The sequence below is a fragment of the Microtus pennsylvanicus genome, chromosome 3 (assembly GCF_037038515.1).
Source record: "Microtus pennsylvanicus isolate mMicPen1 chromosome 3, mMicPen1.hap1, whole genome shotgun sequence".
Classification (NCBI taxonomy): Eukaryota; Metazoa; Chordata; class Mammalia; order Rodentia; family Cricetidae; genus Microtus; species Microtus pennsylvanicus.
The window spans coordinates 125443284-125562006 of record NC_134581.1 but is presented as its reverse complement, the minus strand read 5'-3'; the positions used below and the strand labels follow the sequence as shown (position 1 = coordinate 125562006).

At 42.8% G+C, this 118723-nt stretch overlaps 2 protein-coding genes and 2 pseudogenes across 7 annotated transcripts; 2 read left to right on the top strand and 2 right to left on the bottom strand.

Annotated features, from left to right (window-relative positions):
- Positions 1-24624: 24624 nt before the first annotated feature.
- LOC142846691 (DNA fragmentation factor subunit beta pseudogene) lies at positions 24625-27327 on the top strand (annotated as a pseudogene).
- A 167-nt stretch (positions 27328-27494) lies between these two features.
- LOC142846690 (DNA fragmentation factor subunit beta pseudogene) lies at positions 27495-29454 on the bottom strand (annotated as a pseudogene).
- Positions 29455-37935: 8481 nt separating this feature from the next.
- On the bottom strand, positions 37936-61734 carry Tmem68 (transmembrane protein 68). Of its 5 annotated transcripts, none has more exons than XM_075967042.1 (8): positions 61605-61734; positions 56920-56964; positions 55582-55970; positions 52468-52632; positions 49376-49569; positions 42584-42644; positions 40316-40455; positions 37936-39199 (listed from the first exon to the last, which is right to left on the bottom strand). In XM_075967042.1, the coding sequence occupies exons 3-8, from the start codon at positions 55904-55906 to the stop codon at positions 39095-39097; spliced, it is 990 nt and encodes a 329-aa protein (XP_075823157.1). In that variant the 5' UTR covers positions 55907-55970; positions 56920-56964; positions 61605-61734; the 3' UTR covers positions 37936-39094. The 5 variants fall into 5 exon arrangements, with proteins under 5 accessions (XP_075823157.1, XP_075823158.1, XP_075823159.1 ...); XM_075967043.1 differs by lacking the exon at positions 61605-61734 and adding an exon at positions 58475-58548 and having other exon boundaries at positions 38945-39199; XM_075967044.1 differs by lacking the exon at positions 61605-61734 and adding an exon at positions 58352-58370 and having other exon boundaries at positions 38945-39199.
- A 19-nt stretch (positions 61735-61753) lies between these two features.
- On the top strand, positions 61754-98705 carry Tgs1 (trimethylguanosine synthase 1). 2 transcript variants are annotated; one of them, XM_075967041.1, is made up of 14 exons: positions 61769-62013; positions 64052-64134; positions 71144-71208; positions 72512-72681; positions 73022-73838; positions 74740-74857; positions 76596-76682; positions 79335-79509; positions 80654-80954; positions 83166-83327; positions 85276-85419; positions 87646-87862; positions 88687-88765; positions 96801-98705. In XM_075967041.1, exons 4-14 carry the CDS (start codon positions 72580-72582, stop codon positions 96936-96938), a joined length of 2340 nt encoding a protein of 779 aa, XP_075823156.1. In that variant the 5' UTR covers positions 61769-62013; positions 64052-64134; positions 71144-71208; positions 72512-72579; the 3' UTR covers positions 96939-98705. The 2 variants fall into 2 exon arrangements, with proteins under 2 accessions (XP_075823155.1, XP_075823156.1); XM_075967040.1 differs by lacking the exon at positions 64052-64134 and having other exon boundaries at positions 61754-62013.
- Positions 98706-118723: the final 20018 nt, after the last annotated feature.

Below are 118723 nucleotides of genomic sequence, written 5' to 3'. Positions count from 1 at the left end.
AGAAGGAAGAGAGGAGGAGGAAGAGGAGGAGGGAACTTGGGGTCTGAGAGTTTAATACTTGACATTTGGAATTCATTAGTTAAACTTGAGAGGATTCAAAATGTCAAAAATAAACAAAGAAGTAAAAATAGAAATCTTCAATCTGAAAAAAAAGGAGGGAGGATGCTTTTACAAAGAACCTCAGAGAACTGGGAGCCCTCCCATGTAAATGAAAAATGCAATTTCTCAGTGCTTGTACTCACATAAAATTTCTTACACTGTGACGGCCTAAATCTCAAAGAGGAGAATAACCCTTCAATCACTTGAAAATAAAAACTTTGGGTGGCCTTGCCAGATATAGGGCAAGACACTCACAATTCCCAATAACAACAATAGACAATATACACTTTGAGATGGATCGTCCGGAATACAAAAAAACTTAAATAACTAAAAAGCCTCCTGAAAGACATGGAGATAAAAGCCTTTAATTTAAAAAGAGAAACTGAATTACTAGAAAAAAGAGTCAGGCTTCTGCATCTCCAGCCCATTCCTTATAAAAATGTCTGCAGATGACTGATGAAAGATATTCTAAATAAACTATTTCATCCTAGTATCAGTGGGTATAATCAGTTTTATAATTATTCATTACACTTCTATGTCCTCTTTTTTAAAGGTATGTGAAACAGTAGCTATAATTGTTGGGAGCTGTGACCCCCCAGATCCTGAATTTCTTGTAAACAACTTGTTTTCCCCTGATCTGAGTGCCTACAGCTGCTCTGAGCACGAGACCTTCAGGAGTTCCTGATGGCAGGAGAGTGGTTTCTGGTGGGTTTGGCTGGGGCGTGGCTATCTCTATATAATCTGCCCCTGAACACAATAAAGGGGGCATTCTTGGGGAATTCAAGGATGACCCGTGTCTCTGTGAGTCTTTGTGTGTTTCAATCTCCAGCCCCTTGCCCAGTTCACTAACTGTAGGATAGCGCATAGAACACAGATGGGCATGGTGCGCCGCAATAATAATTTGTGGTTTTATTTAACGGGAGTTGGATTAAGTAAGACTGCAATCAGTACTGGAATATTGGGTGATTTAACTTTTAAAATGTATAAATTTGGATTTATTTATTTCACAAAACACGCAAGTACTTAAAGGGCTTGTGATAGACAGCTTGTTATAGACAGCTGGAGTATATATGAAATGATATAAATAAAACTGACATGAAAAACAATTGAAGTGGGTCATAGTGTTCTTTGCTGTCTGGGGTGATTTTGTCCATGCAGAAGAATGCAGCCAACATTCATACAATAAAGTTTTACAGAAAATGTAAGCAAAACCTTAGAATAAATGGGAAATATATGCATATTTGTATAAGACTACTTATATTCCAACTTAACATGTTTCTAGCTTTGGAGTTCCAAATTTCATTTTCAGAAAATCAGACAAGAAAAATAATATGATATTGTCTCAGCAGCTAGAACTGCACATCAAGGGAAAGGGTCATTTAGTATTCCTGGCTGATATTCTTATTCCACAACAAATATGTTTGATGTTTTACTGTTTTCCTTTTAATGACCACATCTAATCTCATCTGATAATCAAGGAAAAGTTCCACACACAATAATAACCAGTTCCATGAAAATAAATACCATAACAAGAAGAACAGAAAGACAGATCCTTCAAGATAGCCAAAATGATATTTTATCTTACACAAATTTTTTTATTATAAGATTTCAAAGTGATGAGCTAGTCCTACCCCCAGGCAACAGTGATTTTTTTTAAAGGGGGGATTTTTGGTATCTTAACCTTATAAGGCTTAAGATAGCTTGATATATATGTAAATTTACTGCGATCATTTTCTTTTGATGATTAATTTGTCATTTATCAATGTTCCCTGTACCCTTCACTAACAACACTAGTAACTTTTAGATTTTAGTACTGTGTACATAACATGAATGTATACAATTCATTGTTCTAGGTACATTTTTACCATTGCTGAACACATCACCACCACCTATCCCCAGAACCCTTTCATTTTCTCCTTCTGAAACTCTACCCACTAAACAGTAACTCCCCATTCCTTCTGACTTCCGCCCCCTGGTAACCACCTCTTGGCTTTCTACTTGCTATAACTGGATTACTCTAGGTACCATTGATTTATTTCATTTAGCACCATAGCCTCAAAACTGTATAGTATCACGGCATCATGTAACGGGGGTCAAAATCACAGTCACTTTCAGGCCGGCTATTATCTCACTGTGTGTAGGAACCATGTGGTATTTACATGTTTGTCAGCTGATAAACGCTTGGAATTTCACATATATGGACGATGATCCTTTGCCTATGGTTGGAAATATCTCTTGTTGATTGGATTATAAATCCAATCAGAGGGCTATTGCTTACTACCAAGGCATGGATGCCGCTAGTACACCCTTAGGGTTATTGTGCCACACTGGTCTTTGTTGCAGTTCATAGGCGTCATCGCTAGGTAGGACTATTGGTTCCATCCTTTTCTTGGAAGTTTGTATAGCACCTCTGGTACCATGAAAGTTAATCTTGAGGGAGTAGGCTTTCAGGTGATTCCAGCTGAGGGGACTCTGAGCTCTTTGTGTGAAATGCATAGGGTCTTCATGAATAGGAACTCACTCTCATCCTCTGGGGAACAATCAAGAGCAATAGCAATAGGTTGCATGTTTTGGATCACTCATGGACAGCTCTGTCTAAAAACTTAAAGCAGGACTTATGCATGATGTTGGGGTCTTTGTTAGATTGTCCTTGCCTCTTAGAGGGAGCAGTGTGTGTTCTCGTCTGTTGATTCATTCTACTTAAAAGGCTTTCCTTTTGTTTGGGGGGATTTTTGTTTTTATTCCAATATTTCTATCTCCTTACTGGATTTCATTATCGAGGTCTTTATCATTTTTTTACCCTTCTTTGTGTTTCCTTCTGTATCCCAAACATTTTTTCTCCTTATGCTATTTTCTTGATTTCATTGAGCTGTTTGTGTATTCTTTAAACTCCTTGAATTCTTTGACAAAGTTTATGATTGTTCTTTTAGATTCTGGGTCCTGGGGTTCACCTAGGTGGTTCTTATTGGCAAATATTTCTATAAAACTGATAGTTTTTAAAGAGAAGATACTGACTTGCTATTTCATATCATTGATATTTTTAGATCAAAGTTGGGCATAAGATGTCTTTTCTTAGTTCTAAGTCTGATATAGACAGAGCAGGTTAGGGTGGGACAGAAGATATGTGGGAATGTTGAGAATGGCTTGAATGGAATGAAGTTCAGTGGACAGTGGGGAGGGGGCTGGCGTGCTTCCTGGTCCAAGCTCAAGTGTGCGTGTAGACCTGTTGGGGAAATTGGATATGGCAAGAAGCCTCCTGTAAGCTCTACGATGATTAGGAAGTATCCTGACTGAAGCCTAGAGGTTAGCAGTGATGGCAGGTGATGCCAGGCTCGGCTGGGGCATGTAGATGGAACCCAGGCTAGATCTGAGGAGTTAGGAAGAAGGCGTGGATGAAGAGGTCAGAGATCCACAACAGATTTGACCTTGAAGGGAGAAGTTGGAAGTCTGGCTGGTTGGGATGGTTAGAAGCAGCACAGAAGGAACCTGTGGGCAGTTGCAGGGAAGGCAGGTCCTGACTGAAGCCTAGAGGTTGCTGAAGCACAGGCCGGGATTGACAGGTTAGGCTGGTACACTGGATGTGAGACTGGGCTAGACCTGGAGATGGAATGGATGAGTAGGTCAGGGAGACTCACCAGGCTAGAGCCTGTCTTGGAGGAGAATGTGGGAAGTTTGGCTGTGTGCGGTGCTTGGAAGCAGAACAGAAGAGACCTGTGGGTTGTTGCAAGTGGAGCAATGTGGTGGAAATCTAATGATGGCAGCAGTGCAGGCAGAGATGGCCAGACTAGGCTGGGGCAGTAGAAGTGGGCTGGATCTAGCAGGTGGAAGAGAAGGTGTGGACCTGGCGATCAGGGTGATTCAGTGGCTAGATGCGGGAGATGTGGAAGTCTGGCAGTGTGCAGTGGTTGGAAGGGAGGAGAAGGGTCTGAGGGTCATTTGTCTTTTCTCACCATGTTACTATCCTATTCTATTACTTGTTCATCTGCCTCAGAACAGAGAGCAAAGGTGAAAAGGAACTTTCAAGGGCCTATCACTTACTCGGTAAGAGGACAGTAATTACTCTCTTTGGGAACCTAATGTTTTCTCATATAATCCAGCCCCTAAATTAGAATAAACACTTTGCCAAAAGTACCATGATTTATTTTTTTCTCTTTCAGAGAATATCAAGGTGTAAATATCAAGGTGTAAAATAAGTCCTCCGTGGCATACACGCACTCCTTCTGCTAACAATCAACCACAGAGCAATGTGTCAGACTTTCTTCGTGTGTTATGTAATCCCAATGCTCATTTCTGTTACTGCCCCAAGCATTTGTTTCCACAGTATTCCAGCACTGAAAAACTATAACCAAATAATCTGTGTCTCCAGAGCTGCCTAGTTCTTATTCCTCATACTCCAAAGTTCTTATTCCTCATACACACAGAAGAAGTCACTGGGGTAACCCCATGAGCAGTGCTGGGCCTTTTTCCTTGGTTCTTTTTGCTCTGGGGGAAGTCACGTTCAGCTGGAAAATGAGGTGACATGTTCTTGTGCTTAGATTGCTAATCATTGAGTTGGTGGCACTCTTGGTCTTAAATTTCAACTCCGCTACTTCCCAATTTGTGATCTTGGGGAGTTACTTACCTCTTATATACATAAACCTGTCTCTCATCTGTAAAAGGGGAATGTGAACATGTCACGGGGACTTTGATGTAGGGATTTAATATGATCATGCATGTTACTATTGTCATTATGCCTAGAATTCAAACTGTTCAATAAATCATACTGTTGCTGTAATTATTGAAAGTTCATCATTAGCATTACCCAGATGTGGCATTTTCTCAGAAGCATTCCACCGATATATCTGCAGATGTTTCCACCAATAAATTCACTCAGAAAGAGTGATGGTGAGATCAATAATGAGGGTGTTCATCCAAGTAACTAAAGAAGAAAAGAGGGAAAAACATTCTTGTGCCAAAACCCAGAAATCACTATCACCTGGAAGAGCGAAGAGCAAAAATGCATCAGATACAGGAGTGGTTCACATTGCAAGCGGCCATCAGCTTTTTCAATGTTAGATCATGTTATTTCTTTTTAATGGCATGATAGCTTCACAAAACTTGGTTTTCTGTTAATTATTGACAGCAAAATCACACCACAAGAAAACAAATAAAAACAGGAAATGAGGGCAGAATTGTGTAATCGGATTTCGTTTTCTGAAATGCAATGTGTCATAATACACAAGAATCTCGTTTCCTGCAAGAGGCGAGCTCTTTAAATGATCTTATTAGGCAGGTGAGAGCTCTGCAGGGAGGAGGCAGAAGCTACCGCGAAATGACATAAATTAGCACCCAGCTGCACGAAGCTGTGCATGGACATTGGAAAGCAGGAGACTGTGCTTCTGAGGAAACAGAAGAAAGCTAGCACAGAGTGTGGGGGCTAGCTGAGGTCTTTGGAATGATCAAACAATGCCTTGCAGCTACACACACACACACACACACACACACACACACACAGGGACTGGGGCACACTGAGACTGCTGCTGAAGTTAAATCCACTGCTTGTCCCTCTTACACAGGACACTCAACAAAACCAACTCAGGAAAACACAGGTCAAAAAAAGGACACAGACTAGCCAAATGTATTAAAAGAAAATCTTTTGTTTGTTACCTCAAATGAAAAGTACTCTCTTTTTTTTTTAACTTTCTTTTTGTTTTATTGAGAAAAAAACAATTTCCGCCTCCTCCCAGCCTCCCACTCCCCCCCCCCACTCCTCTCCCCGTCCCCCCACTCCTCTCCCTCTCCCCCCACTCCTCTCCCCCTCCCTCTCAAGTCTGAAGAGCAGTCAGGGTTCCTTGCCCTGTGGAAAGTCCAAAGTCCTCCCCCCTCCATCCTGGTCTAGGAAGGTGAACATCCAAACTGGCTAGGCTCCCACACAGCCAGAACATGAAGTAGGATCAAAACCCAGTGCCATTGTCCTTGGCTTCTCAGCAGCCCTCATTGTCCGCCATATTCAGAGAGTCCGGTTTTATCCCCTGCTTTTTCAGTCTCAGTCCAGCTGGCCTTGGTGAGCTCCCAATAGATCAGCCCACGAGAACTTAGGGCAACGGGATGATTGGGATAAAGGAAGGTTGGATAGGGGAGCAGGGAAGCACATATCTTAATTAAGGGAGCCATCTTAGGGTTGGGAAGAGACTTGGACCTAGAGGGGCTTCCAGGTGCCCAAGGCGAGGTCCCCAGTTAGTTCCTGGGGCAGCTGAAGATAGGGAACCTGAAATGATCCTATCCTATAGCCATACTGATGAATATTTTGCATATCACCATAGAATCTTCATCTGGCGATGGATGGAGATAGAGACAGAGACCCACACTGGAGTACTGGACTGAGCTCCCAAAGTCGCAATGAGGAACAGAAGGAGGGAGAAGATGAGCAAGGAAGTCAGGACCAAGAGGGGTGCACCCACCCACGAAAAGTACTCTTTATCGGACTTGATCGCGTGTGAATACAGCCATGCCGTGCCCTGTTCTTTCTAGTGCTTATTCACATGGGTGCTGTGAAATCAGACCAGTCGTGTCCTGGAATGCCTACCATAAACCTCTTTATCACATTGCATGATGGCAGAACTAATCAATAGAATTCGAATCCTAAATTCAATTCACAGAAAACTCGATGCGATGCATTGCAGACAGAGAGCTCTGGATCACTGTGGCCCTAAACATTGATCTTCAGGGAAATTGAGTTCCTCTGATTTATCGCCAAAAATAAAAAAGTAAAAAAGGATTTTTAACTGATTCTAATTTCCTCACTTGTAGGGCTTGTTGTTTGAGATTTATGTACACTGGCACACTTTATGAATCAATTAAGTTGCTTTTTATATAAATTCTGTCAAAAATTTAGCATAATAAAATGTTTTAATTCTCTCTACATCTTGTTTGTTCATTTATGGAGCAACTATCCACAATTTGGTAAATATTTCGAATGAAGCCAAGGGAACAGCAGTCCCTAATTAATATTCGTAAGATCTAGTACTTATCCCGTGTGTGTGTCAGGCATAGTGCTAAGCTTGTGCGTTTGTCATTGCACAAGACCACTCAGCTGGCAGTTAACACCAGCATCTCCTCGGGAACTTGAGACATACGAGGATGATGTAAGTGCTGAAGAAGCAGGAACAGTCAGCCTCAATGAGGTCGGCTCTAGGAAGCAGGCAGACAGCCATTCTCCATAGAGCCTCTGGGACTGCAAGGATTTCCATGAAACAGAAAGAACCTAAGGTCTAACCTCACAAGAAAGCAGAGCTGACTACCATAGACATGACATTGTATCCGTCCTAGACAAGTCTAAAGAGAAAATCGGATACAAAGTATGGGGATGCTGAAAAATCACCTGCTACAATCTGAGTGCATTGCTTACGTGTGGAATATACAGAAACCCATTATTTTATGCAGTTAGCATACACTGGTAAAAGTAGATTCTCGTGGCTGAAACCTAGTGATGGGGCAAAGGAAAAGAGAGCGACAATGCCCAGGGTGGCTTGTGACCTGTGGTTATAACACAGGACCTCACTCTAATTCAAAGTCACATGGCCATCCCAGCTGGGTATGGGGTTTCTTGGGGTGTGGTTCCTCGAAGACTAGGTGGGTAAGGATTTGGCGCTGACAAACAGAAACGAACACAGAGGCAGTTTGAGTCTGCGTGTATTTCGCAGCCCTCAAGCAGGGGTTTTTATACAAGAAAAACAGGTATTACAATTTTAAAAGAAGTGTCCAGTGAAGCAGTCATGAAGAAAAATTATCATAATCACCTGGAACAAGAAAGCACAAAATCAATCAGGTATTATATTTTCTGAACAGTGAATTTAAAGAATCAATTACAAACGAAAAAGATAACGTCATAATCACTAAACAGAACAAAACAGGAAAATCATTTACAGTTAATGGCAAACTTTTAAGAGCGAATTTTAAAATGTCTTTAAGGGCTCTTGGTTATGACTCTTAGGTCCTGATCAAGTTAATAAATTTCCATGAGTAATCCTTACTTAAAATCTAGTTTTTGTCTTATTAAAAATTCTCAACATTCAATTTAAAGCTATACTTAAACAATGCTTTCTACACCACAATGTCAGAGCCAACCTCATCGACACACGCATAGCCATACAAATTCATATACTGTTGAGGATATTCTTTCAAAGTACGATTATGTGATTATGTAAATGATTATGAAGCAAAGCGTTGCATTGAATCTCTCAGATTCATGGCCAGTGACCCCATTTCAAGGGGTGGCTTCTTACCCAATTTTCTCGCTTAGAATCTCGGCTCAGGCTATGAGGAACATCTCGTAAATATAGAAGAGGAATAGAAGAAGAAAAAGCAGACAAACTGCCGTGAGAACTACGGCTCAATATTTCTCTCCGGCTACAGAGTTCCACAGCCGGTTCCAGGAGACCGCCTCCCTTTGGAGTCTAACGCCTCCGTCTGTGGAACTTGTCACACAGAACCTCTTGGGGTTGGTGTGGCCCTAAACGAGGCCTTTGTGCATGTTTGCACTTCCTTGTATATTTTTATAATTTTAATTTAACATTTAAGTCTTTCTAGTGACAAATTGAAAAGTTATCAAAATGGTTTTCTTATAGTTGGGGGTAGGTAGAGCTTGAGAAAGGGCTTGCTGAATGAATACTCAAGCTGCTCTGCAACTTGCTCTAAAGCCCAAATTGCCTCCCGTGGGCCACCTTCTCTTCTCCATCTTCTGAGAACTAGGATTCCTAGCTTGCATCTCCAGACTCAGCTGTGCTACTGATGAGGTTACAACCTATACATCCATCATACGTTTAAAAGAATTTACATTTAACCCCGTCTCACCATTTGCTACACAACACACTTGAATCTCAACAGTTGGTTCATTTTCAAGAAAGGACGCCTGTTGTGGCTCACTGCTGCCACCCAGTGGTCATGAGGGAGTATTGATCTTGGGAAATGATCAAAATTAAACATTTGTAGTATCCATTGTTTTCATTCCATCATAAAGTCAAAATGATCTATGTAGTCAATTAAGTAACAAGGTGGTTTGAGTTACTAGTTGCGGCGAGCCCTGACCAGCAGGGAATAACACCACGACTCGAGGATCCTTCTTCAATCACAGTTTATTGAAGCGCTGCTTGGTTGAGGGAGAGCTGAAGGTGAGGGGCCCCAACCACGGCAGGAGGTGTGCTTATATGCAGGGTGTAGGCGTCTCTAGCTGGCCTACTACACAAGGCTATACAGGATTGGACGGCTGGCGTTGCTAGGCAGATTAGCAGGCAAAAGAATGCAAAACAGCACAGTAGCGCTGATGTGAAAAACAACTTAGGGCATCGCCCTGAGTGGGAGCCAGCGCCATCTTGTAATGGCGGACGGTCGTCACAGTTCCCCCTTTTTGTTTTTATAAAAAGAAGCAAAAAAGGACTTACTCCCGTTCTGGTCTCCGCCTCATGATGCGTGGACCGATCAAAGGAGGCCTTAGCCAGCCAACACTCCTTCTCCAGTGCAATGGGTGCAAACCCCTGAAGGTGCAAAGGCAGTGTAAGACTGACAGAGCAATAGCATGGTCCCTCTGGGTGCAATGGCGTTAACGCCTCCAGGTGCAAGGGCACCACACTATGCATCCTTAAGTACCGCTATCCAAGCTTGAGGGGAACTGCCTGCATCCAGCGCTGCTAGTGCCTTAGCAATTGCCATCTTTTCCACCTGTCGCCTTCGAGAGATCCGGCACAGCAAAAACAACGCCAGAACAACGCCTGCAGCAAGCAGAACACCAAACATGCCAACTCCCACCCACTCTTTGAAGTAGGAAATAGTCTGTAGCAACCAATCAGTGTATCCTTCCAGGGTAATCATCTCGGCTCGAGTTTGATTAAGGTCAAGGATGCTTAGAATAAGATTTCTCTGCAAACTTTCAAGCTGTCTAGACCAATTTTCTGTAAGCAATTGTCCTAATGCTTTTGACTCATTAGCTTTAGCTAAATATGGTGTAACACATACTGCGGGAGTCTTATCCACGCAACTCATACTGATAACATTAAACAAAGTATACAGATTATTTTCTAGCAAATCTACTCGCTTATTCAAAAGCAAAATGCCAGAGGCCAGATGTTTGTTAATGGTTACCTGTACCGTTAAAGCAGAGGACGTTCGCTGAACCACCTCGTTAATAGTTAGAACAGTTTGAACTTGATTGGCCATAGCAATACCAGCTGTAACAGCAGCTGCTGCAGAAGCTACAATTGCAGTCACTATTGCTGCAGTAATACCAAAATCACGCTTCTCTCTTAGCAAGGTTACGATAGGAAACTTATTAGGATCAGCAACTACTGGCACAGGCACAAAAATAGGAATTCTCATTATTAAGGCCTTCTGGGATCCTCCATCCCAACATCAGAATGCTGTATATCATTAGAACATTCATCATTCTCGTCGTGAGTCTTTGGCGCGTCTTTTATCTTTCTTGTGAGTCTTTTTGACACCCAGATGGGATCCGGACGTTCCTGGGGACTTACCGATATCGTCCGCTTCCCGTGTGAAGTTCTGAATCCTCTTTGACCCCTCACCGTGATGCCGCCACAGAGGGTCCCGGGTTTCGGCACCAGCTGCGGCGAGCCCTGACCAGCAGGGAATAACACCACGACTCGAGGATCCTTCTTCAATCACAGTTTATTGAAGCGCTGCTTGGTTGAGGGAGAGCTGAAGGTGAGGGGCCCCAACCACGGCAGGAGGTGTGCTTATATGCAGGGTGTAGGCGTCTCTAGCTGGCCTACTACACAAGGCTATACAGGATTGGACGGCTGGCGTTGCTAGGCAGATTAGCAGGCAAAAGAATGCAAAACAGCACAGTAGCGCTGATGTGAAAAACAACTTAGGGCATCGCCCTGAGTGGGAGCCGGCGCCATCTTGTAATGGCGGACGGTCGTCACAGTTCCCCCTTTTTGTTTTTATAAAAAGAAGCAAAAAAGGACTTACTCCCGTTCTGGTCTCCGCCTCATGATGCGTGGACCGATCAAAGGAGGCCTTAGCCAGCCAACACTCCTTCTCCAGTGCAATGGGTGCAAACCCCTGAAGGTGCAAAGGCAGTGTAAGACTGACAGAGCAATAGCATGGTCCCTCTGGGTGCAATGGCGTTAACGCCTCCAGGTGCAAGGGCACCACACTATGCATCCTTAAGTACCGCTATCCAAGCTTGAGGGGAACTGCCTGCATCCAGCGCTGCTAGTGCCTTAGCAATTGCCATCTTTTCCACCTGTCGCCTTCGAGAGATCCGGCACAGCAAAAACAACGCCAGAACAACGCCTGCAGCAAGCAGAACACCAAACATGCCAACTCCCACCCACTCTTTGAAGTAGGAAATAGTCTGTAGCAACCAATCAGTGTATCCTTCCAGGGTAATCATCTCGGCTCGAGTTTGATTAAGGTCAAGGATGCTTAGAATAAGATTTCTCTGCAAACTTTCAAGCTGTCTAGACCAATTTTCTGTAAGCAATTGTCCTAATGCTTTTGACTCATTAGCTTTAGCTAAATATGGTGTAACACATACTGCGGGAGTCTTATCCACGCAACTCATACTGATAACATTAAACAAAGTATACAGATTATTTTCTAGCAAATCTACTCGCTTATTCAAAAGCAAAATGCCAGAGGCCAGATGTTTGTTAATGGTTACCTGTACCGTTAAAGCAGAGGACGTTCGCTGAACCACCTCGTTAATAGTTAGAACAGTTTGAACTTGATTGGCCATAGCAATACCAGCTGTAACAGCAGCTGCTGCAGAAGCTACAATTGCAGTCACTATTGCTGCAGTAATACCAAAATCACGCTTCTCTCTTAGCAAGGTTACGATAGGAAACTTATTAGGATCAGCAACTACTGGCACAGGCACAAAAATAGGAATTCTCATTATTAAGGCCTTCTGGGATCCTCCATCCCAACATCAGAATGCTGTATATCATTAGAACATTCATCATTCTCGTCGTGAGTCTTTGGCGCGTCTTTTATCTTTCTTGTGAGTCTTTTTGACACCCAGATGGGATCCGGACGTTCCTGGGGACTTACCGATATCGTCCGCTTCCCGTGTGAAGTTCTGAATCCTCTTTGACCCCTCACCGTGATGCCGCCACAGAGGGTCCCGGGTTTCGGCACCAGCTGCGGCGAGCCCTGACCAGCAGGGAATAACACCACGACTCGAGGATCCTTCTTCAATCACAGTTTATTGAAGCGCTGCTTGGTTGAGGGAGAGCTGAAGGTGAGGGGCCCCAACCACGGCAGGAGGTGTGCTTATATGCAGGGTGTAGGCGTCTCTAGCTGGCCTACTACACAAGGCTATACAGGATTGGACGGCTGGCGTTGCTAGGCAGATTAGCAGGCAAAAGAATGCAAAACAGCACAGTAGCGCTGATGTGAAAAACAACTTAGGGCATCGCCCTGAGTGGGAGCCGGCGCCATCTTGTAATGGCGGACGGTCGTCACAGTTCCCCCTTTTTGTTTTTATAAAAAGAAGCAAAAAAGGACTTACTCCCGTTCTGGTCTCCGCCTCATGATGCGTGGACCGATCAAAGGAGGCCTTAGCCAGCCAACACTCCTTCTCCAGTGCAATGGGTGCAAACCCCTGAAGGTGCAAAGGCAGTGTAAGACTGACAGAGCAATAGCATGGTCCCTCTGGGTGCAATGGCGTTAACGCCTCCAGGTGCAAGGGCACCACACTATGCATCCTTAAGTACCGCTATCCAAGCTTGAGGGGAACTGCCTGCATCCAGCGCTGCTAGTGCCTTAGCAATTGCCATCTTTTCCACCTGTCGCCTTCGAGAGATCCGGCACAGCAAAAACAACGCCAGAACAACGCCTGCAGCAAGCAGAACACCAAACATGCCAACTCCCACCCACTCTTTGAAGTAGGAAATAGTCTGTAGCAACCAATCAGTGTATCCTTCCAGGGTAATCATCTCGGCTCGAGTTTGATTAAGGTCAAGGATGCTTAGAATAAGATTTCTCTGCAAACTTTCAAGCTGTCTAGACCAATTTTCTGTAAGCAATTGTCCTAATGCTTTTGACTCATTAGCTTTAGCTAAATATGGTGTAACACATACTGCGGGAGTCTTATCCACGCAACTCATACTGATAACATTAAACAAAGTATACAGATTATTTTCTAGCAAATCTACTCGCTTATTCAAAAGCAAAATGCCAGAGGCCAGATGTTTGTTAATGGTTACCTGTACCGTTAAAGCAGAGGACGTTCGCTGAACCACCTCGTTAATAGTTAGAACAGTTTGAACTTGATTGGCCATAGCAATACCAGCTGTAACAGCAGCTGCTGCAGAAGCTACAATTGCAGTCACTATTGCTGCAGTAATACCAAAATCACGCTTCTCTCTTAGCAAGGTTACGATAGGAAACTTATTAGGATCAGCAACTACTGGCACAGGCACAAAAATAGGAATTCTCATTATTAAGGCCTTCTGGGATCCTCCATCCCAACATCAGAATGCTGTATATCATTAGAACATTCATCATTCTCGTCGTGAGTCTTTGGCGCGTCTTTTATCTTTCTTGTGAGTCTTTTTGACACCCAGATGGGATCCGGACGTTCCTGGGGACTTACCGATATCGTCCGCTTCCCGTGTGAAGTTCTGAATCCTCTTTGACCCCTCACCGTGATGCCGCCACAGAGGGTCCCGGGTTTCGGCACCAGCTGCGGCGAGCCCTGACCAGCAGGGAATAACACCACGACTCGAGGATCCTTCTTCAATCACAGTTTATTGAAGCGCTGCTTGGTTGAGGGAGAGCTGAAGGTGAGGGGCCCCAACCACGGCAGGAGGTGTGCTTATATGCAGGGTGTAGGCGTCTCTAGCTGGCCTACTACACAAGGCTATACAGGATTGGACGGCTGGCGTTGCTAGGCAGATTAGCAGGCAAAAGAATGCAAAACAGCACAGTAGCGCTGATGTGAAAAACAACTTAGGGCATCGCCCTGAGTGGGAGCCAGCGCCATCTTGTAATGGCGGACGGTCGTCACAACTAGTTCTTTATTAAAATTTCCTTTACTAATTCCACTTCTTGATATACCCCTTGGTTGTGAAAATGTTTTCCTGACTTGGTGGTTTGAATAAGAAGACTGAAGCATCCCGGCTCTTTGTTTGACAGACACACGCTGCTGTCAGCTCCACACTGGCCCCACACTATCACCTTTGCTACTAATAACCATACCTCCACTCTCCAGGGTAGTTTACTCAGAGGCGCTTGCTTCTAACAGAGACCTCCTGGCGTCAGCCTTTAAGACATCATGAAGACACAGAATAGCAGTCCAGACACTTTTGCATGAACTAGGAAGAGGAGTTTGCATGCAGAGAACATTCTCAGTATCTTCACCGGCATCTACAGCTTCTTCTGTTACCTCAACTCTGTGCCCGCCTTGAATGGGCAGAAGCAGCCCCTCTGCAGCATTTCCTGTTTTGCTTTCTTACGCTTCGCTTTATGTATTACTAAGTCTTTCTCTTTATTCATCAAACAGTTTGCACTTTAAATATTGGCCTGATGGCGAAGAAAACACATATGAATCATGATAGACTTGTTTTCAGCAGGATTCGTGAGTCAGCATCCATGAGGAAACAGAAGGGAAAAAACCATACTAATCCAGCATTCAGAGAGGGCTAGGGCACAGCTCAAAGACAGAGCATCTGTCTAGCATCATCAGGAACATCCTCAGCATCACAAAGGAACAAAGAAAGAGGAAAGGAAGCAGGGAAAGGAAAGAAGGGAGCCTGCATAATGAATAATCATCTTACAGGATTTGAAGCCTCAGAATGTATCTTTGGGGTTAGGACAGCAGTGGCTTCAAAACATCACAGGCTTATTGCTGTTTCACCTCTGTGAAACCCATGTCTGAGACCCTTCAGCTGTGATCCGTTGCTGACTCCAGAATGAGATTACAGTTCACAACATGGTTTAAGGTTTAGCCATGTAGAGTCGTCTTTAGTAGAAAGACAGGCAGATGGCTATAACCTGTCTTAGAAGATTTTTTTGGAATTTCCCAGCTATTAGCTTACATCCCCATGGCCAGCTGTCATCTGATCACATCTAACCACCAGAGAGGCTTGCAGAGTACATGCAGACAGGAAATGAAGAAGAGAAAAAGGTACTGTGATACAAAGACTGCTGGCCACAACCTCATCTGGGCCCTCAGAGCAATAACCAGACTAAAGGAAGAAGGAACTGGAATTTGGGGAGTCTGGTGAAGAAAAACACTCAGAAACGAGGTATCCTACTTGCTCTTGCTCTGGGCAAGAGTGAGCACATGGTCTTTGCCCTGGGCCATGCCAGAGGAGCAGCGGGTTGCAACTGAAGTTCCCAGTGTCATCTCACAGGAAGAGAATCCACTGATGGGCCAATCTCGTTTAGCCAAGGCCACGGGACTACAGGCTTCTGCTGTGTGTGCCCTTACATGTTTGCGGCGGCTCTCTTTCTCCGATATCTAGCATGGTGTCAGTGGATGTGGGGGAATCTTCACTGCCTGTAATATGGTGTGTGTTTATCTCTAGCAAACATCCCATTCTACTGGGCATTTTTACCTGTGGGTTGTCACGAAGACCCCTCCCTAAGCTGTACTGTCTAATTTAATAATAATAATGATAGCCTATACAGAGTTTTGATGATAAAAAGAAATACAAGGATATGTTTCATAGCCAGGGTCTGTGAGTCTCACCTAAAAAGCTGCATGGATCATAGCTCAAGTTAATGAGTAACAGTTGAGTCCCAGTAGCCCAGCTAGTTTAAATTCTGTTAACCTTAATGTTGGGAGATGTGTTTGCAGGTTTCAGAGTGCATCACAGCTGAAACAAAGCTTTGAAAATAGCAAAGTTAGACCAAGATGTTTTTGTTAAAAACTCTGAGATTAAAAAAAAAAAAAAAAAACAACTCTGAGATTAAAAAACAAAGAAGACAACCTAAAGTTTTAGAAAGGCACAGAGTTGAATGTGGAACTCTTTAAGGTCAGAGAACAAGAACAAAGCAGCCCAATTACTGGCTGATGTGTTCTCCTTGCTAGGTTTGGTTGATGACCAAAGGTGATGATTAATTCCCTACACCCATTTAAGCCCTCAATCTCCTGATATAAAAACTTATCAATGAATGGATATGTACCCTAAAGATTTAAAGTAGAGCTGACTGATTCTTTTTCCGGTTTGTGATTTTTTTTAAAGATTCCTTATAAGATTACCTTTCAAGATAAATAATAAAGTAATTGGCCCTTTCTTTGTAACTGCAAAATGCAGCCAGCTAGTAAGAGACCTAACAAGAACACCTTGCTTGCCACATGGTTAATCTGCAACAAGTTGCTTGGGTATAAATGTGTGTGGGTTCTTGGGATAATTTGTTTTTCACCTGTAACACATAAAATGCTTAATCAAGTGAGGGCGATAAAAACATGTTTTTCCTATAATCATTCACTTGAGAAATGGAATGCAACTGTTTGGACTCCTGTGCTGCCTGCAGAGTCTGTTGGGGCATAAAAGCTGTGTGACAACATGAGCTAGAGGGGAGAGAACAGGGAAGGAATAAAGAGAACTAAGAATAAAGAAGGAACCCATCAAGAGAGCTTATGAGTGCCTTTTTCCCTAACCCCTTCAGATAGAAAAATTTAGCCTCTCCGACTCCGCGGATTCCTGCCAAAGCCTGTGCTGCTGGAGGCAGCTACCCAGACAGCGGTCTATCTTACTCAAGCATGTGATGGCTTTGAACTCTGACTTGGGTAAAACTGTAAAGGATCAGTGTCTGGTCCAGGTCTTAATCTGGGATCCAGAGATTTACGGAAGGCCAAGGTCAATTATGAAGAGGCTATGTGGGAATTGGACACAAATGCGCAAGAATTGCCATCAGCATAGCCACAGAAAATGTGCATGCCCTGGAAAAGAGATGATGTCGTTCTGGGGAAGGAACCCTCAGGAGGCCTGACCTTGATGGACCCTATGCAAAAAACAAGATAAAGGCAGACAAGGGGTGGACACATAAAGTCCCAGCTGCTTTGAAACTTAAGGCAGGAGGATCACTTACACTCGCAAGTTTGAGAACAACCTGGGCAACATAGCAAGAACCCCATCTCCAAAAGAGAAAAAAAATTGCACACACACAGCCTGGTGTGGCTCAGAACCCCTTTCCCTTGGATGTTCTTTGATTTTTATATAGATGTAAGATAAAATAAGAGTTGTTAGAGCGAGGACATTCTGGTTTGGGTTAAAATAATTTTCTGATTGAAACCCTAACAGACTTCTAAAATACAAAAGCAAAAACATGCTTTGTAATGGAATGGTTCAATGGTACCCAAGAGAAAAGCGCACTCTTCCTTCGCAACACCCTCTGTGAGCCTGGGAAACTGAGGCACACCCTCCTGACTTCCCTGTGTGCAAAAGCACCTTTGCCTCTCTCCTCACACACGCACAAACAGATTCAAGCACACATGCTTGCACGTAAGACAGCTGTCTTCTGAAGGCTGCATTTTCCAAACTAGGACCTGGCCCCTAGTAGCATTTTGAAACACAGAAATTTTTAGTACATGACCTGGTTTATTGTTAACTGAAGTTTAATCTTTGATAAAATATATACTCTTACATCTTTTAGCTTATTAAATAAGTTACTTAGTAACTCATTGGACAGTCATCTATGCTAGGAGAAGCTTGCAGATAAAAGCTAAGTACAGGTGAGTGTGTTGAACTTGAAAGACAAGAATATCTTCACTTCCGCACACGTGAGTGTGGCAGTCGTAACAGATACTTCCACTGACAGTCACAGAGGGTGAAAATGTCACAGAGTCAGCAAATAATTCAGGAGCTATTAATTATATGAATGTGAAGACAAATATTAAAATACTGAATTTAAGTTCTAAAGTGCTGTCCGCCAGCTGGAGAATGAATGTTCAGAATGACCTATCTGCCCCTCTGCCCACCTTGGGGCTCACCAGAAGGCCACTGCCACAGTTGGTTTTCTTCGTGGGTCGGGAGATTCTGGGCACAGCTGGACCGAAGCCTTGAAGGTGCCAAAAGTTCCAATATGTCTGCCCACGTGTGCCCATTATGGCTGCTGCATTAAATATGAATATGCCTATGCCTTCTTGGTGTGATATTCACCAAGATTTTCACCAGATAACCAGGATGATGAATCAGGAATTAGACAGGCAGCAGGAAATATAAAATCCTTGAGAGAAGGGAAGAATGGCATGACTCCTAACAGTTATTTGGGGCGGATTGTCTCCGGGAGACATCATTTCTTTCTTTAAGCACGCCTCTCACCACACAACAGAAAGGCGGCTATCACTGCACTCAGTACAGACTTCCCCTTCAGGACTTCGCCGTCCTAGCAACATCACTGAGAGCAAACATTTCAGTTCTCCTGTTCCATGGAGATTGTGACCCTTTTCCCCTGCTGTCTGTTTCTCTTACTATTGAGAAACTAAAAGCATTGGCAAAACAGCCATGACAAAAGCATGAAGCACAACTCATGTCAGCAGGAAATGATGGATGTCAAGCAGTTCATTGATAAACTCCTACCTCCAGTTGATTGAAGTCACTAAGAGGCCTTGTGTAGACGCTCACCAGCAGCACCGTAGTAGAGTATGAATCCTTCCCTTGCCTGATCGTAAAGCTTCTAATGTTTGCAGTATTAAAATATTTTTCAAATATATACCAATGATACAGACTAAATGATGTCTCCCTCATGGGAAATGATCCTTTTAAGTTTCTATACATACATCTGTTTTATACAATCCAGAATATACTGGGATTAAAGTAGATGAAGAGATGCAGCGAGCTTCTTTTTTTCAAATTAATTCAGCAAAATAAAATACCACGACCAGAGTTTTATTACGTCATTTGAAAATGACTAGTGTGCTCCTGAAAATCTGTTGAGGTCTAACAAGCTGCTGAGATATCTGTGTGTGACTTGTTATGCTGTGAGTGACTATGGCTCCACTCCACACTGTTTAGTCACCGTGCAGGGTCTGTATTTTATAGGTGTATTCACGTATATGTGACTGTAACACTCAAGAATTAGATGGTATTACATTCTCCCTGATACCAGGGACAATGCTAGCAAGTGTCAGAAAAGAAAAAAAAACACATTTTCTTCAGTTCCTCTTTTATAGGGGACCAAGTTTTTGTTTTCCTTGTATTTTTTTTTCTCCTCTCACAAAACAACAAAAAAGGTTCTTTCTTGATCTTCCAGGGAAGACCAATATTGCCTCTGCCATAAAAACCTGTCTATATATACTATATTTTGACACTCTGAATCACAGACATATGGTATTTCAAACCTAGGTAATCTGAAAAGAAACCAAATGTGACTTAGGCTTACATACTTCAAAGAACAGCACCTTAGTCCATCTTTAGACTGTAGAATTATCACAATCTTCAGTTCTGATAATAATTCTGTGGCTTTTTCTGTAAAAAACTTAAAGGGTAAATAATGACTTGGCATATTCAGAAATGCTTGAAACTGGTTTTAAAATGTAATTTCTAAACATCTTATAGCATACATTTTCTGTACATGTTATGCTTGAAATCAAATGCCATACAAAATGAGTAATCAGAAACCTTTGTATTTTTTCAAATTGGGTAACAAAACAATTTGAAATACTCATTATAGTTAATATTTGAAAATTAATCTGTGCAAACATTAAAATAGAAATTGTTTGACATTAAATTGTCAAAATATACAGAATACTGGTGAAAAATTTTAAAATTAATTTATGTGTAGCATGGACTGTTTAGAATCCATATATATATATATATATATATATATATATATATATATATATATATTGTGGTTACTGCACGGTTGAATATGCCTCAAAAATTCTAGTTATTTCTGAGTTGTTACTTTCTTGCTTTTTTCCAGCTGATCACAGCGAGGTTAAGAAATGCATCTTCGTAAACTGGTGCTAGCTGATATAGAGATCATAACTAAACAGAATGTTAATAGTGAAGCCATACGCTTCTGTCTGGATTTAAAACAATTTCAAACAATCATTTATTTTGCTTTACTTCAAAGAACATAAACTTCGGTTACACACACCAGTAGAATCTGATTTAGGGGTAAGAAATATTCCATTGAATTCAGAAGCAATAATGTGGGAAAATGTAAAGTTTTATACAGTTTCAATCAATGTCAAATAAAATTTCATTTTGGCTTTCCTGGGGAAAAAAACTATTGAACTCCGCAGTTCCGCAACAATGGCTAAGAAGAGACCCCGTTGCCGAGGGAAAACCTCAGTCTTCCCCTGGAACTATTAAGTTAATAAAAACACAAGGTCATGCTTTTGTCAACACAGAAATGCTTATGTTGTTAAGCAAAAGAAGAAAAGTCATCTGAAAGCAATAGCTCCAGGATGGAGGTGAAATAAAAGCCACACCTAAAACCACTAGTCCGATAATCAATACATCTCTAACGAGACATCGTTGCACATGACTCTCTATCGCTGATGGCCTGTAGCTGTCTGTGTTCAGTCTGCTGCAGAGTCGGGTTCCGCTAATGAGACCCATTTATAACTGTCTCCCCTCCATTCAATGACTACCTTAGTGGCCAGCAGTCAGACCTACCTTGTCGATTTATACTCTTTATCAAGACCTAGGGAACTTATCTAGAAGCCTGACGATGCTGTAAGTTTCAATGATCAACACTGTGGATGAGCACTGGTCCATGCAGTGTCAACAGCCCACATCTGTTGACACATACCACGTGTCACATACCCACATGTCAGAGACGGTTTTCAAGCACTTTACATATTTCGATTTTGAACTCCTTAAAACCATTGTAGGTTGTTTTCTGCCTGAGACAGCATACTTCATAGTTTTCCTGGGATTGTGGTTGCAGAAACTGAGAAGTCCAAGCGTCTGGCATCAGAATCTACAGTGGGTCTGTGTACTACATCACCCCTAACAGAATGTCCAAGGGCAAGAGTGCACACAAAGGAGAGGAAGGAGGCTGGGTGGATCTGGCTATCAGGAGTCTGCTCCTGTTAAAAAGCATTCACAGCCCAGCCACCAGAATTTTCACCTCATAGTATGTGGCAAGTACATTCCGATCTGAATTTCAAGTCATAACAATGCTACAAAGTTGCTAAGAACCTCTTACCTGTGAAAGCAGTAGAGTATACTGAAGAATAAACTATAACCCCAAAGAAGTAATATTCTATCAGACACCAATATCACCATTAAAAAGTATTCATTTTTATAAAACCAAGACAACTCCTGACTGCAGAGAAAATAAACAATCATGTTTTCAGAAAAAGAAGTCAACAATAAATCTCAGGTGGAGACATTAGCATATTCTTGATGATAGAATCCCTAGGCAATTTTTTGCCCGGCAATCTTGTCTACTTCCCATATCCAGGAGGATAACATGTTTTTCTTTGGGTTCACCTTCTTATTTAGCTTCTCTAGGATCACAAATTATAGACTCAACGACCTTTATTTATGGCTAGAAACCAATTATGAATGAGTACATCCCATGTTCATCTTTTTGGGTCTGGGTTACCTCGCTCAGGATAGTGTTCTCTATATCCATCCATTTGCATGCAAAATTCGAGAAGTCATTGTTTTTTACTGCTGAGTAGTACTCTAATGTGTATATATTCCACACTTTCTTCATCCATTCTTCCATTGAAGAACATCTAGGTTGTTTCCAGGTTCTGGCTATTACAAATAATGCTATGAACTTAGTTGAACAAATGCTTTTGTAATGTGATAGGGCATCTCTTGGGTATATTCCCAAAAGTGGTATTGCTGGGTCCTGGGGTAGGTTGATCCCGAATTTCCTGAGAAACCGCCACACTGATTTCCAAAGTAGTTGCACAAGTTTGCATTCCCACGAGCAATGGATGTGGGTACCCCTTCCTCCACAGCCTCTCCAGCAAAGGCTATCCTTGGTGTTTTTGACTTTAGCCATTCTGACAGGTGTAAGATGATATCTCAAAGTTGTTTTGATTTGCATTTCCCTGATCACTAAGGAGGTTGAGCATGACCTTAAGTGTCTTTTGGCCATTTAAACTTCTTCTGCTGAGAATTCTGTTCAGTTCAGTGCCCCATTTTTTAATTGGGTTAATTAGCATTTTAAAGTCTAGGGGGGGGGGGGTTGGGGGGTTTTTTTGGTTTTTTTTTTTTTGGTTTTTTTGGTTTTTTGAGACAGGATTTCTCTGTGGTTTTGGAGCCTGTCCTGGAACTAGCTCTTGTAGACCAGCGGGGTTAGTGAAGATCTTCTCCCAGTCAGTAGGTTGCCTTTTTGTCTTAGTGACAGTGTCCGAGAAAAAAATTGGAATCTTGGGGGTGGGGTGGGATGGGGGTAAGGGGAGATGGGGAGAGAAAAGTGAGAAGGGGAGGATGGGGGCAACTTGGGGAAACGGGATGATTGGGATAAAGGAAGGGTAGATAGGGGAGCAGGGAAGCACATATATTAAGGGAGCCATCTTAGGGTTGGCAAGAGACTTGAACCTAGAGGGCTCCTAGAGGGGCTCCCAGGTGCCCAGGGCGATGTCCCCAGTTCCTTGGGCAGCTGAGGATAGAGAACCTGAAATGACCCTATCCTATAGCCATACTGATGAATATCTTGCATATCACCATAGAACCGTCATCTGGCGATAGATGGAGATAGAGACAGAGACCCACAGTGGAGCGCCGGAATGAGCTCCCACGGTCCCAATGAGAAGGAGGAAGAACATGAGCAAGGAAGTCAGGACCGTGAGGGGTGCGCCCACCCACTGAGACAGTGGGGCTGATCTATTGGGAGCCCACCAAGGCTAGCTGGACTGTGACTGAAAAAAGCACGGGATAAAACCGGACTCTCTGAACATGGCGGACAATGAGGGCTGCTGAGAAGCCAAAGACAATGGCACTGGGTTTTGATCCTACTTCATGTTCTGGCTTTGTGGGAGCCTAGCCAGTTTGGATGCTCACCTTTTTAGACCTGTATGGAGGGGGGAGGACCTTGGACTTTCCACAGGGCAGGGATCCTGACTGCTCTTCAGACTGGAGGGGGAGGGAGAAGTGAGGGGAGGGGGAGAGGAGTAGGAGGAGAGGGAGGGAAATGGGAGGCTGGGAGGAAGTGGAAATGTTTTTTCAATAAAAAATAAAAAGAATCCCTAGGCAACTGGCAGATATTAAAAATCCATTAGAAAACTTAAACCAGACCTCTCAGAATACCCCATATACAAAGTTCCAAAATGTATAAGCTCAAACTAAAAAGCATAGATCTCCAAAAAACTGATGTATGAGTCTGAGCTTGGCAGGACTGGGCCAGGCAATTCATTCTGTGACATTCTACACACCACAAGATCTGTGTAAGCATCCTTGGCCTGTACAAGAAGATAAACTTCTTCCTTCCCTTCCCCAGCATGACAGGCCAAAATATTTCCAGGCTGAGTTAAACGTCCTCTCAAGGGTAAAATTGGACCAATTCATAACTGTTGGGGTAGAGCAGTAAGTGCACAGCAGGACCAGACTTAGAAAAACTTCAGAGTTCAGTGTGATAGCACTTGGGAGAGGCCGATAAGGAAGAAAGAAGAGGAGGAAAGAGAAGGAGGAAGAAGAAAAGGAGGAAGAGGAGAAAGATCAAGGGAGGACGATGTAGGGCTGAGAGAGAAGTGGAGGAGGAGGAGGAAGGAAAAGGAAGATGGAGGAACCGAGGGTAGCTGTTTTTCAGGTGAGGGGGTTCCCAGCACGGTGATTCCAATAAACCAACGCTGACGTGGAATCTAAACTCAGCTACTATATCAAACAGCAGAATAAACTAAAACAGCAATCAATAAAACTATATCACATATCTAAGACCTATTCAAAAGTGAGAGAAATAAAGGCAGAAAATATCAAAGGGAAATAAGCCAACTGGAGAGCTGAGTCACAAGGTCTCCAACTTAGATCTGGTCATTTGGAGATGAAAGTCAATGACAAGGGAGAAAGGGGTGGGGAAATCAGACTAATGAAAAAGGTTTGTTAATCTAAGAAATGACTAGAGAAAGGAGATTAAGGACTATAAAACAGGGTAGAAACTTTTTAATTAAATTGATTCATGGGTATAAGGCCCAGTAAGTATACCAGTAATTTGTTTCATTAGAAGAATGAAATAAAGCTGGAGAGATGCAAAGACAACACCACCAAGTCTGACAATCTGAGCCCAATCCCTAGACCCAATGATGGAAGGAAAACCAAGTCCTGTAAATTGTCCTCTGACCTCCACACGTTACATACATACATGTGCACACACACACATATACAAAAATAAATGAGAATGGATTGAAATATACCAGTTTTCTAAAGATTGTCAGGCAATTATTTTCTAATTTTTATTTTATAAAGTTGCTTATAACACATATAAAGTGCAAAGATATAGAATAATTAAATGTCAAAAGTATGAAAAGTAAACATTAGCCAAAAGAAATTAGGTATACTAGAAACAAACTCCATTTTAAGGGAAGAATTGTCACTTTAGATAGTGATATTCCACAAGGATAAAAAATCAATTCATCAGGAAGGTATGAAATCCTCAGTGCATATGGATTTCGAGTACAATTTCTGGGACTTGAGAGATGACTCTGTGGTTAAGCGTATGTACTGCCCCCTAGTGGAGAGCCTCTTGCAGAGACTCAGTTCCTAGCCCCAACTTAGCGGCTTCCAACCATCTGTAACTCTAAGATCAGATGCCCTCTTCTGGCCATTGTGAACTCCTGTATGCATGGTGTGCATATATAAACTTACACAGTCAAACAAGTATACATATAAAATTAATAAATGAATAAATATAAAAAACTCCCAAATATGTTAGGCAAAAAAAAATGGAGGAAAATGAGAAGCAAAAAGTCCACTAACATACAAGAGACATGAACAGCAACTACCAAATACCAAAGTTGAGCTAAATAGTACATATATCAAACACTTTCTTTGGAAGTGCTCATGGAACTTGTGCCAGATTACTATGCAAATTTAATATGATTTAAGTCATTCAATTACATTCACTGATCACAGAGTAATTGGGCTAGAAACCAACTGCAAACAAAATAATCAAATTAATTTAAATGCTTGGAAACTAAGCAATGCACTTCTGTTACCTTGGCAGCACTAAAAGAAATAAAAATACAATTTTCAGTTGAATGCTTTAAAGGATGACTTGGGGGCTGGGGAGCTCCCCGGTAGAACTCATGCTTAGGTCTCAAGAGGTTCTCAGGAACAATGATTTTAAATGTGTATATAAGAATAGAGAAGTTCATATCTGTGGCCCATGTTGTCACCAAAGGCCACATGGATGCCCGGGGTCTAGGCTGAAACCTGTGGCCATGCTGGTGTCCAGGGGCCATGCCACCACGGGGGCATGATGACCTGAGTGGCCTGTGCTGCCACCAGGGGCCATGGTGTCATCCAGGCCTGGCCTGCTGCCGAGGGCAGTGTCTGGGCCCATGGGCATACAGCAACTAGGGTCGGAGTTGATGTCAGTGCCTCCTGCTACCACCAAAGGCCGTGGGGATGCCTGACATCTGGTCAGCTACTCAAGACCATGTTGGTGTCTGAGAGCCATGTTGCCAGCAGGGCCATACAGATCTGGGTGGCCTATGCTACACCAGTCATGGTGCTGTCCAGATCAAGCTGTTGCTGAGGGCTATACCTGGGTCCATGGTACTTCTGCAGCTGGGGTTTGTGTTGACGTCCATGGCCCATGTCACCACCACCTGGCCATAATACACATTTTAAAACTACCAAGTGATTAAAAACTTGAATGAAAAATGCATGACCCAAAAGTCTATAGAATTTGAAACTCGCTATATCTGTTAGGAGTGGTTTGCAGCCTACAAAAATCTACAATTTGATACTATGAAGGAATACATTGATTCTAAATAAAGATAGAGAACCCTCTTCTGTGTATCAAGACGGAAGCAGAGAAAAAAAGGACAGGCAGGTAGACATTGAAAGGTACAGTGGAAATACATAGACTATCAATCCCAGCTACGAGAGGGGATGTTTCACTACAAAGTCTACAGAACAGGAACCATTTTCATGCAATAAACTTTAAATTTTAGAAAAGCAAATTTCTTGATATATATATATAATCAAAACTTATCAAGAATAAAATTCAGAATCTTACCAAGACAAACAATTGCACCTATTACAGAAAAAATAAAATCCACAAAGAACTCCTAGAGCAGACGACCCAACTAGTGATTTTTCCTACTTGTTTTAAGGGAGAAATACCAATAATATAAAAATCCCTCCAAAGTAAAGGCTCACTTATCAGTTCTATGAAGCTAAAATAGAAGTGATTAAAATCTGATAACAAGCTAAGAAAATTTAAGCCAGATGAACACATGTGACCATCACATTCGACTATGCTCTACACTTAAAATATTAGGGACTTGGACTGGCGCTGGGCTCCTGTAGACAGCTGGCACCCTGAGAGGACTGCCTGTGGGCAGGACAAGCTACTCTTCCTGTTCTCCAGCTCCCCGTGTCCGGCTCCCGGCTGATGACTATTTCCCGGGGCTCCCCAACCACGACGCTGACCTCCTGCTGCTCACTGCTGGCCAGACCTGGCAGGGCTTTGTGAGTGACATCACCCGCTTCCTCGGCGTGTTTAATGAGCCACAGGCTGGGGTCATCCTGGCTGCGCGGCAACTGCTGTCAGATGAGCAGGCCCCACGAGGCAGAAGCTGCTGGCTGACCTCCTGCATCATGTCAACCAGAACATCACTGCTGAGACCCGGGAGCAGGACCCGTCCTGGTTTGAAGGTTTGGAGTCTCGATTCAGGAATAAGTCTGACTAACTGAGATATAGCTGTGAGAGCAGGATCCGGGGCTACCTGAGAGAGGTGAGTGCTCACACCTCTGCGGTGGATGCAGAGGCCCGAGAAGAATTCAAGCGGGTCCTCAGCTCCATGTGCCAGAAGCTCAAATCCCAGAAGTACAATGGCAGCTACTTTGACCGAGGTGCAGAGGCCAGCGACCGGCTCTGTACTCCGGAAGGCTGGTTCCTCCTGCCAGAATAGAGAAGAAGCGCACCGTGGTGCCCACGCTGGCGGAAGCAGTCCAGGATGGGAGGGAAGTGAACTGGGAGTACTTCTACAGCCTGCTCTTCATGGCCGAGAACCCGAAGCTGGTGCATATTGCCTGCCACAAGAAGACCACGCACAAGCTTCAGTGTGACCCTAGTAGGATCTACTGGCCCCAGGCAGGATCCAAGAAGAGGAGGCCTGCTTGCAAGCGCAGGTGACGCACGCCAGGCCCTGAGGTGATGCAATGGTGATGGGGCTTTCAGAGTCTTTCCGACAGACCTGATCTGAGTATCTTCCCAAGGACTTTCCAGAACCTTCTAGAGTGACAAAATGTAAGGGTAATAGCCCCATCACCACTGCATCACTTCAGAGGGCCTGGCGTGCGTCACCTGCGCTTGCAAGCAGGCCTCCTCTTCTTGGATCCTGCCTGGGGCCAGTAGATCCTACTAGGGTCACACTGAAGCTTGTGCGTGGTCTTCTTGTGGCAGGCAATATGCACCAGCTTCGGGTTCTCGGCCATGAAGAGCAGGCTGTAGAAGTACTCCCAGTTCACTTCCCTCCCATCCTGGACTGCTTCCGCCAGCGTGGGCACCACGGTGCGCTTCTTCTCTATTCTGGCAGGAGGAACCAGCCTTCCGGAGTACAGAGCCGGTCGCTGGCCTCTGCACCTCGGTCAAAGTAGCTGCCATTGTACTTCTGGGATTTGAGCTTCTGGCACATGGAGCTGAGGACCCGCTTGAATTCTTCTCGGGCCTCTGCATCCACCGCAGAGGTGTGAGCACTCACCTCTCTCAGGTAGCCCCGGATCCTGCTCTCACAGCTATATCTCAGTTAGCCAGACTTATTCCTGAATCGAGACTCCAAACCTTCAAACCAGGACGGGTCCTGCTCCCGGGTCTCAGCAGTGATGTTCTGGTTGACATGATGCAGGAGGTCAGCCAGCAGCTTCTGCCTCGTGGGGCCTGCTCATCTGACAGCAGTTGCCACACAGCAGTCCGGATGACCCCAGCCTGTGGCTCATTAACACACACTGAGGAAGCGGGTGATGTCACTCACAAAGCCCCGCCTGAGAACTAAACAGGATGCAAACGCTGAAAAAATGCAACACAGATACTGAACTTCCGATATCTCTGTGTGGACCTCCAATTGCCGCGCACCGTGCCCCCGTGTCTGCATTAGGTGCACTAGACCCCAGTTCGCGAGCTTTGGGCAAGGGGCTGGAAGTTGAGAATACAGACAGAGACAGACCGACACACACAGACCTTTTTAACACTGATACAAAAGCCCCAAGAATGCCCCCTTTATTGTGTCCAGGGGCAGCTTATATAGGGATAGCCACACCCCAGCCAAACCCACCAGAAACCACTCTCCTGCCATCAGGAACTCCTGAAGGTCTCGTGCTCACAGCAGCTGTAGGCACTCTGATCAAGGGAAAACAAGTCGCTTACAAGAAATTCAGGATCTGGAGTCTCACTACTCCCAACATATTCCCCCCCCCTAAATTTTTTATAAAGCAGAAGACCCTCCTGACCACACAGCCTTTTGGTCTCTACTGCACCTAGATTCACTAGGCCAGCACTCTATTGAACCTGTACTCAGGAGAATAGTGGCTTTTAGGGAACACAAGAGAGCAACTTAAGCCTGTAAGACTGATGGTTCCTCATACTATCTCCCACACACCCTCTTCCCCTCAAGTGAACAGAGGTGTGTGACCATATCAGACTCGGGACTTTTAGGAGTGGCTTTGCCATGACCCCAGGAGCAGTCAGAAACCACTGCTCCTTCAGCAGTCCCCTAAATAACATACCCCAGCTGCCATACCCCCTAAATTTTTTATAAAACAGAAGACCCTCCTGTCTTAGGTCATCTCAGAAGAGTAAACCCTTACCCGTCTTTGGGAGGCCCTCTTCTGTAGAAGTGCCTGTCTGCAAAGGAGTCTTCATAGTTTGTGCAGTATATGAATGCCCATGGCAACAGGCGTTAAGATTGCCAGCAATAGGGTCCCCAATCACCACTGGACCCAGCCTCCCATTTGAGCTATGGTATTCAACCATCCCTTTGGCTAAACAGTTATAATCTGGAGTGCTAATTGTAACATTCCAAGGGCTATTCAAGTAACCATTGAGTTGTTTCACCACGTGAGAGGCATTAGCAATATTAACAGATGTCATACAAATGGAATAATCCATAAATCCACGCTTTGCCACTGACTCTTTGGCATGCAGAGCCTGGAACTGCCACTGCCTTCTCCTTGCCCCTCTGCTGCATTCTCTGGCAGCCCAGTGGGGTCTGTGCTCCAGCACGTGTTGTTGCGTTTGCTGATACTCTTGGCACTGCTGTGGCATCCGCCAGACTAGGCACTGACTGGGCTGAGGCAATGTGCCTTCCACCACAGCCACCTAGCAAAGTTCTTCCAGCTGCCTTCTGCCCCAGCTGCATTCGTTCTGGGTCCAAACTGGTGCCTGAGTGGAGCGGAACTCGGGAAAGCAGGCTTGCTGCTCTGGAACCACTGAAGGGGCCCCTACTTAATCTTTTAGGGAATTTGGGCGTCGTCAATCTGGCTACTTCCTGCTGAGCGGGGACGCTGCATTCTTAGGGGTATTTACTGCAATTTACTCGGACATTCCACTCAGACGCAAAGGGGGAGAGGCAGCTGGAAGGTGGAGGTTCCGCAGGGCGGAGCTGCGGGCCAAACCCCTTCGGTGAGGGGCGGATCCGGTCCCGGCCAGATGCCCCGGGCTGGGACAGAGGTCCAGGCCAACTGGAGGCCAACAGGCCTTGTTGCCACCGAGCTGCGCTTCTGCGCCCTGGGGCCCGCGCTGGAAGCGGGCCTAGCGTTCTTGCCTCATCGGTCCTCGAGACAGGTCCCAGGGTTTGCACACCTCGCAGCCCCTCAGCGCCTGCCGCCTGGAGCCACTCGGCCTTGGAGCCGCTCACACTCCACTGCAACATTTCAAGAGGTCTCGGGGATTCAAACCACATGAATATCCAATAAATCCTTAGGCTCTCATCATCTGTGGAGACAAAAACAGACCTCCTTTCAAAAACATCAAATTCTTAAGCCCATATTTTAAAGTCAAGATACCTTTTTCTTAGCAGTTCCTAGAATCAAATGTCTTTCTCCAGTCCAGAACACAAAAGACAACACGATCAACATATCACACATCTGTACACACTTATCTCTTTGAGCTATATACATTCTATCTTTTCCAACACATACGTCCCCTCCGGCCAGGGACAACCCTGTTCGTTTACCCCTCTTTCTCAGTTGACTTCCACTTGCTGCCAAACCGAGCGAAGGACGTTAGGATGAACACATACCCCAATCCACCCTCACCTTCTGGGGGCGACCTCTCAGCGTTCCCTAGTTCCCGATATCTCGGCTGGGACCTCCAGTTGCCGATATCTCGGTGTGGACCTCCAATTGCCAATATCTCGGTGTGGACCTCCAATTGCCGCGCACCCCGCCCAGTGCACTAGACCCCACTTCGCGAGCTTTGGGCAAGGGACTGGAGGTTGAGAACACAGACGTGGAGACGGACCGACAGAGAAAAAGAGAGAGAGAGAAACAGAGACACGAGTCATCCTCGAATTCCCCAAGAATGCCCCCTTTATTACATTCAGGGGCAGCTTATATAGAGATAGCCACCCCCCAGCCAAACCCACCAGAATCCACTCTCCTGCCATCAGGAACTCCTGAAGGTCTCGTGCTCACAGCAGCTGTAGGCACTCCGATCAGGGGAAAACAAGTTGCTTACAAGAAATTCAGGATCTGGGGTCTCACTGCTCCCAACACTGAACTAGCATCTAAACAGGATGCAAATGCTGAAGAAATGCATCACAGATACTGAACTAGCATCTAAAATAAAACCATAAAGCCACCCGGAATGTCAAAATAGCCCCAGCACGACAAGGCAGCATGATATCTGGAAGTCGTCAATTTGTGCAATATGAAAGATATATGAGTTCATATCTATTCTGTCGTTCTAAATAATAATCAGCGAGATTCCCAGAAGCACGATATTGGTTTGAGAATTGACTAGACTTGCAATACGAACACACTCCTCAATAGAGTCTATGCATATTCAAGGAAGTTGAGGCAAAAGAAAAACTTTAAAGGCAAAAATGAGAAGAGCTGCACATGATATTTTTAAATAATAATCCTTGGCTGCAAGAATTAGTAATAAGAGTAGAATCAGTCTAAAGTTGAATGATAGTTTCTAGGCATGGTGTGTGTGTGTGTGTGTGTGTGTGTGTGTGTGTGTGTGTGTGTACAGTTGCAGTGGTTTTTATGAAAGACTGTAGTTCTGGTAGAGTCCTTTGTGATAGCAGCTACTGTAGCAGACTTCTTTTGGGCCACCAACCAGTTATCAAATCATACACAGACTTATCATTAGTTACACATGCTCTGCCTTAGCTCAGGCTTGTTTCTTGCTAGCTCTTATAACTTAATTTAACCTGTTTCTCTTTGTCTATGTTTTGCCTTGGGGGTTTTTTACCTTTATTTCATTCTGTAGGTCCTACTCCATGTCTGGCTAGCTGGCAGCTGCCTGTCTGGCTGGCTGGCCCTAAGCATCTCCCTCTCTTTCTCCCTTGTTTCTCCTCTCCTCCTCCTCCTCCTACTTAATCTCTCTGCCTACCAACCCTGCCTATTCCTCTACTGCCTAGCTGTTGGCCATGCAGCTTTGATTAAACCAATCACGTGCCTTAGGAAGGGAAAGCGACACCAATAAACAAATGCAGCATAAACAAACGTAACAGGTCTTTGCCTAGCTAATGTAATATTTCACAATAAACTATCAGTTAATTATGCATAAGAACCTTCCTTTTAAACTTTCTTCTTTTATTAATTTATGGGGGAAGGGCGTTATGCTATCTATCCCTGTCTGACATGAAAATCAAATCATTATGTAGACTAGTTTAACCTTAAATTTCTGGTGATTTAATTTTATGTTAGGGTTAGCATAAACCACTTTTTAAATTTTGACTTTTACACTTTTTTCAAATATACTGTTACTAGCTGGCATCATTTCTGAAAATTAAAAAATAATTAAATAAAATCAACAATATGTGCTTTTACAATAGTCATTCAAGATAAGCGAAAAAATGAAAATTTTCATGACACTAAATTTTACAATAATTGTTTGGCTATGACAACAAAAGCACGAAACAAACTAGAAATAAATATTAAATTAGATCTGACTGAATTAAGGAAACCTTTTAAGCTTCAAAGCACACTACCAAGTAGGTAAAAGAAGGCCCAGAAGGCGGGGAGGACATTTACAAATCATGTCCAATAAGAGATTAATTTTAAGAATAAATAAAGAATTCTGGGCTTCTGAGATTGCTCAGTGAGTAAAGTGTTTGTTATAATTTAAAAAAAAAAAACAGCAGGAGAAAGAGATGCCAGCAGGCGACAGGCTCTCACATGGAGGGTTTATTTGAGGAAGAGAATGAGAAGAGGGGAGAGAGGCACAAAGACCTTCCTGCCTCTTCAGAGGAGTGATGGTAATGAGGGGGAAACCGGGAGAGCTCGCTTTTTAAAGGGGGCTTAGTGCATGCGCACAGACTATGTAGTGATGTAGTCGCCAATAGGACCCTGCGCTGGTCAGGTATCTGCCTGAATGCTGGCAGGACCTGCATACAGGAAATGCTGTTAGTGGCTACAGCTGAGGACCCTGAGGCAGGCTAGCGTGATGCCTGAAATGCTAGCAACTATATGAGTGTAGGGAGTGGTTTCGGCTAGGCTACCAAGGGCTGGCCAGCATAATGCCTGAATACTGACAGTTCTCCTTTTGTTTATTATAAAAAGGTGATGAGTTTGGGGTAGCAGGTGAGGCGGAATGAGAGCACTGAGCTCTTGAAACTGCTTCCTGCTGACCTGTGGGACCTGAGAAAACTGGGATGCTGGACACTTCCTGGGGTAGCTTGTTGCTGCACTGCTGTCAGGGCTCTGTTAAACAGTCCGATGCCTCTTGGGCCTGGCAAAATGCTGGCAGAGCAGAGGATAAAGTTAAGTTTAGGGGAAACATTTTTAGGTCCTGGTAATTGAGGGAGGGGAGTCCCAAGACCAGGGAATCTGACTTGTTAGGGTGGATCCAAGTTGATTCCCTGGACCTTTAAGAATTTTTAGGTTTACAAAAAGAGATACGTTTTAGACACATTAAAAAGCAACCAAAGGGAATTTGAGATCCTGAGCTTGTGGCTGTGATAATACAGTGGTATGGTATAGCGGGTAGTACTCTCAGAGCTAAATTAACAGCCTAGCAGAATTCTATCGGTCAGTGTTTAAGTTATAGACAGCGAGAAAGAGGAATCTGAAGTACGTTTCATTCTTTTATATACATCTCAAATCACTTTCTCCTTATCACCAAGTAAGTTTTCCTATCCTCACATAAACCACCTTAAAGTGCCCTCTAATTCACCAGGAGATACGGGAGGCTGACCACTGAGAGCATTCACTGCAAAGCAAGGGATGGGTAAGAAGTTGCAATGAAATTTGTTGTGTGAGTTTATCTCTTTTCTGAGTCTGGTAATGAAGTAAACTGTGTTTCAACTTAGTATTAGCTCTAGAAGAGTGAAGCCTGTGACCTGAATCTTACAGAAAACTGAGAAGGAAGCTAAAGCCTTGCTTGCTGCTGTAAAACTGACAAAGCTACCTCTAGCCTAGTCCTCAAACAGCTTCAGAGTTCTAAGATAAATTTCACCTGAGTTAGCGATTAAAATGACAGAGACTTACTTGCTGGCTACCTAGACAGCTACCCCAGGGTTCTCCATAGTCTTTGAGGACAGAGGTCTTGGGTCCACATCAATCTTCAGCTGAAAGGTCTCTGCCTACCGGGGCCCAGAAGGTTCAACAGACTTCTTGCGGACTGGGAACGTGTGGGAGACCAGCCTACCTTTGTCTAGGCAACTCCAAGCAATCCGTTCCTTAGCATTCTGGTGTCCACAGGCTAAAGGGGGTCTCTGCAGCAGTTAAGGTTAAAGTCAGTTTTTGCTCAGTGGCTGGCGCTGCCACATTCAAAGCAAGTTCCAGGTGGAGGTTTTTCTTTGAGCATCCATCTTCTTTGGGGGAACCGTGAGCCCCAATTTAAGCGCTATGCCTTTATCATGGTGTTTCATTAAAACGGTGGAAAAAGGGTAAAAAAAGAAAACTGAGGCAAGGAGACAGATCAGTTGATAAACTGCTTGTCACAAAAGCACAAGGACCAGAATGTGATTCCTAAGAGCCAACAATGAAAGTTAGGCACGGTGATGTGTGCACGACTGTCATGTTGGGGAGCACGGCGGTAGACAGGTATGACATACCAACAGAGAAGGAGAGGCGAGTTCACATCTCCATCTCCGAGCAGGAGGTAGAGAGAGCTAACTGGGACTGGTGTGGGCTTGTGAAACCTCAGAGTCCCCCCAGTAACATACCTCCTCCACCAAGTTTACACACCTTCCAATCCTTCCCAAACAGTTCCACCAAATGGGAACCAAGCGTTCCAATATGTGAAGCTATGGGAGCCTCTCTCATTCAAGCTAGCACAGCACCCTCCCACTACTGTAGACTGTGCCTTGTACATGCTAGACAAGTCATCTACCACTGAGTCGTATCCTCCATCCTCTGCTAAGTACTTGCATTCCCATGACATCGTGTCACTATTGTTCTAGGAACAACAGTATTAGCCCAAATGAATTAAAGGTAGAGAATCAAGCCTGTATAGCAACATTCACACATAGTATTCAGTCACTGAAAGGCTAAAACAGTCCAAATGTATACCAACAGATGAATAAGATATAGGATACACAGACAATGGATATTTAAGCCATAAGACAGGAAAAATTTAACATGCCATAACATGGATGAGACATGAAAACATTTTTTTTAATATTTATTTGTTTATTATGTATACAATATTCTGTCTGTATGCCTGAAGGCCAGAAGAGGGCGCCAGACCTCTTTACAGATGGTTGTGAGCCACCATTTGGTTGCTGGGAATTGAATTCATGACCTTTGGAAGAGCAGGCAATGCTCTTAACCACTGAGCCATCTCTCAGCCCCCATGAAAACATTTTGATGTTACAGGAAATACACTTACATATCTATATATTTACACATACACACATATAAATATATAAACATATGTATATAATCTTTGTTAGTTTGATATGTGTGTGTATTTTCAATTTGGCGGACAGAGCCTAATGTAAACTAGGCTGGCCTCATTTCTTTTTCATTTTGCCTCAACCTCTTAGGTCCTGGGATTACAGGTATGCACCCCAACACCTAACTCAGAACTTTCAAAGCACTAAGAATTTCCTAAACAGAAATACCTCTTGCCTGTAATGAGCCAACTCATAGCAGAGGATCCATACCGAGCTCCAGGAAGATTGAAAAGGACAATCATGAGAGTAAGTACTTTTCATCCATCCCGACCTCAGCAGATGGACAGGGTTGTGAGGAGATTTCAATCATGTATAGCCTGTAGCTCAGTAACTCCATCATGAAGTCTGGAGGGTCCAGACTGGTGTGGACAGGGGTGTACTGGACAGCTAGAACACCGAGAGGACTTGTAGGCTCTGCAACCCAATTCTCAGTGTACTCTTCCATCTTGATGATTTCCAGCATGGCTTCCTTTATAATGAAATCAGTATAGCCACTTCCTGAGTTCTGTGAGCTGCTCTAGGAAAGTTGTGAAAACCTTTAAGTGAGTTATTGCACAGACAAAAGGGTACCACAATTGTGTCTGGCATCTGAAGTAGGGGTAGTATAAAGTGAAGGAGCCATCACATGGTGAGATCTGTATTCACATCTTGATGTTGGTGTCAATTAAATTTGTAGACCAGCAAGCTGTTTTTAAGGTATATTAATTAGGGTTTTTAATGCTATGATAAAACACCATGACCAAAAGCAGCTTGGGCAAGAAAGTGTTTACTTCATCTTACACCTTGTGTTCTATCACTGAGGGAGATCAGGGCAGGTACTCAAGCTGGCTAGGAACCTGGAGTCAGGAACTGAAGCAGAAGCCTGCTTACTGGCTTGCTCCTGCTCTCTGACACCATTAGGGACCACCCACCCAGAGGGGGCACCACTTCCTGTGGGATGGGCCACCCACATCAATCACTGTGAAAATAACACAATTTGGTGGGGGCATTTTCTCAGCTGAGGCACTTCTTCCCCAATGTCTCCAGCCCATGTCAAATGCACATAAAAACTAGACATGACAGTATGGGGGGGGGGGGGGACACCAAGTACCAATGCAAAGTAAAATAAGACACGAGGACAACAGGTTGATTGCATTTATTTGAGCTAAGCAGAGTGGACAAATATATTCAAACAAAAAGTGGAAAAAGTGCTTGGGACTGAGCATGTGTTCAGGGGTTGGGGGATAGAGCTGATTTTCAGTTGTTGCAGGATCTCTGAGATGACGAGAGTTCTGGAACATTATTAGAAGCAACGGTCCCACAGTTGGGTGAATGCACACCAGTGTAGGTGGAGACTGCTTGTTCGTTTTCCGGTCACCCAGATCCAAAATAATCACACAGAAACTATTATTAATTAAAACACTGCTTGGCCTGTTAGCTCGGGTTTCTTATTAACTTACATTTACGTCTTAAATTAACCCATTTCTATTCATCTGTGTATTGCCATGTGGCTGTGACCAACCAGTAAGGTTCCAGGGCATCTGTCTCCTTTGGCACCTACATGGCATCTCCTTGACTCCATCTACTTTCTCCTCTATCTCTGGTGGAATTCCCACCTTGCTCTATTCTTCCCTGTCATAGGCCAAGACAGCTTTATTCATTAACCAATGGTAACAAAACACATTCATAGCATACAAAAGGAAATCCCACATCACGCCAGTAATATTTGAAAAGGTCAAACAATAAAACTTGAAGCTATGTATATTTTACAAAAAGAAAACAAAACATATTTTTGAGCAATAATCATTGTGGGATCTGTGAGTGGTTTAGCAGGTAAAGACACTTGCTGCCAAGGCTGACTGACTGGAGTTTAATCTCCACAACAATATGGTAGATCAGAGATACGGATGTTTTCAGAGTGTTCATATACTTACTAATTAAAAGGACAATGACTTTCAGGAAAGAATGGTGCGCACTGTCTTAAGTGACCAGTTAGCTACCATTACAAATGACACAAATCAACATGCACCTCCTTGTGATGTGTACATAAAACCCACATCATTGACGTCACAGGTCTGGCTCACACACCCTAAATCAAAACATGATAAAGAATCAGAAAAATAAAATAAATTAAAGGCTTAACTAGGAAAGTTATTCTTTCCATTACAAATTCTCAGTATTATTAAAGACAAACTAGGGCTGAGAAATTACTCCAGATTACAAACAGACTAAAGAGGCAGGAAAACTAAACACAGCGTGTGAGTCTCCTGTGGAGGACGGAGCACAAAGAGAATCTGGTATGACCATTACTGTGAAGAACTAATGAAACTTGAGTTTTGGGTTTTGTTTTGTTTTGTTTCGGTTTTTCGAGACAGGGTTTCTCTATAGCTTTGGGGCCTGTCCTGGAACCAGCTCTTGTAGACCAGGCTGGCCTTGAACTCAGAGATCTGCCTGCCTCTGCCTCCCAAGTGCTGGGTTAAAAGGCGTGCGCCACCGCCACCACCCAGCAAAACTTGAATTTTTAAAATTAATTGATTTACTGTGTATATGTGTGGGCAAACACAAATGACAGTAAACATGAACGGTGGTCAGAGAACAACGTGCAGGTTTGGGATTTTTCCTTCTGCCATGTGGGTCCCCAGGATTGAATGTAAACTTGGTGGCAATGATGTCTCACAGACAATTTCACAAGAGAATGATTTACAATTCACCTTTATTTTTTACATCATTTCTATATACATTTTATATATTTATATATACATCATAAATATACACTTGTGATTAAAAAGTTCATATAAAACCCAAGTACTACAAAGATGGAAAAAGACATACTGCAGAGGATTTATGATACTTTGCTGTTTAAATACTTTTAAAATCAGTTTTTAGGGAGACAACAAATCAAATGCCATTACATTTTCAGAGAGCTCCGTGTTTACAGAAATTCATTATTCAAGTACATTTTACTGAAATAGTAAGCCACATGACTGGCTGCAGAGCACAGCAAAACAAACCAGGATATTAAGCAAAATCAATGCTTTCTTGTTCCTTATTCCTCAGCCTAGAATCAGCTTCTAACGCGAACTGCGGAATGTGACCGTGATTCTATCCTTACCCCATAAAACACCATGCTGACAACTTAGTCTATATGTTTACTTAGATACTTGTTTAAAATAAATACTAAAGAAATAACAATGTCTTGATTTATAAAACAGTACAGCTCTTTCAATGTGCTTGGCAACTGGACATCACACCTGAAGGAATTGTTACACTCAATGGACAAAAACAAATGTACCTAACTCCTTCAGGGTTCAGGAATCAGTTCAGTTCTATCTCTCACACTACAGATAGCACAGTAGACATAAGCAGCTCAAAGTCATGTTCATCACCACAATATTATCATGCTTACATCGCTGAGGTACAAAAGCATTCCACAACTTACCCGCAGCTGTGAATGGAATGAAGACAGACAGACACAGGCACCTCTCACCTAAATTCAGTGCTACACCTAATGCATGCGCCCCTAATGTTCAGATCGGCACGGCAGACATAATTTAGAAAAGTCTGCTTAACCTGCTGATATCAAGAAAGACTTAACACTAAGACTCTATGCTTATCATATACTACTAAAGATTGCAAATGCAACATGATCACTTTCTGAGTCAGGCAAGTAATGAGTTACGTATAAATTTGACACAACTGATTGAAAGGACAAGGTTAACAATATAAATTAAATAAACAAGTTCTAAGAAAGATACTTATCAACATGAAGCTTTACAAACACTATTATACAACCTACAAAATTTAAGACAGCACTGCAGCTGTGAGCTCGTCACTAGAGACTCATTACACTGTCTCTCAATCGGCCTTCTGCTCGCTATGGAAGCGGTCCAGCAGAGCACTCCTGATGTTGCCCGGTATCCTTTGGTGCTTATCAATCAAAGCCTGAAGGGCGGTCTTGGTCTAGTTAAAAAACAAAGAAAAGCCGCTGGTGGTTCAGCCTCAGTACACACCAATCATCCTGTAGAATCTCCATGCCACACTACTTGCAAAGGAACTTCTCTCCCACACGTATCTTGCAGACCCCTGCCTATGCTTTCTTCTAGCAATTTTAGTGTTTCAGGTTTCGGGGCCTTGTCAGTGACTTAGCAGAGGGAAAAATGGGAAGATGGTGCTCGGGGGGAACAGACCCAGCTTTTCATGGTAAAAATCCTCAAGATCACTTCTATTCAACAATATGGATGTATTTAACAGAACTAAACTATAAGTATATCTATTTTAGTTTTGTTTAATTTCATCTTGTTTTGACCAGGTTGGTTACAAACTCACAGAGTTTCACTAGCCTCTCTCCCTTCCCCCCAGAGCTGTAGTTAATATCATATTAATGGTGTAGCACCATACCCAGCAAATCTATATAGTTTCCATCATAGTTCAAAATGCTTTAAATGAACCTCACCTCACTACTATAGTATTTATTGGTTGGTACAAAATTTATAATCAAAACGCACACATAGCAAGGGATGTAGTCCAGTGGTAGAGTGTTTGCCTAGCAGGAGCCAGGCCAGCTTATGGCTCCTTTTTCATAATTTTAAGACTCTTTCAATGTTAAATTCCAAGCTGAGTAGTCTTTTCTCATCCTCATGACTCTTCATCTGCTTGCTAGACTACTGATCACTCCAACATTTGAAGAATCCTCACTAACTTATGCTACTCAAATCATGTTTGCTTACCTCTCTGCTTGTTCCTCAAGGCTTCCAGTCACACATAGCACCTGACAGAATTCTACGTCTTTAGCATCACTTCTGGCCTTTTCTCATTCTTACTATTAAAGATTGAGATACAGAAACATGTCATCCTGCAGGTGCCTATAAATATATCCCTGGCTTCTGAACACTAAATGTCTATAGTCGCCCCCACCCCCACTTTTTCATGTGAGTAAAATGTCACTGGGCCTTGCCAGATGTCTCCAATGGGGCAAAATCACTGTTTGAGAACTTCTGGCATATAATACATAAACAATGACATTCAAATAATTAAAACAAAATCTGCCCTAAGACTAAAAAAGAACACAAAAATTACCTTTTCAGCTAATTCTTCAGCAGTTATCTTTGGGTCATATGGAATGGGATCACCTAAGAAGGTCCGCAACTTTACAGGAAAACCTCCATACATTGGAGCAAATGGAAAGCGGAATTTTTCATAAAGCCACTTAAATAATCCTGTTTCAAAGTAAGCAAAATCGTTTTTATTGGACAAATGTGCTATGCATATAACTGTAAACTTTCTAATTAATTACACAAGACTTGATACAATTCATAGCAGTGTGTGTGTGTGTGTGTGTGTGTGTGTGTGTGTATTTCTGAAGCTGGGGGCTGAATCCAGTCCTTACATATCCACATATTAGTATATAAGCTACATAACCAGCACAGCCTCTCCTAAAGGGAAGCTTTTCATCACGTACTGGTACTGGTGCAATGTGCTCATGAGGACTGAGTCTAGAGACCGCTGAAGCAACATACAAGAATTTCTGTACTTTGTACTCAGTTTTTTTCTATAAATTTAAAAATAAAAGGGAAAATTAAACGGTTCATTAAAAAAACAAGAAACGTTTTAAAGATTTAAGAATCTCAAAAGACAAACAGGTTACTATCACTGCAGAACAAAGGCTGACAGGCGCCAGCAGACCTGGAAACGTTCAGGGACAAAGAATGAGACACTGACAAGTACCAAAGACAAAGGCCAGGGAGTGAAGGCCCAGCCATGCAGACACAGCACACTGGCCTTCTAGAGATAGCTATATCTAACTCAGCAGGACTGAATTTAAAGGTATTAAAGATGAGTAAGAGAGGTTAAAAAACAGCACCAATGGAATCCAAAAAGGTAAGTTTCACAAAATACAGTTATGTACTGAAAACACTATTACATACAGAAACAGAAAAATTACTGTCACACCCAAAGTAAAACTTAAAAAAAATTAAAATTAGCTAGGTATGATGATGTATGCTTATAATTCCAGCACCAGTGGGGAGGAGGACAGAAGCAGGTGGATCTCTGTAAGGTCAAGGTTAGCCTAGCCTATTAATAAGTTCAGGCCAGCCACAGTGAAACTGTGCCTCAAAAATAAATAAATAGCTAAGAAAGAATGGAAAGAGGGAAGGAGGGAGAGAAGAAAGGAAGGAAGGAAGGAAGGAAGGAAGGAAGGAAGGAAGGAAGGAAGAAGGAAGGAAGGAAAAATAAAAGATAATAGACATTTAATTTAGAGATACTGAACTTTAAGTGAAGCTGAAAAGCAGTCAATAAAATTTTGAAAACAACTCATAATTGAAGAAACAGAATTTCTGTAATAAATTCTGATTTGCTATTTGAAAAGATTAACAAAAAATTAGAAATAATATCTAAAGTTAAATATAAGAAATGCATTAAAACAACAGCAATTGAAGGCTTGCTAAGGGGTTTTTATGTGGCTAGGAACAGCAACAGTTACAAAACTGTATTCAACTGAACATAATATATGAATCACAAGCCAAAAACAAGCTGAACATTCCAAAATAAGAGACAGTTTAAAGAAAAAAAAACCTAATTTTTATTCTTACAACTATATTAAAAGTGAATTTTTAATTAGTAAACTACAGACAGATAAAAGAAAGTGTCAATACAAACATATAGTTTATCATTTTTTTAAGTAATAAGATAAACCAAAGCAAATGACATCCCCATTTCCTCTGAGGGCAATCTTAGTTTAATATGTAGTTCACTCCATTTTAAAACTAGTTTCTTCGGTTGATAGTATATAAATGTTTTCTAAATCTTGTCAACATAATTTAACACAATATATTAGATGAATCGCTTTGAAGTTTTTAAAAGCCCATTCAAATAACTTTAATATGTTTATAATACACCTATCAAAAGCATACTGTCTACCAGAAACTCAGGAGGCTGAAGCATGAAAATCACAAATTTGAGGCCAGCCTGGCTACATGGTAAGATCCAGTCTCAGTCCCCAGTCCATGCAGAATAATAACTGCCACTACTCGGAACCAACTATCACTCAGAGTTTATGGAGAACAGTTATCTAAATACTCATTTTCTAAAATTAATAAATCAAAAGTCACCAGGCATAGTAGCAATGCCTTTAATTCCTGTACTTGGGAGGTCCAGAGACAGATGGAACTCTCTGAGTTTGGAGCCAGCCTGGTCTAGGGAGTTGTAGGACAGCCAGAACTACACAGTGAGAACCTGTCCCCCCAAAAAAATCAAAAGTTTTCCTAATAGTGTTCAAAACGCCTAATGTTTTAAAGATTATACTATAATTACTATAATTAAAAAACCATAGGAATGAGAACTTACTTGTTCCTCCAAGTGATCTAAATCCTTCTCGAATATTTTGTGTAAACATAGGAATAATGGGCTAAAGAAAAGAATTTGAATTGAAAAGTAAATAAATAAATACACTTAAGGTCTCCATTGAATCACTAAGGCAACTTTTTTGAAGGCACATTTGAAATACTAAAAATAGATTTTAAAACCAGAGGCATATCTAAGGTGGTATGATTTATCAGACTAAATTTGACTTCATAATTTATAAGAATATAAATTGGAAAGACTATTCTTCTGTTCCAACATGCAATATTTTATCTACTGATTTTGCTTATATATAAACCCTTGAAACTCACAAGGACTATCATACTCACTAGTTCCGTTAAGTAAAGTGAATGTGGTAGATTAGTTTAACTCATTCCTAACTAATATGCTCATTAGGGAAGCTACAAGATGAAGACACTTTGAAGAGTGTGGTGTTAGTTAAACATGGCCCCACAGGCTCGGATATTTGAATCCTTGGTCTCCAGTGAATGGAACTGCACTGGAGGGATTAGGAGGTGTGATCTTGTTGGAGGAGGTGTGTCACTGAGGGTGGACTTTGAGGTTTCAGTGAGCTTTCTGTTTCCAGCTTATAGATCAGATGTGAACTCTCAGCTCCTTCTCCAGCATCATGCCTCCCTGCCTGCTGCCATGCTCCCTGCCCTGATGGTCATGGACTGTAACCCTCAGGAAGCATGAGTCCCAAATCAAATGTTCTCTTTTATAAGTTACCTTCATCATGGCATTTGGTCACAGAAACAAAAAAGTAACTAAGACAAAGGGAAAGTTTGTATCAATTTAAAGGATAGGTTTCAGCAAGATGTTCTCATGAAATTAGTAATACATTTTTTTCTGAGCCCGCCAAATCTAAACTGTTCAGTATTAACAAAAAGTATGTGTAAAAATTTTTAAAAAGTGTATAAATTGAAGAATTTTAGATAACAAATTTATAGGATAGTCCATGAACATCAGTGGTTAAACGTGATATTTGATAATGGAAATACTAGATCAATGTCATAAAATAATGCAATATCATAAAGCATCATATAGGAAGGTCATGCTATTGTAAACAGCAAAATATATCAAAATTGGATAAAATACTTTCATATATAAACAAATGCACTGAACTGAATGTTTAGAATAGATAAGACTACATATACATTGTATGTGCACATGTTCATGAAGTTCCACATTATCTGTAGAACTCCACACCGTTACAAGCAGGGTCTTAGATAAAGATAACAATATTCTAAGTCTTTGTCACTCACTTCACTGGGCAGAAGAAAACACAAGGATAAACGTCACACAACTTGTCCTCACAATGAACTAGCTCATCACCTGCTGTCCCTCTCAGCAGAGGGACGACATCTAACATAGTTCAGGGACACCTAATGCAAGCTTTGTTCACTGCTGTGTCCCTCGCACTTAGAAAAGCACCTGGAACAGATGAGATAAAAGGAAGTTATGGAAGAACTAAGGAAGGAATGAGCACATACAGAAAGACGATGCTCCTGACATCACACAGACGTCAGAGACAGGCAGCAGCGATGCCAACAAGCAGACACAGCTGTCAAACTGTAAAATGAGGTTAATTCATGAAACCACTGCACAGAGATGATAATGAACACTGAATTCTTTTGTAAAAAAAAAACCCGCTACTATCTAAGATGACAAGTTTTGTAGAATGAAATGGCTGAAATCCTAGTGTTTTAAAAGTTACATTCCCAGAATTGAGAATTTAGGATGCACGGAAGGAACAGAAACCCTTCCAGCTCACAGATACTGTTTTCTCCCATGACTGAAACTGCTGGCGGTATCTACAGACAGGCATGGTCCTCAAAGCCTGTATTAAAAAGTGTGCACTTCATGAAGATGATTAAGTTCAACACCATTTCCGAAATAGCTAAACTTCTGCAGAAAAACATTCTAGAAGCCACTTCATAGAAGAACGCTTGCCTTACAACTGGCTCAGTCTTCCATGTTAATTTGGACCTATGGTTTTTAAGTGCATCAAGCTTCAATCCTTAAAGATACAGCACTAACTTATATCAACTTGATTGTGTACAGTCATTTAACCCTTTCCTTGTGCATATCTGTACACAGGACAGCTGCATACGTAATAGAGAATTTATAATTTCTGTGCCCACATCACTCCCTATGTATGTACACAAGTGTACAGATTTGTAAAACTATTTTTGGGACATCAATTTAGCATGATTACAGAGTCCTACTTCGGCTACTAAGAATAGAGCAAACACTAAACAAGTTGATTATCAAATCCAAGCCTTACTTTCTTCATGTGAAGAGTGGGGAGAATTATAATTATCTTTATCTCAAAAATTTTTATGAATAAAGTGAAATAACACAAATAATTTTTAAATACAATATTCCTTTCCTTTCTTTTATATTTGTTATTTATTTCCAACTAATTAAAGTAATTTTTCCCAACCTAGATGTGGAACTCCCTAAATACTTTCAGGAATCCACAAAATAAGAGTTATATGGTACAAATAAAAGTCTGTCCCAGAAGCCAGGCAGTGATGGTTCCTAGCACTCGGGAAGCGGATCTTTGGGAGGTCGAGGCCAGCCTGGTCTACAATAGCTAGTCCCAGGACAATTATGGCTGTTACACAGAGAAACCCTGTCTTGAAAAACCAAAAAGAAAAAAAAAAAAGAATCTGTCCCAGACTGCCCTTTTCTGAGAAAAGGGAGACAGAGAAGCGAATCTTGGGGAGAAGGGAGGTGGTAGGCTGCTAGGAAGAAGGGGAAACTGCGGTTGGGATGTAATATATGAGAGAAGAATGAAAAAATAAAAAGTCTGTCCCATTCAAATGACCTTTAGATATCTTCTGCTGATATTTTGTGAACTGCAATTGGATTCCCCTTTTATTTCTTAACGCATGTCCAGCTTACTTTTTAAATTACTTTGGGTGAAGGGGCATTGTTGGGGAATCTTCCAAGCCTGGCACACAATAAACAAGTGTTTTTCCAGTGGTTCCTTTTTAAACACAGCTACTTCCATAGTTTTAAGTGTTTTCTTGCATTTTTGGAAATTTGGTTTGGTCTATTAAGCGATAATTATCATTTTCAACTGTTTAAGTTTTTTTGAAGTTTTCCTCACGTCTCTAGAAGGCCCCTTCAATCTCAGATGTCCACACTCACTGTGACATGCAGTCGGGATGGCAAGAACACTGCTGCCTGAACTGTGTTCTGCTCTGGCTCTGCTCTGCCACTGCCTTGCTGGGACCACATCCTCCCATCCTCCCCCTGTGCCTGACTGTCACCTGTAACATGAAACCAGTGGTCCTCAACCTCCCTAACACTGAGATCCTTTAACAGAGTGGTCCTCAGCCTCCCTAACACTGAGACCTCTAACACAGTGGTCCTCAGCCTCCCTAACACTGAGACCTCTAACACAGTGGTCCTCAGCCTCCCTAACACTGAGACCTCTAACACAGTGGGTCTCAGCCTCCCTAACACTGAGACCCTCTAACACAGTGGTCCTCAGCCTCCCTAACACTGAGACCCTTTAACACAGTGGTCCTCAACCTCCCTAACACTGAGACCCTTTAACACAGTGGTCCTCAGCCTCCCTAACACTGAGACCCTCTAACACAGTGGTCCTCAGCCTCCCTAACACTGAGACCCTTTAACACAGTGGTCCTCAACCTCCCTAACACTGAGACCTCTAACACAGTGGTCCTCAACCTCCCTAACACTGAGACCTCTAACACAGTGGGTCTCAGCCTCCCTAACACTGAGACCTCTAACACAGTGGTCCTCAGCCTCCCTAACACTGAGACCTCTAACACAGTGGGTCTCAGCCTCCCTAACACTGAGACCTCTAACACAGTGGTCCTCAACCTCCCTAACACTGAGACCTCTAACACAGTGGGTCTCAGCCTCCCTAACACTGAGACTCTTTACCACAGTGGGTCTCAGCCTCCCTAACACTGAGACCTCTAACACAGTGGTTCTCAGCCTCCCTAACACTGAGACCTCTAACACAGTGGTTCTCAGCCTCCCTAACACTGAGACCTCTAACACAGTGGTTCTCAGCCTCCCTAACACTGAGACCTTTAACACAGTGGTCCTCAACCTCCCTAACACTGAGACCTCTAACACAGTGGGTCTCAGCCTCCCTAACACTGAGACTCTTTACCACAGTGGGTCTCAGCCTCCCTAACACTGAGACCTCTAACACAGTGGTTCTCAGCCTCCCTAACACTGAGACCTCTAACACAGTGGTTCTCAGCCTCCCTAACACTGAGACCTCTAACACAGTGGTTCTCAGCCTCCCTAACACTGAGACCTCTAACACAGTGGTTCTCAGCCTCCCTAACACTGAGACCCTTTAACACAGTGGTCCTCAGCCTCCCTAACACTGAGACCTTTAACACAGTGGTCCTCAACCTCCCTAACACTGAGACCTTTAACACAGTGGTCCTCAGCCTCCCTAACACTGAGACCTTTAACACAGTGGTTCTCAGCCTCCCTAACACTGAGACCTCTAACACAGTGGTTCTCAGCCTCCCTAACACTGAGACCCTTTAACACAGTGGTCCTCAGCCTCCCTAACACTGAGGCCCTTTAATACAGTGGTCCTCAGCCTCCCTAACACTGAGGCCCTCTAACACAATGGTCCTCAGCCTCCCTAACACTGAGGCCCTTTAATACAGTAGTCCTTAGCCTCCCTAATGCTAAGACCCTTTTCCACAGTGTTCTCAATCTTTCTAATGCTGTGACACTTTAATACAGTTCCTCATGTTGTGGTGACCCCAAGCCATAAAATTAGTTTCGTTGATAACTTCATAAGTGTAATTTTGTTACTGTTACAAATCATAACGCAAATATCTGTGGTTCCCGATGGTCTTAAGCAACCAGAGAAAGGGTTGTTCAACCCCCAAAGAGGTTGCAACCCACACGTTGAGAACTACAGCATTAGAATATTACAAGTTACATCCTGACTCTATAGAGCCCTCAAAAGTGCTGCAAACTATTTATAGGACTTATGTTATTGGTAAATTAACAGCATTAAAATGTTGCATTTATTTAAATTTATATAAAGGCTCTTTCTCAATATTTGGAATTTTACAAAAAAGTCTTAATTAAATTATCTAGCTTATCATAAAAAGTCACCAGGAGACTTAAGAATCTAAGCAGCTCTTTTGTCATTCCTCCTTTCCAGGTCTCCTAAGCAATAGCCTGCTTCAAAGTGTAAACACAAGGATAAAGAATTAGAATTCAAGATAAACTTGCAAGACTCAAACTATTTTGTTATCTTTATCTGAAATCTATTTTTTAAAAAAAAAGCTTCTAAAATATAAATGTAAAAAAGTCAATGTCTTGCTTTAAATTAGACTTTTATTCTTGCTATACTACATTTCACTGATTATCTTAGTTTCGCACAGCTGCAGGCAGCCTTCTGTGTTCCGTATAACTCACAGTCTACTACTCTGGCTTCCACATCTGTGCCTACAAACTTTAGGAAATGGGTACAATCAGTCCATTTTCTTTATTACTAGCGACATATGCATGAGTAAATTAAAAAGCTTTTTGCTGAGTTGAGTAATCTGTGTTTAAAGAAATTAAGCAGTTAAGTCCACAAATACTTAAAGCCTACTCAAAGTAGGCCACTGCACTACTGATTTAAATAGAAAGTTATGTTATTTAAAGAACTTATCTACTGAACGACTGTGTTATTTAAAAAGTTAGGAAGTAGATTTATTTGAACTAGGAGACCACAGTAGAGCACTATAGCAATGACTTCCAGGAGCCACCCATAAGCAGGTGCGTAGATACAGGAGAGAAGAGAGTGCTTTGGAGTATTTTGTTTTGCTGTAAACTTTGTAATTCAAATATAAACTATCCATTCTCCTTTGATACTTTTCTTTAGTTAGAATGAATCAGCCACAATCTTTCTTTTTTGACCAACAGTCTACACTGACATGATTCAGAGTCAGACCAAAGATGCAGGCTGGCCTTCCTAACGACAGCAACCTGAAAAGCTAAGTTACTGAAGCTGGCTCAACCTCCTGGCTTGGAGAAAAGAACAAGAGTCCAGTGAGGGGCAGCAATACCCCCGTATGACAGAAAGCACTCCTCAGGATACAGCTCCTCAGGCCACGGAGAGCAAAAGACTAAGGAATCCTTTCCAAAGGCTAAAGAAAACACCAATAACACATCCACACCACTGTCTGGGAAGTACAGTAATTACAGGGGTCTCCCAAGTCCATTTAATTTTATTGCTGAATTCATTTGAAAAGTGCTTTTAAAATGTCTAAATTACACCACTATCCATTTCCTATCATTATACTATAAATAGCTGGTCGTTTTTAATGAAAAATGACATTAATCGGCCAGCACTTGTTATAAAAAGTGATTATACAAAAAATAACTATCAAACCAAATTCATCAAAGAAACACACTAAGTCATCGTGCCAAAGTTACCACAGGTTTAAAACACACAGGATGAGCCGACTATGTCATTTAAAAAATAATAACTGAAAGAATGGTGGGACTGTGTACAAAATTACAAATCTAATAAAGAAAGTGGAATTTACAACTGAAAAAAATAAAACCTTGTTGGATACTTGCTAAATTTCCAGATCACTTTTTTGGTTTTAAAGACGGCTTCTTATGCATAAGGAATAGTGTTCTTTTGATATATCCCTATAAATTGCTATATACAGCGACTTTATTACGAGGAAAGATGCTGGCTTCGTACACGTCGGCCCACCTTTAAGCATCTGCTTGGACAAGGACGTTGGTGTGACTCACCACTTGCGCATCAATGGCGACCTGCGCAAAGCCTTTCCGGCTACCCCAGATGATGCTGTAGGTTTCATCACTGAGCAAGGCTTCTCGGACTCCTCCTGGTGAAATAGCCAGCAAGTGGCCACTCCTCAGGATTTCAACACATTTTTCTCTTGGCCCATGAAGAGCACAAAATACGTCTAGTAATAAACTGAACCCTGTAAAAAAAAAAACATAAGCACAAAGATATATCTTTATCTCGTTTGATTCATTTAAGAGCAAAACTCATCACGATCTATGCTATTTACTAGCTAGACTTTTATAAACTTTTTTAAGCCACTAGCTCTTAAGGTACAAGACCAGTTTCACTTATGAAGTAATACATATCTTACTGATCACCTACTATTGATTATTTTCTGCCTGATTACCTCCTTACAATGGCTACCTTACATTTTCAAATTCTTAATTAAAACCTTATCATGAAAAACAGAGATCGTTCTCCCCATTTTACAGATGACAAAAGCCAGGCTTAAAGGCTAAGTAGTGTATTCCAAGTCACACAATAGACTTTCCCACTGTGCTATGTCCAGTCCTAAGTACCTGCCACTGACTTTCAGGCCACATACAGTCTCACGTACTGTTAAAACAATCAGAGATGATGTCTCATCAGCAACTCAAATCTTTTTTTTTTTTTTTTTTTTGGATTTTTCAAGACAGGGTTTCTCCGTAGCTTTTTGGTTCCTGTCCTGGAACTAGCTCTTGTAGACCAGGCTGGCCTCGAACTCACAGAGATCTGCCTGCCTCTGCCACCCGAGTGCTGGGATTAAAGGCGTGCGCCACTGCCGCCTGGCAGCAACTCAAATCTTAATCTCCCACTAACCATGCAACAAAGAACCACCTGAGAAAATGTAAATCTGACTACATTCAGACATACTAAAATTAGCTAAGACTATAATCAAATCTATTGAAATAAAGTTAGATGATGCTAATCCTACAATTAAATTTTTATAACAACAGCAAATAAGTATCGTTGAGAACTTGAATCAACTGAGGAAGGGTATTTGACCCAGGAAGAGCTAGTAATTCCAAACCTTAGCATCATATAACCTTTCACACTATGACTATCCCTGCATGAAAGACATCCTGTCAATGAAAAGTACTTTAATAAAAACCCTACAGTGGACCTTCATGTGATCTCCGTATTTTCCTGCTTGAGACTGAGGACATGGATGGGTCCTAGAACTGGGCAGGCTAACATTGCTTCCCAGTGCCCTACTGAGCAGAACCAACATTATAGATGTCATAGGGAACTAAGGGAAGGTAGAACACAAAATTTCTCTCTTGCACTAAGAATTAAAATAAATGACTAAAGGTAAATCAGTGTCAAATATAGTATGGGCATAGAGGAAAAAATGTTTTGAAAAACCTAAAAATGTTCAGTTTTCTTATTTAGGAAAATGGAAAGCTAAACGCAAACCCATGCTCCGTAACAGAACAATAGTGAAGCCAACACTTGAACCAGATATTAAAACTGTTCTTGGCTGGTGTGTGGTTCAGAGATATGACTGCTTGGCTAGCATGTGGAAGGGCCCTAGCTTTAACATCCAGAACCGGACAAGTATAGAAGGCACTGTAAGACAGTAATGCTTACCATTAAATCTTTTGGGAGCATAAAACCCACAAAATTGTAAGTATGTGAAAATGTCACTTAAAGAAATCAAAATAACTAGTTATGGTGCGATTCTAATACCCTCTGGTCCCAATCTGCAGAACGTCATCGCATTCTTTCTGGAGGAAAGCCTCATCTGATTTAGCGTATACACAAAGTAGAAATGGGGGTTCCGGCACAGACTAACACACTAACCATATATATGGAAGGCACTGGAGTAGGCTGGTCCTTAACTTGCTGCTGGGCTTGAGTCTGCTTGCTGAGCCAGCTCTGCCTTTAGCATTCCAGAGAGCATACTATCAACTCTCCTGGCTTGTTTCTAATGATTTAGTGATGAAAGAAAATAAGATTTCTCTTCAGTAAGATCATTCAATGAGTTGTTATTTAAAAAAAAAAAAGAACTAGTTTATCTTAAACAATCTGAGTAACTTTTAAAAACTATAAAGCTATTATGAGTAGACTTAAAATGCAGTGCTCATCCTGAAGAGCATGAGTCCCTGAGGCAGCTCAGACTAGATGAGACATGATATATGGGCATACTCTTTAGGACAGTGAGGACAAACACAGCCTGTATACTTTTTCTCTAATTTTGATTTGCTACTAAACTTTAACAGAATTAAACAAGAAAAAATTATCTTACAAAAAATATGAAATTTTAACTACCTTGTATACAAAATTATATATCTTTTCTTAAAAATTCTACTTGAAAATTCAAGATTTGGGTTAGGGATATAGCTGAATACAGAGCAGGTGCCTCATGTCCCATCTGCACCATCATAATAAAGAAACAAAATTCAAGACTTAAGCCTGTCCTTGGGGCACAAATGTTTGCAGTCCTCCTGCCTGGTGGACTGAGGCAGAAGGCTTACTCGAGAAACCAGGCTGAAAGCCAGGCTGGGTAACCAGCAGGAAATAGGACCAGAGAGCTGCACTTTAGTGGGAGAAGGTTTGCCTCCTAGTTCATCCCCAGGGGTCAATCCCCAGGAGAGCCAAAAGCAAAGCAAAAAGAGAGGAGGAAGAAGGAAGAGAATAATCGGAGTCAGTGTGGAAGAAAGGGAGGAAGAAGCAGGGATAATTAGAGCCAGCAGTGGTGGCCACACCTAGAAATCCAGGACTCTAGAGCAGCTAAGGAAGGGTTACCACTCAAGTCAGGTCAGGCTAATTAAACTGGATAATTAGATGTTTTCAAATCTGTTATCCTTAGGAGGCAAACACGCCTTTTTTTTGGTTTTGGTTTTTTGAGACAGGGTTTCTTTGTGTTATTTTGGAGCCTGTCCCGTGACTCGCTCTGTGGACCAGGCTGGCCTCAAACTCAGATCCACCTGCCTCGGCTTCCCGAGTGCTGGGATTAAAGGCGTGTGCCACCACTGCCTGGCTTGGCAAACACTCTAAACAACACTAAGGTCACACTACCACACAATCTGATCATTACACACAGTTGTTTTACCTGGGATTTTAAAGACAAAATGGTCAGCTACTACTCGACATGTTCTGCCCTTGTGGATGAAAATCTTAGCCATGAAGTAGTAAAAGTCTATGGGAATCGCTCCATGATAAAAAATGATAAGCGCTGGTCCTTCCGGTATCTTTTCCATCCCATGAACTTCGTAACCTGTTGGGAAGACAAGTTGCTGATACATAAAATGCAATAACTTAAAATAGGTCTCTGCTGCCCTGTTCGCTTCTTTTGGATAGTTCTTCCCCTTTCCCAGAATTTTGAACACAGAATAATTTGGTTCTATGGTCTTACAGTGTGACAGAATAAACATGGCACTCCAGTGGCAGAGCGTGAGCTGAGAGTCACCAGCAAGGGTGGCTAGGAGAGGGAGCCCTCAGCAGGAAAGTGTAGCCCCCGTGATGGGTGCTGGGGAAAAGGAAGGGAGTGGAGGACAGACAGCACAAATACAGCACGGGCGGGCGGGAGTGAAACAAGGGCAGAATCCACCCCAGCATGGGCTGGTAGCAGAGGTTAGAGCCAAGTGTGGAGGAGCTTATGCTAGGCTAGGGCTGCCTGCAGTCGACAGCCATTAGGGATCCCTCGCAAACTGCCTTAGCTTCCCCGTGACTCGCCGCCTAGTGTGGATGGCACCTACATTTTCTTCTGATGTCTATTTAACATAAGTAGGATTCTACTATGAATATATTTAGGGATCTTTTCTGTCCAACAGTGTACATGCTTCGGGAATGTATGAAGCATGAAAGAACCTTAGGCTATCGCACAGAGGTTTAGGGAAGTTATTTCCGAGGTACACTAGGAAGCAGAGTGAGGGTACAGTCTTGGACAAAGGGGTATAGACCCCTGCTTGAAACTGTTTCCTGTGGAGCAAAACAGAGGTAGAATATAAACTTCATCTATCAGAATACAAGGTTTAAAGAAGTAAAAGTGGATAAAAGTATTTACCAGTGTTTAGAGCACTCAAAAGAAAAAGGATTTACAGATATTTTAATATGAATATATTATTATCACAACACGTTAGCCAAAGAGGCGATCGGTGGTGGGTACCAGGATGCAAACCTGGGTCCTCTGCAGTAGTAACAGGTACTCCAAATGCTGAGCCATTCATCAAATCAGAATTTACCAAAGTCCAGTATAGAACAACGGTCACTAGAGACTGGACAAGGAGGGGTGAAATAGAGGGGTAAATGGACAACATGAACGCACAATGTAAGCACGCGTGGGAATCTTTCAGAGAATCCCCACTGTAGCGCTAATATGTGTTAGAAACTATTTTTTAAGACAGCAGGCTTTTATAAAGCAAAGTTACCCTTTATGTTTTTTCTTTAGGCGCCTGCTTGCCCTTCCACTTTTACGCTATGCATGAAGCCACCTGAGACTTTCACCAGGAACCAAAGGTATCCGCCTATGCTCTTAAAACATTTAGAATTGAGCCATTTACAAATTACCCAATTTCAGGTATTCTGTTATGGAAACGACAGGGACTGAGGCACATATAGATCGAACCTTTGGCACTTTTATAAAGTCCAAATGCATCCCACCTAAAGTTGGCCAAGGAAGGCACAAGCCCTTGGAAGCAGACAACCGGAGGCAGTTTTCACGGCGGACAAAAGCTGAGCCACTGGTCACTAAGTGCACGGTGTCACAGCTTCTCCGGTCAGCAAGAAAGAAGTGGACTGCCACCTCACTTATCTGGGGAGACACGCCAACTTCTTAGATGATCAAATGACAAACAAGTAAACACCACTATACAACTTATATTTATGTTTACTACTATGATATAATAGTTCATTCTTTAAAAACGTCACACTGGTAGAATCAAATTTACTCTCAACAGAATAACAGTAGCACACGCCTTTAATCCCAGCACTTGGGAAGCAGAGGCATGAGGATCTCTGTGAGTTCAAAGCCAGTTTGTTCTACACAGAGTTCCAGGATAGTCAGGGCTACATAGAAACCCTGTCTCTAAGAAGTAAAACTTAAAAAAAAAAAAAAGGAAAAGAAAAAGAAAAAAAAAATCTAGCCAAGTAAGGTGGCACTGGCTATAACCCCAATAATATTCAGGAAGCGAAAGGAGGACTAAAAATTCCAGGCTGGCTAGACTACATAGCAAGACCGTCCCTCCTGCGCTCCCCCACCTGCACCCCGCCTACCTTCTTCACATCTCAAAAAATAAAACCGGGTGTGGCTGCAAAGACAGCTCGGCAGACTTGCTGCTGTCGCAGAGGACTAGAGTTCAGTCTCCAATAGCCATTGAGGGGACTCACAAAAGCCCACAGCTCCAGCTCCAAGGGATCTGACATCCTCCTCCCGCCTCTACCAGCACAGTCGCCCACATGTACACATACACACACAATCAGAATAAATAAATATTTTAAAACAACAAGAAAAAGCAGTTTCTATGAAGCAGAAAGAGGTCAGTGAGGAGAGGAAGAGGCCTGAGGGGAAAAGGAACAAGGGAACAAAAGACAGTTATGGGATATATGTGAAATAAAAGCAGAAGGACTGCTTAAAGCAGGAGGGATAAAAAGGAGGTGGGGATGGGGAGAGGAAAAGGAACTGGCCATGAAGAAGAACAAAGTATAACAACAGATACATATGAAAATGTCACAAGAAAAGCTATTACTCTATGTGGTAAGAAAAGAAGAAATTTTGACAGTTTTAAGTAGTTTTTATAGATGCTTTAAGCATCAATTTTCATATTTCAGTTCATTGTAATTGACAGCGCTGTCGGGTGGTGGTGGTGATGCACATCTTTAATCCCAGCACTCAGCAGGCAGAGGCAGGCAGATCCCTGTGAGTTTGAGGCCAGCTTAGTCTACAAGAGCTAGTTCCAGGACAGGTACCAGAGCTACACAGAGAAACCCTGTCTCGAAAAACAAACAAAAGAGAGAGAGAGAGCACTATGTAATTCTTCAACAGAAACAAATGTGCTTAGGAAACATCATTTAAAGACATACATATACACAATACATGTAAACAGATTAACAAGGAATTGTAAATATCCTTTCCATCCTATTTTTTAGTAACCTCCCAATCAATAAACAGAAACATGGTGTCAGTGCTCCACACCATGGCAACAGATACCACGGTATCCCTGCTTACCATGCCAAACCGCTGCGTGTCCATCCCACAGAGTGGCCACTGTTTTCCTTGCGCCATCCCATAAATTATGAGAGTAGGCTTCCTTTAACACATTCTTCCTCTTATAGATGTGCAGGAAAACCACAGTAAGGTAGAGAAGAAAGATGGTAAAGTAAGGGAGTATTAAAAGTATCAGTGGGGTAAAAACCCACAAGAGATGGCTTGCAAAATTCAAATAGTCCTCCAACTGCTCCACACCCAGCCACTGCTCAAGCACGTGAATCAAACAAGTCATGTAGGGTACGGAGGCCTGGCCTGCAGCACAGGTTTGGTTGTTGTCTGTCATATTCTTCAGATGAAAACCCCAGATTCTGTCTCTTTCTTCATTGCCATATGTTTTAATCTCAACACTAGAAGGGAAAATAATTCAGTTATACTCTTCACACACACAAAGTTAAATATTTTAGTCTACATAAAAGATGATAGATTTTTAATGTGACAATGATAACATTTTGTCTACAAAATTATGAAAAGTGTTGGGTTTAGCTTTTTGGTTTGGTTTTGTTTTGTTTCCGAGACAGACTTTCTCTGTGAAGCCCTGGCTGTCCAGCAACTTAGTGTGTATACCAGGCTAGCCTTGAACTCACAGAGATCCACTTGCCTCTGCTCCCCCCCCCCCCAGTGTTGGGATGAAAGGCATGCGCCACCACACCTGGCAGGGAATAGCTTCTAAAGTAACCCCTAAGCTGTGACTGAGACAGGAAAACTGATGCAGTGAGCACAGCTCGGATGTTACTCTAGCTCATCTTCCATGGATAACTAATGCAGAGTGAGCACAGCTCAGATGTTACTCTAGCTCAACTTCCGTGGATCATGCACATCATTTTCCACTTTACACTGAGACCAGCTGTGTCCCTCACAAAAGAAAACATCAGTACTTTCAGTAAAGCAACCCAAAGCTTTAGGAAATGATAACATACATGTATGGATATTTTCTTTTTTTTTTCTTTTTTTTCTTTTTTTTAGATTTTCGAGAGGGTTTCTCGGTAGCTTTTGGTTCCTATCCTGGAACTAGCTCTTATAGACCAGGCTGGTCTAGAACTCACAGAGATCCACCTGCCTCTGACTCCCGAGTGCTAAGATTAAAAACGTGCGCCACCACTGCCCGGCTTGGATATTTTCTTCATGGAGAAACAGGTTTCATAGGAGCCTGTCTGCTCTTCTGATACACAGAATTTTAAAAATTATACATATATCATTTATTTTACAGTCACTAAAATTTCTATTAAAAAAAAATGACTAAAAACATAGCAACAAATTTTGTATGAAGTCATTGTCTAAAACAAGCACTTGACTTACCAGAAATTATACAAATATCTTGTCTCTAGCTTCAATATAAGTGCTCTGAAAACACAGTAAACAAATGAAATATATCATTAAATAAAAATCATTACAGCTAAGTTTACATTTCCATGGACTAAGTGGCAGGAGGCAGGCACAAATCTGACAAATAATGATAGCCCTAGGTGTGTCACAGGTTAGTCACACTCAGGACACCTCTGTGTAGATGAAGACTGCTGATTATACATTACACCATTCTACCAAAGCTCACATGAACCTGTATTTGCATCTATAAGGAGGACACAGAAATGTAGGGTGTCTCAATGGCTGTCACTTCTTACTAACAGGCTGTCACTCAAATTGCTAAATATATTGGACAATACAATGATATTAATCTTATATAATTATCTACACAAGGTTTCCTTCTTTCTTTCATATTTTCACTGGTTCAAAGTCTGATCTAAACAGTTTAACTATCATTTCATATTGCATAATCTTAAGAAAGTCCTCTCAGATTCTTTGTGAGAGTCAGGAAAGGAATAAAAGAGAGGTACTAAACCAGACCCTCGCACAAGAGCAATTACATATTGTCTTGTTATCAAGATTACCTTGCTAGCTTTATGACAGTACACACTTGAACTAACAGGGTATTAGGTCTGATTTCCTTGTAACCAATAGCACTTATCTGTGAGAAAACCAGGTCTATTCTGTTCACAGAGGATGAACACAGCATAACTTATTTTCAACAAAAGCAGCAATATTAGACTTTATAGTTTAAAGTTACTAGAAAAAAAAGACACAGGGAAAACTGTGCCCCCCAAAGCACAAACATCAAAAGTAAAAAAGTGACAACGGGAAAAACAGCTACACACTAAAGTTCCCCCCACAGCAGGCTATTTCTAGATTGTACTCAGCCCTCAAAAGGTTCAACAACAACAACAAAAAGTACAAATAATCCCATTAAAAACAGAAGGCCAATGATTTGAATAGTCACTTCTCAGGAGATAATACAAGTGACCAACGAGCAGAAGAAAAATACTCAGCATCGCTCTGTAGCTACTCCTGGCTGTCGGCCGCCTAAGAAGCAAATCTCTGTGAAGGTCTGTGAGGATTTTTCTTTAGGGCTATGTTAACTGAGGTGGGAAGTCTCATGCTAAATTCGATGGTACCATCTCATGCTCTAATACACGAAATCAGTCTCAAAGATAAAGAATTGTGTGCTGGGTGGTGGTACCCGCCTTTAATCTCAGCATTCAACCACGCAAAGACACAGAGGCAGGTGGATCACTGTGAGTTTGAGGAGAGCTGTTCTACAAAGTGAGTTCCAGGACAACTAGGGCTACACAGAGAAACCCTGTTTGGAAAACAAAACAAACAAACAAAAAGAATAGTGGTTACTATAGCCCAGGACAAGAGCAGGGGAGGAAGGATAGAGACAGGTGCTGCACACCTTCAATCCCAGCAGATGGATCTCTGTGTGTTCAAGGCCAGCCTAGTGTACAAGAGCTAGTTCCAGAACAGGCTCCAAGGTTACAGAGAAACCCTGTCTAAAAAAAAAAAAAAAAATTATTACCTGACCCTATAGGGAGGGTGCGTGACTGAGCATGTTCCATGTTGGTGTGGAAGTGGAGGACAACTTTCACGAGTCGGTTCATGCTTTGCAGCACGCACCTTTAACCAGTAAGCCTTCTCCCCCGTGCCCAGGTGGCATTTAACAAGAAAAGGGAAAAACAAATTGCGAGTTCAAGCTTCTCTCTTCAGGTTCTGACATACATTACATTTCAAGGATTTTGTTTTTTAAATATAAAAAATACTCTTCTAGCCGAGCAGTGGTAGCACACGCCTTTAATCCCAGCACTCCAGAGGCAGGCGGCAGAATCTCTGTGAGTTCAAGGCCAGTGTGGTCCACAGTTCCAACACAGGCTCCAAAGCTAGAGAAACACTGTCTCAGGGGGAAAAAAAAAAGTTCTACTTTTGGCCAAAATCTTCCACTCTTTTGATAACTGCTGTTCTATGCTACACTATATTCTAAGCATAATCACTCATGCCAATAATGCTGTAATACATTCATTTATCTATCTACTTATCTGTCATCTATCTATCTTTCTATTTACTTTGAGCCAGAGTCTGTGTGGCCCTGACTTGTTTCCCGACCAAGCAGGCCTTGAACTCATAGAAATCTGTCTCCATCTGCTTCCTAAATCTGAGATTCAAGGTATGTGCAACCATGCCCTGCTAAAATACACGTCTAGACTGGTGTGCCTGCATGTGCAGTACTTCTTCCTTCCTAACCCCTAAATCTATTTCTGACCTAAAATAAACCAGTGTTAGTAAAGTGGTAATAAACATTTCCTTTCAAAATTAAAGCATCTCCATAGATTCACAAATGCGGCTCGAATACAAATGAGCATTCTAAATATCTAGATTTCTGGCTATTACAAACAATGCTGCCATGAACATAGTTGAGCATATACTTTTGTTGTATGATAGGGCCTCTCTTGGGTATATTCCCAAGAGTGGTATTGCTGGATCCAGGGGTAGGTTGATCCCGAATTTCCTGAGAAACCGAAATACTGCTTTCCAGAGTGGTTGCACAAGTTTGCATTCCCACCAGCAATGGGTGAGTGTACCCCTTTCTCCACAACCTCTCCAGCAAAGGCTATCCTTGGTGTTTTTTATTTTAGCCATTCTGACAGGTGTAAGATGGTATCTTAAAGTTGTCTTGATTTGCATTTCCCTGATCGCTAAGGAAGTTGAGCATGACCTTAAGTGTCTTTTGGCCATTTGAAGTTCTTCTGTTGAGAATTCTCTGTTCAGCTCAGTGCCCCATTTTATAATTGGGTTGATTAGCCTTTTGCGGTCTAGTTTCTTGAGTTCTTTATATATTTTGGAGATCAGACCTTTGTCAGTTGCGGGGTTGGTGAAACAACCTAGATGCCCTTCAACGGAAGAATGGATGAAGAAAGTATGGAATATATACATATTAGAGTATTACTCAGCAGTAAAAAACAAGGACTTCCTGAATTTTGCATACAAATGGATGGAAATAGAAAACACTATCCTGAGTGAGGTAAGCCAGACCCAAAAAGAGGAACATGGGATGTCCTCACTCATATTTGGTTTCTAGCCATAAATAAAGGACATTGAGCTTATAATTCATGTTCCTAGAGAAGCTAAATAAGAAGGTGAATCCAAAGACAAACACATAGGCATCCTCATGAATATTAACCTTCATCAGGCGATGAAAGGAGACAGAGACAGAGACCCACATGGGAGCACCGGACTAAAATCTCAAGGTCCAAATCAGGAGCAGAATGAGACAGAGCACGAGCAAGGAACTCAGGACCACGAGGGGTGCACCCACACACTGAGACAATGGGGATGTTCTATCGGGAACTCACCAAGGCCAGCTGGCCTAGGTCTGAAAAAGCATGGGATAAACCCGGACTAGCTGAACATAGTGGACAATGAGGAATACTGAGATCTCAAGAACAATCGCAGTGGGTTTTTTGATCCTACTGCACGTACTGGCTTTGTGGGAGCCTAGGCAGTTTGGATGCTCACCTTACGAGACCTGGATAGAGGTGGGCAGTCCTTGGGCTTCCCACAGGTCAGGGAACCCTGATTGCTCTTCGAGCAGATGAGGGAGGGGGACTTGATCGGGGGAGGGGGAGGGAAATGGGAAGCGGTTGCGGGGAGGAGGCAGAAATCCTTAATAAATAAATAAATTAAAAAAAATAAAAATAAATAAATATCTAGATTTCATTTCAGTTCTTTTATAGCCCAGAAATAGTTAGTAACATAAACTAAGTCCTCAATGATCCAACAACCTTAGAGCATAAGCTTGTTTTGTTTTTGAAGGAGCTGTTGGTCAGTCTCAAGCAGCACCTAGCACTAAATGTCTTGTTTTCTCTCCAAATACAGCACAACTCTAAGTTTTCTATATCCAATGTATATACTGTTATTTCTTTTTTTTGTTTGTTTTGGGTTTTTTTGTTTGTTTGTTTGTTTTTCGAGACAGGGTTTCTCTGTGGCTTTGGAGCCTGTCCTGGAACTAGCTCTGTAGACCAGGCTGGTCTCGAACTCACAGAGATCCGCCTGCCTCTGCCTCCCGAGTGCTGGGATTAAAGGCGTGCACCACCATCACCCGGCCTATTCTTACGAAATGTTTACTGGATTGGAAAACCCAGCGACCAAAGCAACGCAGCATCTACAAGGTCTGGACCGACTCGAATTTGCAAATATAAAAGTTTATAAGGGTTGCTTCCTTTGATCCTGTCCGCAACCTCACGGGGTAATTATTGCTATTCGGCCCCTTTTTATAGATGATCAGATGCTGTTCAGAAAGGGCCAAGTCACTCGCCAGGTTTGTACTAAAGAGCACAAACTAGGATCCCAAGCCTGCACGGTTGGCACCCCATCCATCCTCGTCCCTAGAGCCTCACGCTTCCCTCCAGCTCCATCACCAGACGCTAGAGAAGCCCAGCCTCACAAGAGAAGCTGCGGGAAGGTCCGGGAGCAGAGAGGATGCGCACGGATCTCTGAAAGCCCGCGGGTGACGGGTGTGACAGTAACTCCGCTCCCCGCCGGAGAAGCACAGCCCAGGGAACCAGCCCGCCTTTCCGTTCCCCGTCCCGCGACCCCGACACCACGCCTGCCACAAGCTGGAGCAGCGTGGGGAGGTTCGGGGTGGGGTCACGCACCTGCAGCGGGAGGCACGGAAAGCCAGACAGTCCTCAGCGACGTCGGCAGCTACTCAGCGCGGCGAGCTCCCCTTAAGCACCTGTGAGGAAGAAGCCCGGGCCACCTTGGCAGTGACACCGCCCTCTCCCCGCCCCTTCCGGTAGTCGCCGTTGCTGCTTCCGTTGTGCCTGGCGGGCTCCGGGCTCGAGCGTTCCCGGGTGCGTTCCGGCTCCTCTGCCCCGGCCGCTGAGTCTGATCTCTGTCTCCAGCAACCGAGCAGAGGCCCAGCCCCGCCGGGGACAGGAGAGCCACCCCGGAGAACGAAATGTGCTGCGAGAAGTGGAGCCACGTGGCCGAAATGCTGCTCTTCATTGAAGACCGCGACGAGGAGGACACAATCCATTGCCTCTGCTCCCGGGCGTTTGTGGAGTAAGTCGTGACTGGCCTCTTCCTTTTTCTCCTTGCTCGGGACTCGGGATGTCGCTGAGGTCCAGTGAGGCTTTCCTGAAAGCCAGATGACCTGCTTCTAGGCCTGAGTGGTGGCTGCGGAAACTCGAAGCCCCTCAGTCGTGACGGGGTGGTCTCCTACTGCCATTGCTAAAGGAAAGATTAGTTCCGATTTTGATTTTTAAAGTGTGGTGGCTTTCATATGTTATTTCACACTTATAAACTAAGGCCAGTCTCAAAGTTGAGTGGGTTGGACGAGGTGGACCGGGCCTGTAATCACAGCACCTCAGTAGCAGAGGCAGGATCAGGAGGGGGGCTCGAGACCAGCTTCAGCTACACGGGTAAGATAGAGGTGTGAAGTGTAAACCAAAAGCTGTAACATAATGAGGCGAAAGTTCGAGGCAGAGCCCCCTTTTCAAACTGTAAAATCTTTTCCAACAGAAATTCACAAATTATTTGAGATGAAAGCCTTAAGTCTGTTGATAGCAGTGGTGGGGGACATGTTTGTTAAAAATTGCCTGAGTGGGACGAACCGACTGGTAGTAGAAGCACCGAAAAGAAAATTCGGACCTAGACATTCTTTTCACTATGTTAATAATATGAATTAAGCCACCTAAGTCGGTTTTTTGTTTGTTTGTTTATCCCTAGAAAATGTGTTTTTACCCCAGTGTCACGTGCTTCTCAATAAATTCAGATCTTTATGGAAGTGAATTTATAGCTTAAGATTTTAAGTTGATGGGTGCTCTTTCATTATGTACTCGGGGAAGAACTCTGAAAGTTTCTCAAAATAAAACACCATGTTAAATCTATTATCTAAAGATAGTGTCCTTATTGTAGTTGGGTGTGCATTTAATTCAGTGAAGGTTTTTGTTTTGGTTTTTTGTGTGTACTCCTTTTAGATATGCTGATGGGCAATTATGAGACTGAACCGGGCTACACGGATTTACTTCCTATGCAAAGGAGATCAATATTGTATTAAGATAGTTATCTACACAGTTATGCAATTAGTTATGGCTATGAAACAGGCCCGTGGTGCTCTGCTATGAATCTGTGGCAGGATCGAGAGTGGAAATTATGCAGCCTTGGGAAGGAAAAGAACTCCTCCATCTAGGGTCTTCTTGAAGACTATGTCAAGTCAAAGTCAAGAATGCCAGCATTTTTAACAAAACTTGCTGGGCAGTGAGATGGCTCAATGAGTAAAGGCCTTTACCCCCTATAATACTGAGGACCCGAGTTCAATCCCCAGGACCTACATGGTGGGAGGAGAGAATCAACCCCAAAAGTTTAAGACATGGTCTTACCAAATGACTCTGGCTAGCCTGAAACTCACTTTGTAGGTCAGGCTGGCTTCAAACTCCCAGAGCTCTGCCTGCCTCTGCCTCCCAATACTAGGATTAAAGGTGTGTACCACCACGCCGTGCTGTATATATTTTTCCTAAGAGAATGCTAAAATAATAGCCACGTTTAAGCAAAAGCATTTATGGTCTTCCTAGTTCCCAAATACTTTCTAGGAATGGCACCCAAGACTGAAATTTTACTTACAGTAAAAAATCTTAATTCCCCTAGACCAGTCATTCTCAACCTTCCTAATGCTGTGACCCATTAATACAGTTCCTCATGGTGACCTCCCAGCCATAAAGTTATTTTCATTTATAACTTTATACTACCTTGTACTACTTTATAACTGCCGTTTTGGTGCTGTTATGAATCATAATGTAAATATCTGTGTTTTTATTTTACACCAACCTGAACCGCTGCCCTGGCTATAATCCTATATCATCTGAAGCCGCTCTGTAATCTTATCTAAATTTCTTAACGACCCTTTGAGATAGAGCACCAGAAGCCACCAGAAACATGGCTGATGTGTTCAACTGAGGAATGAACCCCCAAAGATGAGGTCTTTGAACCATTGGTTCTCATCTAGTGGCACTATTTGGGAAGATGGTACATCACTTGGGCAGGCTTTGAGAGTTCATAACTGTCACTTCTGGTTTGCATTCTCTCTGCTTCATGTTTTCAGTTGAAGACGTGATCTCTCCACTTCCTGTTCCCGTTGCCTGCTGTCTTGTCTCCCCTGCCATTATGGACTCTCCCACTGGAATCGTAAGCCAAAATAAACTCTTCCCTACGTTGCTTTTGGTCGTGCTGTTTTACCACGGCAGCAGAAAGTAATTGGGACAGAAGTTGGTGTCAGAGAGTGGGCTGTCGCTGTGAAGAACCTGGCCATGTTGGGTTTGGCTTTTTTTGGGGGGGATGTGGAAGACTTTGGGACTTTGACTAGATAAGAGGTTGAGTGCTATAAGAAGAGTTTAGCTCTAGTGTTGAGAGTAAGGCAGACTGTGGAGGCTCAGCTCGAGGGAAACAGGGACTGTAATACTAACTCAGCCAATCCTATGATGCTTTGTTAAATTCTAGCTATTTCCTGCCTGTGTCCTGAGTTGGATTCATTTCTTTTGCAGAGAAACCTTCAGGAGTACATGACATTGAGTCTGATGTGATTGATACTGATTGCCCTTGCCCAGGTCGATAATAAAAAAGAGAGCAGTGGGGAAAAAGGAAATAGAAAAATGTAGTTTGGAGAGAAAGGGATCGCTGGACAGCTTATGTTACAGCCCAGGCTGTGCTGGGAGAGAGATGATAACTGTTAATGAGGTTAGCACAGTTAGGGGAGCCTCCTGCTCTGCACCAGGACAAAGTAGAGTGCCATGGGCTTCACCTAGCCAGCTCCTAGCTTGTGAGAGAGAAGGGTTTCAGGTTTCTGCTCCTGGAAAGCAGCTGCTCACAAAAGCTGCTGCAGTTGTGATCCCAGGAGCCCAGGATCCATCCCAGCCAAGCAGCAAAGCGCAGCAGTTCTCTATGTGGTGGTAGCTTTGGAGTCATGAAAGGTGTGAGAGAGTGAGGTCCTGGATTCTTCCTGAATGGTTTCAGAGAGCCTCTGAGAGAAGCCAGGCAACTTGTTACATGGCTGGAATCACTGTATAAAGTGAAGGCCCTAAAAAGCTATTGCCTGTAGTGAAAATGAATCCTTAGTGGAGACCCCAGTTAATGAAGATGCTAGAGCCATGAAACATCTGCCAAGACTTAATGCAGGGTCTGGAAATAGCACAAGAGGTGGATGTTGCAGTCAGCAAGGAGGTGGAGGACTGAGACATCTAAGCCCCCTTTGAAATTAAAAATTCGAGGCACAGGACATGGACCTACAATCTTGCTTTGGTCCACTGTTTCCTCACTGTGCCCCATTTTTCTTTCTGTGCCACTCTGTATTGCAAGTATATAGCTTGGTTATTGATTTTGCAAGGTGGGTACAGTTAAGAGATTTGTCTTGAGTCACAAAAATCTAAAATATGAACTATAGTTTAAATTCAAAATCTCAACTTTGGTTTCTACTGAATGTGGGTATTCATTTCATGTCATAAAATTGAGCCACGGGCAGGAGAGATGGCTCAGTGGTTAAGAGCATTGACTGTTCTTCCAGAGGACCTGAGTTCAATTCCCAACAACCACATGGTGGCACACAACCATCTGTAATGAGATCTGGCGCCCTCTTCTGGCCTGCAGACATACATGGAGGAAGAATGTTGTATACATAATAAATAAAATCTTTAAAAAAATAAAATAAAATTGAACCACAATTATAGATTAGAGACAGTCTAGGCTTCTACACCATCCTATATATTTGGACCCCCTGCCTACTTCCCTCTCTGTCTCCTCTTTTTCGACTGGTTTCCTTCAGCTTCGTAGGCTGCCTTTTATTCCCTGTAGGCTTTACTCAGAGTTCAGGTTGGTAGGACAGCTTCTTCCTTTTCACACTTACCCCATTTGTTTCTTGTAGACCTCTCGCCAAGGCCATTTCTCCAAAGAAATCTGTCTGTAGAGAAAGTTTATGTCAGTTTCAGTGAGTCAGAAGGTGCAAAAACAACTCTGTGTTACCAGCAACACCCAGAGGGCTTCTTAGAGACAGCTACTTAGATGAAGACAGAGTGTTTAACTTAAAAGCAAAAAAGAATCTTAGGAAGCTGGGTTGGAGGTTAAAAGATTTTAACACAGAGGTTAAGCATGAATATTCCTAGAAAGAAGACTGCTTATGAAAAGGAAACACACCAAGAACTTGGGATTGTGCTTCTCACAAGTGTCTGCTATGCCTTCTGCAATAGTTATATTAGTTACTTTGTTGCTGCTGCGATAGAACACCATGACCAAAAGCAACTTGCGCAAGCGTTTATTTTGGAGTACTTTTCCAGAGGAACAGTGCACATAATGGGAGGCCCGGCAGCAGGAAACCAAAGGAACGCAGTCTAGAGGTGGGCATGGCTAAATCCTGCCCCAAGTGATACATTTTGTCCAGCAAGTATGCACCACCTTCCTAAACAGTGCCCCTACCTGGGGACCAGTTTTCAAATACCTGAACCTATTGAGGACATTGATCATTGAACCACAGCTTTGTGGCACCCACAGGCTCATGACCTCTGTTTGGGTTTGTGTTGTATATGTGTATACAGAGCTTATATATGAATGGGTGCACACACTGTCTGCTTGAGGGGGCCAGAGGAGAATGCCTACTGCTCTCTTCTGTCCCTCTCTGCCGTATTCCTTTCAGATGGAGTCTGTCACTGAAACCCACAGCTTGCTGTTTTGGCCAGACTGACTGACTGGCCATTGACCGTTCTTGCCAAACCCTGGAGGGACAGGCATGCATAGCAGGGGTTCTTAGCTGGAGCTGATTTCTTTGTTCCTCTACCTACCCAATTTGGCCACAGTATTGTGGTTTGAATGAGGATGGCCCCATAGACTTATATGTTTGAATCCAGTCACTGGAACTATTTGGGAAGCATTAGGTGTGTCACTGGGGGTGAACTTTGAGGTTTCAGACTCCCACACCAGGCCTGGTCAGAATCAGTCTACTTATCTGTGTTGTGTGTCATGATGTGTTGGGTCCCCATCCCCCTACCTGCTGCCTGAGAATCAGAATGTAGAGCTCTCCAGCCACATTCCCATCTGCTTCCTGCCATAATGGTCATAGGCTAAGCAAACCCACAACTAATGCTTCATTTTATAAGAGTTGCCTTGGTCATGGTGTCCCTTGACAGCAGCAGAACTAAGAAGTATCTCAAAGAAAGCGTAGAACTTTACGATTCTACTAAAAAGTCGAGAAATTAACACAAAATAACCTAATCAATAAATGGACACATAAGACATTTCTCAAAAGATTAGATACAAATTATCAATAAATGCATGGGAAAATGTTCATCCTTAGACTTCAGGGAAATTTAAAACCCAAACTACTTAGAGATTCCATCCTACTCTGGAATAATTGTTCTTAAGAAAACAAATTACAGTCCTAGCAGTTCTCTAGAATTGAGTGAGAAAAGCTATGGAACTATTGGATGGAATCATCCATTATGAAAATCATCAAAAAAACAAAGCTACCTGGTAATCCAGATAGACCACTTCTGGTAATAGAGCCAAAGGAATCTAAGTTCACGTACTATAAAGTAACTGCTTATTGTGTATATTGTGGTAGTACTAGTCACAATAACCAAGTTAGGAGTCAGTCTAGGTATCCTTTAACAGATGAACAGGTAAATCAGCTGTGGTCTATAAAGAAAATGAAGTTGTCCCTTGAAAGCAAATGAACTGTGGATAATCATTTTCTCTCAGATGTGGAGTCTAGATTTTCTGTATGTGTGCACATATAGGATCTACACAACATGAGAAATAAAATGTGGAGTATTTGGTGCATGGTACAATATGTGTGCCAATACTGTACCACTGTAGCATCCAGGTTGGGGACAGCTAGAGAAAAGGAAAGTGGCTGGCAGGGAGGGGAGCAAAAGATAATGGGGGACATTACTGGTGAAAGTATATGGTAGATTTGAAATCCGTCAGTGTGCAATGATTATGCTAATAAAACTTTTTAAAAGAAAGAATTAAAATGCAGAAAATTTACTAGTGAATCTCTGTAGCACTAATAAAACAAAAATAATAAAGCCCCAGAGAAGAAAACTTTAAGCAGGAGAATGAAATGGTTGTATCAGTTTGCCCCAGCCATTACATTAACATTTTTAAAAGATTCAGCTGGTTTATAGAAGGACCACTCAAACTTAGAGTGGGGAAGAGAATATAGTAGTTTCTAGCCTGTTGGGAGGAGGGCCTGCTTGTTGATTCCGACTGCCCAGAACCAAAATAGTTACACAGAAACTGTATCATTTAAATCACTGCTTGGCCCCTTAGCTCTAGCTTCTTATTGGCTAACTCTTACATATTAATTTAACCCATTTCTATTAATCTGTGTATCACCACAAGGCTATGGCTTACCAATTAAAGTTTCAGTGTCTGTCTGCTGCGGACCTACATGGCTTCCTCTGACTCCCTCCTTCTTTTTCCCAGTATCAGCTTAGTTTTCCCTGCCTAGCTCTGTTCCCCTATAGCTCTGCTATAGGCCCAAAGCAGTTCCTTTTTTAACTAATGATATTCACAGCATACGGAGGGGAATCCCACATCACTAGCCCAGTATAGGCTTTATAGTAAGACCATATCACAACACAATTTTTAAAATTAGAAACGGCAATAGAAAAGGGATGGGGGGAGAGGATGAGTAGCTCTGGGGATTGGATTGAGAAGAGTAAAGTAAGGTAAGAGCATATAAAGGACAAGAGCCATTCATCAGAATACAAAATATCTATACTATGATGTAAGATTGTGTGCTTAGAATAAGGCCTGCAAGCCTTAGCCTTCATTAACACCTTACCCCTCCAACAGCTATTTCTAAAGGTTGTGGTTTATCGGCACGTTGTAAAGAGTGCTTTTCCTTCTATTTCTGTATATTCATATTTCTTAATGTTGGTGTAGATTTTTTTTTCTAAGACAGATTCTCACTATGTATCCCAAGTTAGCCTCACCTCAAACCTGTGTATTCTTCCTGCCTCAGCCTCCAGGGTACTGGGATTATAGATGTGTGACACTTTACCTAGCCTGACATTTAGTTCATTGAAAGTTATAGTCCATTGCCGTTGTTGATACTTCTTTTCATACAATCTTTAATGTTCCCAGTGAGAGACCTTTTGGAGTGGCTGTTATTGCCCACATGACATGACATGCCCTTGACACAGATAGCCCAGACTTCTCTGTCCAGGCGAGTTGGTTCTTTTAGTAGGTAGTAGTACTTGCCTTGAGTTTCTTTCCATTATTGTGATGAAAATGGACTGGAATATTTGCAACTTAGAGAAGAAAGGGTTCATTCCAGCTGTCAGCTCCAGGGTTCAGTCTGATGGCAGAAGATACAAAATAATCCCACATTAGTTCAGAATTATGTATAATAAAAGGCTATTTATTTAGGGGAGACTTATGGATCACTGTCCTAGATCACAGTCCTCTGCACGAAGGGGGAGCAGGAACAGATTCTAACAGCCAGAAGTGAGAGCTGGAAGCAAGAGAGCGAACACAGGCTTGACAGCTGCATTTATATATAAGAGACAATGCCCAAGTGGGCTAGTATCGCAGGTCTCATTCAGGCCACAGTTGGAAGGGAAAGGCAGTATGAATGCATGCATGCTATTCTGTCCATTTTCAAACTTCAGAATGCCCAAGATCAGACGTGCTGGGGAATGATGCCACCCCCTTGTGGGTAGGCCTCCTACATCAGTTAATGCAATTAAGATAACCCTCACAAGCATGGACCCTTCCAGGGGTTCTGAATCGTGTCAGATTGCCAGTTAAAGAACCGTCCCAGAACTTTAAAACTAATACCTGTGTGTTCGTTGTGTTTGTTGTTCCTGTGTCTTCTCAGTACAGTTACACAGTATCCATATGAACTGTAGTATATATAGGAATGTGTGTGTTTGCATATATGTACACATTCAACATTTTAAACTGCTTCTATACTTGCTGTGTATGTAATGCCATGAGTTTATAATACTGAACCAATATCTTGGGTTCTTCACAGCCTTTCAGGTTTCCAAATAATGTCTTGTATTCAATATATTCTTAGCTGACCTCGTTTAACAAGGCAATTCTTAGCTGTCTTCCTCAATATGTTCCCCTATTTGTTCATTTTAGCCATAATGGTAATCATGCTGACACTCCATATCTGTGGGTGCCAGTAGACAAAACAAACACTAATGCCTGTGTGAGGCTCCCACTCCTCCTTACCCACAGTGCTTGTGTTCCTGGTGGATAGCGGGACTAGCATTTGCACTTTATCTCCTTCCTAGTCACTGTTCTGGGAGTAGCTATCTAGCTTATATTTCATAGCAAGCACACAAGAGTTTTATTTTATGAAGTTTATTGTAAGTTCACCAGAAATTAGTATCAATGCCAGGCATGGTCATTCATACCTATAATCCTAGCAGTTGTAATACTCAAAGGGGGTGGTCCTATGGTGAGACCCTATCAAAGGAAGGAGACAGGAGGAGGTAGTTTTCAGCTACAATGTGTAGTACATGTTTATATAGTGTTCTGTAGGTTTATTTTAGTAATGAAATTCCAGTTATAGTAATTAAAAAACTTAGAAATAGGTGTGCTGAGGAAAAGCTGAGTAAGAATTGTGTAATAGATATTCCTCCTATTATAAGTACATTGCAGTATGCATACAGCTTTATATGGGTAAGCTCAACCTTTCCACTATTGGAATATATTTAGATGTTACCAAAAAACATATTTTCCCCCAATATCCAGGAGAAATTCCAGGTGATTTTAAAGGTTAGTAATTCTAAGTGCTATCATATGTTTTATATAGTCAATTTTTACAACTCCGTGAGAGACATTATTGCCTCTATGTGGGTAATAAAAATGCATTAGCAGGGGTTGGAGAGATGGCTCAGTGGTTAAGAGCATTGCCCGCTCTTCCAAAGGTCCTGAGTTCAATTCCCAGAAACCACATGGTGGCTCACAACCATCTGTAATGAGGTCTGGTGCCCTCTTCTGGCCTGCAGGCATACACACAGATAGAATATTGTATACATAACAAATAAATATTTTTTAAAAAAATGCTTTAGCAGGTTACTATTCAATTTTTTTTTAACCATTTTATTAGCTAATCTTTGACTGTTAACCCATTCTTCTTTCCGGGTTTATAGTTAACTTATTCCAATGGACTATTTATTTTGCTTCACAGGGATCGAAAACTATACAACTTGGGATTAAAAGGCTACTATGTCAGAAGCAGTGACAATAATGCAGGTAATGTAAAGAAGACTGCACGGCCCTTTTATTTATATATATTTATGTATATAACTTGTGCCGATATGTTGTGCTTGCTGGCATAAAGTGGTGAATAGCATGAGTAGTAAGCAAATCTGTAATTGTAGACCCTGCCTTCACACTTGCGTGCGTACACATTTTAGATCCCCGTCAAAGCTGTCTTTTCTTTTCCTGTAGCTTGTATTGGCTTGGCTTAGACTTTCCTTTGTCCGCCATTCCTTCCTGATTTGTAACTATTAGCCTGGAATGTGAAACGTTTTTAAGCCTTTTTTTTTTAAAAAACTTTATGATACTGGTATTTTGCCTGCGTGTATGTAAGTGTGCTGCAAGCATGGAGCACCCTTAGAAATGAGAAGGCACCAGTCCCCCGAACTGTAATCCTGGGTGGTGTGGGCTACCATTTGGGGTTGGGAACCCAGCCCTGACCCCCAGGAGAGCAGCCAGTCCACTGAGCCATGTCTCCAGCCTGAATTTGAAGTTTAGAAAAGCAGAAAACATGAAATCCTCTGTCTGATTTTTACAGTAAAGGTAGATTAGGATGAATCCCTAGCAACCATCTCCACCCAGCCTTTTGCCTGAAGTACTGTGACTTCACGTTATACCTTCTCAGACTTCCCTAGTCCGTTTCTCCTTCCACATAAACTTAGGTTTCTCAGAATGAGCAGAACTGCAGCACAAGTTAAAAGCCAGACAGCCCCAGTATAGTCTGTCATAGTTGCCTTCGAATACTTTCTCAAAGATAAAGCAAGGTTTCTTACTGTGCTGTAGATATAAGGATTCTGTGAGCACTAGACTGCTACTGAACCTGAGAAGATGTGTTCTCATGAGAGGACCACAGAATTAGTAGATCTGTGCTGGCCTGGACTTCCGCGATTTTGTTAGATGGAGTAGTTAATGGAATACCCTTCACTGCTTAGATAGGTGTCTTTTTTTTCTCACTGAAGAAGCTCTTTGGTAGAATTTCATACATGAGATTTCTTTATTGATGTCTATTTCTGTTGTCTGAATTCTGAAGTTGGAGTATTTTTCTTTTTTATTGAGTCGAAAATGTGTGTGTATGTGGGTTTTTTTGTGTGTTTTGTGTTGTTTTTTGAGGCAGAGTCACTATATATAGATCAGCTGGCCTGAAACTTAGTTTATTTTTGAGTTTTTGGTTTTTTAAATATGTAAAACAAGTGTGGGCAAATCATGTAAGTGTTCTGGATCTCAGATCCTGAAATGGGGATAAGAAAGGCTGCTTTTCCATTTTCCCTACAATGAAGCTAACAGATGCTGTCTGTAGGAGACCAAGCTACAGAAGAAGAGGAAGATGATCATTCCCCTGGCACCACAGAATCACACAGCAAAGACATGAGCCCAGATGAAAGTGAACTTGATTCAGAGGCCAAACTCATGAGGAGTATGGGATTGCCAATTCAGTTTGGAAGAGTGTCTGCCCATAAGAGTTTTGAGGTATTAATCTATTTTTACTATTTCTATGTCTTGCTTTTCAAAAAAAAAAACAGTGTAACATATTCTGTTTTTATTTACAATCAAATTCATTCATTGTTAGAACATTTTACTCATATATATTATAACTAAATGGCAAGTTGGGATAGATCCCATGTATAACTTGAATTCTTCATAAGAATCGCTTGTGTATTAAAGACCCACCGTGGGAGTTTGAGTGTGGTTTTGGTTATATTACTCTTCAAATAGACTCAGGCTTGTTATCTTTGCTCTGATGTAAGTGTCTGTGAATACTAGAAATAGTTATAGTAGACTCAGGCATGCTATCCTTGCTCTGATGTAGGTGTCTATGAATACTAAAAATAAATTTAAAGTGAAGCAGAAAAGGAGAAAGCACCAGAAGAAGTACTTGGATGAAATGATCCAAGAGTCGTGGAGAGATGACTGTGAAGACGACGATGCTGTAGTGTCAGATGACCCACCGTCAGTTGAGCACTGTGACAGCAGCAGAACATGTGAACTCCAGAACAAAACAGATACCGAGACAGAAAACCTTGCCGTTGAAACTACACCGTCACCAAAGCTAGAGGTCACAGAGAACTGGGAAAGGTATTGGAATGTATATGGAGAAGGGCTGTTGTGGCAAAGCTGGCAGGAAAAGCATCCAGATCAGACACAATCTTCTGAACCTTGGAACCTCCCTGATACAAAGGAAGAATGGGAGCAACATTATAGTCAGCTTTATTGGTATTATCTGGAACAGTTTCGGTATTGGGAAGCTCAGGGTTGGACTTTTGCAGCCTCACAAGACAGTGGTCTAGATGCTGATGCTCAAACAGAAGCTGACAGAAGAGACGAGAGCGGCATGAAAGTGGATTTACTGTCTCATTCGTCTTCACCAAACACCGCTGATGATGAAAGCTCTGACTCAAACGATAAAGATCATGATGACATACTTGCTGGAATTAACAATATAATTCTGAGTTCGGAGGAAGTAGAACAGAGCCAGTTAGAGTCCTCCGTACGCTGTGACAAGCAGCAGCTGAGTGAGAGTAGCAGCGGCAAAGAGTGTCCTGCCTCTGGAGGACATGACCCCAGTAATGGAACACCCAAGGAAAGTAATGCATCTGGGGACAGAAGCACAGACCAACCAGCTCAAGGTAGGCTGGCTGTCCAGACTTACTCTGTCAGGTAATGGTTATCAAGCAGTCTACTAAGTCTCATGCAATAGCCAGCTTTATTTAGAGTATTAGACAGTTTATACTCTGAGGAATAAAAGAGAGTCACTTGAGCAAAGTGTATCACAAGGACAAGGTTCAGGTAGCAAAAAACGTGGTTTTCCATAGGCGCATAAAAAGATAATAATAGCCAGTTGTAATGAATAATCTGAAATAAACTCCTATCTGCTACATCTGGGAGGAGCATGGAAATACGTTCCAAGACTCTTGGAAGATGTTCCAATATCTCCCTACTGTTGAACTTAAGAAATGTGCCTGCCAGGTCAGTGGGAGGGCCCAGCAGGTAAAGGCACTTGCCTAGCAACCTGAGTTTGAGCTCCAGAATCCACATAGTTGGAGGACCTACTCCTACAGGTTGTCCTGTGACCTCAACACTCAGGTCATGCATACTTCCTCCCCATCTCATCCATTCAGATTAATTGATTTTTTAGGAAAATGAATATACCTGCCAGCAGTTACCAGAAAGGTAAGGTTGTAGCCTGTAGAGTGCTTTGTATAGATCTGGACAAAGTAGTTTTAGTTTGCTTTTTAAAGCACAGCTGTGCTTCATTTAGGTAGGGAGATGAAGTTCTGGGCGCTTTCTTACCAGGTGATGATCTCATGCTCTGTATACAGCAGAGGATGCTAAAATGAGTTGTGATAAGATCACATGAAACCACCATTGACTGTTCAAATACACAGTGCCTTATAGACTGAAAATACCTGACTATGTAGTTAGATCATGAAGCCTTAATCTTACCAGGCATAGCTATAATTACTCCTTTGGAGATAATAGAAAAATTGCCAGGCCTCAAGGAAGATACACTATAATCTCTCTCCTTAGAGTTGAAGGAGTCTTCAGGACCAGACACAGGCAAAGATCCAGCATACCCTAACAGGGCTGATGGTAATGAGAGTGATGATGATCCACCTGAGCAGAAGCCCAGCAGAGTGAAGAGAGGGTAAGTTACCCATGACCTAGCCTGCAACTCTGTACTGTAAACAAAAGGGGGATCTATGGGTCAGGCTTTTAGACACTGTCGTATCCTAATTCTGCCCATCATAACTCTAAATTTATTAGTTCCTCATCTATAAAATGAGACTGTTAGGTTGCCTGGAGCTGTCCACAGTGTGTGACAGTAATTATTGAAGTTCATACTGTAAAGTCCAGTGTGTACAAGTGCAGGCACTGTAGATAGAAGGAATGGATAGATCACTACAGAACTGGAGCATTAGTTGGAGATATTGCATTTCTTTGTCGTGTTCCACATAAGACTTTCCTTCCAGATAGCATCTAGAACAGTGATGTGCAAACTCTGAAGTCTGAGTAACTTCGTTCAGAAAGCATGCCACTGCTACTGCTGCCTTACCTCACCTAGTAAACTTCGCTTATTAATTGTCCGCTATTTGGTACCAGTTCCTAGGGGAACTTTGTGCTTATATTTAGTAGGTACTCAATAAAGTAATGAGTTTGGCTTACTTGGAAAACAAACAGTCATTTCTTGCTGTGTTCTGCTTGATGCTATCTATGAGTCATGTAATCAGGGTTTCTAAAGGCACCTGTTTAAGGCACTTGTTGATTCTGTGATGAAAAAAGCTTGGAAAAAAGGCTTGTTTGGACTATGGGTTTGAGTACAGCCCCATCATAGCAGGGGAGGCATATCGATGGAAGCAACTCGGTGGGGTTTTGACTGTAGACTCCTGAGCTGTTTGCATTGCATTGATAAGCAGAGAGAGATAAGGACTAGTTTTTTTTTTTCCTCCTGTCTGAGACCCCATTTGGAGTGGTTCTTCCCTCCCTGTCAGAACTCTAGGAAACCCCTCAAGACATAGACAGAGGTATGTTTTCTAAATGTTCCAAGTTAATGAAGTCGAAAGTAAAGATTTACCACCACAGGCCCAAGAGGTAGAGTCTCCTAGGTGCAGCCACTTAGCGCCTGCACCACAGCCTTACTTAAAAATTGCTTTCTAGTTCCACTTATGTGTATATTCAGAAGGTGGTGCGTGAGGTGCCCAAGGAGGCCAGAAGAGGGCATCAAATTCCTTGGCGTTAGAGTCCCAGGTGGTTGTGATTTTCTCAGTGTGGGTGCTGGAAACAACATTGGTCTTCTGAGAGCTGTAAGTGCTCTTAACCTCTGAGCCCCCATCGTATTCCTACTAACATTTCTTCTATTTAAAAAAAAAGTGGCCCAATTGATACTTCACAACTTTTTTTTTTAATTTTCGCTACAGAAAATTAATGTCAGGCTTCAGCTTTTGCTGGGGTTTTTCCAAAGGCAACCCAAGAAATACATATTTATACCATCTTCAGGATTAGAGGTAGAATACTTAAAGACTTTAGGACCGGGGACTGGAGAGGTGTTCTGTAGTTAAGAGCACTTGCTGCTTTTTTGAAGGACCTGAGTTAGGTCCCAAGCACCCTAAGTATCAGACAGCTCACAACAGCTTCAGAGCACCTGAGCCTACTCTCTGCCTCCATAGGCACCTGTATTCACATGCACACACACCTACATAGGTAGATACACATGCATACGATTGTAAATAAAATCTCTAAGTTGAAAGGGTATAATGCTTGTTAGTATGCTTCAAACACTGCCGAGTACATTGAGTACCTTCTCCAGACCTCCAGGTTTGTGTGATACTGTTCACTCTGAAAGGGGTGGCTTATCACTATTTTTGTTTTTATTTTTGCTTTTTTAGCCATGAATTGGACATTGATGAAAACCCAGATACAGAAGTTGATGACAATGGTTTCCTTCTAGGATTCAAGCATGGCTCAGGACAAAAGTAAGAGCTGTCTCTAGAAATCCTAATAACTTCTCTTTGATATTCATGTCGAGTGTGTGTGTGTGTGTGCGTGTGTGCATGTGTGCGTGTGTGTGTGTGAACTGTATTGATAACATTGCAAATAATACAATACAACACCAACTTCTGTTAGAAGATTAACAATAAAAATTGTATTATATATTTGATGTATTCACTGTATTAACTGAGTTGCACTGAATGGCAACCAAATGTTACTCCTCTGTTTCACAGATAAGCAGCTGGAGGTCACAGACATTTTGACCAATCTAGATCACATTTCACAAAGGGCTTAAGCTCAGATGTTAGAATTCTAGTTAAGGTTCCCACCTGGCATCTTGTTGCACTCACCCTCTGTGCTTCTAAAGACTGGGAAGCATACCATGTAGCCAATAGATGAAAATTCCGATGTTTCATAACTAGGTACATAGGTTACTTAAAGTAGGATGCGTAATGCATAGTTCACAGCTTGCTTTGCACAGCTGATGCTGTTTTCCCTTTCTTTCTGACACACACAGCATTTATACCTCATCCTTTTAGTGAATGTATCATATTCAATTCTCCATCCACAGTAGTACCATCCAGATTATTCCCTAAGATCAAAGCATGATGTCTATTACCCATGCATCCCATTGTTCTCTCCTTGATGGCAAGGTCAGTACATTGTGTGGCGATACCAAAATTCGTTCAGTCATTTGCCTTTTAAAGGGCATTTGGGTTGTTGCTTATCTTATGCTATTACACATAAACAAAATGTGTAATAGCTGTGAAAATTTGTGTCTAGAAACCTAAGTTTTCTCTAGGTTTCAGTGCCCAGATGTTAAAGCGAAATAACTGATTTTATCTCATGACAGCAAGACTTAGCTGAGTGGGTAAGACAGCCTCAGTATGTACTGTGGAAGTCAGCTTTCCCTGTTCTTTGATTACATGTTTCTAAGGGTTCAGACTTAGAGTCACATATGTGTTAGGAAATAACCTGTGTATCATGAATTCTGCAGGGAAAGAAAATGAGAATGGCTTCATGATTAGTGTATAAATTGACTCCAGATTAGTTCAAAAATACATGCTTAAAACTAAAATCAGTAAATCACTTCTAAAGTTACCTCTTAGGTACAAAAGACGGTAGTAGCTCGTATAGTCACATTAGGCTAAAGAGGGTGCAGTTTGACAATGCATATAAAATTAGACTTCTGTTTAGCTCTTGGTAGTATACACTTACAGAGGTAAATTTTATTGCCTGGGATTTAACTTTTGTCTCTTCTATTTAGAAATAGAATTCTATTTAAAAGAGAAAGATTATTTTATGATGACTTGAGGAAATTTTGTGGGACTTGATACATAAATGAAAACTGCGGCCGACAGATAAAATCTCAGCAATGGAATCAGATCTTCTCTAGACTAAGCTGTTCTTTGTTGTATGGAGGCCCCTTGTACCTGGCTGCTCAGCCCCAAAATAACCACACAGAAATTATATTAATTAAATCACTGCTTGACCCATTAGCTCTAGCTTCTTATTGGCTAACTCATACATCTTAATTTAACCTATTTCTATTAATCTGTGTATCACCACGTGACTGTGGCTTACATGGTAAAGTTTCAGCATCTGCCTCCAGTGGGGCTACATGACTTCTCTCTTGACTCCACCCTTCTTTCTCCCAGCATTTAATTTAGTTTTCCCCGCCTAGTTCTGTTCTGCCCTGCTATAGGTACAAAGCAGTTTTTTTTATTAACCAGTGCTATTCACAGCATAGAGAGGGGAATCTCTACATTAATTGGAACATCTCCAAATATGTTTTGAAGCCTGTAGCACAATTAATAAAAACGCAGAGACAGATATTGGGGTTCATCCTAAAGGTCAGAAAAGCAAAACAGCCAGCCATTTGCTCTTACCTCTATTTCAGTCCGAAATGGCACTCCTGCCTCCAGGAACTTCAGAATGAGACTGTGTCTGAGAGCTGTTTCCCCCACATCCCTTTATATTCCTCTGTAGGACTGGGATTAAGGTGTGCACCACTACTGCCCAGTTTCAGTGGCAAACTAGTGTGGCTACTGGGATTAAAGGTGTGTGTCACCACTGTCTGGTCTGCAAGACTGACCGGTGGGGCTGTTTTACTCTCTGATCTTCAGGCAAGCTTTATTAAAATACAAATGAAATGCCACTGCATAAGCCTTTGTCATCACTATAAGGAAAGTTTCCCTAACAAGGAAATGCATTTTTGTTTTGTTTTTGCAGTCGGCTAGAGTTTCTACTTTATAATCTACAGTAGAAATGTATTTTAGTTATGGTGGTGTACACTTATAATCCCAGCTTTCAAGAATTTCAGGCAAGAGAATCAAGAATTTAAGACAAACCTGGGCATATAACCCTATATATAACCTATCTCAAACATATAACCCTATCTCAAACAGAAAAAAAATCGGCTTGCTAGTCTAATCATTAGTGTAAGAAACTGTAAGTAATATGTGATCTCATTTTCAAAATTTATGAAGATTAAAATGGTGCTTAAAACAAGCAAATACTAATGAAAATCATTAATTTTGGTTAATTTGATTTTGGGGGTTTTGTTGTTTGCTTTTCTATATGGGAAAGTTTTTCTAGAATTTAACATGTGAGTCACTTCTTTTGGTCTGATCCAGATATGGTGGAATCCAAAATTTCAGTCATCGGCAGGTCAGATATCTAGAGAAGAACTTGAAATACAAGTCAAAGTACCTGGATATGCGCAAGCAGATGACTGTGAAGAACAAACACATCCGGTTCACAGAAGAGTTGGGGAAACCCCTTCTCAAGAAGAGTAAAGTGCGAAATAAGGTGTGCACACGCTTGCCCTGGCTGACACAATCACAGCTTGTAACTTGGCTCCTCCTTCAAAATCGAGGGGTACCTCTATTGTTGTTCTCTGGCTTTATGAAGGTATATATTACATAGACTGGATTGGGAGCGGGGAGGAAATCGAGGTAATATGAAGAAAGGTGTTTGAAACTGCGACATTAGAGCACCTAGGAAGGTAAGCCAGCTGGATTGTTTTGCCCGTGTAGTACAGGCAAGGACAAGGGGAAGTTTTTTGACCTGTATCACACAAAGTGGAATCTGAACTCATCCAAGATTGGTCACACTTGGAAGTCAGGCTTGACCCAAGAGTGTTGCATACAAGCCCACATATTTGATTCTCACTGTAACCGCAAGTCAAGATCCCTCCTGGTCTTTGCTATCAAGAAATAGAAAACAAGTTAGAGAATCATGTGACTGATGAGTTCTTCCCTGGGGAGGGGCCATTGATGATGAGCAGAGACTTCATGTCTTAGATGTTGTCACCCTTTAAGGGCAGGGAGCACAATCTCAGGCTTCTGAAGGTCTTTGTAGTAGTCTCAGGGTGTATTATACTTTCTGACTTCAGCATTCTGACAAAGCATTCTACAAGTTGATAAATAGTTCCATCATCATCATTATTATTATTATATTTCAGATTGATCAGTGCTGGTGATACTTAGTGAATATTTTAATGGCCCTTTCTTACATCTGCAAGAGCAGCATGTGCTCTTAGCTACTGAGCATCTCATCCTCACCCATCTCTCCTGCCTCTGATTTTAAGACAAGTTGGCACTATTCTGTTGATATTATGTAACATGGGACATGGTTTGCAGCTTGGCCATTGCAGAAAGCTCTTAAAAATGTAAAAACCAGTGAATAACTGAGTAGGTATATTTGTGATGATAATTTCTTAGCATGGCTCTATTTTTAAGAGTTCTTAATTTTTTAAAGGAATTCTTTGTAAAGTCACTAGGTGTTCTCCTGAATTCCAAATAGCCAGAAGTACTTGTAACTTGTTTGATACATTGTACTTCTCTGAGCTAATAGTTAGGACTACTTGTTAATCAGATCACACGTGGATAAAAGGGAAAGATTCTCTTCCTTACACCTAGTTGGTATTTGTTATGGGATCTTCACATTGCAGGTGGAGAAATTCCTAAAATGGGTTCATGAACCAGTGGATGAGGAGCCATCCCAGGAGTCGCTTTCTCATAACAAGACACAAGACACTTGCACAAGCAGTGACTCTGAGGAGCAAGACATGCCCTTGGAGAAAGCCGACGACCTGATGGAGGCCAGAGATCCAGAACCTGACACATGTCAGGCCATCTCTTCAGCCAGCGAACCTGAAGCAGAAAAGAGTGAAGGAGCTTCCACAACTGCTCCAGAGAAGCAGAACTGTGTACCTGAAGAAATGGCTGACTCTCCCCAAGCGGAAACAGGAGGTAAGAATCAGTACCCTTTCCTTGCAGCTCTGGCCGATTAAGGCCCTTTTTTTTTTTTTTTATTTTTTTTTTTTATTTTCAAGACAGGGTTTCTCGGTAGCTTTTGGTTCCTGTCCTGGAACTAGCTCAGGCTGGTCTCGAACTCACAGAGATCCGCCTGCCTCTGCCTCCCGAGTGCTGGGATTAAAGGCGTGCGCCACCACCACCCGGCTAGTTAAGGCCTTTTTTATGTTTCATTTGTTCTCTTTTATAGCATCTATACCTCCGGATTTGTTTTAAACACTTTTAAGTGGAGAGGAGGCCTGTTAGTGTAAATGAGCTAATTGGCTATGATTTGGCACTGGGAGTGTTTTTCACTTTGAGCTTCGCTGCCACTCTGCCCCTGGTTGGCAGTGGCATTTTCCTCCTGAAATTAGGGAGGCACACAATTTCTTCTTAACAGTTATTTTTTTTGTAATGATTTGGGACCTTTTGATGGAACATTAATGAAACATTTATACTAGTTGGCGCTAATATGAAAACTAACATTTTCATGAAGACCTTTTATAAAGAAAGTATTTGATGAAACATGGCAGGTAAACATTTTTACTCAGTCTAGTGTTCACATCTGTCCTTCTGAAACAACTATCTTTATTGTGATTCTTCTTTACTGTTTATTAGAGTACTTAGTGTCTTAGTGATGGTTACTGTTCCCTTGTTGGAACAACAAAGCGGAAACAAGTAGGGGAGGGAAGGGTTGATTTGGGCTACTTGTCCTGAGTCACAGTGCTTTGAGAGAAGCCAAGGCAGGAAGGAGCTCAAACAGGGCAGGAATTGATAGATTGCTGCTTACTGCCTTACTCAGCCTGCTTTCTTATAGCATTCAGAACCATCAACCCAGGGCTGGCAGCACCCACCATGGGCTGGGTCCTAACACATCAATCAGTAATTAAGAAAATTACCTACAGCTTGCCCACAGCCCCATCTTCTGCAGGCAGTTTCTCAGTTGAGGTCCCCTCTGAGATGACTCCAGCTTGTGTCAAGCTGACATAAAACTACCAGCGTGCCTAGTTGATTCCTTGCTTTTGTGTGGGTAAACAGGGCCCTAAATCTCATGTCACCTGTCTCCTACCTTCTTAATTGTAGGCTTCAGGCATTATGGCTTTTCCTTACCAGTGCGGTGACAGCTGACGTGCATGTGCTACTTGGAGAGGCTTTGTTCTTGACCTCTCAAGTAGCCTGCCGAGGGGGGTGTCCTAACACTTCAGCTGTTTGCATGGATGGTTCCTTAAGATCCTTGACACTCTAGGCAGTAGCTTTAGTCTTTGTCTGCTACGATCTTGTTTGTATTCTGTGGCGGTGCTTTCTGTCTGCAGGCGTTGCTGCTTCTGATCTTCTGAAGACTGGAACCTAATCATCAACTACTCATTGTTTTAAATAATTATCAGCTGGAACCTGACCATACTTCTGAGACATCTTGTATTCTCGAGAATTTATATAGCTAGAACTCAGTGGGCCTTGAAAAAATTTTTGTCTTAAAGTAAAAAGAGCTAAACACACATCTACAACCTCTGCTTCTCAGGAGTCTAAAGCAGGAGGACCAAAAGTTCAGCATTAGCCTGGTCAAATTAAATTACCCAGACCTGGACTTAAAATAGAAATTAAAAAGAAAGATTTTTAAGCATGTAGCTCTGTCAGTGTGTTTGCCTACCACAAGGTTCTGAGTTCAATTCCCTAGGACAGCAGCAACAAAAGAAGTAAAAAAAAAAAAAGAGGGGGCTACATTTTCTGTAAGTCACCAGCTAAATCATTGTTGTGCTACAGATAATATTTAGACCTGTGCTAGTGCTTTCGTATGTGGATTGCGTGTCCTGTATATGACATGGCGAGGACCAGATGTATTTCCAGGTTCTGGTTTTGGGGGATTTCGGATGTTCAGCCTGTATCTCCCATCTTTGCTATAAGAGAAGTTAGCACGATACTATGCATTCATCCATCCATTCCTATTGGAGGAGTAAGATATTAGAGCATAGAAGCCAAGTTCTCAAGCCAGTCGATGACAGCCGGCGAGGACCTGAAGTCTTGCTCTATGCTTCTCTGAGAGTGTCACTGTATATATGTCTGTGACAGGCCAAAATTGTGATAGTTTGATGTGACTGCTTCTTGTGAACTCTGTGAACTGCTTTGTTCTGTTCTCGTGGTCTGATATGTATTGTCTGCATCTTATTTTAGTTGAAATGAAGAAGAAGAAGAAAAAAAATAAGAAGAAAAACAAGAGCAAAAAATTAAATGGTCTGCCACCCGAAATAGCCTCTGTTCCAGAGCTGGCAAAATACTGGGCCCAGAGGTACAGGCTCTTTTCTCGTTTTGATGATGGAATCAAGTTGGACAAAGGTAAATAAAATATGTGTGTGTTGTTTAGCTTTATTTAGAAGCCACTTAAAAATTACAGAAAAGTTGCAAAACGAAATTGCAACGTCCTTTTTACCTGGATTCAGCTATTTCCAACATTTACAATGTTCATCTGAGTCTGCTGTCGTTTTCTGATCAGTTGCGTGTATCATGGTACCTCCCATTACTAACTTGGTGTGCATTTGCTAAGAACAAGATGTTCTTCTCTAATAATCAAAGTCTTGGGATCAGTCAACAGTACCACAAGAAAACAAAACAAAGATGGTTATCTCTATAACCCATATACTGTCGTGTCTCCTTAGCTTCCTTTGATTTGTAATGGTTCCTCAGCCTCCCATGCCCAGGGCTTCACCTCTGCCAGGCAAGTACTCCACCTCTGCGGCACTCATTCCTCCAGCACATTTTGACGTCTTTCAAAGAATGACGGTCGGTTGTTCTGTGCAGTATCACTCGATTACATCCATACAGCTATTTTTGTTTTAACTTCAGGTTTAACCTATATTTGTAGCATCTTATGCAAAGTAGCAAAAGTATATAGGTGATTAAAAAACATCTGATGAAGATACACCTAATGCAGAAAGTTATAATTGAATGAATTAGCACTGAAAACTTGAATTCTTCATTGAATTTTCTTTCTGATCTTAACAGTCTCACAGACTGACACTCATTTTCATATTGAGACTGTCTCTGTTAAGTATCCAAATCAAGAGGTCTGCTGTGGAGTGTAGATGATTCTGTGCCCCTTATACTGTTTGTAAATAGTGTGTGGTACAGAAAAGTATGCAGGAATTTTATTAGGCAAAAAAACGCTTGGAAAAAGATGGATAAAATGTTAAAAGGAATTTAGAATTCTTAAAGTACTGAAGAGCCATTTAAAGTTTTATGTAGTGGGAACAAGAAACTTTCAATCTCTATCTCAAAAAGAAGGGTCTTTTGGTAGAAAGGGAGGCAGGTATTTTCTTTCCTCCAGGTGAGTGTAGATTCATTCTGAAGATTTCTACTATTTCCTGCTGTGCTAAAGCAGCCTCCTGGTCATTGGCTGCCATTCTTTGTTTTTTTCTGACACTAAAGAGCATGTAAAGGCTGGAGAGATGGCTCAGAGGTTAAGAACACTGCTCTTCCAGAGGTCCTGAGTTCAATTCCCAGCAACCACATGGTGGCTCACAGCCATCTGTAATGAGATCTGGTACCCTCTTCTGGCCTGTAGGCAGACATGGAAACTAACACTGTATACATAATAAATAAATAAATAAATAAATAAATAAATAAATAAATAAATAAATAAATGAATGAATGAATGAATGAATGAATGAATGAATGAATGCTTTTTTTAAAAAAGAGCATATAAATTTGTCGCGCATGCTATACACAGACATACATGAAGGCAAAGCATTCATAGAATCATTTTAAAAATTTGAAAACATGTAAATGTTCTCAAAATGTCAATATAAATCTCCATTGTGAATAAAATAACTGAGAAACTTACCAGTTAGAACTTGCTGTTCTCCATAGCTGACGAGTAGTAGGTGTGCCTCAGACAGACTGCTAGAGGAATGTGGATATCTTACCAATGAGTCGGGAATTAGCAATTTTTTAGAACCTTTCTCTTATGCTATGTAATTAGTAGTTTTTGCAAGGAGAAACTAAGTTTTGTTTTGTTTTTTTATGAGTACTTGTGGGTGCGCACCTTCACTTGTGTGCAGACAGAAGAGAGTTCAGATTTGGTAGAGCTGAGGCTAAAAGTGATTGTGACCGACCCAACGTGGATGTAAAACCAACAGGTCCCTTTACAAGTGCTGTACAAGATTTAACCAAGCTCATAAGCAATTTCTCCAGATCCAAAAAGGTGCTTTAACATGAGCAATGTTTTCTTTTCCATGCTTGAAGTCTTGGAAATGAGTGTTTTTCTAAACGTGTTCTCCCTTTGCAGAGGGCTGGTTTTCAGTTACCCCTGAGAAGATTGCTGAGCACATTGCTGGCCGTGTCAGTCAGTCCTTCAAATGTGACATTGTAGTGGATGCTTTCTGTGGGGTTGGAGGAAATACCATTCAGTTCGCCTTAACGGGGAAGAGAGGTAATCTGGTCATTCGTGGCAGAGAATTGTTTTTATTTCCAACTTATACTTAGAATATGTTTACTTTTTTCATTTCTTTGCTGAGATTTAACATATAATTGATAATTTCATGCTGAATATTTAAAGCAATAGTTAGTCGTTTATTGTTCATCTTGCATAATATGTTTAATAAGCACTTAATTTGTGAATATTTAGTCAGCAGTCATAAATTATGTCTTATAGTCTCTCATTTCACAGATAGATTAAAATGTAAAAAGATAAATAATTGCACAGGATTTTGCAAACACCTGCTAATCTCTGGAGCCAAGATTCTAGCACTCTGTAAAAACAAAAATATGTTGTGGTTCTTTAGAATCAAAGAACAATGTAGGGGGACCAAGCTTCAGCTCTGACTTGAGAGCTTTATGACTTGACATCGTTTGGCTTTGAAGGTCATGTTAAATTCACATAGTCTTGTGATGCTTTGCAACTTTAAAATCCCAAAGCTCCAAAAATTCTTTAAATAGTATGCCATCCTCATGGTTATTTGACCATGGAACCAGGAGAAAAAAATCTCCACCATATTATCTGCCAGTTACTATCAGATGTGTGATGTGCTTTTTCTCAGGAAACAAAGGCTTTGTTTAAAAATGGACTGTTTGGTAGTGAGGTTCCTTGGTGGGCAAGGACTTTTGCCTCCGTGCACATAAATAAATTAACACTTATAAAAATTAATGTAATGTTCGCACGCAACATGGTGATGCATATTAGCACTTGGGACACAGAAAGGTGGGTTGCAAGTTTGAGACTGGAATGAGCTACAGGAGACCATGCTTCTCTCCTCTTCTCCCCACTACCCTCCCCCTTCATTTTTTTGGGTTTTTTTTTTGTTTTGTTTTTTTTAAGATGACTGAAGACGTAGCCCTTGCCTGCAGTGCACTGGGTTTGTGGCTCCTATTATAGTGTAGCGCTTTGGAGATAAAAGAGCCAAATCATACTCTAAGATACTTTTCACACATCATATTATACCCACTAGTACTTGTGGCTTTCATTTTAGTGGATTTCGGCAGAACCTCATTAATTGGTTTGAACTTTTTAATGTTAATTAGGAAAGCAAAATAGTAATCTGGGAGCAGAATATAGAAGTCAGAAAATGACAAGGTGTATTTGCCCATTGGTTTTAAGACGAGAGTGATGTGCTGTGACCTGATTCTGTTACTCTAGTTCTCTCGGCATGCATGACATCTGCCAGCTTCACATGGTTGGTCTCCCAGTAACCCAGATAAAAGCAGTTCTCACATTTACCAGATAATAATAACTCTGTCTTCCACTAAGTCGGTATTTCAAAATTCTCAGATTATTTTTAGATAAACCACATGTATGTTTCATGGAAGATATTTTTCCTCCAGAGTTATCAAACTCATTCTTTTATAGCATTTTGTCATAAGATGGTTAATATATCTGCACCATAATAAATAAAGTCTGGAAATTTTCTTTAAATATCATGGGAGGCATGCATATCATACATTAGTTTCTTAATGGAGGTTTGTGGCCAAGTTGTGTACCTTACCGCGCTTTTGATAGAGGACGATGTCAGTGTGGGTCCTAAAGGAAGGTTAGTGCTGCGCTCTCATTGTCTACGCCCTTTGTGGCAGCAGTTCTCAGGGATACCACATCAGATATTCACTTTATAATTTATAACAGTAGCAAAATTCCAGTTATGAAATAGCAATGAAATAACTTTATGTGGGGGTCACCACAGCATGAGGAAGTGTGTGAAAGGGTTGCAGCGTTAGGAAGTTGAGAACCACTGCTCTACAACCTCTTGGTGTCATTTTATCGCTCACCCTCACAAGTGACCAGCCCCTGAGAAGAAAGGAAAACAAATGGTCACTACTGGGTCTTCCTGATGCTCTGATGACCTAGACTCTGCCCTGTGGAGCTGGAAATGTGGAACCATCTTAAGGACATTGGTCTTTTCTGAATGTCAGCATTAGGCTTTGCATGCAAGTAGTAACATTTGTAAGAATTTACTGTTCCAAATGTGTATAGCTCTCACCCCCTAAGACCTCCATGTTTTGTGGCAGCTGCTGCCACTTGCTTTGGATGATGGCTAGGCAAGACAGCATGAAAACCTGTTCTGTAGATCATGGTTAATTCTTGTTTGGGGTATTTTATTCAGAAAACCAGATTTCTGGAATGATGAACTCTCAGTGTCAACTGACTTTTTTTTTTCTCGATTTTTAGTGATTGCCATTGATATCGACCCAGTTAAGATTGATCTTGCTCGTAATAATGCTGAAGTTTATGGAATAGCGGATAACATAGAGTTTATCTGTGGAGATTTCCTACTCTTGGCTCCCTGTTTAAAGGCTGATGTTGTGTTTCTAAGCCCGCCTTGGGGGGGACCAGATTATGCTACTGCAGAGACCTTCGACATTAGGACGATGATGTTTCCTGATGGATATCCTTTGGAAGTCCTAACAGTCTATATAAATGCTTATAGAGAGGAAAAGTGTGTGCGCGTGTGTGTGTGTGTGTGTGCATGTAGAGGAAATGTATTAGCTAATCCACATTTGATAATTCCATTGTATTTTACACAGAAAACAGTTTGTGTGGAGCCAACTAAATGGCTCAACTGGTAAAAGCGCTTGCTACACAAACCTGGCAACCTGAGTTTGAGACCCAGAACCCAGGTAAAGGCAAGAGAAAGAAGAGAATTGTCCTCTGGTACACCGAGGAAGTTCTGTCTGTACACACACTTTAATAATAATAACTAAAACTTTTAAGACATGCAATGTAAAAACTATGTGTTGGTTGATCTATAGATACGGTTCCCCTGTTAGTATTTAATTCCACCATTATGAAACAGGAGCCCAGCTGTAGCTCCTGAGAAATGGACACAACAGTGGTGTTTGCTAGGGTTTTGTGAAGAAGGATTGAGGATGTGACTGACTGATACAGAAGCTGCATAGCTGAACTGCCCAAGGTCTGGGTCTGCCTCTACGGAACCTGCCTTGAGGCTAAAGAGATGTGTTTACTGTGTGGAATTGGAATTAGTACAGATTGAAGATTTCTTCAAACCTCAGGTCTGTGGGTTGTGATCTTCAGCTCACACTGCCTTATGCTAAAGCAGCCAGATATTCTAACCCATCTGTGCTATCTTGTCTCTAATTCTCTGGGTTTAATCTGTGCCTTGTTGGCACTTACCAAGATGCACTGATCTGTGACATATGATGAACATCTCTCTGCTCAGAAATTGCCTTTTTATCCTTAACTCTTTTTCACCTTTGAAATTTTTAGGCTTTCCCAGAAGATCACCAATAATATTGTGTATTTTCTTCCAAGAAATGCTGACGTTGACCAGGTAAGCCATTGCTGAGGAAATTCTTTGCACCTCTACTTACTTACTGTTAGAAACAATGGGCAGAAAAGGATAAGAGTTGTTTCCTTACCAGAGAACCTGCTTGTGAGAAGTCCCTGGCTTGTCTTCCACCTCCGCGGTTTCTGAGCATGCCCGAGATGCAGCCGATGTTTCCTGGGGTTCTGTGCAGATGAGTGATAGGATGACATGTGATACCATGTTACAGGTGCTTTGTGGCAACTCTCTGAGGCCCACCGTACTGAACCCAGCTGAAGAGCAAGACAGGAAGGTAGCTGGGAGCTGGAAGACAGAGAAGGAAACAACTGCCTTTAATTTGGCCAGGAACAGTTCTAACTAGCCTTGCCATCTTGTTTGTTTGTTTGTTTGGGTTTTTGTTTTGTTTTTCAAGATAGGATTTTTCTCTGTAGCTCTGGCTGTCTTAGAACTAGCTCTGTAGGCCATGCTGGCTTTGAACACACGGAGATCCACCTCCTCACCATCTCTTGTCCTTTTGCTGGAGCAGCAGTTACTCTTGTTGGCCCCTGGTGTAGTTTAGTGATTTAGACTTTCCTTTTTCCATCTCAAGATCATTTCCGTCTTCCCCTTCAACTCCTATATGGGTTTCTTTGTCTTATCAGTAGTCTGGACTGAATAGATTTCTCCAACCACTGAAAAACCCTGATCCACTAAAAAAGATCCTCTGTTTTATTTTCTGGGATGAGCCCAAGTATAAATTGCTCCTCAAGTAATTATAATGTGCTCCACAGTTGAGGTTCTCTGGGCTATAAAAAAGGATAAATTAGCCGGGTGGTGGTGACTCACGCACTCAGGAAGCAGAGGCAGGCAGATCTCTGAGTTCAAGGCCAGCCTGGTCTACAGAGTGAGCTCCAAAGACACAGAGAAACCTTGTCTCGAAAAACCAAAAGGGGGGGGGGGGGTAAAACTTTGAGTCTTCTGTCATTTATTTACGGTCTGCTTGACCAAACATTAAGCCTTCCATGATAGTATGTGTGATGTCACTCAAATTTTTTAGGGTTGTGAGAGTCTTAGGTCAGCCTTCGTGTTGAACCTATTACCTGTTACTTGTGTAACTGCTTTCTAGACTTGGGCTGCCATGATACTCCAAAACTATCTGCTAAACGGCTACATGATCTTCACAGGCTCAGCCATGGTCCTTGATAGTGCATATAGACAAACTCATTTGGGTATCTCAGTAGCAATAGGAAAGCCACTTTTTTTTCCCTCGGTTTTTTTGAGACAGGGTTTTTCTGTGTAACAGCCTTAACTATCCTTGGAACTCGCTCTATAGACCAGGCTGGCCTCGAACTCATAGATTCTCTTGCCTCTGCCTCCCAAGTGCTGGGATAAAAGGCGGAAAGCCACTTTTTATCATGAAAGTTTCAGGATTAACTTTTTTTTAACACACACAAAAAAAATTAGCTTGCTTTTTACTTTTGTTTTTATCCTCGGAACCTGTGAGAGTTAAATCTGTAAGGAGTAGGAAGACGGTTCATTTGGTAAAGAAAATAGATGAGGAGCAGCCTAGGAAAGGAAGGCACCTGGCACCGTCCTCTGCATGCCACGGTTCACCTGCACTCAATCTCACCTGTGGGCAAGTGCTCTGTAGACACTATTTACAAACACAGTGGTAGCCTTGATAGTTCCTTCATGTTTTCTGCCTCTAGAGGGAGCACTGGCACTAGAAAATGGTAAAGGAAACCGCTTGGGCTGAAATAAGCTGCAGGGGAAGCATGTGGGAGGGGGGGGGTTGGTTTTTGGTTTTTTAAATAAAAATGTATCCATATGTGATACTTTTAAAATGAAATAGTAATGCAGGTTGAAAGAGTATAAGGCATTAACTATGAGTCTGTTTGGAATTCTGGCTGCATTTTTCCTATAAATTTGTCTGTAGCAAACTTTTAATTTCCAGTTCAGAGAGGTTATGTTACAGTCTATTCATTCTGCTAAATTGGTTGTACAGCCAGTTCTAGAAGCTGCTCCATGTAGGAAATGATGCCCATCGGTTTTTGTAGCCGGTGAAATATTCTTTTGGGTCCCTTGTCCTTGACCTCCCATTCATTCCCTTTTTCTTTTGGAGTTATTCTAGAACACATATCCCTGCTATCCAAACTCTCACTGTAAAACCAGAACTCATTCATTAAAGACATCTTTTTGTGAGAGGCTCTTTGGAAATAAGGTATCTCTCTGAGATTACTTTGGAAACTCATCAAGACTTGGGTTTGATTCGGAGAAATCACGGTTGGAAATGTATCTTGCTGCTTAGTTCCTATCCTTATTGTTAGCCTTCATTTCTTTTCTTAACATTCTAGAAGTCCTGGCAGCACTAGCTTTGGATTCACTATGCTTTGCAAACATGGAAACTTCTTTTGAAGAGTAAGCCTATGTAGTAGAGATAGAAGCCTCTGAACACCTTAGTCATCTAATGGTAGCTGCATGCAGCAGTTTCAGGTACCACTTTTATATGAAATCCTTGTGCATGGACTCTCTTAACATGAAGAGTCTTGGTTCTTACCAGGCATGAGAACAATGAGAGCAAGCCTCCCAGCCCATTTTTGCTTTCAGAACTACACAAAACATGTAACCTGAGAATCTGTGGAGCATATACACTTTTCAGTTCAAATTAAGCACCTGGGTCACGTTCATGCAAGTTCATATAACAAGGTGACCCTGGGCAGCATCCCTAGACTTGTGTTAAAGTAAACTTGGGGACTAGAAAGATAGCTCAGCAAGTAAGGCTGTTCCTTAGGTGGCTGGGGTTTGATTCCCAGCACTCACCTGCTCACAACTGGCTGTAACTCCAGTCCCAGAGCATCTGACACCCTGTTCTGGCCTCTGCAGGCCACATATGTGGTATACAGACATTCAGGCAAAACACCCATTTACTTAAAAATAAGATAAGCCCATAGCTTTCTACCAGGCAATTCCTGACCCTTCTCTAACATAACTCAATCTTCCTTGACTTTTTTAGATTTATAAATTTATACTTTGAATATAACTAAATTGAGTAGATTAGCATTTTTTAGTGGTTTAGGTTAAATTAAATAAACTTTTACCAGTTTTTATCAAAGTATTAGTACTGAGTAATTATAGTATTTGGTTTTTTTAAGTGGAATATAACTAGTTTCTGAATGTTAGAATAAACGAAAGATCCTATCAATTATTCGTAATTAAATTAACAGAGAAATATATCTTAAATGCTATCCATGTGGTAAATACCGTAAAGTCATTCCAGCAGGTGGAAGACCCTTAACACCAGGCCCAGAAACCAGAAGCGTAAAAGAGGGCAAAAGATAGGATTAGCTGTTCCGGTATATGGAGGAATTGTAGACTTGAGACTGCTAAACTTGAAAACAACCAGTTTACAACGTGGCAGCTTGGCGGGTGGCACCCTGTGTATTGTAAGTCTCTTCCTGCACATTTTTTTGGATAATCCCTATGCTCTAGAGTATGCGTGTGAGGTTACCCCCTGATCTCTGGGGAAGCCTAGCTATTCTGCCACACAGTGGCCATCAGCAGCTTAGCACCTTGCTGCCTCCCATGAGCCAAACATTTACTGCTGAGAAAAACACTCATCCATGACCTGAGTAGTTGGGAGTGATAATTAGAAAGTGAAGTGGCAAGGCACACAAAGGAGATTATAAAAGGGTTTTCAGAATAGCTCAGCAGGTAAAGGCAGTTGCAGTTGAGTTTGCCCTGAACCCACATGGTGGAAGAAGAAAAGAGACTTCCACAAGTGGTCCTCTGACCATGGCCCCTGCAGCCACACACAAGTAATAATTGATGTAGTTTCAATTTTTAAAAAAAATCTGCCAAGTCAGTTCTGGTCCGTTCCTGTTTGAAAAAAGACAATAGAGGGCTAAGAAATAGAACCAAGTAGAGGGCAGTTGCTGGGCCTTCCCCGTCAGTTTGCCCTTGTGCTTCCTCTTGCGGACACCCGGGTGTCTAGATTAACTGTTGCTGTGCAGATAACCATGGCTACTTTGGTCATCTTTATTGACCCTCTTGTCTTTGGTGAATTTTCTGCTAGGCAATCGGAGCAGTGTAGTATGTCTCTGCGCTGTGATCTTTATGCAGGAAGACTAGAACTGAAGGGCCTCAAAATTCTTCACAGATTCGGGATTCCTGATGGTTTGGTCTGTTGTGCCTTGTGTAACTTGTTGAACTGAAGAGTAACCTTTGTGGATGTGTCCAGGATGAAATTGTGATCAATGCTAAGGGGCCAAGCTGTAGACCTGGTTATCAGTCACCTAGAAGCCAGCATAGATGAGGTCAGTTGATGATGGGGGCTCTTTAAAATTGCATTTATTTTAATCAGAGCTTGATAATATTACAAAGCTATCTGTAATGCAAAGATTCAAGTATAGAAATCTCATTCCTGCTTACTGTGTGCAGAAAAATGGAGCTGATTTTAAGTTTGGATTTTGCCTAAAGATAAAGTGTTTCCTTCTTCAACACTCCGCACTCCTGCTTCTGGTTAGATGTAGTTATTAGTTGTCTGTAACAAAGAGACAGTCGGGACTAGTGAGGAAGGCCTTGGTTTGGCCCAGCTGCCTGTGGATTCTGACCTAAAATGAAGGTTGCCTATCCTGGTCATCTCTATCTCTTTGGTAATGGTAGGCATCAAATACAGCCTTAAGCATAAGTTTTTTTTTTTTGTTTTGTTTTGTTTTTGTAGTAATTCATTTGCAATTTATTTTAAACCCATCTAAACATCGTTTGTCTTCAGTTATCTTCATTTTGACTTTTTTCTCTTCCTACTATTGCCTCAAATAATATGTTAGTAATAATCACCCAGTTCTTAGTTATAATTGTAGTCCAAATTAACTGGAATTGTCTTTGTGTGTTAGAGAGGTAGACAGACACATGTGCAAGTGCAGGTGCCATGGAAGTCAGATCCTTTGGAACTGGAGTTATAGGTAGTTGTAAACCGCTCAGCTTGTGTGAACTAATGTCCTCTGAGCCATCTCTCCTGCCCCTGGTGTTGAAAGGCATTCACCAGAGAACACTGTTTGGACATGGGTTTAAGCCAATAGACAGTCTTTATTAACCAACTAGCGACTACACTGGGTGCTTGTGGTCCCATTGTAGCCCCAAGCCTTCCTCAGGGTGAGCTTTTAAGCACAAAAGCCATGCATGTCCTGTGTTGACATACTTCAATTAACAAGAACAGTTACCTAGAAGCGGAACAACAGAAGCTAAAAAAACAAGGTTAGTACGTTTTGAAACTTTCGGAGAACTATGGACTTTGACGGATTAGGTATTTGTGTTAGTTTTAGCAGGCAGTGCTGTCTTTGCTGAGTTTATGGCCTGAATGGCATTTCCATTGTGGAGTCAGCTGTGCTAAGGCCTGGGGCCCATTTACACCTGGTATTGCCCTTGATAAGGCTAGCATTTAGGTAATGTGCTAGAAGCATAGAATGTGGTCTTGAATTCATTTGCCACCTTCCATTCTCCTGGCTTTCCTGTCTTGCCTGTCTTTGCTGTACATTCATGTCTCAATCCATTAAAATTTAAGAAATTTTTGTCAGTTAAACCTGCTAATGAAAAATAAGGACAGCTCAAAATTGACAGCATTAGTTTGTTTGAAGCAAAGTATCTATTCACTTGAGTATAAATTTTGTCTGACTCATTTAGCCTTTAATATATGTGTGGTGGAAAACCAAGAAAGTCTAAGGTTAGAAATCGGTTTTAGTGAGAATACTTGAAAGTGCATGTTGACTTAGATCTTCCTTGTCTATGCTGTGTAGATCAGTTTTCCCACTCTGGGCCTGCATGTTGATTCAGTGTTGGGAACATACCAGAGTCGCTGGATTGTGAGCATCCCTGCAGGCAAGCTGCTGTTTAGCTCTCTTCTGCACAGAAACTGCCCCGCTCTTGATTAGTCGTTGTTGAGTGACGTGTGAAGTCTGCTACTGATCTCAGGAAACTCCCATATCTGCTCTTTCTTGTACCAGTTCTCCCGTGTACGAACCCTAAAAGGCTCAGGGAAGGGAAAGCACTACTTCATCTTAAGATTGCTGTTTATGGCTTATATGAGAAACAGGAATTATTTTAGTGCCTTTAATTTGGGGAGGAGGGTTGAGGATGTTAATTGAACAACTTTTTATTTAATTTTGTAGCAGTGTGTTTGTTTAGGGTGGGGGATATGGTCACCTGTGCAGAAATCAGAGCACAACCTTTGGGTGTCTGGCCCTGGACTACTAGAGACAGTCTACTCTCTGTCTCCTGTTCCCATAGACTGGAGATGCTCGTCAGGCCAGCTCTGGTGAAGTTCAGATCACCACACTGGACAGCAAATGCTTCCCCTGAAGAGCCATCTCAGCCAAGGTTGACTGGAGCTCACAGCATCCCACCTCCCTCAGCCTGCTGAGGGTTGGGATTATAGTTATAGACCTGGCTTTTAAGAGCATTGCATATGGATTTGGAGCTACAGTAGAGAGTTTGCTTAGCATGTGTAGAGTCCTGAATTCTGTCTGTAGGATCAGAGGTGGGTGTGGAAGCTGAAGCATATCATAGAATGATGTGTTTCTATATCTGTTTTTATATCAGAGTTGTTTCCTAACAGGGAGGTAAAATAATCACTTTAAATTATGCTCACCAGTAATGCAATCATTCTCCCTGTCCACCAGATATCTGTGGTGTGAGATCAGGTTCTGTCAGCTTTTGAATCCAGATTAAATTTAGAACCTTTATTTACAAAATACACAACTTAAGTTTTGCCGATGGCAGCTACCAATGCATAGTTTGCCTGCCCCTAGAACTTGGGGCTTCTGTGTCTTTACTGTGTGACTCCTGTTCTGGTTGGTGGGCCTGTCCACTACATTCTTCATGCCCCCGATTTTACCAGTCTTACAATCTAATTGATGAATAAGATAGTGTTAGAAGACAGAGATTTCCCAGTTAATAAATCTCTTAAAATGTTGGGGGTGCTAGTTGGATACTTTATCAGCATAAGAACTGATTGATGCCTTTAATCCCAGCACTTAGGAGACAGAGGCAGGTGAATCTCTGAGTTATAGGCAAGCATGGTCTACAGAGTAAGGTCTAAGACAGCCAGGGTAGAAAAAAGGAAGCGGAGGAAGGAAGGGAAAGAAATTTGCTGGTTTAAAATGCTGCAAAGACCAATGTGAGTGTTGTCAGAGCAAAAGACTCTTTGCAGCTAATCCTTGATATTAACTCTGGAAGAAGGAATGCTTTTATCTCCTTGAGTCAGTAGCTATGTTCTAGTAGACCTAAAAATCAGTAATACAGACGCGTATAAATAGTAAATTTAAAATAACACAAAAGAACAGTAGATAAAGGGAGTAATTAGACATAGAGATCTAAGAAAATCGAGATAAATAGAAAAGTGCAGGCTCTACTCAAAGGCCAGTGAAGCTTGTTGAGCGATCGAGAGAGTAACATGAGCACAGTGGGGTGAGTAAAAAGGTTTCTTAGGAGTAGGTGGCAGTGCTCAGCATGTAACAGTGCCCACCACCACACCTGATGACCCACATGGTGGAAGGAGAGAGCTCACCCGTACAAGTTGACTTCTGGCTGCCACATAAAAAGAAAAAAATTAAAATTGAGTTTTTTAGGAAAGTGAGTTCCTAATGTCTGTTCATTTTCTCTTCGCCTGAATCCTTAGTTTGTGGCAGTGGAAAGACAGCATCTTAGAACAGCATAGCACAGTGATCTGACTCAGGTCAAAACTGTCAGGTTTCTACACCAGATACTGCATGAATACATAACCTGGCAAGCAGTAGTGAGTGTGTTGCTATGAAGAACTTAACAGAAAAAGGCAGCCTTTCTCTTACTGATAGTTTAGGTTGGGGGAATAAAATCTGTTTTGAAAATTATGTTTGCTGGGCATGACAGTGAACACCTTTAATCTCAGGAGGCAGAGGCATGATGTCTGCGTTTGAGGACAGCCTGGTCTACAGAGTGAGTAAACTGGCCAGAACTACTTAATCAGACCATGTCTCAAGGGAAAAAAAAGTCCTGCAAGCATGCTTTATTATTGTGTTCTTCCTGGCAGGTGGCATCCTTGGCTGGGCCTGGAGGGCAAGTGGAAATAGAGCAGAACTTTCTTAACAACAAATTAAAGACAATCACTGCATATTTTGGTGACTTGATCAGAAGACCGGCCTCTGAAGCAGAAGTGGAAGATAACTGAAGACTGAGATTGCGCTTTGGTTTCCCAGCCACCCAGACCCAAATAATCTCACAGTAACTACATTAATTACAGCACTGTTTGGCCAGCGGCTCAGGTGTCTTCCTGACTAGCTCTTACATCTTAAATTAACCCATTCTGTTAATCTGTGTATCGCCACGAGGCTGTGGATTAATGGTAATGTTCTGGTATCTTTCCCCTTCGGCAGCCACATGGCATCTCCTTGACTCCACCTACTCTCTCTTTAAGAGCTGTTCTGCCTTGTACTGATGGCAAGATCATGCGGAATGAGAGTGGCATTTGAATGAGACACTTGGGAAGGTCTTCTCAGCTCCTTAATATTATGAACGTGTGATGTGGAAACCTTTATGAGTTTTAATGAATGCTAGTGAAGCGGTTTGTGATTTTCAGGGAATGCTAACTGAGCTGTGTTCAGTACTCTAAAGCGGTAAGCATCAGGGCCAGGTGGTCGTAGATACCTATTATGGTCCCAGCACTGCAGAGGTTCAAGGTCATCCTGGACTGCATAAATTCAAGGCCAGCCTGAGTTACATGAGGACTGGCCTCAAAAATGACCCCGTGCTTAAATTAAGTGCATCTGTGTATATTTGTATGTTTTTGTTCTTTAACTATGTTTTGTTTGTGTGTGTGTGTGTGTGTGTGTAAATGCTTTTTTAAAATGCAAAGAAAAATGAAAAGCAGTTCTGCCTGCACGTTTAACCTCTGGTGAAATAATGTTACCAATTTAATGCTATAACAAGAAAGGTAGAACTCTCCCACTACCTTACCTATTTTTTATATTCAACTGTCTAAATATAATCACAGTTAGCAGTGTTTTGTGTTTTACTTTTTTATTGAATTTATTTCCTGTGTGTGCATAGAGGTCAGAACAACTTGCAGAAATCCGTTCTCCATTTCTGCCCTGTGAGTTCTTGGGAATCAAGTTCAGGTCATCAGGCTAAAGTTATGGCAAGAGCCTTTACCTGCGAACCATCCCACTGATCCCCATGTTAATTCTTCTAAAGAAAAGACTGAATTACAGTATCCTTTCATACGCCGTTCATCCAGTGCCTTCCCTTTTGAGATACTTAATGTATATTTTATTAAATAAAATAGATACCGTTTTTAGAGTGAGTGTGTGTGTGCACGCCTGCCCTTACCTCTATGACTATGTGTGTGCCTGTTCCCACAGAATCCAGGGAAGGGGTTGGATCCCTTGGAGCTGGGGTTACTGGTTGTGAGCTACTCAATATGGGTACTAGGAAATGCACTTGGGTCTTCTGGTCGTCCATCCCAAGATGCTTTGATTAATTCAATCAATGTTTTTACTTTCCTGTTTTGGTATGCTTTGTTTTTACAGAAATCTCATATTATCCAGACCAGCCTCAGATTTTTGTGTAGTTGAAGATGATTTTGAGTTCCTGATCCTCTTGCCTCCGCCTACCACATCTGGCTTATCGGTTTATCTTGGAGGCCATTCCATTTCAGTCCATCCATGTCGTACATGTCAGTCTACCTCATGTTTTAAATGGCTGTTCTGTATCCCATCACCTGTGTGTGTAAAGTAGTTCCCTGCAGAGGCACCCAAGCAGTTCGCATGGTTATACCATTACTGACGTATGTGCTGTGTTTCCTTACAGTGTATGCTGTTGAACAAGTATTTCAGTTTCTAGCAGTGAGACCACAGGTCTATATGTACAGTTAAGTCTTGACAAATACAGCCAGGTTGCTTCAATAAAGTTGAACTTGCATTAAGGCTTATTTATCTCAGTTTGTTTTCATATCTTTGCTTTAACTAGAATCTCTTCTTAAAGGCTTTTGTGTGTGTGTGCATACATGACCTCAAATTTGTGACTTTCTAAATGGATGCCACTTGTCCAGGTGCCCTCAGGAGCCAAAAGGTGTCAGATCTCCTGGAATAGGAGTTACAAGTGATTGTGAACCCCTAAAATGGGTGGCTCAATCTACAGTGTGCCTCCATGAGACCCAGCGAAGCGGAAATATTAGGGTAAGGAACATATTCCAAAGACAGAACTGGAGGAAGCTCTTGAGAAATGCACAGCAGGAGTGAGAGGGCTGCAGGTGCTGGGGCAGCATGAGAACAAAGGGTCAAGATGAAGAAGCCCAGCCAGATACAGCTGCAGCTAGAGAATCAGTTAGCATTGAGGAAGAAAGGGTGGCTCAGTGGTTAGGAGTCAGGACTGTTCTTACAGAGACCTAAGTTCACTTTCTAGCACCCAGGTCCCTGAACGATGTCTCAGTTCTGAACATCGATGCCCCAAATGTAACAGCACCCACATTTGTAAAAGAAACATTACTAAAGCTTAAATCACACATTGACCTCCACACACTAGTAGTTGGAAACTTCAACACCCCACTCTCACTGATGAACAGGTCTGGCAGACAGAAAGTCAATAAAGAAATAATAGAACTAACAGACATCATGACTCAAATGAACCTAATACATATCTACAGAACATTTCACCCAAATGCAAAAGAATAAGCCTTCCTGTCAACCCCTCATGCAGCTTTCTCCAAAATTGACTATATACTCTGCCACAAAGCAAGTCTCATCAGATACAAGGAAATTTTTACTTTTCTTTGAAAATAACCCCCGTCTCCTATTTGACCACCATGGATTAAAGCTGGATTTCAACAACAGAAAGCCTATAACCTCTTGGAAACTGAATAACTCTGAGTAACGTGGGTCAAGGAAGAAATAAAGAAATTAAAGACTTCCTAGAATTCAATGAAAATGAATTCATAACATACCCAAACTGTGGGACACAATGAAAATGGTGCTAAGAGGAAGTCCACAGCACTAAGTGCCTTCGTGAACAATTTAGAGAGACCTCTAGTAATTTAACAGCACCCCTGAAAGATATAGGAGAAAGTGAAACAAACACACCCAAGAGGATCAGATGGCAGAAAATAATCAAATTGAGAGCTGAAATCAATAAAATAGAAATAGAGACTAATACAAAGAAATAATGAAATAAAAGTTGATTCTTTGAGAAAAATCAACAAAATAGACAAACCCTTATGCATACTAACTAAAAGGCAGAGAGAATATCCGAATTCACAAAATCAGAAACAAAAAGGGGACATAATAGACAATGAGGAAATCCAGATAATCATGTCATACTTCAAAAACTTGTACTCCACAAAATTTGAAAATTAAAAAAAAAATGGACAATTTTCTTGATAGGTACCACATACTAAAATCAAGATAAAATAAACAAGTGAAATAGACATAACCCCTAAGGAAATAGAAACAGTAAATAAGCGTTTCCCAACCAAAAACGCCCAGGACCAGACTATCTTAATGCGGAATTGTACCAGACGTTAAAAGAAGAACTAACAGTGATACACCTCAAATTATCCCACAAAATAGAAACAGAGGAACATAAACAGTTTCTTTTTATGAGGGCATAGTCACCCTTATACCCAAATCACACAAAGAGTCAATAAAATTACAGACCAATTTTACTCATTAGCATTGATGCAAAAATAATAAAATACTGGCAAACTGAATTCAAGAACACATCAAAAAGATCGTTCACTACGACCAAGTAGGCTTAACCCCAGAGATGTAGGGATGGTTCAGCATACTAAAATCTATCGATGTAGTCTACCATATAAACACCTGGAGCCTGGGCGCTCTCATTCCAGAAGCCAAGCCAGATGCAATGGGTCAGTGGAATAATCTCTCGCTACACCCTGGTGTCTTACCTATGGAGTTAATGGTCAGCAACTGGCAAAGCATCTTTCTCCCCTCCATTCACAGAGATGTAGGCCATCTCATCTCTAGCTTCAGTTTCGACCAGGCCTCCTAACTACGGGCTATTCCCTGTCTGTCTCCCAGCCCTTCATCCAGCACAACTGGAGGGGGGTGGTTCAGCTGGGTGGGTGTGTACTACTGAGCTCAGCAGGAATGAGCCCTGTCTTCAAACCACAGCAGAAATAAACAAGAAAAACTCTCTTGACAGCTAAGGAGATGGCTCCGTGACTAAGAGTGCTTAGCACTCTTCCAGAGGACCCGAGTTTGGTTCCTAGCACCCTTCTCAGCTTCCCACCATCTCTAACTCCAGCTCCAGAGAACCCAGTGCCTCTGGACTCCATGGGCAACACCATGCACATGCAAATACCAACTCACAGACACACACACCTACATACACACAGACGCAGATGCACACACAGAGACACATGCCTACACACATACCTACAGACACATACACAGACACACACCTACACACATGCACATATACATATATACATACACCTACACACACAGTCACACACATACACCTATACACACACATTCACCTACACACACGCCTACACACACACATACACACCCACATGCACATAACTCACAAACACACACAGACACACACACATACAGACACACACACACACACCTACACATAATTAAAAATAAAAAACAATCTTAAAATAATAGCTCCTCCATCTATCTTTGAGGAAAAATCTACAGTATCATTCCGGAGCCCTCCCTCAAAAGTGCCTTGTTGGTTTAGTGTAAATTCCTTCTCTGGGCCTCCCCTGCCTTGCCCTCTTCCCCCGAAACTGCTGCTGTCAGTTCCTCTCGGCCTCGGCATAAGCCGTCTCTTGACTGGAAGGTTCTATGTGCTGCACCACACTAAAACCAGCTTAGCCTTTAAGTCTCAGCTCAAGCCCTGGTCCTTCCAGACAGGCCCCTGTGGAGATCCCTGGGAAGTCACCCCTCCCTTCTCTCCTGGGACACCCTGCACTAGCCACCATCAGAACCTCACGTGTCTGTCTCGAGGCAGTTTATGGGGTTTTATCCTTTGTGTTGAAGCTTTGGGCAGAAAATGTCTGCTAAAAAGTGAAAACCCTTCATTAGTGACCACGGTTCACAGATTCAGCTACAAACAGTGCCAGTGCCCTGTGTCTTTCCTAACACAGAGTGGGTTACTCCATTAAACACATGGCAAGTGAGGGACTGTGGTACCGTGCACGTGCTCGGTTCAGCGAAACTGACATTACCCAACAATCACATGACCAGTGAGTTTCAAAATCAAGAAGCCACACATAATTCTTTTTGGGGGTACTTAGGGGGAGGTGGTAAAAACAAGGTTTCTCTATATAGCCTTGACTGTTCTGGAACTCACTCTGCAGATGTGACTGGCCTGATCCTCCCGCCTTTACCTGCTGGGATTAAAGGCATGCACCACTTCTGGCTAACACACACGATTCTTTAATCTGCCTTCTCCCCGGAGCTCTTAGGACCACTTCCTTTCCCCACATAAGCTCACACATCCATCGATTTCTCCTTTCTGCATATGAGGAAGGCAACACACAGCTGGCATCACCAAACCCCGGGTATGTTCGTTCTAGATACCTCTGCTCAGGAGACTAGGTGAACATTTAACCAGACCTAAAATTCAAACCCATAAGAACTCTTAAAGGAACTTTTCTTGTTCCATCTATGATAAAGGTCAGTGTTTCCTGTCACCTGTGGCTAGTGTTCAAGCAATAACTTTTATTTAATTAACTTATGAGATTTTATATCTAAGTACTTATTTACATCATTTTCTCTCTCCCTCCCCTCCTGCCAACTCCTCCTGCGGCCTCCTCCCTCCTCAACACTCATGGCCTCTTAGTCTTTATTATTGTTCTCATACACACACACATACACACACACACACAATTGTAAAACCATTTAGTGCTACTCATATATGTATTATTTACAGCTGACTGCTTGGGATGGATAACGCAACAGGGACCCTCCCTGGGAAGACTCAGCCGTCATCAATTGCCTATATCTCTTCGTCTAGGATGGGACCTTGTGAAACGTCCCCCATTCATATTGGCATTTCAGTTGGGGTCATCGTTTTTCAGGTCTTCTGTAGGCAGCCATATTATTGAGATTTCATAAGCGTCATAGTGCCCCCCCCCCATCATTTGAGAAAGTCCCTGTCTCACCATAGACTTCCTGGTCCCCAGGCTCGCACACTTCACTTCATCTTCCATGTGGTCCCTGAGCCTGAGGTGTGAAAGCCGTGTTGTAGATTTATCAGATGGGGCTGGACACTCCATGGTCAGCTGATCTCTGTTTTTTGACTAGCCGTGGTGGTGATCTGTAATGATCTCTGTCTGCTACAAAAAAAAAAAAAAATAGCCCCTTTGATGAGGCGTGAAAGCTGCACTTCCCTGTGGGTATAAGGATGAGTGTTTAGATCATAGTGAGAAATTACATTGGTTGACAAATGGCAGTAGTCGGTTCTTTCCTCAGGCCCATGGTCTCACCAGGCACAGGTAGTGGGGCTACATTTGTGGTATCAGGCACAAACTGCCTTTTATTGAGGGGACCTTTAGTCCAATTATGTGGCTGCTGGTTACCCCAGGACATAGCTTGCTGTATCTGGAGCTAGGCCTGCCAGTGGGAGATGATGACATGGCAGTGGAGATGATGACGACATGGCAGTGGAGATGACGACATGGCAGTGGAGATGACGACATGGCAGTGGAGATGATGACGACATGGCAGTGGAGATGATGACGACATGGCAGTGGAGATGACGACCTGGCAGTGGAGATGATGACCTGGCAGTGGAGATGACGACATGGCAGTGGAGATGACGACATGGCAGTGGAGATGACGACGACATGGCAGTGGAGATGAGATGGCAGTGGAGATGATGACGACATGGCAGTGGAGATGATGACGACATGGCAGTGGAGATGACGACATGGCAGTGGAGATGATGACGACATGGCAGTGGAGATGAGATGGCAGTGGAGATGATGACGACATGGCAGTGGAGATGATGACGACATGGCAGTGGAGATGACGACATGGCAGTGGAGATGACGACATGGCAGTGGAGATGATGACGACATGGCAGTGGAGATGACGACATGGCAGTGGAGATGATGACGACATGGCAGTGGAGATGACGACATGGCAGTGGAGATGACGACATGGCAGTGGAGATGACGACATGGCAGTGGAGATGATGACGACATGGCAGTGGAGATGACGACATGGCAGTGGAGATGACGACATGGCAGTGGAGATGACGACATGGCAGTGGAGATGACGACCTGGCAGTGGAGATGACGACATGGCAGTGGAGATGACGACATGGCAGTGGAGATGACGACATGGCAGTGGAGATGACGACATGGCAGTGGAGATGATGACGACATGGCAGTGGAGATGACGACATGGCAGTGGAGATGACGACATGGCAGTGGAGATGACGACATGGCAGTGGAGATGACGACATGGCAGTGGAGATGACGACATGGCAGTGGAGATGACGACATGGCAGTGGAGATGACGACATGGCAGTGGAGATGACGACATGGCAGTGGGAGGAGATGACGACATGGCAGTGGAGATGACGACATGGCAGTGGAGATGACGACATGGCAGTGGGAGGAGATGACGACATGGCAGTGGAGATGATGACGACATGGCAGTGGAGATGATGACATGGCAGTGGAGATGATGACATGGCAGTGGAGATGATGACGACATGGCAGTGGAGATGATGACGACATGGCAGTGGAGATGACGACATGGCAGTGGAGATGACGACATGGCAGTGGAGATGATGACGACATGGCAGTGGAGATGACGACATGGCAGTGGAGATGATGACATGGCAGTGGAGATGATGACGACATGGCAGTGGAGATGACGACATGGCAGTGGAGATGACGACATGGCAGTGGAGATGATGACGACATGGCAGTGGAGATGACGACATGGCAGTGGAGATGACGACATGGCAGTGGAGATGACGACATGGCAGTGGAGATGACGACATGGCAGTGGAGATGACGACATGGCAGTGGGAGGAGATGACGACATGGCAGTGGAGATGACGACATGGCAGTGGAGATGACGACATGGCAGTGGGAGGAGATGACGACATGGCAGTGGAGATGATGACGACATGGCAGTGGAGATGATGACGACATGGCAGTGGAGATGACGACATGGCAGTGGAGATGACGACATGGCAGTGGGAGGAGATGACGACATGGCAGTGGAGATGACGACATGGCAGTGGAGATGACGACCTGGCAGTGGAGATGACGACATGGCAGTGGAGATGACGACATGGCAGTGGAGATGACGACATGGCAGTGGAGATGACGACATGGCAGTGGAGATGACGACATGGCAGTGGAGATGATGACGACATGGCAGTGGAGATGAGATGGCAGTGGAGATAACGACATGGCAGTGGAGATGATGACATGGCAGTGGAGATGACGACATGGCAGTGGAGATGACGACATGGCAGTGGAGATGACGACATGGCAGTGGGAGGAGATGACGACATGGCAGTGGAGATGACGACATGGCAGTGGAGATGACGACATGGCAGTGGAGGTGATGACATGGCAGTGGAGATGATGACATGGCAGTGGAGATGATGACATGGCAGTGGAGATGACGAGATGGCAGTGGAGATGACGACATGGCAGTGGAGATGACGACATGGCAGTGGAGATGACGACATGGCAGTGGAGATGAGATGGCAGTGGAGATGACGACATGGCAGTGGAGATGATGACATGGCAGTGGAGATGACGACATGGCAGTGGAGATGACGACCTGGCAGTGGAGATGATGACATGGCAGTGGAGATGACGACATGGCAGTGGAGATGACGACCTGGCAGTGGAGATGACGACATGGCAGTGGAGATGACGACATGGCAGTGGAGATGACGACATGGCAGTGGAGATGACGACATGGCAGTGGAGATGACGACATGGCAGTGGAGATGACGACATGGCAGTGGAGATGACGACATGGCAGTGGAGATGACGACCTGGCAGTGGAGATGACGACATGGCAGTGGAGATGACGACATGGCAGTGGAGATGATGACGACATGGCAGTGGAGATGATGACGACATGGCAGTGGAGATGACGACATGGCAGTGGAGATGACGACATGGCAGTGGAGATGACGACATGGCAGTGGAGATGATGACCTGGCAGTGGAGATGACGACATGGCAGTGGAGATGATGACGACATGGCAGTGGAGATGACGACATGGCAGTGGAGATGACGACATGGCAGTGGAGATGATGACGACATGGCAGTGGAGATGATGACGACATGGCAGTGGAGATGACGACATGGCAGTGGAGATGACGACATGGCAGTGGAGATGACGACATGGCAGTGGAGATGACGACATGGCAGTGGAGATGACGACCTGGCAGTGGAGATGACGACATGGCAGTGGAGATGACGACATGGCAGTGGAGATGACGACATGGCAGTGGAGATGACGACCTGGCAGTGGAGATGACGACATGGCAGTGGAGATGACGACATGGCAGTGGAGATGACGACATGGCAGTGGAGATGACGACATGGCAGTGGAGATGACGACCTGGCAGTGGAGATGACGACATGGCAGTGGAGATGACGACATGGCAGTGGAGATGACGACATGGCAGTGGAGATGATGACGACATGGCAGTGGAGATGACGACATGGCAGTGGAGATGACGACATGGCAGTGGAGATGATGACGACATGGCAGTGGAGATGATGACGACATGGCAGTGGAGATGATGACCTGGCAGTGGAGATGACGACATGGCAGTGGAGATGATGACGACATGGCAGTGGAGATGACGACATGGCAGTGGAGATGACGACATGGCAGTGGAGATGACGACATGGCAGTGGAGATGACGACATGGCAGTGGAGATGACGACATGGCAGTGGAGATGATGACATGGCAGTGGAGATGACGACATGGCAGTGGAGATGACGACATGGCAGTGGAGATGATGACATGGCAGTGGAGATGATGACCTGGCAGTGGAGATGACGACATGGCAGTGGAGATGACGACATGGCAGTGGAGATGAGATGGCAGTGGAGATGACGACATGGCAGTGGAGATGACGACATGGCAGTGGAGATGATGACGACATGGCAGTGGAGATGACGACATGGCAGTGGAGATGACGACATGGCAGTGGAGATGAGATGGCAGTGGAGATGACGACATGGCAGTGGAGATGACGACATGGCAGTGGAGATGATGACATGGCAGTGGAGATGATGACCTGGCAGTGGAGATGACGGCCTGGCAGTGGCTCAAGCAACAACTCTGAGCTCGCTCTCCAGCCTCAGTCAGGCTTTTCACTGCTCATGAAAAAAAATAACCCAAGAGATCAAGTTTTATTGTTTACTGCTTTCATATGTTTCTAAAAATGTATTAAATCTGTTTTTTATAATTTTAGGTAATTTCTTTTTCAGGTGGTTTTTTGTTTGTTTTGTTTAGTTGGTCATTATGTCATCCTGGCCACCCAGGAACTGTCTGTTAGAGCAGACTGGTCTTGAACTCACAGAGGTCTCCCCGCCCTTAGATTAAAGGCATGTCCAGTATCTGGCCTTCTTTTTCAGTTTTTGTCTGTTTAGATGGCCACCACGAAGGAACTTTTACAATTGTCCCCCCTTGTTTTCTTTAGAAGAAAGTGACCTGCTCCCGCTGAAAAGATGAAGCCACCTCCCAGGAAACGAAATTGAAACTGTTACGTTTGGACTGTGCTCTGCTCCAAGTTGTTCCGTTTTGTATAAAACTGCATGCTCAGACTCTATTTTACAAGTAGATTTTGATATCGGTTGGAGGAGAGGGCTGGCCGCGTGCCCTGGGGCTGCGTACCCTGGTAGACACCTAAACCTCAGTCTCAGGGACCACTCATCCAGCACAGCTGATGAATGACTTCTGGCCGGAAGGAGGAAGGGCATTGGAGGAGAGGGCTGGCCGCGTGCCCTGGGGCTGCGTACCCTGGTAGACACCTAAACCTCAGTCTCAGGGACCACTCATCCAGCACAGCTGATGAATGACTTCTGGCCGGAAGGAGGAAGGGAGCCAATCTATACATTTATTGGGTGCATTGAGTCTGTAGGGGCACACAGATATATTAAAACCTACTTATCTGACACACCAGACCAAGGGAAAGGTATAAAACTCCTCCATCTGGACCCATGAAGTGATGGGTCCTAAGACTATTCTACAATGGCATGGCCCCCTACTGTTGTCATCTGACACCACTGTGTGCCCTGAGGACTCACCCACTGTCCTTGGTGCTCTGGCTCAGCCTGCTTCCCTGCTCTCACTGACTGCCTGTCTCCAGTTCTCCCATCTGGACCTGAACCTGAATGGACTATTTCCTGCTCTCAGTCTTCCACTCGGAGCTGGCACCACTTCATGCTAAAACCCTGACTCTGGCATTTCCAGCCAGCAGCAGCCCCCGCCATCACTGGTCTAGTTCATCTCATCTACAGACGCTTTCTCCAACCACTTCTGCAGCCTCTTGAACCCGGCTGCATTCGTTCCGTTATCCATATATATGCATTGATAATATATGTGCATTGATAAGCCAGCCTGCCTCCATCTTAGACTTGAAAGTCATCTTATAATTAAAACAAACTAGATTCATTCCTGTTTGTAAATAAATCTGTTTCTCAAGGATTGGGCTATGCCCGCCATCTGTAACCAGGAAACAGCAACCACCTTTGTTTCAAGGTGGTGGCACAGGCCTTTAATCCCAGCACTTGGGAGGCAGAGGCAGGTAGTTCTCTGTGAGTTTGAGACTAAGTCTGGTCTACAAGAGCTAGTTCCAGGACAGGCTCCAAAGCTACAGAGAAACCCTGTCTCAGGGAGAAAAAAAAAAAAGTTGTTACGACCACCTTGTTATGCTTCTGTTCTGCTTCTGTAACCTTGCCTACTTGTCTGCCAAATCCCCTATTTGGAAACCCCCTACTCCTGAACTATAAAATGTCCAATGCTGATCTCTTGAACACCAACCCTTAGGGAAAGACAACCCATGTACTTGAATTTAAAAAAAAAAAGCTTGCTTTAATTAATTTGGCCATGATTGGGGTCAGTGGTATTCCTCCTCACATTTGTGGAACTAGCAGCGTATAACTGTGTTTACTGTGTGCTATGTGACATGTGGCATGAGTGACACCAATCATTAACCCTGGAATGAAGGAACCTGTGTTCACCCGAGTCAGGCTACCAAGGTAAGCAGCCAACAACTTATGTGGTAGAGAGATCTAAACCTTGTCGATTTGTCCTTATTCAGTGAATTCTGACATTGTGGGAACACAGATTTGCTTGTCTATGTTTCAGGCATAGCGTGCTCATGAGCTATTTGGATACTTGGAAAAAACAAAACCCATGAAACAGTGCAGCACACAATGCCTGTCTGTGCTCTATGCGCTCCCATACAGTTCGCGAGCTTCGGGCAAGGGGCTGGAGGTTGAAACACACAAAGACACACAGAGACACAGAAACAGAGAGACAGAGACACGGACCTCTAGTCACTGGTAAAAAGCCCCTTATTCAATAGCACCACGGAGGCTAACACAGTCAGGTGGGCCAACAGGTGAAAACCTTATCCTCTGATCCTCAAGGCCAAGACAACGCGTGCTCGTGCAGCAGAGCTGGTCAACAACTTTGACACAGCTTTAGTAACTCAAATCAGAAGGAAAGTAACGATCTCCAGCAGGGAAGAGCAGCTGGAGGTCAAGACTCCAAATTTTCCCGACAAAACAGTCCTCCTCCCCATCCCGAGAGTATTTTTTTAAAGATTTATTTATTATGTACACAGTGTTCAGCCTCCAGGTATGCCTGCAGGCCAGAAGAGGGCACCAGATCTCATTACAGATGGTTGTGAGCCACCATGTGGTTGCTGGGAATTGAACTCAGGACCTCTGGAAGAGCAGTCAGTGCTCTTAACCTCTGAGCCACCTCTCCAGCCCCCATCCCGAGAGTATTTACAGCAACACCTGTGTGTTGTTGCAGTGAATGGTTATGTGAGTTATCATGGTTCTATGTATTTTGCACAACTGTCTCACAAGAATCTATAATGGATATGAACACCCATATCCTGAACAGAGACGGACAGAGAAAGAATCGGGTCGTCCCTACGAAAGCACAAATGGGGACCACATAGAGTGAGTCTTTGAATGTCCTTGTGTTGGTGCTACGTGGTGCTCTCTCTAGCAATGAGCCCTAGGGTCAGCTTGAAGCACAAGTTCTCACAGAAACAGGAGCCAGGCTGGGGGCGGTGTTGGTATAGCCCTAGTGTGTGCAAGTGCCATGAGTTCTGTGCTTCATACTACAGAATAAAACCAAGATGCGTCTGGAGCCACAACTTGAATGTTCAGCCCTGGTTTTCATGGCTGAAGGACAAGGCTTTGTGCATACCAGGCAAGCGCTGTGTCTCAGCCAAGTTCATGAGTTTCTTTTTTTTTTTTTTTTGGTTTTTTGAAACAGGGTTTCTCTGTGGTTTTGGAGCCTGTCCTGGAACTAGCTCTTGTAGACCAGGCTGGTCTCGAACTCACAGAGATCCGCCTGCCTCTGCCTCCCGAGTGCTGGAATTAAAGGCGTGCGCCACCACCGCCCGGCTAGTTCACGAGTTTCTGTGATGGAGTTTGTGACCTCTGAGAAGAGACTCAGTCTAATTATAATCAAAAGATTGATTGATTAGCTGTTAGCAGGACAAACTTGGAGCCAAATTAGAGCTCACTGTGAAGGAGGGGTGTGGGGAAGGACTTTTGAAGAGGAAAACTACACGAAGACCTTAATATCTATGCAAGCTAGCTAAAACTGTCCTCTTAAACTAAGGCAAGTGGTTAAGGGAGGTCAGAACAATCTCTGGGTATCTGTGTAAGCAAGTTACTGAGCAAAAGAAAAGAAACGGGTTAGTCATGTCATAACAAGTAGATAGCTACAGCTGTACATTTCTGGGTAGGAGTCACTGAGTCAGAATTACTGGGAATTTATCTTCCAGGACTGGAGTCATAAACAAACGGCTGTTGGGCACCAAGATGGAGGCCTGGCATAAAATGAAGCTTCTTTAGCCATGACATTTCTGTCTCTAGATTATATGAACCAAATCATCGATTCAAATTTATGTAGGAGTAAAGGTTAATGTTTTAATTAAGTTATTTGAAGAGATCCCCAGCCCTCATCATTAACCCTGCTGTTAACTCTCTGGTTTTAACAGGTATTTGTAGCACTGACAGGGCCTCGGGGGCAGCATGACTTTGGCCTGCTAAAGGCACCGTAGACAGTCATTTCTCTTCTGACAATGATACAGAAATGATTCCTTTGGTGGAAAAGAACTGTTTTTCCTCTAACCTAACATTCCAACCTTTTGTTAATGAGAAGAGGTGATGTGGTCTCCTCTGTACCTGCTTCTCAGCTGAAATAGCACGTTCTTTTTTAAGCGTAATTTTTTTTATTGAATCTTTGGGAATGTCGTATCAGGCCCACTCATTTCACAGGTATTGGAAGCTGTGGTGTGCCATGCAGTAGACCCTTTGTCCAAACAGCTTTACTTGCAAGTGTTCATTGCAATGAACACTTGGTCTGGTTCACGGTCTCTGACTTCCGCTATGTTATCAGTACCGGACCCTCACCGAAACTCCTTTTGGATATCCCGCTGTTACTCTGAGTTATGGGGGTCCTGCAGCTTTGTTTCTGCTGGAGCAGCCCCTTCGCGTGCTCCAGCAGTTCTTAGATGGGGTAGATGTTGGGGCGGGACAACTTAAAGCCTTTAATCTGGGTCTGGGTGGTGGTTGAGTTGGTCGACACACCAGTTGCCCCACGTCCACGCCATCGGGGCCAGCTCTCTCACATCTGGGCAAGGGGCATGGCCGGCTTTCCCGTGCCCATTCCATGAGGGCCAAATCTCCCCTGCTACCCAGGTGAGGGGTGGAACCAGCTGTCCTTCACCCACATCTCTGCTGGAACCATTGTGAGGTGGCTAGTAAGGGGCAGAGCCAATTCAGCACAGGCCTCAGTCGTCAACATGGCTTCAGGCTGCAGTAGAGACCACTAACAACCACGTGGCCTTCAGCAGTAACACGGGCCATGGACCTCAACACAGACCCTGCCACGGTAGGACCATGGACCCAGACATAGCCCTCGGTGGCAGCATGCCTGGACATCACCATGAATTCAGGTGGGTCTCACCAGTGTCGCACCTTCAGCCTCTCTTCACAGCGCACCGGCCCACTCTGCTTCTCTCTCTCTCCCATCTCTCCCCCATATACTTGCTCATCATAGTGGCACTATGGCTGTCTTCCGCCCACATTGAGCAGCCGTAGGCTGGCCTCTGGCTGTGGCCTCTGGTTGTCTTCCCAAGTCAGATATTGTTACTCTGAGTAGACCTTAGGAATTTATAAACTTTATTTATTAAATATATTTTATTTATTAAGCATACATTGTTCTTTATTTTTAAAATTTTAGAATTAAAAGTCATCATACAAAAATGTCTTAATTTGAAATATATTAGGAACCTGTTGTCTTCTTAGTCTAAAAAGGAGATGATAACCAGAGATGATTTCAAGTTACATGTAAGCATACAGTAGCAAATTAAGATCACCTATTATAGGCTTTTAATTGTTAGCATTTTATTAGAAGTTTTTTCAAGATTTATTTATTATGTATACAATGTTCTGCCTGCATGTATGCCTACAGGCCAGAAGAGGGCACTAAACTGCATTACAGATAGTTGTGAGCCACCATGTACTTGCTGGGAATTGAACTCAGGACCTCTCGAAGAGCAGCCAGTGCTCTCATCCACTAAAACCATCTCTCCAGCCCCCTATATTAGAAGTTTTAAATTAATTTTTTTTGCTTGGAATTTTATAGGTTTCCCATGTTCATTCCCAATCTTACAGATCCTAAGAGAAAGTTTACATTTTACCAAAAGTTTTGAAGATACATGACCTTGAATAAAGGAACAATTTCTGTGAACAAGAGCTAAGGGGGGGGAGACAAAGAGCTAAACATTTTTAATTACATTTCCCCACCTTAATGTTTATATAAGTCCTTGAAATAGCATGAGACATAATAGTAACAGACAAATTTACCATCTATTGCAGGAAGTTTTTCCTAAGAGGGTGTTGAACAAAATCTGGGGTCTTTACCTGGGGTGTCTGACAGTATCTGGGGCCTTTACCTGGGGGTGTCTGACAATATCTGGGGCCTTTACCTGGGAGTGTCTGACAGTATCTGAGGCCTTTTTCCTAAGGGTGTGTGACAGTATCTAGAGCCTTTATCCTGGGGTGTGTGGCAGTATCTGGGGCCTTATCCAGGGTTGTTGGACAACATCTGGGTCCCTCATCCAGTGTATTTAAACAGCTCTCCAATTGTTGCCAAGTGGACTCCATTCTTATTCTTAGTTTTTAACCTGGATGTATGTATTTTATTCTTAGTTTTTAGGGTTTTTTTGTGTCTTATTCTTTGAATATACTTTAGTCTTAGTTTTTAGCCTGGTTTTAGCTTAGTTTTTAGCCAGAAATCCTTAAGGTGTCATGCAATAAGGGCCTAATTGCATCCAACCAGCTGGAAAGAGTAACTGGATTCTTACTTAGGTCCAGTGGCCTTGCTTGTCTCCTTCTTTGGAAAGAATATTACCTTTTGACAAGTCCAGCTCTGATTATTCTAAGCAAGCATATCTAGAGTAATTGAGGGGTTTTAGACAGATTTTCTTTTTTTATGGTTTTTCAAGACAGAGGTTCTCTGTGTTGCCCTGCTGTTCTGGAACTTGCTCTATTGACCAGGCTGGCCTCAAACTCCCAGAGATTTTTCCCCACCTCTGCCTCCCCAGTGTTGGGATTAAAGGCGTTTGCTACCATACCCGGCTAGATTTTATTTTCTAACCAGATTCTGTTTCTCTGCAGATGGAGGCCGACAACCTGAAAAGCTTAGTACATATTCTTTATCTTATAAAGTCATGAAGTTATAGAGTAATGTAAGAATCTGTACCTAGAGGCCATCAAACAGGAAATTGTAAGATCCAGACATCTATAGGAACACAGAAAATGCTGGCATCAGCTTGTTTTTGTTTTCTTTATGGATTTTTGTTTTACAGGGTTTCACATCCATTTCCAGTAAGTGTACGAATCCTGAGACACAGAGGGTTAATATTTTAGCTGTTTTAAAGCACAGAGTCTTTCTTGGGCTGTTTTTGGTTTTCTCTTTGTCCTAGACTCAGATGGCCTTCTGACATAGGAAAGAGATTGTGGAGGCAAGTTTTAAACAGCCAGGCTTGGGTCAGAAGATGGAGGTCATATCCCAAATCCAGAGCCAGCTTTTAATAAAGTAGAACAGCATAAAACAATATCTTAATATTGACCATGCTCAAAAGACAATCTCTGAAAAACCGAATCCAGGGACCAGAGCAACCAGAGAAGAAAGGAGGCTTAGAGAGAAATTCTGAGTGTAGGCCACCTGCAGTGCATAACGAGCAGCAGGCAGTGGCGCAGAGACCTAGGTGCCCACCAAAGCTGCACAACAGAAGCACCCACCTCACCCCAGCCCAGCGGCAGGGGAGTGGCTGCAGTCAGAGCTCCATGGTCAGAGACAGATGTCATCTGGGAGATAGAGCAGGTAGGAAAAACAGACATTCTTCAGAAGCAGAGCTAGGGGAAAGACCACTGTTGGGAGCAGTGAGACCCCAGATCCTGGATTTCTTGTAAACAACTTGTTTTCCCCTGATCGGAGTGCCTACAGCTGCTCTGAGCACGAGACCTTCAGGAGTTCCTGACGGCAGGAGAGTGGATTCTGGTGGGTTTGGCTGGGGCGTGGCTATCTCTATATAATCTGCCCCTGAACACAATAAAGGGGGCATTCTTGGGGCTTTCTGAATCAGTGTTTAAAAGGTCTGCGTTTCGGTCTGTCTCTGCGTCTGTGTTCTCAACCTCCAGCCCCTTTCCCAAAGCTCGCGAACTGGGGTCTAGCGCATAGAGCACAGACCACAAACGGGAAGGTGTAGAGAAATGCCTGGTGTTCCTGGGACTTAGACAGCAGGCTGCAGTGAGCCCATGAGACGGACGGAGACGGAGCAAGCGAGGGAGGAGCAAGCTCAGTAGGGAAAGGTAGGATAGAGGCAGCCAGGAGCAGTCTACCTCTCAAAAATCCCAAAAATGGTAGCGTGTAGCTCAGGGCAATTTGGCTGTGTTGAGTTCAATTCCCATCTCTGCAACAAATCTTGAAGACACAATTCCAATAGACAACGGGGAACAATGGGAAAAGACCATACAGACTCAGCCACATGGTGGCCACCTTCAGTCATACACCAAGACCAGAAGGACAGTAGGGGGTCCCCTCTGCCCCTGAAACTGGGCCTACAATCTCCTTAGATCTCACTTTTTGTCTCTCTATATGTCCCAATTTCAAAACAAAATAGAACAGCTCACCGATAAGTCCAAGCTTCAGAAGCACATTGGCTGGCAGTTTTGACTTCAGATTTGCAAATTTGGGTCTGGGATCCCTATGACATATCAAGCCCACTTTGGACCTGCTTCCTCTAGGGCCTATCCCAGAACCTTGGCCCTAAGTCTGGGGTCTCCCAGGGATCTTGCTGGGGCCCCCAAATGTTATCGAGTTGTGATACCTGGGAAAAGACCATAAACTCAATCCAATTATAATTAAAGATTGATTGATCAGCTGTCAGCAGGACAAATAATCTCTGAGCCAAATTTGAGATTGCTGGGTAGGAGGGGCGTGGGAAGGACTTTTAAAGGGGAAAACCACGTGATGACCTTAATATCTATGCAAGCTAACCAAAACTGTCCTGTTAAGCCAAGTTAAGTGGGTAAGGCAACTCAAAACAATTTTGGGGTATCTGTGTAAGCAAGTTAGAGAAAAAAAATCAGTTAATCATATAACAAGATAGTCATGCTATACATTTTTGGGTGGGGGTCCCCGAGTCAGGGTTACTGGGAACTTATCTTCCAGGGACTGGAGTCAGAGACAAATGGCTGGTGGGTACCAAGATGAATGCCTGGTATAGAATGGAGCTTCTTTAGCCTTCACCATCTCTTTCCTTTTCTTTTACCCCTTGGATTTTTTTTTTTTTTTTTTGGCTTTTCGAGATAGGGTTTCTCTGTAACTTTGGTGCCCGTCCCGGAACTAGCTCTTGTAGACCAGGCTGGCCTCGAACTCCCAGAGATCCGCCTGCCTCTGCCTCCCTAGTGCTGGGATTAAAGGCGTGCGCCACCACCGCCCGGCCCCCCTTGGATTTTTCTAGACAGTGTCATGATCTGAGTGTAAAATGTCCTCACTGGCTCATGCGGTTGAGTACTTGGTGTCCCCAATTGGCAATGCTGTTTTGGGAGGTTGGAGAACCTTGGGGAAGTAGAGTTTAGGAGGAGGAAGTAGGTTGCTGGGGGGGTGGCAGGCCTTGAGGGAAGAGCCTTGCAGTCCTTACTAATCCAAGGACAGATAGGCAAATCACCAAAAGCATCCCTCACCACAGAAACCATAGACAAGCTTACCTTCCTCACCTTGATGGATCATGTCCTCTAAAATCATGAAAGGAACCTTCTCACCCCCAATTCAAAGAAAAAATTAATACAGACCAGGTATTGCTGTAACAGCCAGGTTGACCTTACTTCAACAACTCAAGTGCAGGGAGCACAGGCGTTAACTCACTTCCAACGCTGTTCCTGTCTGAGTGGTAGTGTAGACAGAGTGAAGACTTTTAAATACCTTAGATCTCAGTGGAGGTCAAGAGCAGGTTTGTCTCAGGGTGTTTTCATCTATGCTGTGGCTCTGCATTCCTAACTTACAACATACAATATACATAGCTTTGTGTGAGGGTTCTGCCTTAGTCAAGGAATTCATCTTTTGGGTGTATCCGTGATATACTAGCATTAAAAGGGAATAGTAGTGAGGCAGGGCATTATTGGGACACACCCTGGAACACATTTCTTATCCCCAACCCCTTCCTAATTCTCTCTGCTATCTAGCTGCCATGAGGTTGAACAGTGCCTACGCCAGAGTCCCATTGCCAGTGTTCTGCCTTGTTGCACGCCCAAAGCAATGGAGCTGTTTAGCTATGGATTGTGAAACTGAGATTAAACGACTTCTTTCAACTATTGTGGGATAGCTAGGCAGGAGGTATAGGCGGGATCTCTAGGGAAAGAAAGGAAGAAGAGGAGGAATCTAAGTGCGCAGGAGACATGAAAAGATGCAGAAAAAGCAGTATGGACAATATGTGACAGCCTGTAGATTGATAAAAATGGGTTAATTTAAGTTATAAACACACTGGGAAATGGGGTAGCCAGGATTAGAAGCTAAGCTGTCTCCAGAGCACTGTGTTCTTCTGCTCAAACAGAAACAAACACGTTGGGGACCCTACACTACTGGTGTGTACCTTTGTTGGCCTATTTGAAAAGTGAAGACCACACTGTTATCTTCCAGGATGGTCATGAGAAGCACCGTTAGGTTTAAGAACAAATGAGGGTTGGTGATGGCTGCCGGAGTGCTAATAACAAACCCTGCACTTCTTTATAGAAGATACATTTTATTTATCCTTGCTTTGGCAGATGAACCAATAATAGGCCAGAAAATAAGCAATTTTTTTTCTTCACATAATTTTATCTTCATGATCACATTGTTTTAACCGGGAAAAAGAAAAGTGGAGGCTGGGGCTGAGCACAGAAGAGTGTTGGTTATTACTAATTTTCTTCATTTTTATGTTACAATGTTAGGAACCGACCCTGGAGCCTCCTGCCAGGTGCACACTGTAGCACTCAGCTGCATCCCAGCCCCAAATGGTGACTCGGCCTGGGCACAACCTAATGCTAGGCAAGTCACTTGATGTCTCTGTCACGTTTTCTTTTAGGGTATTTTAGAAAGAGACAGCTGAGACTGCAGCCTCAGGTAGCCTAGAACTCACTATGTAGCTCAGACTTCCTCTGAACTAGCGAACCTCCTGTAACTGATTCCCACGTGCCGGGGTTATACACACGTGTGCCTACACTCCTGACTGACATTTTCCTTATTAAAACGTAAACAACCATTCCTGTGTTTTAAAATTACCAGGAAGGCGAGTGAAAAGTCCCTGTAGCGTAATGGTTTACAAACCTCCTAGAGTCATTCACACCAGTGTTTGAAGCTGGCATCTCCTTGACCTTAGTGAAAAGAAAATGGATGTCGTTTGCCGCCTTCGCCGGGCCCAGAACCCTTTGCAGACCCTCAAAACTGAAGAACTATTTGGAGGATTCTGACAACAGCAGTGCTGTGGTGTCCTTCCAGTGTTAAGAAGAAAATGCAAGTTCTCATTTCTGCTCCTTCCCAAGTAAGTCTTTCAAGAAGTGAGACTCAGTTGAGTCCACGCTGTCCCATGCCTGTGACGCCACCACATAGTTCACATCTTAGGGTTACAATTGCTGGGAAGAAATGCCATGGCCCAAGCAAGCTTGTGAGGAAAGGGTTTATTTGGCTTGCAATTCCACATCTTAATCCATCATGAAAGAAGTTAGGACAGGAACTTGGAAGCAGGAGCTGAAGCAGAGGCCACGGAGGAGTCCTGCTTACTGGCTTGCTCAGCCTGTTTTCTTATAACATTCAGGACCACCAGCCCAGGGGTGGCACCATCCACCATGGGCTAGGCCCTCCCCCATCAATCACTAATTTAAAAAAAAAATGTCCTATAGCCAAAGTGTATGAAGACATTTTCTCAACTGAGATTCCCTCTTTCCAGATGACCCTAGCTTGTCTCAAGTTGGCACAAAACTAGCCAGCACAGTCAGCTACATCAGAAAGATGGAGTTCCTGCTAGACTGAGCTGCATAGGGAATTCCCAGCCATATGAACAATATAACAGGGTCCTGTCTCAAAAATAGAGGAAGGAGGGAAGGAGGGCAGGGTGTAAAGAAAAGGAAGGGGAGGAAAAAGAATGGAAGAGGAGAGAAAGAAAGGGGGAGGAAGAGAGGG

Coding starts and splice junctions, on each gene's coding strand:
- Tgs1 (XM_075967040.1), top strand. CDS start 61,910: ATGTGCTGCGAGAAGTGGAGCCACGTGGCCGAAATGCTGCTCTTCATT. Junction 80,955..83,165: donor TCCCCAAGCGGAAACAGGAG/GTAAGAATCAGT, acceptor ATCTTATTTTAG/TTGAAATGAAGAAGAAGAAG. Junction 85,420..87,645: donor CGCCTTAACGGGGAAGAGAG/GTAATCTGGTCA, acceptor CTCGATTTTTAG/TGATTGCCATTGATATCGAC.
- Tmem68 (XM_075967042.1), bottom strand. CDS start 55,906: ATGACAGACAACAACCAAACCTGTGCTGCAGGCCAGGCCTCCGTACCC. Junction 40,456..42,583: donor TAGATCACTTGGAGGAACAA/GTAAGTTCTCAT, acceptor ACTTTGAAACAG/GATTATTTAAGTGGCTTTAT. Junction 39,200..40,315: donor CTGAAGAATTAGCTGAAAAG/GTAATTTTTGTG, acceptor TTTTTTAACTAG/ACCAAGACCGCCCTTCAGGC.